Source organism: Pogona vitticeps, chromosome 5 (genome assembly GCF_051106095.1).
Source record: "Pogona vitticeps strain Pit_001003342236 chromosome 5, PviZW2.1, whole genome shotgun sequence".
Classification (NCBI taxonomy): domain Eukaryota; kingdom Metazoa; phylum Chordata; class Lepidosauria; order Squamata; family Agamidae; genus Pogona; species Pogona vitticeps.
Window position 1 is genome coordinate 92657427 of NC_135787.1, and position 114761 is coordinate 92772187.

Sequence of the window (114761 nt, forward strand, 5' to 3'; positions counted from 1 at the left end):
TACCTCCATTCTCTCTAGGAAGGCCCATTTTAGAGTTCAGCGCCTTGCCATTCAGCTCTCGACGGCGCCTCGAGTATTCACATAGGGGCCATATTGGAATCTTGGCCGGCAAGAGCTTTTCCTTTCCCAGAATGGCATGGTCTAAATTTGTTCCCTGATATGTCGCTCCCCTCCATTGTCTTGGATCACAGCCCATCAGGCCCAAAATCTTCGGGGACTCATGATTTCCACCACATCTGTCATAAAGCCCGCGAGGCTCAAGAGGCAGTCCCTACAGGCCTGGCATCTGCCCTGTTTAACCCCATGAAAAATACGCCCTACATATGCCTCCAGATTACTCATGAGCTTGCACACCAACCCTGCTGGTAATCAACCCAGAAGACTTGGCCCTGGAAAGACTGTTTGCTCCACTCCTACCTACCTCGAGAATCACGACAGACTCCAGTCTGGTCGGATGGGGACCCCACTGTACCAGTCTTCATATCTACGACACCTGGTCAGTGAAGTAAAACTTTCTCTTTTTTAAAAAATCTGGAATTGCTGGCCATCTTCAAAGCATTTCAGGCACTCCTAACTCTCAACCTAGGCATGGCTGTCCAAGTTACTACGGATAATGCGACAGCAATGTACTACATCAACAAACAGGGAGGCACCCATTCTCTTCCTCTACTGTACCTGACTGTTCAGTTTTGGGAGTAGTGTCTAGAATTCCACATCTTTCTGTCTGCTGTGCACATCTCCGCCCAGGACTTCACATGGGCAGACCATCTGAGCAGGCGAACATACCAAATACACGAGTGATGTCTGGACCATTGCACATTCATCAGAATCTGCAAGAGATTTTTTTTTGTTCCTCCCTGCCATAGATGCCCTTGCAATTGAGATGAACAGCTAGTGTGCCATCTATCTTTCACGGCCTGGACTAGGGGTAAACTCCCATGGTGCCCTGGAAGGGCTGCTTCATGTACATGTTCCCTCCAATACCTCTCCTACTGTGTATAATAGTGAAGATATGACATGACAATGCCACCGTGATCCTCATAGCTCCATACTGACCCATACGGCTGTGGTTCACAACACTGCTGACAATGTCGTCAGGCTCCCTGAGACCCCCGTCTATTCCTCATCTTCTGACCCAGAATCAAGGGAAAACGTCCCGTCCAGGTCTACAAGCTCTTCACCTCATGGCATGGAGAATTCCTCCTCAATAAACTCCATATTATCACACTCCAGGAAGCCCTCTACCAATCAATTCTATTTCTGCAATTGGCTGGCATTTACCAAAATTACTACTCGCTACCCTAAATGAAGAGGTTTTCCCGTGGTACGGCAAACCTTTACCCTCCACGGGGCCAGTCTATACCACAGTGGACGCTTCACACTGTCCTGAGTGCCTCTCGCATTCATCGTTTGAGCCACTGACCACAATTGCTCAACATTTGTTGACTTTCAAGGTTATTTCTTAGTTGCAGTTACTTCCAGTAGCACTTCAGGTGGATCCTCCCTTCCCACTTTGCCACCTGGACAAAGTTATACTGTTCCCAGATGTCTCCTTCATACCTAAAGTTTCTACTGAGTTTCATATCAGTCTGCCCACTTTCTTTCCTAACTGCCTACAGATGTAGAGAGGTCTCTTCACCTGCTAGATGTTCGCAGAGCATTATCGTTCTATGTTTGCAGGACTGTTTTTTCCCCTGCAAGTCTAATCGCCTGCGCCCGGTGAACGCTCACTTTACCGGAACTTGGCTACTTCTACAGCTTTTCCTCAAGGGTGTCCCGCTGTCAGACACCTGCACAGCTGACATTTGGCCCACTCCGTCAGCCTTCATCTTTCACTATTGCCTGAATCTGCGGGCCAAGGAGGATGTCATTTTTGGACGCGCGGTCCTGTCTGCTGTTTTGCCGTGACGTCCCTCCTCCTATCAGTGGCAAGCTTGCTAATCACCCATTAGTGTGCATTCACAGAGGCCACGAAGAAGAAAGAAAGGTTACTTACCTGTAACTCTGGTTCTTCGAGTGGTCCTCTGTGAATTCACACGTCCCGCCCGTCCTCCCCTCTTTCCGTCACGGCTGTCTCACCTTAGAGCAGCAGCGGAATTTGGGGAACTGAGGTAACTGTTAGGACGGGCGGACCATGAGGTCCTGGGGGGCGGAGCCAAAAGTGTTACTTTAAGCTCTAGAATATTCCGAGGCCTCTGCACAAGTGCAGATTTAACCCATTAGTGTGAATTCACAGAGGACCACTCGAAGAACCAGAGTTACAGGTAAGTAACCTTTCTTTTTTCTAAAAGCTTCCCCTCAGCCTGGATAGATCTCTGTCAGACAGTTTAAATCTGGGTTCACAGTACCACTTGTGATGCCTGGGTTTATAACATTCAATATTTTATGGCATTCAGTATTTTATGGTGCTATATCAACTTCACCCAGCAGAAGGCAGACTCCAACCACAAAAGCTCTTACAGTTGAATCAGCTTTCAATATGTTGAAACTCTATTTGCCACAATAAACCTGTTCATAAACCAGCAATCATTAAATAGCTCTAAATTAAGCTAGCTTGAAACAGCCCCAGCTACTCCCAGTCAGAGGCAGATAAAACACAGTCTTCTTAGGGCTCAATAACACTTGCGAAAAGAAACCCAATTATACATTTTTTTCTGTTATTTGGATCATTTCAAAATTTCCTGTTCATGTCGCATGACTGACATTGATTCATTTGCCCAAGCAATCAATTTATTTCCTCCTTGGTTTAAAATTGTTTTAAAATGTACTGATTATGCATCACTTCATTCTTTATTGTTTCAGTGTATGTAAATATTACTGTTGATTTATTTACTTTGTGAAGGGGTTCGGTTTTGGGACACTTGGCCACTTAATGTCCACTGTTCTTGTACCTTTTTATTTTTTATTTTAAATTTATATTGGTAAATTGCTAATAGAAGCTGCTGCCATCACTAAAACAATAGAAATAGAGCCCCCCCCCATTTGTGGGTGCTAGAGGGCTTGAGCTGAAAAAGGGACATTTCTTGCTTTGAATCGTAAAGACAATTGTTGCAGGGAAATAAGGAGAAGGGGACAAGTGAGTAAAGGAGAGGGGGGAAGGGGAGGGGGAGAGAAGATACATATCACTCTATAAAGAATAGTGTAGCCTGCTATAATGGTTCAAATAGAAAGAAATGTGATGCAGTTCAAAACAAAGTAAATGTTCAAACCAATATATATGCCACATGACTCCTTTAAAATATATATTAGTACATTTTACCCTTTTCCCATCCTTACCCATTCCCCCTTATTCCCCTGTATCAACACTCCAACCCCTATTCCCATTGAAAATGAATAAAAATTTGGTTAATACGAAAAATGTGATATAACTTGGTTTCCTTTCTCATGTTTGATTGAGTTCTTACTTTCACTTCTGGGTAATGAAACTCACTCCACCTTTTCCTCCAGCACAGAGAAGCATCTGCAGCACTCTCCAGACCCATTAGTCTCTTCAAATTGCACTCAAAAGTTTCCACTGAGTTACTCACTCAAACAAATAACTGCTTTAGGTAAATTACAAAGTTGAAAATAAAAATAGAACAACATTTTAAAAATTGAAAATAAGACAGCCAGCATTATAACGCCACCGCACAAAATGCTGGTAAGGAGACTGCTGTGTCTGCTGTATTGTGTACAGTTCTGGTCAGTGCACCTCAAAAACACATTAGTGGAACTGGAAAAGGTGCAGAAGAGAGAAACTAAAAGAATTACTCAGTTGGAGCACCTTCTTTATGAGGAAAGACTACAACATTTCTGGCTGTTTAGAGAAAAGGTACCTGAAGGGGGAATCTGATTGAGACATATAAAATTATGCAGGGGATGGATAAATACTAGAACCAGGGGTCATCCACTCCAATTGAGTGTTGGGAGAGAGAACAGACAAAATATTTCTTTACCCAGCATGTTGTTAGTTTGTTGAACTCCCTGTCACAGGATGTAGTGACACCATCTGGCCTAGATGCCTTTAAAAGGGGATTGGACAAACTCCTGCAGGAAAAGTCCACCGAAAGTTACAAGTCATGATGGGGATGTATAATCTCCAGATGCAGGGGAGGAGTACCAGGAGACAGGTGTCTAGTTGTCTCATGTGCTCCCAGAAGCATCTGGTGGGGCCAATGTGAGATGCAGGAAGCTGGACCAGATGAGCCCTTGACCTGATGCAGCAGGGCTCTTCTTACGTTCTTCAGTGAGGAAACAGGAGCCTTGATATCAATGTCCAGCTATAGCAAAATGGAAGTGTGTCCCCCCCCCCCCGAATTCACTGTGTTGTCATGGTACATGTTATGTGTGGAAAATAGACCAATGTAAAACTAATAAAGTTCTTCTGAAAAAATACTGTGGACATTCTTGCATGAAGGAAAGACATAGTAATAGCCATGGAGAAAAAAAATGCTGTGGAAAAAAAGCATGTCCTAGGGATCATTGGGAGCAACGGGAAGCGGGAACAGGGGAATTCCCAGGGCTCAAGGATCCCCTGGGTTTTACTCTGAGTCAGCAGACACCCCAGGCGAAGGGGGGGCAAGTTTTCCACAAGAGAGCAGACTTGCAGCAAGTGGGGCTTGGAAACACTGAATTTCAGACAGCAGTTGCCATGATGATGGTGAGTAGCTGCCCGGAGAGAGGGGAGGTATGAAGATTTACAATCTGATGGAACAGAGATTAAATGAATGCTATTTAGCTACAGCAAGTAATAGATCAGACTTTTCTCTTGGAGGCTCATATTAAGGAGAAAGACCTTAAGGTGGCAAGAACTTTGATAACCCTGAAATGCTGGAATTTTTTAATTGAGTCACAGCTGAGAAGAAAGGGAATGAAACTAATTCTTGACTGCTCTCTCTCAACCCCTCTACCCTGATGAATGGAAAAATCGGCTTTTTATAAATTAGAGGCTTGAGAACTTTAAATAACTCTGATCAAATTAATCCTAAGTGACTCTGCATTGAGCTACAAAGGTGGATTACAAACTAAACAATATCTTTATTATGGCTCAATTTATGATTGGAGTGGTCTTCGCAGGAGTCTGACTTCAGGCTGGCTAATAAATCACGAGAGGAATCTGAGTAATTAACTTACTTGACTTTTATAGCTATGACTGGGAAAGAAGGAGATAGACTGAGTCTTACTATTTAAACCCACAATGGAGGATTACTTCAGGATATGTATTCAGGAAATTCAATTGAACATTATTAATCAAATCAAGGCCCAGATCTCAGAAGCTGAGGCAGATATTTAGGCGACACTTCTTGGGTTATATGTTAAGATGGAGAGGAAAGACAAATCAACTGGACAAACCACTGAAGGCATCACAACATCACCAAAGAGAGAAACTGTTCTCATCAGAAAGCTGGATGGAATGAAAAAGGAGGAAAGGGGGGTTGGGGGGATGACGGGGAGAAATGGGCAAAGTTGGGGGCAGAAATTTATGACCACAGATCAGATAGATATGCATTACTCCAAAAAAGAGAGGTTACTTACCTGTAACCATGGTTCTTCAAGTGGTCATTCTGTGAATTCACACAAAAGGGTTAACCCAGTGCCAGCGTCGGTCCTCTCGGAACATTCTCGAGCTTTAAGAGAAAAGTAACAAGTGTAAGGCTGCCTATACTGCGCATGCTCCACCCACCTTAGTTCCATTTATCCGCCACAAGTACCTGAACATGAGCTAGATACTAACAGTAACAGAGGGGAGGCCGGGTGGGATTGTGTGAATTCACAGAATCACCACTTGAAGAACCATGGTTACAGGTAAGTAACCTTTCTTTCTTCATCGTGGTCTTCTGTGAATGCACACAAAAGGGTGATTAGCAAGCTTACTCACCGGATGGTGGGCTGTCACTGGAGGACAGAGGTCAGCACCACTCTCACGAAAATTCATCTCCCATCTGGCCCTGAGGTCGAGTCTATAATGGGTGATAAACGTTGACACATTCGACCACGTGGCAGCTCTGCATATGTCTGGTACATTGACGTCACGTAACAGGGCAGTGGAGGACGCAACAGCTCTGGTGGAGTGAGCATGCAGTCCTTCTGGTGGAGACTTGTGCTGGAGTTCATAAGCCAAGGCAATTGTGGTAACAATCCATCTCGAGAGAGTAGAACGTGCTGCTGGTAAACCCTTTTTGTGACCAAAATAACACACACAAAGTTTATTAGAAGCTCTAAATTCCTTTGTTCTAGAAACATAAAAAGCTAAGGCCCGTCTGACATCAAGGGTATGGAGCATGCGCTCAATGTCAGTAGTAGGTTGAGGAAACAAAGTAGGAAGAGAGAGAGGCTGATTCAGATGGAAGTTCGAAACCACCTTAGGAAGAAAAGAGACATCTGGATACAATTGAACCTTTTCTTTGAAAAACTGCAAGAACAGCTGGTCAGAACGAAGGGCTGCAAGTTTGCTCACCCTTCTTGCCAAAGTAATAGCTACCAAAAACAGAGTTTTCAGGGATAACAACTTGAGTTCAAACATAGCCATAGGCTCAAAGGGGGGACGGGTGAGTGACTGTAAAACCAACTGAAGAGACCACTGTGGAACTGGTGGTCTAATTGGGGGTCTCAGATTAGTGAGTCCCTTCAAAAAAGCTTTAATGGTCGGATGGCAGAAGAGACGTGATGAAGCAGAGTCTCTAGGCTGAAAAGATATGATGGCAGCCAGATAGACCTTAATGGTGGATAAAGATAATTTGAAATCAAACAGGTGTCGTAGATACAACAACAATGTAGAGAGACACACAGGGGATGGAACAAGACCCCTGGCCTCCATAAACTTGAGGAAACTCCTCCACTTACAGCCATACAACAAAGTAGTAGACGGTTTCTTGGCTCGGTCTAGCACCTCTTTGATCTCTGGGAGATCCTCCATGCAGTCAGTTGTAGAGTTTCCACATCTGGCTGGAAAATTGCGCCTGCATCTTGAGTCAAGAGATCTGGTAATGCTGGTAGTCTCTTGAACTCGGATGACATGCTCATTAGTGTGGGGAACCATACCTGACGAGACCAGTATGGTGCTATGAAGATCGCGTTCGCCCCTGATTGGCAAAGCTTCACTACAGCCCTCTGAATTAGAGAAAGAGGAGGAAATATGTATAGAAAGTCCAGATTCCATCGAATCATAAATGCATCCCCTAGAGACCTGTTGCCCTGCCTCTGGATGCATAGTTGGTGCATTTGGCATTTATCTGAGATGCAAAAATGTCCACAGTGGGGGTTCCCCAAAGATGACAACGTTCTTGAAACACTCTGGGGTTGATTTCCCACTCGTGTGTTTGGTGAGAGAGACGGCTGAGATGGTCCGCCAGTGCATTTTCTGCGGTCGAGACATGTATGGCTACCGGAAATATGTGATGTAGGTAGCAGCACTCCCAAAGATGAATGGCAAGGTAGAGTAGAGATTGAGAGTGAGTTCCTCCTTGCTTGTTTATGTAGTACATGGTCGTGGTGTTGTCTGTTATCACCTGTACACCACGACCCTGTACCATAGGAAGAAACGGCCGCAGTACCTTGATGACCGCTATCATTTCTAGATGATTGATATGCAAGTTGATCTCTCGGGCAGACCATAGGGCATGCACCTTGTGCTGGCCACAATGCACTCCCCAGCCAGTTGGACTGGCATCCGTGGTTATCTGCACTGTCAGCCGCAACGGTTTGAAGGGTCTGCCTATTTTGAGATGTGGAGGGTAAGTCCACCACTGGAGTTGATCGGTGAGTTCTGGAGTTACTCGAAGCCGCTTGCGCTGACTGTCTGTCATGAGGTTGAACAGAGCAAGAAACCATGACTGAAGAGATCTTAGTTTGAGTTGCGCGTGAGACAAAGCTGAGGTGGTCGAAGCCATGAGGCCCAAGAGATGTTGTGCATGTTTCGCTGTTACACGAGCCCCTGGCCGAAACTTTTTCACGGCTGTTTGGATCTTTTGGATCTTCTGTATTCTTTCCTTGGGCAAGAAGACTTGCGCCCTGGTTGCGTCTAGGCGGGCACCTATGTAGTGAACCACCTTGGATGGCGTGAGATGAGACTTTTTCATATTGATGGTAAGCCCCAACTTTGGAAGTAACCGAAGGACCAATCTGGTATCCCTGAGGGCCTGTCTTTGGGATGGAGACACCAGTAGCCAATCGTCTATATAGAGGTAAATGTGAATGCCCTTGAGACGTAGGTAAGCTGCCACTGGCGCCATCACCTTTGTGAAAGTCCTTGGAGCTGTCGAGAGCCCGAATGGTAAGGCCAGAAACTGGTAAATGCTGTCCTGAAACAGAAAACGTAGATACTTGCGATGGTGTGGATGGATGGTGACGTGAAAATAAGCGTCTTTGAGGCCTATGACCACAAACCAATTGTCCTTCTTCAGCAAGGGCAGAATTGACTCCAGTGTCACCATGCGAAAACGTCGAGGACAAAGGTAGATGTTCAGAAGTCTTAGATCTAAGATAGGCCTTATGCCCCCGTCCTTTTTTGATACGGCGAAATATCTGGAATAGAACCCGTTTTTTAAATCTGTTATGGAGATGGGTTGGATGCCATTCTTTTGTAGAAGTGATAGAATTTTGTCCTCTAGAGCGACGTCGAAGGAGGTGTGACATATATACCCTAGAGGAGGCAACTCTATAAATTCCAGCTTGTACCCGTGTTCGATGATGTTTAGAACCCATGAGTTGTTTGTGATGGTAAGCCAATTTGAGAGAAAAGGTAGAAGTCTTGTAGCATTTGAGTTTGACAGGCCACTGTTGGGAGAGTCAGATAACGTTTGGATGTCTTGGCAGGTGGCTTAAAGGAACTGCCTACGGTGTGACTGCTGAGACCTATAGCTGGGAGCGGAAGAAGATGCCTGAGAAGATCTCTGCTGAGGTAAGTGTCTGTAGGACTTGAATTGTTGAGATGACTGCTGATATTGGGCGTAAGACCTACGCCATTGAAACTTATTGTAACGAGGCTGGGGTTGGATAGAATACAACCTAGCCGTCTTTTTGGCCTTGTGGAGTTCCTCCAGATGAGTATCTGTTTTTTCATTGAAAAAGCCAGTAGCATCAAAGGAGAGACTCTCTACTTTGTTCTTCACATCTTCCAGTATGTTAGCAGCTCTTAACCAAGCATGTCTGCGAAGGGTGATGGCAGACATGAGGACCCTAGCAGCGGCTTCTGCAGCGTGTCTGGTTGACAACCGCTGGTGTTTTGAGACGGTTTGGGCGTCTTCATAAAAATTCAGAAAAGTTTGCCTGACCTCCTGCGGAATAAGTCTGAGTCCAGGTAAAATCTTCAGCCAGAGCTGCTTTTGATATGCCCCCAGGGCAGTTTGATAATTGATGAGCTTGAGCAGAAAAGCCATCAGAGAGTAAATTTTTCTACCAATAATTTCCAACTTTTTCCCTTCCTTATTGGTAGGTGTGACATGCGATTTACCAGTTGGTTTGGTACAACTGGTCTCAACAATTAAAGAATTACGGATCGGGTGTTTAAGCAGAAACTTAGTATCCGAACCGTGGACTCGATAAAAGTTCTCAGTCCTGCGAGGTAAGGAAGGTGTGTCAGGAGGTTGTCCCCAGTATTCCTTTATGATGTCCATGATGACAGGGACAAAAGTCAGGCTAGGTGGTGGAGACCTCTCTTGATTAATATCGCCAAAGAGGAGGTCCTCTGTAACAGGCGTAGGTTGATCCACTTCCAATTTAAGAGTCCTTGCCAGCCTTGCTAACATTTGTGAGTAAGATGAGAAGTGTTCCGAAGGTGAAGAAACGTTGGCATCACCTATATCGGATTCTACTGTTTCTCCCTCTGGAAGGGCGCCCTGGTCATGTTGTGCAGCTAAGTCCTGGTCAGAGTTGGAGGACAAAATGGAAGACACCTCATCGGGGTTGGAGGAAAAGACATCCCTTTTCCTCTTGCGCGCTGGCTTATCGACGTCGAAGGTTGCGGCGCAGGGGCAGGTGCATTAGGAGGAGCCAGTGGAGGAGCAGGCAAAGACTGTTGAGGTTGGGCCTCGATGGAAGGGACTCAGAGATTGGAGGAAGCTGAACAGCAGACTCTTTAGGTTTAACAGGAGGCTTTCCTTTACTTTGTCTTGTAGGTTTTGATGAAGAGGAGTCTGATTTCGCCTTGGCAGCCGATTTTTTGGAAGGAAGTGTCTTAGTTTGCTTAGCTGAAGGCTTCAATGGACCGGGTTGAGGAGAAGCATTCACCTCAGATCTGGGAGTTGTAGAAGGCGAGACCATTTCAGAATCTGACGGTCTAGTGGCTGACAGGGTAGATTCCCACAGATGATATTTGAGGCGCTGCTGCCTCGCTTTTAACGCTGCCTTAGTGAGGTGGGCTTCACCTAAGCAAAAAAGGCAGCGGTCATGCGGATCTTGATGTGGGATCTTCCTGGAGCAGACCACACAATGGCTGTAGGGGCCTGAAGGCATAAGCCGGTGACTATGGAGAGCCGTTGGGTAGAGGGAAAAGGGCAGGGAAAAAACCCGAGGCAGCCAAATTGAGTAGGAGAATCCAAAACGAAGTCCAAAAACAAAGTCTGCGTAAAGGGTAACAGAGTTCCAACAAGTAACTGTTCAGTCCGAGTCAAAAGCACAAGAAAAAGGCTAAGTATAATGAATCGAAAACGGAGCTCGAAGGAGAGGTTCCAAATTGCTAGGCGGAAAAATGGAACTGAGGCTTGGGTGGTTGGAGCATGCACAGTATAGGCAGCCTTACACTTGCTACTTTTCTCTTAAAGCTCGAGAATGTTCCGAGAGGACCGACGCTGGTGCTGGGTTAACCCTTTTGTCTGCATTCACAGAAGACTACGATGAAGAACAGGACATTAATGTTATTGGGATAAAAATAGTAAACCGGAGAGAAAATGGTTTAAAGAGATTTTGTAGATGCCATTTTAAAACTGGTAAAAAGGAAGTAAGAGGCAAATTTTGGATTTATGACACCGGAGCTGATAAGCACAAATAAAAAGGGAGAAAGTTAATTGCTGAACACAACAATAGTAATCATTGGTGTGAGAGATTAATTTCTATATACAAATTAATATGGGTAACATATCTATAAGCAATTTTGGCCATGTTTGGATTGTATTGGTAGGTAAGCACATTTACTTATGAATTTAGAAATGTTTATGATGAATATAATACAGTGATACCTCAACTTACGAACGTCTCCATTTGCGAATGTTTCAAGTTATAAATGGCTCTGTTCGCAAAATGTTGCTTCGATTTGTGAACGGAGCCTCGACTTACAAAAAAAAACATTTCCTGCCCTTTTTTTTTATTAAGTTCATCTTAGGTCAAAAGAATAAAAAATAAATAAATTCTCCCCCTAGTGGTACAGTACGGATTAACCAGCTTTGCATTAGTTCCTATGGGAACTAATGTCTCTACCTATGAACAGTGCCTTGACATATGAATGAAAAACAGCAGGTATGGATTAAATGGTTTTCAATGCATTCCTATGGAAAGGTTTGCCTCAATTTACGAACTTTTCGACTTACGAATACCATTCCAATATGGATTAAGTTCATAAGTCGAGGTTCCACTGTATGGTTCCACTGCTATTGCTTCTAAGGCACATATATAGAGATATCAAATATGTGTGAATTTATAATAGTGACTATGTAGATAAGATTAGATATACAGTGGCGCCCCGTTTAATGACAAATCCACATAGCGATGCGGATTTTGTGATCGCAAAAGCGATCGCATTGCGATGTTCCCTATGTTCCCAAAGCGATTTTTCCCCATAGGCCCCATTTTCCCCCAGCTGACCCTCAGGGGCTTCGGAAGGACCGTGGCCATGGTCCTTCCAAAGCTCCCGCTGGTCAGCTGGGGGAAAATGCTGGTGGGCGCTTTGGACAGACCATGGGGGAGGGCTCCCCCACAGTCCTTCTGAAGCACCCGCCAGTCAGCTGGGCGAAAATGCCAGCGGGCACTTCGGAAGGACCACGGGGGAGCCCTCCCCCGTGGTCCTCACAAAGCCTCAGCTGGCATTTTCACCTAGCTGACCGACGGGCACTTCAGAAGGACCGTGGGGGAGGGCTCCCCCATGGTCCTTCCGAAGCACCCGCCTGTCAGCTGGGGGAAAATGCCGGCAGGCAGTTTGGAAGGACCGCAGGGGAGCCCTCCCCCACGGTCCTCGCAAAGCCTCAGCTGGCATTTTCGCCCAGCTGACAGGCAGGCGCTTCAGAAGGACCGCGGGGGAGGGCTCCCCCGCGGTCCTTCCGAAGCGCCCACCAGTCAGCTGGGCGAAAATGCCGGCGGGGGCTTTGGGAGTACCGCGAGGGAGCCCTCTCCCGCAGTCCTCCCAAAAGCCCCATTTTCGCACAGCTGATCGGCGGTTCCAAAATGGCCACCGGATGAAGAAAATGGCTGCCTGCAGCGTTTTCGCACCAATTCCTTGCTTACTGAGGCAGCGAAAATGGCGGGCCTATGGAGGATTCCTGCTTAGCGGTGAGTTTATCCCCCATAGGAATGCACTGAAGGGGTTTTAATGTGTTCCTATGGGTTTTTTGCCTCGAACAGATTAACGTCGCTATGCGGGGCACCACTGTATAATATATTTGTGTATTTAGAAAAGGTGATTTTTGATTATTGTATTGGTCATGTTTGGATAGATAAGTAATCTTAATGATAAAATCAGAAATGTTTATGACGATAATTGGATAAGTGGAAATGCAGGTGAGAGAATTTATAAAAATTATCATAAATTTAGGAGGCTAGATATTGAATTAGATATGGGCAGCAGCATTCTCTCCCTCACGTTCCTGCTCTTTTTTATTATTATTATTCAACCCTTCTAACTTTTATACACCACACTTAAATCCCTCTAAATAGCTTCTAAATAGCTCTTGAAAAAGCTTTTGAAACCAAGCATTTAGGGAGCCAAAACAACCTTTGGAATTTCCTGCTGTTTTTATCAACACGACAAGGAAAGGGGGAGAAGAAACAGCTAAACTGTTGACCTACTGCTCTGAATTGTGATACTCCTACCTATCCTCCCTCCAGTCAACAGAAAAAGTTATCTTCAGGCAAAGGTTAGTCGAGGTCACCAGGGAAGGCAACCCAGGAGGAGAAGCAGGTTCCTCATTCCTACCAGAGCAGTGCGAAACATGGCCAGAGATTTACAGTTTGCATTCTGGTGATCTCCCAAGCCTTTAGAAGCAAGTGGACGCGTATTTACCTTTACAACTTTGGGTGAAAGCCATACAACCTAATGGCCTCATTGCTAAGCAAATACTCATCAAGCAGCAACTCAACAGTGCAAGAACATCAGGTAAGTAAACAGAGATTTCTGCTCCGCCTTCCTCTAACTTTTTAAAAGTATTGCTGAAAGTCTAAAGCGGTCTAAGACTAAGACAGATTTGCTTTATTTCTGGACAAATGGGGATGAATGGGGCCTAAGGCAGACACTTGACTGTGGAATCTTCAAGTACTCCAAAGTAACTGAGGGCCCACCTGTTTTGTGCTTGTATCTGCATACTTACCTCTGGGTTTAAGTCTAGCAGCGACAGGTTAATCAAACTAAAAGACCTGTACCTGAGAGCATTACCCATTTTCCAACTTTTAAATCTGCTCCAGCAAGCTGCTAGAAGATTGAAGAAGCCAGACCTTCTGACTAGACTACCTCACCAGAGGACACACGATATTAGTACAATATTAGTGCATTCCATAATATATGCTTGCCATTATATATCTTTGATTTTTTCTGCTTCTGGAACTGCTAGTATTGTTAAGTCAAACCAATTCTGCAGATCTTTTATTACTGGTAGGGTATATTTATATGCTTACTACAAGTAATATATATATTTACTGTATGTATATATCTTATAGTACAGGAATAACCTGCTGTTGTTGGATAATGGTTTTTACTAGACAAGGTTACAAGGAACACGGGGTTTCTCCATTACATGGAAACATATTAGCAGAGAGGAAAGGGAGACAAAAGAAAATTACAAATTTCTTCTCTCCCAAAGAGGAGGGCACTAAAAATACCAATGAAATTACAACGATATCATCACCAGCCCCTAATCTAGACTGGTCAGTTGAGTATCGATGTTCAATAATGGAAACAAATAAGGAAGATTATGCTCCTGACCTGGCGAGAGAGTTAGTTGCGGAAAACACTTTAGACTTCAGTAGGGTGGAAAAGAAGGGAAAAAAGGAGGTAGGCAATCTTATGTTAAAACAACTAGATGAATTGGCACTAGGATGCATCAAAACAGAAAAAGAGCCCTTTCCAAAGTCAGTTAAGGCAAGAGGAGAGTCTGACGCTAATACACTATTCCAATGAGTAAAAGACATTTTAGAGGAGATGAAGTTAATTAAATTCTTTCTTTATGAATCTTATGAGCTACTAACTACTCTAACCAAACTAACTCAGTTTAAAAATGTACCTAAGAATAACAACAAACTGATCAAGATTGCATTGTTACAGGACGGTTCTGCCAAAGAGGGTAAAAACTCCAAACAGGAAACTAAGAATAGGGCACAAGAAGTATCTCTCTATGGACGAACAAGTAAAAAAAGAATAAAATTAGCAAAAAATAAGACCAGATCATCATTAATTAAAAAGCCTAAGAATATTAAGAACACAAATAAATCAAGAAAACCATCCTAAAAAATGAACTATCATAACCTATTTACACATCTTGAGATGAACTCAAATAAAGAGGAAAAATCTTCCAGACTTAAAAGAAACTCTGAAAAGTTAGGTATTGGTGAAGCTTTGACAAATATACATCAATCAGCAATCACCTCTACCATACAGGGTATTAGTGAGGATGGTATAGATGAAGTGGAAAATGAGCCCTGGATTGATGTGCTAAAGAGCAATATAAAGAACACTCAATCAATAATCCAGCTGACGAAGCCTGAGAACAATCCAACATGGAAGCTGAGACTAATGACTCACACTCTAGCTTTCTGTGGATACCCAAAACCTAAAGGGATACTTTCACAGAATGAGTGCAAATGGAATGTGGTAAATATCTTAGAACCCATAATCCCTGGATTAACCCCCACATCTCAAATTCTTAATGTGGAATATTTTTTCCACAATTATACCCAGGCACGGGCAATTGTAAAATTTCAGGGTAGTATAATAACCAGTAGGATTTATGGCAGAAGAAAGGATCTAGCTGCGAGAGGTATAACAGTCGTTATAAGTACAGTGGTGCCTCGCACAGCGAGGTTAATCCGTTCCGGATTAACCCTCGCTGTGTGAAAACATCGCTGAGCGGGACAGAAAAGCCCACTGGAATGCATTAAACAGTGTTTAATGCATTCCAAAAGGCTCCTTTACTCACCGTTCAGCGATGTTCCTCTATGGCCGGCAGCCATTTTCGCGCCCTCCCCTCGCTTAACGAGGGCGCAAAAACGCTGCGCGCGGCCATTCTGCGGCTTCCGGCGGCCATTTTGTAGCCGCCGAACAGCTGATCGGCTCTGCGATTTTCGGCCATAGGGGCCATTGGTATGCAATTGCATTTGTGATCGTGAAAACGTCCTCGTAGAGCGAATTCATCGCTCTACGGGGCGCTCATTGTGCGAGGCACCACTGTACTTTCATAATTTAGCACACACACTACCCCTCATAAGTGAGTATGCAAGGGAGACAGAAAGGGAGAAACCAGTCTATCCCCAGGAGAAGCACACTGAGGAAGATCTTATTCAAATTTTAGACTATTCAAATGATGGGCAGAATGCTTATGGTTATCCCACAGAAAAATGCAAGGATGATAGCCATATAACAAAAAAGACCATTCCAGGTCTTGCTTGGCTAGAAGAGGAGGCGGAGATTCATCTTATTGCCTGTCTATAGTACACCAACTGGAATGTCTGGTTGCACATTTGAGGAATTTTGGACAGCCCCCAAATACCAACGAAGACCTAGCAAACCATCAATTACATGTACCTAGTGCCCCAGTATTGACACAAAGTAAGGATAGAGTGAAACCCCCTCTGGAGCCAATGATAATAATAAACAATTCTAACTTGACAGTGCCTGCAAACCATCCAGAGCTGTGCCTGATAGCCGAAGCACCCCTAGATGAAGCCCAGAGAAACTTTCCTGATATTACTAAGATAAATTGACAAACCCTGCAGCATAACGATACCATAGCTAGAATCTGTTCCACACAACCTGATAGCTATTCATGGGATAAAGGGGGAGATCTTGAATGTAACACATGATCAACTCAAAGTTATCTCATGGAACATAGCAGGGTAGGCCTCGAAGCAAAATGATCCCAACTTTCTGCAACATCTGAGGGCTCACAATATAATTTTTATTCAGGAAACATGGGTCACCAAACAAATTAAGCTAAATGGATATGCCATATATGATATGCCCGCTGAGGTCACCAAAAGGAAAGGTAGACCTAAAGCAGGTTTAGCAATATTGATATCTACTGCTCTACAGGCATCTGTCAACTGACTCCCCACTTGTGGGAGAATAGTAATGGCTCGGCATATAGTCTTTGGACCTAAGACCCCTTTTTTGGTCAATGTTTATATCACACCTCAGCTCAGAAAAGCACAAAACAAGCTTGGGAATACCTGGAAAATTATATAATAGGATTAGAATGCAAACTCCCTAGAGCCCAGTTACTCATAATGGGGTACTTTAATGAAAGGTTTAGGCTCAAATAACACTGTACTCTTCTAGTTTATGGGGGACAGTTGACCATGAGAACTTTGCCCCTAGCTATGATAGAATGTCCAAAGATATGAAGGTGAACTATGGTGGCATCTGTATGATCCAAATGGTGACTCACCTTGGTCTTATAATATTATACGGGAACCCCCGCTATGACAAACACCCTGAATTCACCTATGTATCAGGACATGGAAGCAGTGCTATGGTTTTTGTGCTAATCTCCCACTCTTTATCTAGAGAGGTACTGGAATTTTCTGTAGGCCTAAGGCTGGATAGTGACCACCTACCCCTTAATACCACCCTCCTTCTCTCAACTCTGTCCATCTGAGTGCATAACCTCATCTCCAAAATAAATTCCTAAGCTTCAAACAAAAGAGAATACACTGGACTGAAGAAACTCGCAAAAAGCTAGAAGGCTTCTTTGGCTCCACTGAGGGGGAGTCCCTAAAAAATTCAATCATAGGAGCCACAAATGCCACTACTGCCATAAATAAATATTCAATCCTAATCAATGCAATGAATACGGCCCTAACCTCCAAACAACTGTTTCCACAAGCCTCATTAAAGACAAGCGGCCCTAAGTGGTTTGACAGGAAATGTTATGTAGTTAAAAAGCAACTGAGAGAGGTATATAACAACTATAGAAAGGAAAACCTAAATGTATTACCTGCAGAATATTATGATATAAAAAAGAAATATAAACAATAGCATGTAAAAAGAGACAAGTAATTCAAAAGGGGTGGAATGCATTAATAGAATGCACTTTAAATAAAAAATCTAAAATCTGTTGAGCTATTGTCACTGATGCCCTGAGCTCATCCTTGAACCAGCTCAGCTGTAACATCCCAGCACATATCTGGGAACAGCATTTCTCTACTCTATTCGGGGACATTAAAGAGAATTCTACTCTAATCACTTAAATCAAAGACTACTTACTTGGATAGAGGAGGAAAATATCTTGGGGAAGGAACAGGCAGGATTTAGAAAGGGTAGATCAGCAATTGATCACTGTATGATTTTGAGCCATCTAGCAGAGAAATATATGTCCTCTCATGGAAACGGGCTCTATACTGCATTCATAGACTTAAAATCAGCCTTTGATTCTGTCCCAAGAGACATTCTATGGTCAAAATTATACAAAACCTCTATAGATAAGAGACTCCTCTGTCTTATTAAATGTCTTTATCAGGGCACCACACTAGATGTGGAACAGAAGGAAAACTGACAAAACCTATTCAGGCTAATAAAGGAGTTCGACAGTGCTGTATATTAGCCCCCACACTATTTAACCTGTATTTAAATGATCTGCTTGGGTGGTGTCTTGGAACAGACTTCCATCCTCCTAGATTGGCAGAGACCAAATGCCCCCTACTGCTTTACGCAGATGATGCGATTCTTCTGTCCCTATCAAAAATAGGATTTAAACGGCTGATCCGCACATTTATGAGAACAACCAATTGGTTATAAATTTTGTTAAAATCAAAATTATGGTTCGTACTCATTCTGTAACACCTAGAAAATGGACAATTAATGGTTCATACATTGAGCAAGTAAAACAGCTAAAGTATCTAGGTATCACATTCCACTATAAACTTTCCTGGGCTGCCCATAGACGGACAATAATCCAAGCAGCCCAGAAAGCTATCTTGTGTTTTTTCTTTACTAAAGAGGGACAATTTATACCAGCTGTTATTCACATTTTTAAGCTCAAGATTCTGCCCCAACTGTTATATGGTATACCAACTTGGATCCTAGGATTTGACACAACTATAGAGAGTGTTCTTTCAAATTTTTTACGATCCATTCAGGGAATGCCTGCAGCTGCCTTATGATTAGAGACTGGTCTAACATCACTAGAATGCAGTGCGTGGCTCTCTGCTTTTAGATTTTGGAACAAGGTAATATATGCTGATCCATCTATGGGATATCTTGACCTTCTACAGAAAGATGACCACAACAGCTCATGGCTTAAAGCTTTTCCAGAAAACCTGCATCTATTAGTGCTCTCTTTGGACTTTCTCTATGCCCAGGAACCCAAGGCAGCCAACTCTATCTTAGAAAAGCAGATCAGGGACATTGACTTGCAGTATTCCATTTCAATGGCTCGCAAAACATGCTCCATCTTGCACCTTGGCCTGAACTATAATTTTTCCCAAAGTGCTCGGTATCTAGAGAATTTGATTGTCCCAAAATACAGGTACGTCTTCTCAAGAGCTCGATTTAACTGTCTCCAATCCACAATTCTAGATGGGCGATATTCTGGCACCCCTTACGAAAAAAATTGTGCCCTTGTAAGGATAGAGAAATTGAAAATTTGAAGCATGTCCTTTTGGAGTGTAATTTTTATAGAAATGAGCATATCAAATTCCTCAAGCCCATAATGAATGTCTTCCTAGGTAGGACTCTGATTTAGCATGCAAAATATTTATTAAGCGATACAAACAAGATAACCACCGAATCAGTGGCCGAATTCCTTCTCTGCTCAAAGAATATGAAAAATAATCTTGACCTCTACCTAATCCCGACATAAAAACAAAAACAAAAATAAAAAACCCAATATATGGGTAATCTATTTTATCAATTTTACGATTTTAGCTGTTTTGAAATGTTTTAATTGTTTCCATCTATTTTAAATATTACATGTATGTATTTTAGTGGGTTGGAGATTGCGGAATTAAGATTGATAGATTGTATATAATATTAATACAAAAAACAACCTATGGGCAATCCATCTTATTACTTTATATTGTTTTAACTGTCTTGAGATGTTTTAATTGCTTCCTCTTATTTTAACTATTACATGCATGTATTTTAATGGGCCAGAGACCACAAGGTTAAGATTGACTGATTGTATATAATATTAATATAAAAAACAACATATGGGTAATCTACCTTATTACTTTATACTGTTTTAACTGTCTTGAAATGTTTTAATTGTTTCCTCTTATTTTAAATATTATATGTATGTATTTTAATGGGTCGGAGACCGCAAATAAAGATTGATTGATTGAATGAATTACATATTTGAAATAGGGATACGAAATACAATATGTGTAGATATATACAGATATAGTATGATTTAGTATGGGAGTAGGGCATAAAGTCTGTTGTAGTCAGAATTATATAAGGATAAACTTGAATGGGAAATACCTCCCGCCTATATGTTTTGTTTGTTTTATATGTTTTTGTTTGTCTTATATATTTTTGTATGTTTTGTATGTATGTACATGTTATAAAAATGTTTTTTTAAAAAAGCATGTCCTCAGGATACATACAGCAAAAGCACATTACTAATTCTTGTGTTCTCAGAACCCTTATAAAGTACCCTGCCTGACAACTGAGCTCTTTAATGTTAGTAGATCCTCTTGATGTTTGTATTTTCAAAAATTCATCAGTCCATTTCATGGTACACAAAATGAGTTGTTTTGGACCATGAGTCTTGTCTGTATTTGGTTACTAAAGCCTAACATGTTTTATCTCTGCCTTCTTCAGCTGTCTTCACAAACATAGTTTAGTCTGAATAAGACTACATTGGAGAGCTGAATCAAAATGCTGTGATTTGATTTGCAGCCTGTGTTAATCTGACATTGCAAATAGCGCTCATCCAGGAGCTGCAGATTTATTTGGATATTCAAAGATTTATTTGGACATTGCAACCAAAAGCCAATGGTGCTCATGCAGCACAGTGAGATTTTGCCCAAGGGTTGGGATGAAGAAGCTGAAACCCTAGCTGAACTGTCTCAGAAATCCTCACGATAAGATTCTTATATGTTCAGCCAGGAAAGAGTCATTGGGTTTTCTGGACATATTGATTGGCTGCCAGAATGATGGGCAGGGGTGGAATAGTTGCAAGTGTTCCCTGATATGGATTTTTTACCCTGCCTTTCTCCTAAAAAGCACCCAAGTATATTATGGTGTGACATTTACCAAGTGGCCCCTGCCTGTTTCACCAAACAAAAAGCTCACGTTATGTCATCCCACCAGCTGACACCAATTGTGTCATTCACTTCTTTGATTCACCTATGTTCAGTCTTCTCTTTTTTTTCCTCACTACCACCAGTGGATTTCCTTTATCCACAATATGAAAGACTTTAGTCAAACACTTATCTGGTAACTGCCAACTGAATTTATTTATTGAAGTGTATCAAATGTGCCCCTTCATAGATTGCTGCCTTGTCATGGCGAAGGGGCTTGAGTAATTCAGAGAAACTATGGGCTATGCCATGCAGGGACACCCAAGATGGACAGGTCATAGTGGAGAGTTCTGACTAAACGCAATCCACCTGGAACAGGAACTGGCAAGCCACTCCAGTAGCTTTGCCAAGAAAACCCCATGATCAGAAACAAAAGGATAAAAGGTATGACGCTGGAAGATGGGACCCTCAGGTTGGAAGGCGTCCAACATGCTACTGAGGAAGAGCGGAGGATAAGTACAAGTAGCTCCAGAGCTAATGAAGTGGTTGGGCCAAAGCCGAATGGACGCTCAGCTGTGGATGTGCCTGGAAGTGAAAGAAAAGTCCGATGTTGCAAAGAAAAATACTGCATAGGAACCTGGAATTTAAGATCTATGAACCTTGGTAAGCTGGATGTAGTCAAACAGGAGATGGCAAGAATAAACATTGACATCCTGGGTGTCAGTGAACTAAAATGGACAGGTATGGGTGAATTCAATTCAGATGATTATCATATCTACTATTGTGGGCAAGAATCCCGTAGAAGGAATGAAGTAGCCCTCATAGTCAACAAAACAGTGGGAAAAGCTATAATGGGATATAATCTCAAAAATGATAGAATGATGTCAATACAAATCCAAGGCAGACATTTCAACATCACAATAATCCAAGTTTATGCACCAACCACCAATGCTGAGGAGACTGAAATTGACCAATTCTATGAAGACTTACAACACCTTCTACAACTGACACCAAAGAAAGATGTTCTTCTCATTCTAGGGGATTGGAATGCTAAAGTAGGGAGTTGAGAGATAAAAGGAACAACAGGGAAGTTTGGCCTTGGAGTTCAAAATGAAGCAGGGCAAAGCCTAATAGAGTTTTGTCAAGAGAACAAGCTGGTCATCACAAACACTCTTTTCCAACAACACAAGAGGCGACTCTACACATAGAAATCACCAGATGGGCAATACCATAATCAGATTGATTATATTCCCTGCAGCCAAAGATGGAGAAGCTCTATACAATCAGCAAAAACAAGACCTGGAGCTGATTGTGACTCTGATCATCAGGTTCTCATAGCAAAATTCAAGCTTAAACTGAAAAGAGTAGGAAAAACCACTGGGCTAGTCACGTATAATCTAAACCAAATCCCTTATGAATACACAGTGGAAGTGAAGAACAGATTTAAGAAACTCGATTAGGTGGACAGAGTGCCTGAAGAAGTTTGGATAGAGGCTCATAGCATTGTACAGGAGGCAGCAACAAAAACCATCCCAAAGAAAAGGAAATGCAAGAAAGCAAAGTGGCTGTCCAAAGAGGCCTTAGAAATAGCAGAGAAGAGAAGGGAAACAAAATGCAAGGGAGACAGGGAAAGTTACAGAAAATTGAATGCTGACTTCCAAAGAATAGCAAGGAGAGACAAGAGGGCCTTCATAAACGAACAATGCAAAGAAATAGAGGAAAAGAATAGAAAAGGAAAAACCAGAGATCTGTTCAAGAAAATTGGAGATACTAAAGGAACATTTTGTGCAAAGATGAACATGATAAAGAACAAAAATGGGAGAGACAGAAGACATCAAGAAGAGGTGGCAAGAATACACAGAAAAACTATACCAGAAAGATTTGGATATCCCGGACAACACAGATAGTGTGGCTGCTGACCTTGAGCCAGACATCCTGGAGAGTGAAGTCAAGTGGGCCTTAGAAGGCTTGTCTAACAACAAGGCCAGTGGAGGTAATGGCATTCCAGTGGAACTATTTAAAATTTTTAAAGATGACGCTGTTAAGGTGCTACGTTCAATATGCCAGCAAGTTTGAAAAACTCAACAGTGGCCAGAGGACTGGAAAAGATCAGTCTACATCCCAATCCCAAAGAAGGGCAGTGCCAAGGAATGCTCCAACTACCGTACAATTGCACTCATTTCCCACGCTAGCAAGGTTATGCTCAAAATCCTCCAAGGTAGGCTTCAACAGTATGTGGACCGAGAACTCCCAGAAGTGCAAGCTGGATTTCGAAGGGGCAGAGGAACTCGAGACCAAATTGCTAATATGCACTGGATTTATGGGGAAAGCCAGAGAGTTCCAGAAAAACATGTACTTCTGCTTCATTGACTACGCAAAAGCCTTTGACTGTGTGAACCACAGTGAACTATGGCAAGTCCTTAAAGAAATGGGGGTGCCTGACCACCTTATCTATCTCCTGCGAAATCTATACGTGGGACAGGAAGCAACAGTTAGAACTGGATACGGAAACACTGATTGGTTCAAAATTGGGAAAGGAGTACGACAAGGCTGTATATTGTCTCCTTGCTTATTTAATTTATATGCAGAATACATCATGCGAAAGGCCGGAGTGGAGGAATCCCAAGGCGGAATTAAGATTGCCGGAAGAAATATCAACAACCTCCGATATGCAGATGATACCACTCTGATGGCAGAAAGTGAGGAGGAATTATGGAACCTTGTAATGAGGGTGAAAGAGGACAGTGCAAAAATGGTCTGAAGCTCAACATCAAAAAAACTAAGATCATGGCCACTGGTCCCATCACCTCCTGGCAAATAGAACGGGAAGATATGGAGTTAGTGATAGATTTTACTTTCTTGGGCTCCATGATCACTGCAGATGATGACAGCAGCCCCAAAATTAAAAGATGCCTTCTTCTTGGGAGGAAAGCGATGACAAACCTCGACAGCATCTTAAAAAGCAGAGACATCACCTTGCCAACAAAAGTCCGAATAGTCAAAGCTATGGTTTATCCTGTAGTGATGTACGGAAGTGAGAGCTGGATCATAAAAAAAGCTGACGAAGAATTGATGCTTTCGAATTGTGGTGCTGGAGGAGACTCTTGAGAGTCCCCTGGACTGCAAGGAGAACAAACCGATCCATTCTAAAGGAAATCAAGCCTGAGTGCTCACTGACAGATCCTGAAGCTGAGGCTCCAATACTTTGGCCATCTAATGAGAAGAGAGGACTCCCTGGAAAAGACCCTGATGTTAGGAAAGTGTGAGGGCAAGAGGAGAAGGGGACGACAGAGGATGATTTGGTAGGACAGTGTCATCAAAGCGACCAACATTAATTTGGCCCAGCTCTGGGAGGCAGGGGAAGACAAGAGGGCCTGGCGTGCTCTGGTCCAAGGGGTCACGAAGGGTTGGACTCGACTAAACGACTAAACAACAACAACAATCAAAAATAATCATAATCACAGATGTTCTTCAGATACTCATTGTACACAATCAAATCATTAAAATACCATATATCTTGCTACATAACCAATCACTACCTGCTCTATCTATTTACCTTGACCAGCTTATCTCTATTAGCATCAGTTCCTTCTCTTTCTCCTCTCACTATCTCTCTATCTGACAATCTCTCTGCAAATTCTCTCTCTCTCTTACCTTTCTCTTTTTTTCTATCTCTTCCTGCCAAACCTTTATATATCTGCTGACTCTGCCCCTCCAATCCTCTCATAGGCTCATGCAAATGAAATCCTGACTATGAATGACAGGAGTGACTTGGAGCAGTCATCACGTATTATAGTTAAATGCTGATGTCTACTTCATAAGCAATAATGTACACAAATGGGCACCACTGTACACAAATACACTGTACACTAATGTACACAAATAGATCCACAATACACTGTACACTAATGTACACAAATAGATCTACCACTGACATGGTATTCTCCCTCAGACAGTTGCAGGAGAAATGCAGGGAACAACAACAGCCACTCTTTGCGGCCTTCATAGATCTCGCAAAGGCCTTTGACTTGGTTAGCATTGATGGCCTTTTTAAAATACTTCCCAAGATTGGATGTCCACCTCGACTCCTTAACATCACCAGGTCCTTCCATGAGGGAATGAAGGGCACTGTAGTTTTTGATGGCTCAACATCAGATTCCTTTGACATCCGAAGTGGAGTGAAACAGGGCTGTGTCCTCACACCAACCCTTTTTAGGTATCTTTTTTGCTGTCATGCTGAAGCATGCCTTTGGAACTGCAACAGAAGGTATTTATCTCTGGACTAGATCAGATGGAAAGTTCTTTAATCTCTCTAGATTGAGAGCAAGGACCAAAGTCCAGCTGAAATGCATACGGGACTTCCTCTTTGCCGATGATGCAGCCCATTCTGCTGAAGACAAACAATTCATGAATCATTTTAGCAAGGCCTGCCAAGACTTTGGACTAACAATCAGCCTGAAGAAAACACAAGTCATGGGCCAGGGCATGGAGTCACCTCCTTCCATTACCATTTCCACACAAGAACTGGAGGTTGTTCAACTATCTCTGACATCCTCTCTCTAGATGTCGAGCTGGATAAACACATTGGCAAAGCAGCTACCATTTTCTGTAGACTCACAAAGAGAGTATGGCTCAATAAGAAGCTGACAACATATACCAAGATCCAGGTCTATAGAGCCTGTGTTCTGAGCAGGCGGTGCATCATGGCCTCTCCCAATTTGAAGAGAGCCTTGTCCAGCAGGCCAAGGCAAAGAGGCAGTCACTAAAGCAGCAAAATCAGGGAGCTGGACAGGGGACAGATTGGATTTGTCTTCAGTGTGGAAGGGATTGTCACTCTCAAATTGGCCATCTCAGCCACACTAGACAATGTTCCAAGTCCTCCATACAGAGCACATTACCATAGTCTTTTGAGACTGAAGGATGCCTAATGATAATTATGCTGCCACAAATGGGCAAATTATCCAATCCAGTGTGCTAATAATAACCTGATGCATCTTTGCAATTCACAGCTTTAATGTCCCTGTCATGGACATAATGTTTCCTGAATTACTTTCATCATCACCATCATCTTTTGTGGCTGGGTTATGGAGGTTTTATCCAATTTAGCAAGACTGCAGGGGTTCTAGTTTTTGAATTTTCTTCTGCTCGTTTACCTTTCTCTTGTAAATGAAATGGGACAAATAAAACATTTAAAAAAAAAAAACAGAGATAAGCCCAAAGTTCTTAACAGAGAATTTGTAACTTAGAGCCTAATCACATTGAACACTTGAATCTTTTTTTCCTTCTTTTTTTTGTATTCATAGAATCATAGAAAAGTGAATTTGGAAGCAGCCTACTATGCTATCAAGTCCAACTCCCTGCTCAATACAGGAACACAATCAAACACATCTGCCAGGTGATTATCCAAGTTTCTCTTGAATTCCTCCAGTGTTAGAACACTCACCAACCCCTGAGGTAACTGGTTCCACCATCGTACTGCTCTAACAGGAGGTTTTTCCTGATATTCAACTGAAATCTGATGACACATTCCCTCTATGCTGCCACTAGTTGATCTCTGTCAACAATGTTCAATTAGAAAGATTGAGGTCCATGCTGAGTGTAAGGTTTAACAAAAACAGGATTATTGATTACAGTTCACTTAAACAGGTTCTTCACAGATGTTAAAGTATTCAGTAGTTTAGTAATAACTTTTTTCACTCTTAACTCTCTATAAGTTCCACACTCTTAATTGCATCCCTTAACTCCTCACTCTACCACTCTCTAACTCCCACAGACTAACTCTTCACTTCAGACTTTCATCTCTGACTCTAACTGACGAACTGACCAAACTCTCCTTCTCTGCCTCACCCCTCTCTTCTAGTTTCTCTGGCTCTGCCTCCCAACAACTTCAATTGGTGCATGCAAATATCCTCCTACATGAGCCAAAGCAGGGTGATCACCACATCTGGCTTCCTTTAACTTGAACTTATTGTTGTGTGTCCTGCACTCTAGGATGATCAAGAACAAATGCTGTGTCTCCTCTGTACAACAGCCTTTCAAATATTTGAAAAGTGCTATCATACAACCCCTCAGTCTTCTTTTCCCAAGGCTAAACATGCCCAATTATTTCAGCCTTTCCTCATAAGACTTGGTTTCCAGTCTCCTGATCAATCTTGTCACCCTCCTCTGAACTTGTTCCAATTTGTTAGCATCCTTCTTGAAATGTGGTGTCCAGATATATATTGATATATTTATTCATTTTCTGTCCTGTTTCTGGGTCCCTGCTGCCCTAGAATTTTCTTCTTCTTTTTTTAAAAAAAGTGATATATCACTACAGCAGCATATATATGCCATTTTATTATTTCTTCCAACTGTTAGTCTATGCACCGCTTTGTGGGATAAGTCACTAGGGCAGAATTTTAAAATGTTAGAATTGTTGAAAAGCTAAGGGGGGAAATTAACTATAAGCCAAACAAAAGCAGGGATGAGGGTTATAATAGGGAAGACATTGGCTAAGTGAAACATCAGTAAACTGTCATGGAGAAAAAATATAGAACAAAAATCAAATGATTCATTGCCAAGTGTTTAAAAAAACGTGAAAAGGCACAAGTATGGCTGCCATGCAGTGGTCATGAGGCCCAAAAACCAACCAGTTCACATAGTAAATAAATCAACAGCAATATTCAGACATGCAGAAGTGATAAGGAGTGAATCAATACTGGGGCTGGATTATTCGAAAAAGGCCATGCAATGAGGTGGGGAAAAACTGACTGGCTGACTAAATGAATGTTAACCTGCATCGTGTGAACGGAAATTTACAAAATGATTAAAATAATAGCATAATCAATATACCTGGGGTTCCTTTAGCACAAGTGACCACACCCTTAGTTGTGAATTTTGTGGGGAGGTCGTAATTATCTGGAGGATTCATCAGTAGCAGTTTTACAACACAGCTCTACTTTTTCAGTAGTCTTGCCACAGTTTTGTCTTTTAGCCCCAGTATGCTAGAGTATTATGGAAAGATATAGTGGCCATTATACAAAAATTATGATTCATTTTATGGGCCATTCCATAGAAAGGCAAACTGTGTGTGTATGCTGCATGCTGTTAGTGGCTCAAAACCAGAACTACCATTATGGAAGGACTCAACACCAGCCACAAGATCTGGGCAATGGAGGTGAAACCTAGGTAGCTAAGATAGATCATGGTGGTCTTAAAGAGTACCCTTAAAGAGTCACTGAATTTCTAATGTCTGCATGCCTGAGTCACTTGGGCAGACATTGGCTGAAAATTATCAACCACATCTTCCACATCATTCTGGTTCCATCTATTGCAACTTCTTGGTGCCACCTATTGCTAGTGCCCCATGGGAAAGTAGCTGCCATTGACCAATAAAAGAAAATAAATTCCATGCTGAATCGACTTCTAACACAGGAACACTGGAAGCTGTGGGCAATATGATCCAAAGGCCATGCAAAGGCCATGCAAGCACAATTAGGCCGGAGTTGATTTCCTTTGTTTTTAAGAATAGCAAAATTACCATATGCTCTAATTTCTCACATTTTAATATGCAGGATTTTGAAATGTTTGACTTCTTGTATCCAGCAAGAATCAACAACATAAGAAGACATATGGTGGCCTGCAGGTCCAACACTGGCGTAATCTTATTTATAAAACATGACAACTGCACTATTAAAGAATAATAAAATGCTAAAGCAGAAATGGAAATTTAGTTTATTTATTTATTTTATCATTTCATGAAAAAATATAAAAATACATATAAGTACAAAACAATCATGTCATAAGCATACTATGGCCTCTGATTTGTAGCTGTTTTTTTCTTATGAAACATTCATATAACATTTCTTTTCAGTATATCAAATATCAAATATTAAATTAATTGTCTTCTCAAAAGATATTTAGAAAGAAGTGCAGGCAGAACTTTTAAAAGTTACTGCATCATTCCCATAAAGTTCCATTTATATTTCTTTCAATTTTTCTCCACTGCAATCAATGGGACTTAAAGACTGTAATAACATACCCAGTTGTATAGATGTCACAATTAATGTGGGTGAATTGTGCCTTAGAGACCATATGATTAACCTCTAACAACACAGAGAAAAATACCACATACATTTATATGTTATTAGAATATTCATTAGCTTAAGCTGCAATCCTATGCGCATCCCCTTGGAAATAAACCCAGCATACCTCTGGATATACTCAGGATTGTGCCTTTAGCCATACAAAATTAGAAACAAAATATTATCGCTTGCTTGCTGTATAGGGGACCAATGATGAGGTATGAAGTACTCCATTCAGTGAAGTGCTGCATATTCTTAATTTTCTAGTCACTCAAGTCACTGGACATCCTCTTTTGATCAAAAATCTGAGGATGTACTAGCTTCTCAGTCTCTTATCCATCTACAGTCTTTAGGATTTATGAAGTTCATATTTTGCAGCTGACCTCAAAAAGTGAGGCTGCTGAGTGCATCCGGTAGAAAATAGAAAAAGGCATTGCAAGATTAACAACAATGATCCATGGTTCAAATCCAAACACCATTTCTTCCAGTCCATTGTCATATTCAGGGCGGCAGCCAAAAGCCGGAGGAATCCAAAGCTATGAAACAGAACTAAATTTTAGAAATGAAAATAACGATGAATGTCACCGTTCATATGAGATTAAGGATTTAGCTAGGGGAAGTCTTAGAACAGCCTAAAATTATTCCAATGTACTCTCAATCTAAAATAGCAATTGTAATTTTTACTTTTCTTAAATACTCGTTCATAACAAAGGCTCTTGTGGCAATTTAAAGACTAACATGCTTTACTTGGCTTAAACTTTTATAGATTACAGAGCACTTCATATGTTGATAGAATTCCAATGGCTGTGTGTAAGAGCCTTTTGCCTCACATGGCTTCCAGTCATTCTACTTGTTTCAAAAGTATGTTTCTGGGACAGGAACCACATGTATCCAGATAACCTGCAGTAAGCTTTTTTACAACAGGCTACTTGCAGACAGGTGTAAAACTACTGGAAATGCATATCCTGTTTTAATGTGATTCCTTGCATTAAAGTAAGACATGGTGCAGCCACCAGCTTGCCAGTGCTGGCAGACTTCCCAGCTACTGACAGCGCTGAGGGTGAGGCATCATGCCACTTCATGTGTGGCAAAAATGGGGTGGCTGGAACTGACAACCACCCAGGCAAGGATAACATTGCCAAACTGGTCAGTGCCAAGATCGCTGGGAAGCCTCTCAGAACTGGCCAGACAACAATGTTATCCTTGCCTGGGAGGGGAGGCAGCTCCAACCGCTCCATTTTCATAGTATGAGGATTCTGCTGCTCCAGTTCTCATGCTGTCAATGGACAGGAAGCCTCCAAGTATTAGTCAGCCAGTGATGGAATTCCTAATGCAGTTTAAAAATGGGCAGATTGGTGTCAGGTTTAAACCACAGAGTAGGACTTGCATCACTTGGTTTTTCCTGACCATGCAAGTTATGGCCTGCTGTCTGTCTTTCCTGCCTTATTTTTCCCTTTTCCTAACTCACAATCTTGAGAAATAGAAATGTTTTGTTGCTTATTTGATAGCAGCAGTTGATCTTCAGTAAAGAAAGGGTATTCGAAGTAAATAAAAAATTAGCTTCTGTAATTTTATTGTTTTATTTTTGGATAAACTTTTGTTATGTTTTTAGCTGTCTACCCACACCAAATAAAAGAATATGAGGCAGCTCTTGTTTTTGCAGCTATAACAGTATTTACCACTAGGTCTCTGAACACTTTTAAAATAACATAATTATTTTATAGTGAGTTTTTGCATTATAGTCATGTCTTCCAGACATTTTTTGTGTTGCAAGCTGCTTTAAACAAACGCTAGTTCCCTGTTCATATTACAGATGTGGATGATCTACTTAGGATGTTTTCCAGCAATGCCTACAATGCTAAAGTAGACATGGTCTAGAGGGGTGGGGTATAAATAAATAAATAAATAAATAAATAAATAAATAAATAAATAAATAAATAAATAAATAAATAAATAAATAAATAAATAAAGATCCAAAATACAGTGGTGCCTCGCATAACGAGCGCACCATTTAACGACGAATCCACATAGTGATGCGGATTTTGCGATCATTTTTATGATTGCATTGCGATGTTTTAATAGGTAAAACAGCGCTTACCGATCTTCGCATTGCGATGTTTTAGAAACAGCTGATCGGCGGTTCCAAAATGGCTGCCGGATGAAGAAAATGGCCACTTGCAGCATTTTCGCGCCGATTCCTCGCTTACCGAGGCGGCAAAAATGAGTTTACCCCCCATAGGAATGCATTAAACTGAGTTTGTTTTTGCTTCTAATGGGAGCAGGAAAGAGTGCTCCGACAGACATTTTATGAAGACTTTCTCTAGGCAACACTGCCATGCAGACTTTGCATTCTTTGCAATTCCTCGATGGCTATGAGTGCACTTAATAAATATGCATATTTTAAAAGTGTAGGTAGTGAAAAAAGTATTTTGAATGTGCATAAAAACACATCACAAAGACAATATCCTTAATGGAGAAATGTATTCAAATAATATGTGACCAAAATGTGCATATTTTTAAATGCAAAAAGCCCACTTTTTTCAATGGCACATTTTAAAAAAAAATAGATGGAAGTGGGCATGAACAGACTTCAGGGAAAAATGTCTGCAGAAGCAGACGTGATAAATGTGCACATACTAGGTGGCAGAAGCAATCTCATAATTGTATCATTCATACAATAAGACATAGAGGGAGGGGGAAAAGGAAATCCTACTGATTGAAATACTGCAGCCTGAGATTTCAATTTAGTAGAAAGCAGTCAAATACATTTTACATCTAACTTAAGCTAGCTTTAGTATTTACCTTTAGGCCTCTCTGTTTACTCAGATTTGTTCTTTTATTCTTGCAGGCACTATTTTCTAAAATTTCTTGTGACATATAATGCACAAAATAGCAGTTATTTGGCACATTCAAAGTGATGTCTAAAACTATGTTGAAGAAAATAGTTTAAAGCTCCCTGCTAAAACTGCTGAATCTTGCAATATAGAAATATAGTCAACCTTTGTGTTTACGTCTGTCTGTCTGTCTGTCTGTCTGTCTGTCTGTCTGTCTCCCTCCCCCCCCCCCCTCTGTGTGTGTGTGTGTGTCTGTGTGTGGTTTCTTGTTTCAAATTATGGCTAAGATAATTTCTATTATCTACACAGGGGCAGCCCCTGTACTTTTTTTAAATGCAAGGACCCATTTAAGTGTGCAAAATAATTTAAAAGAGTTCCTCTGATATGAGTATGTGACCTTGTCACACCACTTACATCATCATAATCAGAGCACAAACATCTGGAAGCAAAAAGCAGGAGATTCTAGCTGCAAAAATGTAGTTTCTAGGAAAAGGCTTCAGCATCTGTTGACAGGGTAGATCTTCTATGGATATTTATAATGTGAAATGTTTTCAGTGCATCCAGAGAAGACTTATATTATTATTATGGTCCATGACCAGCAAAAATATTAAACATAGTACAGGTTACATTTATAAAGCAGTCACAGTGCTACAACAGAGAAAAAAAAGAGTTAAATTAAAGTTATTGGTTAAAATCATTATCCATTAAATCTTTATGTATCTTGCCTGCAGCTGTGAGAAATTTTGCACAGGTAAATGTAATCTGGGGATTAAGGCCTAAAAGTTGTTTATGGGAGATATCTGTATCAATGTATCCTGTACTATACCTGTTCCTAATTAATATTCTACTTCCTTAAGAGGGCAATACATTTATCTGGCCATTAGTCCAGTTTATTCCCTGTACATTTTAAAACACTACTTGTGCATACACAATCCAGTGGCCAAAATCCTGTTACTTAGCATAGTAAATTTTACTTGTCGTTAGTCGTGTCTGACTCTTCATGACCCCATGGACCAGAGCAAGCCAGGCCCTCCTGTCTTCCACTGCCTCCTGGAGTTGGGTCAAATTCATGTTGGTAGCTTCAATGACACTCGTCCTCTATCGTCCCCTTCTCCTCTTGCCTTCACACTTTCCCAACATCAGGGTCTTTTCCAGGGAGTCTTCTCTTCTCATGAGATGGCCAAAGTATTGGAGCCTCAGCTTCAGGATCTGTCCTTCCAGTGAACATTCAGGGTAGACTTCCTTCAAAATGGATAGGTTTGTTCTCCTCGCAGTCCAGAGGACTCTCAAGAGACTCCTCCAGCACCACAATTCAAAAGCATCAATTCTTCAGCGGTCAGCCTTCCTTATAGTCCAGCTCTCACTTCCATATATCACTACTGGAAAAACCATAGCTGTGATTATGTGGACCTTTGTTGGCAAGGTGATGTCTCTGCTTTTTATGATGCTGTGGAGGTTTGTCATCACTTTCCTCCCAAGAAGCAGGCATCTTTTAATTTTGTGATTGCTGTCACCATTTGCAGTGATCATGGAGCCCAACAAAGTAAAATCTGTCACTGCCTACATATTTTCCCCTTCTGTTTGCCAGGAGGTGATGGGATTAGTGGCCATGATCTTAGTTTTTTGGGTGTTGATCTTCAGACCCTTTTTTGTGCTCTCTATTTCACTCTCATTAAGAGGTTCTTTAATTCCTCCTCACTTTCTGCCATCAGAGTGGTATTATCTGCATATTTTGCATATAAGTTAAATTAGCAGGGAGACAATATACAGCCTTACTTCTTTCCCAATTTTGAACCAATCATTTGTTCCATATCCAGTTCTCACTGTTGCATCCTGTCCCACATAGAGATTTCTCAGAAGATGGATAAGGTGGTCAGGCACTCCCATTTCTTTAAGAACCTGCCATAGTTTGCTGTGGTCCACACAATCAAAAAGCTTTTGTGTAGTCAATGAAGCAGAAGTAGATGTTTTTCTGGAACTCTCTAGCTTCCTCCATAATCCAGCACATATTAGCAATTTGGTCTCGAGTTCCTCTGCCCCTTCAAAATCCAGCTTGTACTTCTGGGAGTTCTCAGTCCACATACTGCTGAAACCTGCCTTGGAGGATTTTGAGCATAACCTTGCTAGCGTGTGAAATGAGTGCAATTGTACGGTTTTACTAGAGCAGACCAATTGAATCAATGGGAATTTAATTAGTCATATCCTTTTAATTTCCATTGATTCCAATAGGCCTAACTGTAACTTACTTTAGCACAGGAAGCCATGGTTAGAGGAGAACCAAAGAACCTATGGAGGATCTGAGTCATTAAACCTTCATTAATTCAATGGGTTTACTCTCGTGTGATTTATTATGGTTAGCAACAGGATTTTACTAATATTTCACAGCAATCCAAACCAATACGTAGCTAATGGATGTGTCTGCATATTGTCACAGTTTCAGCAGGGTTGTTGTTGTTGTTGTTGTTGTTGTTGTTGTTGTTGTTGTTGTTGTTGTTGTTGTTGTTGTTGTTGTTGTTGTTGTTGTTGTTGTTGTTGTTGTTGTTTTACATTGCCCATCCCTTTTTTTGCACACTAACAGGATCCTGGTGTATCCAAGTGTCCTTTGTGTGCAGTTAGTACTTTCTAGAAGAAATGGTTCGGGCCCAGAAAATAATCCTCCTTCTTTTCAATACCTTTTCTCTTTTGGGGTTTTGCCTTTCGGAACCTTATTGAGCAGGGACTTCTTTTTTCTTTCCAAGTCTGCAAGCTACTCTGCAGTATGGGACACAGCTCCATGATATTTTGCAGAGCAGGACTATAGTATCATCTGCTGAAGTCATGTCAACTGAAAAGGCCACCTTGCTCTGACAGAAGAGGTGGTAAAAATGTTTTCATATTTTACGACTGTGTGTAATATTAGGCTGCAAGAAAATCAAAGAACTGTGTCCACTCTTTATTCTATGACTGATATGTAAAAAGTCAGGTATCATGCTAAGTGCTTCTGCTCTTTGAAATATGCCACTGTATGAGATACTTTGGGTGCTCAGAGGGAGGCAGCTCCGGCAACTCCATTGTGAATTAGGCTATGGGGGCTGCCTGGATCAGCTTAAAAAGTAATAGTGGTGTTCTTATAAGAGCCTTTTTTAAAATTAAAAAGCTGGATGAAAATTCTATAAATAAATGAATAAATAAAGACATACCCACACACAGAGAAGGAAGCAATACTACCTAAGAAGAGAGAGTGATACAGAATTGTGTCACTACACTGAAAGATAGCCAAGAGCAAACCAAAAAGTTAAAAAGGCATGCTGTTGTCACAGCATACTCTTAGACTTTTAAATTTTGCTTTATTTCTAGCCCTTCTCTCAAAAAGAGACCCTTGATAATGTGCAGAGTTTCATCTACTGATAATGCAGATCAAACTGTGATCAAAGGGGGAAAAGATGGCTAGATTTTGTTTGATTTGGTCTCCTGGTAATCCTGGTTACTGGAATAATTGGCATTACTTTTGTACCACAACTTACCGACAGATTACACAAGAACAAAAATGCAGAAATGTTCTTCAGGATTCTTCTTTTATTGTTGATCATCATATTTCCATTATAAATTGAGAAATCTGAGCTAGAGAGGGTGATTGGAGTGTTGGCTTGGATTTTGTCTTCATCCAGTGTGCTACTTCCACTGCTCTCAGGCAGACAGCTATTTCCACTGAACATGTGTGGCAGCTCTCTACTTTCAATGTCACTGGTTCCATTATATATTTCCTTGTAGGATGGTGCAATGGACAGAATGCTGCCATTGGATACAGTAAGTATGCGAAGTGTTTTAATATCATCATTAGTCCTTTCCTGTTCACGATGTATGGATTCAATTATGAATAGGTTCTGAATATACTTCTCAATTATAACAAGGATGGAATAGGGCAAATTGTACCATGAATATGTAGGGTGGGACTGAGCACAGATAATTGCAAGAATGGAGCCCCAAGAAAGGAGCCAGGATCCTGAGGCAGTCCCCACCAGTAAGTCTGCATCGAGTTTCCTAGCTGGATTTTTTGAAGCATCCAATGACTTATCTTCAAGTCTGTAAATAAGAAGTGCAACAATCCCAGCTGCACACATGAGTGTCAGTACTGTGATAGCATACAAATAAAACATTATGAGTGCTAATTCACTCTTTATTTTTGAACGCCCAATCTGAATCAAGTAGACAACCACAACTGCTATTGTTGTAGAAAACACAACTAGTCCTAAAATGGTGCCCATTGTTTTGCCTTGAAACTTAAATGATGTCTTGCTTTGCTGAAGGTGTTCAACTTTGCGTCCAATATTCTTCCATAGCACATAGAGCATTGTGGATGCTAAAATGTGATATTCAATGTTGAAGGGATACAGATAATATATTCCTTGAGAAAATATGGAGCAGAGGGCTGGTATTGTACAATTACAGTATGGTGCATGGTCATCCAATTCTACAAAAGAGACACCAAGTTATGAATGTTTGTTACAAATATTAGAACCAAAAGAATCTGTAACAATAAGCCAAGAGGTCATAGATGCTATGACATCACAACAAATTCTCTAAATTCAAATATATTTTATCCAATGCATTCATATACTCATTTATGATATTCTGCCTAGTTTTCTTTGACTTTTTGATTTTATTAGCCATTTACCAAATTACAGTTTGCTCAATCATTAGCACAAAATCCAAACCCTATCTGCTAAAGCCAAACCCTAATTGCCAAGGTGGAATCTAACAGTATTTTACTAAGAAGTCTATCAGAATTATTTTGATATGGCAATCCATTATTATATTATAATTTATAGCAGGAACCATTTTAGCCATTATAAATGACATATTAATAATCATATAAAGAGAACATAGAAAGAGCCTACCCAAAGACTACATACATATTCAGCCATCCCCTAGGCAATGACAACACCCTGTTGGCTGATCCTTCTACTCTAGAAGTGCCACTGGATTGCTTATGATGCAAACAAAGAAGAAAAGGAAGCCATATAAAATACATACTTATTCCTTTTGCCTGTAATTAGACTACATAATTGCTGTAGTGAACCAGCCCATACCCAGAGCATTCCAACTTGCACCTTTCTGGTCCCTTGTCAGGGGCTACTACTTTTTTGGTGTGGGTAGGATTGCTCCATTTTGGTTCATTTCCAGTGTATGTTGTTACTGGGATCAAATCAAAGTGGCAGGTTGGCTGTCCTTTGGAGAAGCTGTTTAATTAAAAACTTCCTCTGAGCTCTCCTTTGGAGTGGTGACATTTTATACTTCTTTTTCATTGCTGCTAAAGTATCAGCGGTGTTTTGAAGTTCTCTCAAAACATCATTTTGCTGAATCCATTAAAAACAAATGGGAACTTTTTTGTCCCCCTTCCCCTCCATAAGGACGGAAAATTTACAGGGGGAGGTTCCCATTTCTCAGCTGAGAAATTAAGAAATGCCTGAGATCTTTGATAAACAATAACAACAAACTGTCTTCCTCTCCTCTAATGTTGTAGAAAAGACATATTGTGGGGGGGCCTGAGCCAGTCACTCTCCCTTCTTCATTCCCTAGTTCACTGAATTGTAAGGAAAACACAGTAAGGGAAGAATAAGAATAGAAGGAATACATACAGAATTGAGAAGATCAAATCAAGATTGAATAACTCTTAAACACCACCGCAATCAATAGGACATGCATGTAGACATATTTAACATCTCTATTGAAATAAATGGGGCTTTAAAATAGTAAAACGTTGGAGAGCTATTTTTTTTTAAACACGAGACTGTCTTATTAGTCCCATTGTAGTCACTAGATCTTGCTTCTGTGTAAACATGCATAGAATTATTGTATAACCATATCAGAGAAAATAAGAAATAAAAATAAAGACAGTCTAAAGACAAAAATATTGTGGTACCCTTAAAGACTTTCATGAATCAAGTCCACTTGCGCAGATGAGACTTGATCCCCAGAAACATGTATTATAATATAGCTGTCTTTAAGGTGCTTCAATGTCTTTTGGCAGGGGGGTCTTGGTGGGTTGGTTTGGGTTTATTTTTGTTTGTTTTGTTTGGCTTGCAAAGACTAATATGCCTACTTCTTCAAAAAATGTGTACAAGCAATATATGAATAGTAAACAGCAAGTTATTAAGGTACCAAATTAAAGTATTCAGCATTTCTGAACAGATATCTATAATTGAAATCTGAAATAAGGAAATGGAATAATTAATGGGACATCTAGAGTTGCTATTTCATGTCCACTAAGAGCTCTCAAGGAAGCAAGATAATTAAGACTTTTGAAAGTGTAAAATTTATTGCATTAGCATATATTTATAGATTAAAGGCAGGGGCATGATACAGACCAGTTTTCATTTACAGGAGATCGCATGTTCACCCCATTTCTTGTGTTATCACTTGCACAACAGATAAATCCATCACAACTATGGCAGAGCTTTTCACTCCATCTGCATTCCATTGGATCAATATCATTCTATTCATTAAACAGAATGCAAGAAAAAAGAAACAGTGAAAGCAGAGATGAAGAGCAATATGGTTTTAGTGGAACGAGAAAAGAAACAGGTAAGGCATATGAGGCTCATAACATTCCACAAGAGACAGCAACAAAAAACATCCCAAATAAAAGGAAATGCAAGAAAGCAAAGTGGCTGTCCAAAGAGGCCTTACAAAAAGCAGAGAAGGGAAACAAAATGCAAGGGAGATAGGGAAAGTTATAGAAAATTGAGTGCCGACTTCCAAAGAATAGCAAGGAGAGACAAGAGGGCCTTCTCAAATGAACAGTGCAAAGAAATAAAATAATAGAAAGGGAAAAATCAGAGACCTGTTCAAGAAAATTGGAGATATTAAAGGAACATTTTGTGCAAAGATGGACATGAAAAAGGACAAAAATGGTAGGGACCTTACAGAAGCAGAAGAGGTGGAAAGAATAGACAGAGGAATTATACCAGAAAGATTTGGATATCCCGGACAACACAGATAGTGTGGTTGCTGACCTTGAGCCAGACATCTTGGAGAGTGAAGTCAAGTGGGCCTTAGAAAGCATAGCTAACAACAAGGCCAGTGGAGGTGATGGCATTCCAGTTGAACTATTTAAAATCTTAAAATATGACACTGTTAAGTTGCTACATTCAATATGCCAGCAAATTTGGAACATTCAACAGTGGCCAGAGGACTGGAAAAGATCAGTCTACATCCCAATCCCAAAGAAAGGCAATGCCAAAGAATGCTCCAACTACTGTACAATTGCACTCATTTCACACACTAGCAAGGTTTTGCTCAAAATCCTACAAGGTAGGTTTCAGCAGTATGTGGACCGAGAACTCCCAGAAGTGCAAGCTGGATTTTGAAGGGGCAAAGGAACTCAAGACCAAATTGCTAATATGCACTGGATTTATGGGGAAAGCCAGAGAGTTCCAGAAAAATATCTACTTCTGCTTCATTGACTACGCAAAAGCCTTTCACTGTGTGAACCACAGTGAACTATGGCAAGTCCTTAAAGAAATGGGAATGCCTGACTACCTTATCTATCTCCTGAGAAACCTATATGTGGGACAGGAAGCAACAGTTAGAACTGGATATGGAACAACTAATTGGTTCAAAATTGGGAAAGGAGTACGACAAGCCTGTATATTGTCCCCTGGCTTATTTAACATATGCAGAATTCATCATGTGAAAGGTCGGATTGGAGGAATCCCAAATTGGAATTAAGATTGCCGGAAGAAATATCAACAACCTCCGATATACATCACTTTCTGATGACAGAAAGTGAGGAGGAATTAAAGAACCTCATAATGAGGGTGAAAGAGGACAGTGCAAAAAATGGTCTGAAGCTCAACATAAAAAAAAACCAAGACCATGGCCACTGGTCCCATCACTTCCTGACAAACAGATGTGGAAGATATGGAGGTAGTGACAGATTTTACTTTCTTGGGCTCCCTGATTACAGCAAATGGTGACAGAAGCCACGAAATTAAAGGACACCTCCCTTCTTGGGAGGAAAGTGATGACAAATCTCGACAGCATCTTAAAAAGCAGAGACATCGCCTTGCCAAAAAAAGTACGCATAGCCAAAGATTTGGTTTTTCCTGTAATGATGTATGGAAGAGAGAGCTGGGCCATAAAGAAAGCTGACTGCCAAAGAATAGATGCTTTTGAATTGTGGTGCTGGAGGAGGCTCTTGAGAGTCCGCTGGACTGCAAGGAGAACAAACCTATCCATTTTGAAGGATATCAACCCTGAGTGCTCACTGGAAAGACAGATCCTGAAGCTGAGGCTCCAATACTTTGGCCATCTCATGAGAAGAGAAGACTCCTTGGAAAAGACCCTGATGTTAGGAAAGTGTGAAGGCAAGAGGAGAAGTGGATGACAGAGGATGACATGGTTGGACACTGTCATCAAAGCTACTAACATGAATTTGACCCAACTCCAGAAGGCAGTGGAAGACAGGAGAGCCTGGCTTGCTCTGGTCCATGGGGCTATGAAAAGTCGGACACAACTAAACAACTAAAGAACAAAAACAACAACAAGGCATATGAAATAAGCCAAGCCATTGGAAAGAATTTGATTCAGGAGGCATGGCCAAGAAACGAATTGTTCTAATAGTTAATCTTTTGGCTCTCTCCTACAATTTCTGGATACAGGATAATTATAAACAGAGAACACAACTTCAAAAAATGAACGAAGATCTTATCTTACCCATTGATATGTTTCCAAATCCAAGAGTTATTAATCTTTCCTTGTGTTCATTAAGTTGATGTTTTGATTCAGTCAAGACACCATTTGTCCACAAAAGCAAATTTGTAAATACTGAGTGGATCACTCCAAATCTAGGAGACAATTCCATTAGAGAACATTCTAAAAACATCAGCAAAAAACACTTCTGTATTACATATACCAAGACCCAGGTCTATAGAGCCTGTGTCCTGAGCACACTCCTGTTCTGCAGTGAGTCCTGGACCCTTTGTTCATGGCAGGAGAAGAATCTGAACACGTTCCATATGCTTTGTCTCCGATGCATTTTTGCATATGGAATCTTCAGCAATGTCCCAGAAGACAGAAACCAGCCAACTCTCTCATTTGTTCCCTTTTTAAAGTATCTTTATGGCCCTTTGCATATCAAGAGATTATGGGCAATATCACTGCCCTTCTTTCCTTACAGCAAAATGTGGTTTATTACCAGGCCCTCATTAAAGAATGCTTTTGATGTTCACCATGTCAGAAAGCTTCTTCTGAAGGTGTGAAATTTGATAACATCTTTGGTGCTCCATTTATGACTCTGGCATCCTGACTGCAGGGTTCCACCCCATCTCTTTAAACAAACATCTCCACTTTGGTCTCATCTGTTCAAAGGATATTGTTCCAGAAGTTTTGTGGTTTGTCCAGAAGTAACTTTGCAAATCTCAGCCATGCTGCCATCTTCTTTTTAGAGAGAAGAGGCTTTCTCCTGGCAACCCTTCCAAACAAACCAGTTTTTTCCCAGGCCATACTTTCATGAACTTTAACATTTAACATGCTAACTGAGACATATGGAGTCTGAGATGTAACTCTTGGGTTTTTTTTTTTGCAATTTCTCTGAGCATTGCATGGTCTGACCCTCGGGTGCATTTTCTTGGATGTCCACTCCTGGGAAGATTGGCAACTGTCTTGAATGTTTTCCACTTGTGAAGAATCACTTGTGAAAACCATAGAATTTTTTTTTTTATGTGACTGTATGTGAATCTTGAAGAAGCAACAGAAAATGCCAGAACTATGATGTGGAAAGAAAGAACTACTGAGCTCTTAAAATGCAAGTCTTCTTCACATCTGTGTTACTGTCCTCTATTCCCCTAACATGTACTATGAAAGATCTGATGTTAGTTGCCTCTTGATGTTGCTTGTTATTGAACAAAAAATATCTGACATAGTTATTAATTGGGTTGTGGTGCTTCGAAATGAGAAGAAACAGAAAAGAACCACAGACCTTGGAATACTAACAAAGGGACTCAATCTTATGGAAGATCCAGCTCCCAAATCTTGTCCCCTTGTCCACTCTGCAAGCAGGATCTGAAGGCCTTAGGAACAGACCTCAACAGATGGGAAACCTTGACATCTGAGCGTTCAGCCTGGAGGCAGGCGGTGCAGCATGGCCTCTCCCAATTTGAAGAGATATTTGTTCAGCAGGCCGAGGGAAAGAGACAGTCACGAAAGCAGCAAAATCAGGGAGCTAAACAGGGGACAGATTGTGTTTGTCTTCCATATGGAAGGGATTGTCACTCTCGAATTGGCCTTCTCAGCCATACTAGATGCTGCTCTCCCTTTTCAGAGCACATTGCCATAGTCTCCTGAGACTGAAGGATGCCTACTGTGTAGTGTCACCCACAATATCAAGTGTTTGCACACCTGTTCATCTTCCTGGTATATATCCCACATCGACACATTTTACTAGTAATATCTCACAGCATTTTATATTGGACAAACTAGCCAGTTTCTACCAAAGAATAAATGACACCCATTTCTATTACAACAATCCACTGCTTATCATGATCTAAAAAGTCAAAGGCTTTGCCACAGTCGAGAACGCATAGACTGATCTTCAGAAATTCTTTAGTGTGCTCTAATAGTCAGTGTTATTTATGCTATTACCTTTAATGCCCCTTTCTTTTTGGAATCCAATTTGATCATCAGGCATTTCTTACTCCATATAAGGAGTTTTGTTACATCACCTTGAGCATCACTTTGTTCACATGGGAAATTAAAACAATGGCCCTGTAGTTATTGCACTCCTTCGCATCTCCCTTCTTAGGGACTGGAATGTATATTGAGCATTTCTAGTGTGTAAGCTATTGTTTTATTTTCCATATTTGTTAACATACTCATTTACACTATTTGAATGACACTCTCGCTTGGAGTCGGTGTACTGCATGTTAAAACCTAAGACTAATCAGAACCTAACTACAGATTGCCATGAACTTCAGTTTGGAGGTCCAGCCCAATTCATCATCACACTTCTTCAAGTGTTGTGTGGGCTCCGCAGCGTCCCATCTCCTTGCATGCTTGCCCAATCCTCAAGCAATACACGTTTCCCTCCCAGCCTCCCCAGTGCAACTACCCACTCACTGTTTGCAGTGTCTCTTCTACCTTCCCCATCAGCCACCCACTCAGATGAGGAGGTGGGGCAGGGGTTCCTGCAGTGCTGCCTTTGTGTGGGTGACTGGCAGAGAAGGCAGAAGATGGAAGAGATACTGCAAAAGGTGGGGATTCTCCTAAGGAGAATCCACAGCTAAGTAAGTAGGTAAGCCTCCTGAAACTAGTTAAACCTCTGGCCTAGTGGCCTAGTAGAATTAAAGATAAATGTTTGTAGATTGCTTTTACCAAGCTGTATCATGCCTAAGATACAGCTTGGTAGAAAGAAACTGTATCATTCTTACTGCTTAGTTTCTTGGATGGTGCCTGTTCTATTTAGACAATGTCTTTTGCTTTATTTCTAATAAAAACTAAATTCCCTTTTAAACTGTCCACTCCGGTATGGAAGGCAGAATGCTCCTGGTTCAAATATGTCTAGGTTGCCTCACTGCTACTCACTCAAACTACCAAGGCATAGAACATCTTTACACAGAACATGTAAAGAGTGGCCATGACCATATGCAACAGAGCGATGATGACAGAAAATCTACCAACCGGGTTCAGCAAGAAATGGATTTGGGGGGCTGGCTTTGAAAGAGACTGTTGAGTTTCCTGTCTTCCCAACTTTAATTAACTTGATTAGCAATCCCAGAATCATTACAGTTTGACCACAGTGCACAGTGCCACATTTGGCAAAAACCAAACACAGCATATCAGCACAAACACCTAATACCAACAGTCAAGAATGCTGATGGAGGGGTGATGATTTGGGCTTGTTTTGAAGCCACAGTACCTGGGCACCTTGCAATCATTGAGTCAACGATCAACTCCTCTCTATACCAAAGAATATTCAAACATTAGGCTACCTGTCTGACAGCTAAAGCTTGGCAGAAATTGTGTCACGCAACAGGGCACAAACAGATCTGCAACAGAATGACTGAAAAAGGAAACAATCAAAGTGTTGCAATGGCCCAGTCAAAGTCCAGACCTCAGCCCGATTGAAATGGTGTGGCAGGCCTTCCGAGAGCTAAAAACAAATGTCCAGAAACCTCAATGAACTGAAGCAAAGTATTCATGAAAGCTTTCACGGACGGGATCCAGTCGTTGTTGTGGGTTTTTCAGGCTCTTTGGCCGTGTTCTGAAGGTTGTTCTTGCTAACGTTTCATCAGTCTCTTTGCCCAGCATCTTCAGAGGACAGCACTCAAGAGTGTTACCCTCTGAAGATGCAGGCCACAGAGACTGGCAAAACGTTAGGAAGAACAACCTTGAGAACATGGCCAAAGAGCCCAAAAAACCCACAACAGCCAACTGAAGCAATGTTGTAAAGAAAAGAAGGCCAAAATTCCTCTACAGCAATGTGAGTGACTGATAAAGTCACATAGAAAATGATTACAGTGGTACCTCACAAGACTATTACCCCCGCAGAATGACGAATCCGCATGACGATGAGGTTTTGTGACCGCCATTGTGCTTCACAAAACAGTGTTTCCTATGGGGAAATTTTGCTGGAGGACGTTTAGGTCTGTCCTTCCCCAGACGCTTTTTCCCCCAGGACCAATGCTTAGCAAGAGGACGATTGAACAGGTGATCTGCAGCTCCGTAAATGGCTTCCCTAGGGCAGCGCTCCCCAACCTTTTTCTGTGTGCGGAGGATCGTGCATGCCAATTCAAAAAGCCTAGCGTAACCCTTGCCTGCCAGAGCCTCCCATGCAAGCAATCCAAGCCAAGCAGCCTTTCTGCCAGTCGGTCGGTCACAGTCACCACCCATCCCCCATCACTCCCTTGTCCCGCAGTATTTTTCACAAAAGGAAGACTTTGTGATGGGCTGCCTCTGGCCCCACTGCCAGTCATGGAAAGGTAGCTCTGGCAGGCTCAAGGCACCTCTCCCGCCCAGCAGGAAGTCTTGCACAGTGTGCGTGTGCGCTCTCCCGCCGAGCACTCTGTCTCTTCCCCCCTGCATCCCTCCCCCCCACTCCTTCGCTAGCCTTCCCGGATCCCCTCAGCAAATCTTCTTAGCTAGCAGCCGGAGCTCTTGCTGATGGTGGCAATGCTGGTGTAGAGGGGCAGCAGCTACTGCTCCTGCTGGGAAAGAGGCGACCCCTGTGCACCGTCGGTGTCTGGGATCCTCCTCTGTGCACTCTAAGGTGAGGGCGAAGAGGAAGCACAGCCTGACGGAGACATATCCTGCAGTGACGAGCACAGGAAGAGCTGGGGGGGGAGAGAGGGCTTTGGGCACCAACACCCAAAGATTCTTCCCAGCGCTCGCTGCCTCGCTCTCTTCGCCTGCTGTTGCTTGAGCGGTGCAACAAAGGACAGCTATGAGAAGTCGCCTCTAGCTGTTCCCTTGCCTCCAGCCTTCCCCAAATCATCCACCGCACCTCCGAGCCCAGGCTCTGACCCACGCACACCATCCCTCTTGCTCTGACAACACGCACCAACACCACCCAGGCGCCAGAGCCCCTCAGGACTCAACCCAATTTTGTCAGATGCCCACTCACAAAAACAACAGAAGGGAAGGGGGGTGCTTAGTAAGAGGACGACTGAACAGCAAGAGGACAATTGAACAGCTGATTGGCTTCCCTAGGGTGTTTTCTTTCACAAGACAGTGATTTAAAATTGCTTCCCTATGGGCGATCTTCGCTGGACAACTATTTTCCCCATTGGAACACATTAAACGGGTTTCAATGCATTCCAATGGGGAAACTGTTTTCGCTAGACAATGTTTTCACAAGACAGTGATTTCAATGGAACGGATTAACATCGTCTAGCGAGGCACCACTGTATTGCTGCTAAAGGTGGTTCTACAAGTTATTGAATCATATAGTGTACTTAGTTTCTCACACATGGCTTCTCCATCTTGGGTTTATTTTTGTAGAATACATCATCACATAATGTAATATGTCATGCATTGTTGTTCATCTGAGATTATATTTACAGTGGTGCCCCGCATAGCAACGTTAATCCGTTCCGGATTAATCGTTGCTATAGGGAAACATCACTAAACGGATCAAAAAAACCCATAGAGACGCATTAAACTTGGTTTAATGCGTTCCCGTGGGGCCCAAACTCACAGTTCAGCGAAGATCCTCCATAGCGCCGCCATTTTCACGCCCTCGGTAAGCGAGGGGAGGGCACAAAAACACTTGCGGTGACCATTTTGGAACCGCCGATCAGCTGTTTAAAAAAACACAATGCGATGTTTTGCCTATTCAGAACATTGCAATGCGATCGCATTAGCAATCTAAAAAATCGCTATGCGGAATCGTCATTAAACGGTGCGCTTGTTAAGCGAGGCACCACTGTACTTAATTTTCAGACATGGTAAGGACCAAATGGTTTTTATTATGTCCTCATATGTAAAATTATAGAATTCAAAGAGTTTGTATTTTCTTTTTCACATGACTGTATATTTTGTTTCTACTGAAATGCCTACTCTGAAATTCTATCTAGTTCAGTGTGGCTTCTGTAACAAATTGTGAAAAAATCACAGAAAGGCCGGAGAAACTAAATGGGCTAATAACTTCATAGTACTTAAGGAAGATGCTGAAGAAGTTAGAGATGAAGAAGGAAGTGTAGGCTTCTTTGACTGACAGCTTCAGCCCTAATGCAGGGAAGGGATCTCCCCACCACAGTCTAATCACTGGGAGGAGGAGGAAGATCTCTCTGTGAGGCCCTGTGGGTTTTATTATTTTCTACACTATGTCTCTGCTCATTTTGTTTAGGGATTAGCTAGTTTGGGTTCTGCATTGACTTGTTTAGTCTTTATTTAACTTTATGTTACAGTAGCCCTGCTGGGATACAGCGACTGAGGGATATAAACTGATACAAAACAGCAGAGAGAATAAAAAGGGAGGTTGCAGAAACATCAATGTATGAGGGTATCAAGCAGGCCTAGGTCCAATACAGAAGAAATCCACTCCCTTGAAGTCTGCTACAGGCGTGATCATCTAGGACTGAGCACAGCAGATGGACCGCTGGGTGCAGCACTACAGAGAGAATGTAGTAACCGAAGAAGCATTAAATAATATTGAGTGCCTGCCCGTCTTGGAAGAGTTGGGAAAGCAAACCAACTTTAGCAGAAATAAAAGCAGCCTTGGATTCCCTCAACTCTGGCAAGGCACCTAAAAACGATAACATCCCATTTGAAGTGCTGTAAAGAGATCATCACCACCGAACTATATGAAGTCTTTCATCTTTGCTGGAGTGAAGGTGGAGTACCACAGGACATGAAGGATGCAAACATCATTACATTGTATAAGAACAAAGGAGAGAGTGCCATAACTACCGTGGCATCTCTCCTCTCAGCATTGTAGGGAAGCTGCTTGCCTGTGTTATATTGAAGAGACTCCAGGTGCTTGCAGACAGAGTCTATCCAGAATCACAGTGTGGATTTTGAGCTAATAGATCCAGCATTGACATGGTATTCTCCCTCAGAAAGTTGGAGGAGAAATGCAGGGAACAACAACAGCCACTCTTTGCAGCCTTCATAGATCTCACAAAGGCCTTTGACTTGGTTAGCAGGGATGGCCTTTTAAAAATATTTCCCAGGATGGGATGTCCACCTTGACTCCTTAACATCATTAGGTCCTTTCATGAAGGAATGAAGGGCACTGTAGTTTTTGATGGCTCAACATCAGATACCTTTGACATCCGAAGCGGAGTAAAACAGGGCTGTGTCCTCGCACTAACCCTTTTGGAGATCTTTTTTGCTGTCATGCTGAAGCATGCCTTTGGAACTGCAATAGACTAGTTCAGATGGAAATCTCTTTAATCTCTCTAGATTGAGGGCGAAGACCAAAGTCCAGCTGAAATGCATGTGGGACTTCCTCTTCGCCGATGATGCAACCATTGTTGCCCACTCTGCTGAAGACCTCCAACAACTCATGAATCATTTTAGCAAGGCCTGCCAAGACTTTGGACTAACAATCAGCCTGAAGAAAATTCAAGTCATGGGCCAGGGCATGGACTCATTTCCCTCTAACCATCTCCACGCAAGAATTGGAGGTTGTTCATTACTTTATGTACCTTGGTTCAACTATCTCTGACACTCTCTCCCTAGATGTCGAGCTGGATAAATGCATTGCAAAGCAGCTGCCACATTCTCCAGACTCACAAAGAGAGTATAGCTCAATAAGACGCTGACGGCATATACCAAGATCCAGGTCTATAGAGCCTGTATCCTGAGCACGCTCCTGTACTGCAGTGAGTCCTGGACCCTTTGTGCATGGCAGGAGAGGAAGCTGAACATGTTCCATATGCGTTGGCTCTGACACATTTTTTTGTATCACTTGGCAGGACAAAGTTCCAAATAGAGTAGTCCTAGAACGAGCTGGAATTTTTAGCATGTATACATTACTGAAACAGCGACATCTACGTTGGCTTGGGCACGTTGTGAGAATGGCTGATGGTTGGATTCCAAAAGATCTCCTGTAATGAGAATTAGTGCAGGGAAATCGCCCCAGAGGGAGACACAGCTGCAATACAAGAATATCTGCAAGTGGGACCTGAAGGCCTTAGGAATGGACCTCAAGAGATGGGAAACCCTGACATCTGAGCATTCAGCCTGGAAGCAGGCAGTGCATCATGGCCTCTGCCAATTTGAAGAGACCCTTGTCCAGCAGACTGAGGCAAAGAGGCAGTCACTAAAGCAGCAAAATCAGGGAGCTGGACAGGGGACGGATTGGATTTGTCTTCAGTGTGGAAGGGATTGTCACTCTCAAATTGGCCTTCTTAGCCACAGTAGGCGCTGTTCCAAGTCCTTCATACAGAGCAAGTTACCATAGTCTCTTGAGACTGAAGGATTCCTAATTAATCAAAATGAGTGGCTGTATATGTCAAAAAAAAAAAAAACTAATCCCTGCATAGAAATACAGGAGGAAGAGATTGGCTGTCCCATCAAGAGCATCTGGCTCAATCTACTTGGGGCAAAAAACAAAAGGAACTTAGTAGCTGGAGACTACTACTGACTGGCCAATCAAAAAGAGGAAGGCAGATAATCTCAGAACAAGAATATGTAAGGTCCCATGGCAGGAGATCATAACAAGAAAAGGGCTCCGAAAAGGGTGGGAGCTTCTAAAAGAAGAAATACTAAAAGCACAACTACAAACAATTTCAACAACAAAAAAACGTGGGAGGTGGCAAAAAAAGGCCAGTGTGGCTTCACAAAAAGCTCAAGGAGAACCTAAACACCAAAAAGGACATGTACAGGAAGTGGAAAGAAGGCCAGGCCACCAAAGATGAATATGGATAAGTAGAAGGAAATGCAGGTATGGCATTAGAAGGGCAAAAGCTGAGAATGAGCTGAGGTTAGCTAGGGACACAAAAAGCCTTCTTCAGGTATGTGAGTAGCAAAAGCCAAACAAAAGACCTAGTGGCACAGCTCCACAATGGAGATGGAAAAGTGATAACAGAGGACAAAGAAAAGGCAGAGGTGCTCAATTTCTAATTAAGTTCAGTCTTTTCCCGCAAGACAGACTATGAACTTCCAAACAAAGTGGAAGTGGGAGTGGGGAGACAGGATTGCAGCTGGAGACTGACAAACAAATAGTCCAGGCATACCTTACCACCTTGAATGAATTCATATCTCCAGGGCCAGATGAACTGGACCTGAGAGTACTGAAGGAACTGGCTGAAGAACTCTCAGAACCACTATCCATTATTTTCTTGAAATCATGGGAAAGGGGAAGGAGCCAGAGGATTGGGGGATAAGAAACTGCATTTAAACCTGACGGGTTGTGGGACTGTTTCTAACACAACCAATGAAGGGGGAAGCGCTAACTTTTTGGAATTACAAAGTACTGATGTTTCTCCAGAGACTGAAATCATATCTGGAAACTTTGGCCCAGTACCACAGTTAATCTTCTTAGAAAGATCTTTAGAAAGAAAAGCAGAGGTTTGGGACCATACTGATTTTCAACAGCCTATTTTCCAAGGAAGTGGGGAGAATGCTGATACTGTTTCTGAGGCTATGCAGAGTACTCCCGAGGGAAATCAGATGCAACAGTGGCCTCTTGTGACCAAACCTGATAGCACAGCTAATTCAGCAATACAGGTTTTCAGGGGTGTGGCATTTCTGGACCAAGACGTTCCCAATATTGTACCTGTGGTAACAGAGGTAGACCAAGAGAATAATGAGCAAAGTGGAGGAAGTGATGAGGAGGTAGATACTGGAATTGAAGACATTGATCAATTTAGCCCAGAACAGGTATTGGACTCTGTGTTAGCTAATCACCAAAACGTTTTCTCTAATTCACTTGGAGAGTCTAATGTGGTGAAACATTCCATTATAGTTAAAGATGGTTTGACTGCTGTTTCTGTTCCTATGGACCTAGAAGGGACTAAGGGCAATTTAGTGTCTGGAACTGTTGAAAGTCTTATTTCACAAGGGGTGATTGAACCATGTACAGCTGTATTCAATACTATTTCAGTGGGTCAAGGCAAACAGGATGATCTCAAGGTGGAATTAGATTTTAGCCAGTTCAATAAGTTCACTGAGACAGAGACTATTCCTACAATCAATGTTGACACGTTAGTTAAAATTGTTGCAAACGCTGAATGCATTTCTGTGGTTGGAATAAAAGGAGGGCTTTATCAGATTTTAATTAAAGAGGAACATCGCCCTTACACGTCATTTACTTGCTCTAAGGGAATTTACCAACTCAGAAAATTAGCACCTGGAATGAAAAATACCTATGTTACTTTTCAGAAATTGGTTGATGAGTTGCTTGGTGATTTATATTACGCCCTTGCCTATGTAGACAACATTGTAATTCACATTGCTAAACTCATGGTAATTCAAACTGCATTTTCAGAACGTGGTTTGAGCGCGATTTTGCTTCAACCAGATGACACTAATTTTTTACACCCCTTAGCTTATGTGGTCAGAAAATTGAAGGAAAGAGAGAGAAAGTATAATTGTCAGGAGGGAAATGCTTATTCAATTTTGTGGGCTCTTCATGTTTTCAGAATATATGGATGTACACGCAAAGTGGTTATTCAAGCAGACAATAATGCTTTGACATTCTTAGAGAAGCAGAGACATCGAAGCCCAATATTAATGCAGTGGCATTTCAGGTTGCAAAAATATGATTTTGATGTTGAACATCTGCCTGGAAAGAAGGCCTTAATTGCTCACTGTTTATCTAGAATATTCAGTGCAGATGCAAGGGGAGAAAATGGCTAGAATTGTTAAAGCTCTGATGTTTGATTTTCTCGATATTCTGTATGACAATGTTCCTGAGCATACATAGTGTTTTATCCATTATCATTTCATGTCAGTATTTTAGTCTACCAAGATATTGTTATGTTAACCATTGTTTCAATATTTTACTGTTTGATGACTAGAGTATTATCTGAGCATATGCAGAGTGATGTATTTGATTAATTATGCTAACTTGTTTATTCTTCTGTTTTTCAGACTAGTAGAAATGTCTAACGCAATTTTCTCTCATGTATGGTAAATACTGTAATTATAATAGTTCTCATGTATCAATTGTTTTGCTATTTTAGAATCATATTTGAAATGTATTACTTTATGTTCAAGTTAATATTTTTATCTATTTTGTTAATGCTTAATTATGGCATCTCATCTTATTCAGTTATCAAAATTAAAACTTAAATTGTTTGAGAATTTTGTTAATCTTCCAGGGGCTTGTGATGAGATGGGTTTTTGAGTTTAAATCTTTTAAGGGTTTTGTAATTAAGAAATGAGCAAGAGAGGTTCCATCTTGTTCCTTTGTATAAAGTATCTTTGCTATGCTGACAGGTTGTTTTCTAGGCGAGCAGAGAGAATGTTATTCTGATAGCCTGAGAAAAGGACTCGGTGTGATTAGATGGGAATTGTTGTGACTTTTTGCGAAACCACAGTAAACCCAAATAACATCTGGTGTGTATGGGAAAGAAGTCATATGGTGCAACAGGACTGTTTGCCTAGTAACGAACTCTGATTGGATGACATCGTGGGAAGGTGCGATAAGCCCTTGCCAGTTACTCTTGAAAAAGGAACTTTTTGCCTATGGATATTGTCATTCAAGACCGACTCTTCATTCATTCGTGACACATGGGACTAACCTTTACTATACTGGATTACCCTTGGACTTATGGGTTTTTTCCTAAGGACTATACTCTTGGACTTTTCTAAGGATAATGGGACTTTTACTGAATCTTTCTTTTTAGTACAGGATTTTTGTTCCACAGGATCACTGAGGACTATAGCCTTTTTATAACCTACTTGGATTATTTTGTTTTTACTAATGAATTACTGGACTGGAACTGTTGTTATTCTTTTTAATGGCTTTTTGTGTTTTTGTAAGGTTTTTGAACACTTTTCTATTTTTCATGTTTTCTTTGCCTCACTACAGAGTTGTAAATAACCAACACAATGCTAGTTTATTTGCTTTGGTTTAATTTGGCTTTGATACCTAGTAACATGCTTTTTCTTTAATAAAATAAAGATTGTAAAACTCAATTGGTTTTCTGAACAGTACACTTGTCATAGGGTCATCTGAGAGTGCTGCCTCGGCCTAGCTTATTTAGAGTCCTGCCTGTGGTGCAAGATAAGTCTCAGGACTACAAAGCCCACATGGTTTTATTTCAGTAATAGAGAAGGGGCACAAAGGCATCTTATGTGGGCAGACTTGTAAGAGGGAGTGTTGTAGCATGGCTAGCTGAGTTTGGACTCACTCAGCCCACTTTAGCATGTGCAAACTCCTGATTGCTCTCTGTCCAGGCTTACACGTGTGTTTTCGAACCCGTGTTTGCTGACATCCCTATCTTCAAAAAGGGCAAAAAAAGAGAGAGGAACCTGGGAACAACAGGCCAGTCAGCCTGACATCAATCCCAGGCCAGATTCTGGAACAGACCGTAAAGTGGTCATTGGACAAGCATCTAGAAAACAATGCACTAATATCTAGCAGCCAACATGGATTTGTCAAGAACAAATCCTGCCAAACTCATTTTTTGATCAGGTCACCTCCCTGATAGACAGAGGGAATGCTGTAGATGTAGTATATCTTGACTTCAGCAAAGCTTTTGACAAAATGCTCCGTGATATCATGATTAGCAAACTAACTAGGTGTGGGCTGGATAGATCGAGTGTCAGGTAGATTCACAATTGGCTACAGAATGTACTCAGAGGATGATGATTAATGGGTCCTTCTCTAACTGGGAGGAGGTAACAAGTGGGGTGCCCAGTGCTCAGTCCTGGGCCCAGTGCCCTTCAATATTTTATTTAATGACTTGAATGAGGGAGCGGAGGGAATGCTTGTCAAATTTGCAGATGATACCAAATTGGGCAGAATAGCTAATACCCTTGAAGACAGAAATAAAATTCAAAATGACCTTGGTAGGATGGAGCACTGGGCAGAGAACAGAATGAAATTCAACATGGAGAAGTGCAAAGCACTGTACCTCAGAAAAGGAAACCAATTGCACATTTACAAGTTGGGGGATACCTGGCTCAGCAAAACTACGAGTGAGAAGGATTTTGGAATTGTTGTAGATCACAAGCTATATATGAGCCAAGAGTGTGATGTGGCTACAAAAAAGGCAAATGCTATTTTAGGCTGCATTAATAGAAGTATAGTTTCCAAATCCCACAAGGTTCCCCTCTATTCAGCACTGATTAGGCCTCACCTTGAGTATCGTGTCCAGTTCTGGACACCACACTTCAAGAAGGATGCAAGTTCAGAGGAGGGCAACAAGGATGATCAGGGGATTGGAAACCAAGCCTTATGAGGAAAGCCTGAAAGAATTGGGCATGTTTAGCCTGGAGAAAATAAAACAGAGGGGTGATATGATAGCAGTTTTCAAATATTTGAAAGGCTGTCATACAGAGGTGGGGCAGGATCTCTTTCTCAATTATCCCAGAGTACAGGACACACAACAATAGGCTCAAGTTAAAGGAAGCCAGATTTTGGTTGAATATCAGGAAAAACTTCCCAACTGTTAGAGCAGCATGACAATGCAACCAGCTACCTCAGGAGTTGTTGAATGCTTCAACACTGGAAGCATTCAAGAAAAACTTAGATAACCACCTGGCTGATATGCTTTGATTGTATTCCTGCATTGAGCAGGGGTTGGGACTTGATGGCCTTGTAGGCCTCTTCCAACTTCACTTTTCCATGATTCTATGATTCTTTCCTTCCCCATTTGTTTAACTATGGGGTAAGCGGTTCTTTCCCTCTAATTGTCATTTGGACTGTCTGAGTTGAGGTCTTCCGTTTGACATTGACTACTGCTGACACAGTGTTACATTTAGCACTGACCTAGGGTTGCCAGATGTCAGGCAAAAGGAGGACATGTCCTCCTTTTTAGCCTAATGTCCTCCGTCAGGCAGGCAAAGGTAAAAGCCTTTAAAACGTCAGGCTTTTGTATATTTTATGTTATAATTTTGGATGGAAGGGGGAGAGGTGGAAGGACTCCCTTCCCCCTGGCTTTCCCTGCCCCCACCTGCCTGCCCACCCCCGGTTTTTTGAAAAAAAGCCTCAATTGAATTTATTTTTAATTTTTAACATGCTTTTTTCTTGGTCGGTTCACTAAGAGACATTTATTGGCAGCTATTGTAATAAAATTGTATTGGTTGTGGGTTAATCTGAAATGATTTAAATGAAACATTCAATATGTCCTCCTTTGTCCTCCTTTTTGTCTTTCTATGCCCTCCTTTTAGTACCCATGTATCTGGCAACCCTATACTGACCAGAAAGAAAGAATATTGTGAAAGTCCCTCTACCTTCTTTCTCTCTCTCCTGTATCACACTGAAAAGTGAATACCTGCAAGACTTTTGCAGAACTTGGAGGTAGATGGCACCGAACCCTGAAAAGTCATGTGCCTGCAATTGGACACCTATGAATACCCTCCCTATGGACCATCATCTTGTCAGGTCCATGGTGATGTATCAGCTACCACCACCAGTTTTGAGTTTCTCCATTCAAATGAATGGGAACATTAGAGCATTGGATTTCCAATTGCAATTTGAATTCATGATCTGGATCATATCAGGTTGGATCTGCATCACTTGAAATCAAATTAAGAACCATAATCCTAAATATTTAATAGCATCCAATTTGTAAACACTCTCAGTTTAGGAGACAATAAAATATTTACATCCATTAAAAAAAATCAGGTGGAAAAGCAAATTATTTCAAAGTTGCAAAGACAATCTGCCAATCAGTTCTGCCAAGTGCTTTTTGAACATCAAGAGAAATGATGGAAGGGTAGGTCTTCTAATGATTAATCCAATCAAATTTGTGACCAAACTGAAGTTATCTGCTCACCGCCTGTATTGAATAAAACCAACATGATCTGGATGAGTCAGTGTTGCTATTACATTCTGTAATCTATTAGCCAATTTTGCAGCAAGTATTTTAACATCAACATTTAGTAATAAAATAAGTCAATAGTTTGCACAGTATGACCTCTGAAACTCCAAATCAATATCTTTTAATGTAATACAGAGATTATGTGCCCTTAATCAATGAAATATCCTTACAATTTTTGTGTTGTTTTAACCTATTTACTAACAATATAACACAGCTGGAATGCAGTCCAGAACCAAAATGCCAGATCAGCATTCAAAACAAACCAGGGAACCCATAGTAAAGAAAGATCTGAGTTGACTACTCATCCTCTGTCTGGGAAGTTTCTTGGACTATCTTTTAAACCTGCATATAATTATATTGCTTCTCCATCTTTCTTAATTCATTCAAATGTCAAGTTATTAGAGCCCTCATCAAATTTAAATCAATTCTTTCTTTTGATAGTGCAATTCACACTCATAAATGAGGGAAGTGCCATATGATCAGCAGCAGACTTGGAAGTCTTGTCTTCCTTTTTACTAGAGTTAATGTTGTCATTGTTGTTGTTTAGTCATTAAGTTGTGTCTGACTCTTTGTTAATGTAGAAGGTTTTATTTCAGCACTGACCATGCGAATTTTAATTCTAAATACTAATGCTACTCTGTTGATTGACTCGAGTAAACAAGTATGAGCTTGATCTTAGCATTTTTATGTAATGGAGATTAGGTTTGCCAGTATAGTAAGATCCTCATTTCTGCAAGATCACAATCCATGGTTTCACTTATTCACAGTCTGAAAATATAAAAAATAATAAAAGAAAAAAAACCAGAAATGTGTACTTGATATAATTGCCAGAACTGGCTACTAGAGGAAACCAGAGATAATGCTATATAAAATGTTTGCTCTTAAGCCATGGTTTTTGGCATCGGGGGTGGGTGGGCTTGGAACTGATCCCCTGCAGATACTGTCTGCTGTCTTTTGCAGTTAAACATTATCTCCATCCCTCCAGGTTCATAAAAAGATGATTACAAAAGCATTTCATTCATTTTACCTCTCTAATGTTTTAAAGGATTGGATTATATCCTTCACATGGCACCATAGGAAGTACACCTGAAAAAGAACATGAATAAAATATAATTGGTCATTTAAAAATAATAATATGTTTTCTAGCTTAGAAGAATGTACATGAGTTACTGGCTAAGTTTATGTACAGACAACATGTGGTCGGGGCATCTCCTCATTCATTTGGTTCTAGTCATGCTGTAGATCCATCATTATTCTGCCATTTCTGTAATCTCTGCTTATACATTTTTTCTCTATCACCCCTGCCCCCAAAATTTAATTTCTAGGCTAAACATGTATTGGATGATAGTTCTCTTCCCCCTTCCATAGCATAATGTCGGAATAGTGTTGTTCTGCTGATTGACTAAATCATCCTGATGCTTTCCCCATTCTATGCCCTCCTGAAGTTTTGGACTTTTGTTCTCATCTTCTCTGACTACTGATCATGTTGGCTGGAACTGATGGTTTGAAGAATAACATATTGGGTAAAGCAGCCCTACCCACATTCTATTACCATGAGCTGTATATGTAAAGTAATCTCTACTTGGAGGCCTGCAGTTATTTTATGTGTATTAAAAAAGAGTCTTCTACAAAATAGATTGTTATAAAGGCCATGCTATACTGTTGAACTGTATAATTTTCAGCAATAAATGCATTCTCTATGTTTCCTGGTGCCAAGGCACATGTTCCACATTTCAAAGGCACACATGCATGCACAATACAGTACTGAGGTACTTACATACACACCAAATCCTCTCTCATCCTCCCCTAGACAGGAAAGTCTAGTGATAATAAGTGATAATAGGAAACATTTACTCAGGTTTTCTGAATGTCGGTCTATTTGGATGGAAATTGCTAAGCTTTGTAATAGTGCATGCCTGCTTTATACAGGCTCTTTATGGATAGATTTGCATGTAAAGCTCCAGGCTTTGAAATTATCATAGGAGTACAACAACTTTCTCTTGCATATGTGTATGCATTCAGACATTACAGAGAAAGGCCCTCACATGCATACAAAGTACTGAGCGAGATACACAAGTATTGAGCCTTTCCCAGAAAAAAATGAGCTAGGAAGCTGTAACTGCCACACTATTCTACATATTCCCTCAGGAAGTCAATGCACTTGCGACATCTGTCGTGCAGCTTCTTAAGTCCTTGCAAATAAAATTCTTCCAACTGCTGCTGTAACCACTCATTTGCAGCATTAGTTGCCTCCAGAAAAAAATCGTTGTCCCTTTAGGTATTTTTTGAGTTTGGGGAACAGATATGGGTCAGAAGGAGCCAGTCAGGAGAATAGGGTGGATGGGGCATCACTTGAAAGCCTAAAGATGTCAGTTATGCCATTGTTTCACCTGCATTGTCTGATGAGGCATTGTCATGCAACAGGATGACACCTTTGGAGAGCCTTCCTCAATGTTTTTCCTTGATATTTTGCTTCAACTTTGTCAATAAAGCACAGTAATATTTTGCATTGATGGTTGAACCCTGTTGGAGGTAGTCCACCAGCAGAAGTCCCTTCTTGTCCCAAAAAACTGTTGCCATTTGCTTCTGCACTGACCTTTGCACTCGGAACTTCTTTGGCCTGGGGGAACCACTGTGCCTCCATTCCTTAGTCTGTTCCTTTGTCTCAGGATCATAACAGTAGATCCATGTCTCATCACCAGTTACCAGTTTGCCCAGGAAATCTGACTCATTTCTTGCAAAATGTTCCAAAACAGCCACCGATGACTCCACACGTTTTCCTCTTTTGTTTGATTGTCAAAAGTTTGGAGATCCACTTTGCTGCCAGCTTTCTCATTTCCAAGTTGTTGTGGATAATGGCACCCACTCTCTCAAGTGATATTCTCAGATATATAGCAATACTTTTGGCTGATATTTGGCAGCTCTCCATGATCATGTCATGGATGGCTTTCACATTTGCAGGCACAGAGACAGAAACAGGCCTTCCACTGGGTTTTTCAAGTTCAACACCGAAATGACCAGTTTTAAAATTGACAACCCAATGTTCAACTGTTGCATATGAAGGGCCGCTGTCACCCATAGTTTGTGACATTTCATCATGGAATCTGCTTTGCACCTTTCCCTTGGAGAAACAAGAACTTGATTATTGTCCTATGCTCTTCCACAGTGAACTTTTCTGGAGGTGCTGCCATGTTCACTTTGGACCTGAACATGATAAGTTAAAATCATAGGTAGTTGATTATTGCACCATTGAATACAGACAAATTGGCCAATACAGTACACCCTGCAATTTATAGCTTCCTAGCTCAATTCTTTTTTGGGGGGGGAAAGGCTCAATACTTATCAGCACCCCCTCGTATAGAAGAATACTGTAGTTATTACTCTTGATGGAGAAAAGCACTCCTTACTAGATGGCTATCACATCCCAGCAGTTTCTATGCATCGAGGATCTCCATTTCTTCATGAAGCCTCAGCCGTAGTCCTGCTTCTTTTCTCTGCTAGTGACGTGGTGGCGCTGTGGGCTAAACTGCAGAAGCCTGTGCTGCAGGGTCAGAAGACCAAGCAGTCGTAAGATCGAATCCACGTGACGGAGTCAGCGCCCGTCGCTTGTCCCAGCTCCTGCCAACCTAGCGGTTCGAAAGCATGCAAATGCGAGTAGATAAATAGGGACCACCTCGGTGGGAAGGTAACAGTGTTCCGTGTCTAAGTCGCACTGGCCATGTGACCACGGGAGATTGTCTTCGGACAAAACGCTGGCTCTATGGCTTGGAAACAGGGATGAGCCCCCTAGAGTCGAACATGACTGGACAAAAATTGTCAAGGGGAACCTTTATTAGTGACAGTGGCATATGTCCTTTTATGCACATATATCATGATGATGCTTTTGTGGTAGCAGAGGGGAAAGCCAGATCATTTTCCTTGCTGATGTCACAATGTGTTACATCATGGACTGCGATTTGATGGCCACAAAAGCACAGATCAGAAGATTTCTGGTTTAATCCCATAAACTGGTGTAACGGCTTTTAGCATTAAGTTGAAAGACAGGATCGCTACTACCATTAATTCAAGTGCATCTAGTACTACAAGTACTGTAAGGTCAACGAAAATAATTTTATGTATTACATGCAACCAACCTGATTACTCCCATTACATTTACTTTATATCCAGATATGTACTCCATAATTCATTTTGTTTGATCTTTTTAAAACAGGAAAATAAACAAACAGCTGAGATGGTTGTTGTAGGCTTTTCGGGCTGTTTGGCTGTGTTCTGAGGGTTTTTCTTCTTAATGTTTAGCCAGTCTCTGTGGCATCTTCAGAGGACAGGAGTCAGAACTCTGTCTGTACTCATAATATAAACAGCTAAGACTGAAAAACTGTGGCAAGCAGTAGAGTTACAGAAACAGTTCTGAGGGAAAACAGAAAGTCTTTGTTCAGTATTTCTATTTCAGTCCCAAATCAATAATTCTCTTTGCTGCAGGTTTTTGGATCCTGCTCTCCACTGTGATGTTTAAGTATTTTTTTAAAATTTTTATTTTATACAAAAAAATACACACAAAAAGACATACATAACAACAAAAATACAAAAAAAATACAAGTAATAGTGCTTATTATAAACTAAATTCTAACGTGCACCCCATACCCACGGGACTCTATTTACTATAATAATTTTTTTTACATATTACCTCTCCAAAATTGTATTGAGTATTCTTTAGAGGCTTTCCCCCTTCCTTTCACTAACACAAATTCCACAAATTTACCCCAAATATCATAGAAATTGTTAGAACCTATTTCCCCTCTTTTTATTTTAAGTTCCATAGTCAATTTATCATTTAATGCAATGCCCCATACTTCACAATACCAGTCTTCAATTTTAATATCATTCTTGTCTTTCCAAAATCTTGCTATTAATATTCTAGCACCTGTCATAAAATTAGTGATTAATTCTTTCGAGTGATGGTCCAAATCTGTGTTATCAAAAATTGACAATAAAGCAATTTTGGCATTAAAATCAATATCTTTACAAAATATATCACACATTTCCTTAAAATCAATTCCCAAAATTTCTTAACCACTTTACATTCCCACCACATATGAAAATACGTACCAATTTCCTCATCACATTTCCAACATGCTTTGGGGTATGTTGGATTTATTATACTCAATTTTACAGGAGTCAAATACCACCTTAGACAGATTTTTTAAAAAATTTCCTTTATTCTTGTTGACATTAATCTGATTTATTGAACTTCTCTTTACTATATTAAACAAGTATCCTTCAACATTTCCATTTATTTCTGAAGATTCCATCTCCCACCAAATTAATTTTTCTTTATTGTATATAATATCTCCAATAACTCTTAATTGATTTGCTATATAATAATTTTTAACATTGGGCATACCTAAACCTCCTTTTTTTGAGCCTTATACCAATATCTTTTATTTATTCTAGATTTTTTGCCTTGATTACAAAATCCATTAATTAATCCCTGCCAATATTTAAAATCCTCTTCTTCTAATCGTATTGGGAGCATCCTAAATAAAAAAGTAATCTTCTGTAATATTTTCATCTTAATTAAAGCGATTCTCCCAAACCATGATAGTTTCAATTTGGCATACTCTTGCAATTTATCTTTAATTTCATTTTTTAATTTATCAAAATTTTTCTCTTTTAATTTTTGAATTGTTCTAATTATGTTTATACCTAAATATTTGATAAGATTACACATTTTAACGCGATATTTATTCACAAACATTTCTTGTTCCTGTATATTATAGTTAAACATCATCATTTGTGATTTTTGCCAATTAATCATTAAACCTGTTATTTCCCCAAATTTTTCTAAATGGTTTTTGATGTTTTCCATACTCTCTAATGGATTTTTAATAGTCAGTAAGGAATCATCAGCAAACAAATTAATTTTAATTATATCATTTTTACCTGTTCCTTTAATTAATTTATCATTTCTTATTGCGTTAGCTAATAATTCTATAACCATGCAAAACAATATTGGTGAAAGTGGGCAGCCTTGTCTAGTACCTCGGCCTAGAAAGATCTTTTCCATTAGACCATCATTAACTATTATTTCTGAAGTATTATCTAAGTATAATTGATCTATAACCCCTCTAAACTTTTTACCAAATCCCCAACCTCTTATAAGAAGTTTTAGTGTTGACCATTCAACACAATCAAAGGCTTTAAATATATCCAATGATAAAATCATTACTTTTATTTTTTTCTTTTTCTATTTCATGTATAATATTTAAAACTCGTCTAGTTAAATTGTCCATTTGTCTACCCTCAATGAAACCACATTGGTCTTCTTTAATATAATTTGCTATAAATCTATTTAATCTATTTGCCAATATAGCGGTAAAAATCTTAGCATCTTGGTTTATTAAAGATATAGGTCTATAGGATCCTGGATCTGTTTGATCCTTATAGGGTTTTAGAATAAGAATCATTAATGAATGCTTCCATGAAGCTGGAAATGTCTCTCCTTCCATTATAAATCATTTTTAGCTTAGGTATCAAAATGGTGCTAAAGTATTTATAATATTCTGGACCCAATCCGTCAGGACCTGGTGTTTTACCATTTTTAAAATTTATTTATGACTTCAGCAATCTCTTGTTCATTGATCTCTTCTTCTAATATTCTTTAATCATCTTCCGATAATTTAGTTTTTAAATTATCATTTATATATTTTTCTATACATTCTTTCTTTATGTTATTTCCTTTATATAGTTTCTGAAAAAATTCATGAAAAATCTTAAATTTTTCTTTCATTATATTACAATTTTTACCTGTTCGATCTTTAATTATCCCTATTGAATTTTTTGCTCTTTTATTTTTACACATTCTAGCTAACAATTTTGAGTTTTTGTTATTAAATTCAAAAAAAGTCTCTTTAAATACATCAGATCTCTTTGAACTTTCTCTATTTCTATATTATCTAATTCCTTTCTCTTAGCCTGAATTTCTATTAATATTCTTCTATCTCTTTCTGTAAAAAATCTATTTTCTAAGTTTTTCAAATCTTCTTCTAGTTTTTTCACATGTCCCTCCTTAATTTTTTTTAAATTTACACGATTCTCTTATTGTTATTCCTCTTGTGATTGCTTTCATTGTGTCCCACAACAGGCCTGGTTTAGCACCTCCCGTTTCATTTATTGTCCATAATTCTAGCCATTCCTTCTTTATCTTTTCTATTATTTCTGGGTACTGCAGAATATTATTATTAATTCTCCACCTTTTGGAGTCTTTATAATCTTTCTTTATTTCAATCTCTATTAACATTAGTGCATGATCTGTTATTTTAATAGGGTTTATTTCAGTATCGACAATCTTAGAAATTAAATCTTGAGATGTAGATATATAATCTATTCTAGAGTAAGTATTGTGCACTACAAAAAATAAGTATATCTTTTTTCATCACCTTTCATTTCTCTCCAAATATCCTTCAAATGGTTATTTTTTATCTTTTTACTTAATATTGTGTTTCTATGATAAATATCATTCCGACCGTATGCAGTTTTGTCTTTTATCTTATCCATAACCATGTTGAAATCTCCTGCCATAATAACATAACCTTTCTTTACCTTTTCCATTTCTTTAAAAAACAAATCATAAAATTAAGTATTTGTTTAAGTATTTGTAAGAGGTTACAGCAGTTATTATGTGACTGTAGTTCTCCTTTTCTCCATACAGCGCTATAGTATGTACAGAGTGGTTAAAGTTACATCTCTGTTTCAAGGTTGGCTGCATAAGGAAGAACAGCATATTACTGCTTTCTCCACAAACTGCAGATACAGAAGGGCTGGAAACAGACTGGCTCTCTGTCTAGAGCAAGTGACCTTATTTCAAAATTGCTATTGGAAATTTAGCCAGTTACCCTTTCAAAAGCAAACTAATTTTTTTTGTAACATCACTGAAATTTGATTTGAAAATTTAAAATGTATTATATATGTATAAGTGTTGTGCACCCCCCAGTGACCCCTGTGTGTTTTGCCCCTCACCCAGGTTCACCTTCGGGCACAACTTGTTCTTTTCACTTTTATTCAGTGCCACCAGAGACCATTATCCTCACTATATCAATTATGAGTCTCACACTCTTGCTGCCAAATAAAACAAGGTTTATTTAAGGATAAATAGGTGAATCACAGAAGGAAAATCATGGATATTCTATTATCATTCATTCATTAAACATGGATTTGATTTATTCTCAAAGGCTGGTTGAGTTCATCTGAATTGGGCCCTACAGGTTACTCCAAAAATGAAATCACAAGAGCCATCAAACCAAGAAAACAACACCGAACAGAAGAAAAACAGCCACCCACTAATAAAGTATTTCTGCCATACATCAAAGGGGTCACAGACCCCATGGGGAAACTTTTGAAAAAACACAACCTACAAACAGTATTCAAGCCTACCACAAAAATACAACAAATGTTAGGGATGGCAAAGGACAGAAGGCACCCCCTCACCACTGCAGGAGTATACCAGATACCTTGCAGTTGTGGCCAGGTATATATTGGAACGACAAAACGAAGCATCCACCCAGAATCAAAGAACATGAGAGACACTGCAGACTAAAACAACCAAAAAAATCCGCAGTAGCTGAACATGTCCTAAAACAAACTGGACATGAAATTCTATTTCAAAATACTGAAGTACTGGACAACACCAGCAATCATTACATCAGAATGCACAGGGAAGCCATTGAAATCCACAAGCACCAGCAGAACTTCAACAAAAAAGAGGAAAATGTGAAGCTCAACAAAACTCGGCTCCCAGGTCTCAAAAATACAGCGTGCAAAAGGCCAACGAACTCCACCCAGCCACAAGGACAGGGGATCACTACACACAAAAGACCAGCTAATGACACCCATCAACCACAGTGACAGATAATCTCTTCTCCTTATCACAACAAGACACCCACAACAAGACACACTAATCACCCATCTACAGAAAAAGACAAAAGCCTATCTCACAGCCATAAATACTGCACTCCCAAGCCAACTACACCAGAGCACAGAGTGCTGTCCTCTGAAGATGCTGGCCACAAAGACTGGCGAAACGTTAGGAAGAACAACCTTCAGAACATGGCCAAAGAGCCCGAAAAACCCACAACAACCAGTGGATTTGATTACTTAGAAGTTTGCTTGTACTCATTTACTTTAATCAAGATCTCAATATTTTCTGACTGTTGATGTAACTTCTAATTCCTTTTAACTCTTTAATATTCTCTATCTAACCAACTGTCCAATATCTAGTCTGAACACTTCACAGTCTCCTCCCTAACTGTCTAAACACTCCACCATCTTTTTCCTAACTGACTCTCTGTCACACTCTAACTGCCTCTCTTGCACTCCCAGTTCCCTTGACTGCGCCCTTCCTGTCCTGTCATAGGCTCCTGCACTAGTGCTCTAAGATGACTGACAGGAGTGACGTGTGGGCTGTCCACCACAATGAGGTATAATATTCAAATTACAAGTCACTATACCAATAAATGACAGAAATACAGACAATAATCACATTTTATTGTTCTTGTTCTCACAAGCACAACCCATTGGGAAAACAACCTGTAGACAGCAGGGCATTTCTTAAAGTATATAAATCAAAAATGGAAAAACTCAAGAATGTTAGCAATTTTCTTTCTTTCTTTCTTTCTGGTGTGATTTTGTGGAGCCACATGCAAGGTTAGATGGCCCAATAAACTGAATAAGCACTACACATTCTTAGGCAATAGCCTTGATTACGGCAGAAAATAATTTAACTGTTTCTCATGTAGAAAGAGGATTCAGGTAGCAAGTGTTTGTTATGTGCTGTCAGGTTGCATCCAACTAACAGCAACTCTAAATAACTGAAATATTTAAAGAGTGATTTTACCAGAGCTAACCCTTCAGTGAGATTCTCTATGCAAGCAGGGATTCAAACTCAGATATCCTGAGCCCTAGTCTGTAATTCTCTTCACCATACCACACTGGGCAGCATAATCACACATCTGTAATTTAAGGAATCCACAACACTTTTCATATGATGCAACATGTGAGCCATAGTTAAAATTTCTAACATTTGCACATAATCAATTTCTGCATTTTTATGTGTAGGCTATCATATATACCAGTGTCACTCAAATTAAAAAGCCACAAGTCCCATGCTCATTCCAGTGCCCTTTCTTAACTCCTCCCTTGCCCCAAATTCTTTCTTTTGCACTGCATTGTGCTTACCTGCTCTCATTCTTCACCCTAGTACTCACTCAGCTTGTAACAGGGTTGTGTTTTTTTGTGACACAATCCTGTTTGTGTCACAAGATTTTGACTCCCAAAATGCCCTATTAGCCATTCAAAATGTGTGAACATGTTTCCATTTCGTACTGTTTTGGAGATCTAACCATTTGGGTGAGAGGCCTGCAACTCCCAAGAATCCTGCACCCAGCATGACCAATTGAGATATAAATCAATTATTTTATGTAGGAACTCAACAGTATCAATGCAAAATGTTTGTAGCTCTTACCATTTCCGAGACCAATAGTCTCAGCCTCTTACACATTTTCTTCTATATTTATGAGCTTATGATACAGTTTGTGAATGCTTTGATCGGCTTGTCTAAGTGCTATTATCAAAGTATATTTAAAATATCACCCATTTGAGTGTTTAAAGACACAGAGCTAGATTGCATCATAAATATATGACATCAAAAGCATTTATGAAACACCCAGAAGAAGGCAAGAAAATTAATAGACACACGGAGAAGCAGGAGCTATTGAAAAGAAAAATTAAGCACAGATAAACTTAGAACAGAAGAAAGGCGGCCAGCAACTGCTGCTCACAAGTTTTTCTACACTCCCTTGCAGCTTTCTTGCAACTAACAAACCTTGAAATAATTTCTTCTAAACATAGGAGTATTTTTTCTGAAGTCCCCCCTTTGCCCTCTAGTGGACAAAAGAAAAGTTTTCCAAATGAATTTGGATGAAGGAGTTTCTACAGCTTCTGCTGGCTCCTAATATGTGGCAAAAGTACCCCCATGTTCTCTACGATACAAGGGTATTTTCTCAGTCTCAAAATATTTTTCAAAAAAGGCTTTACTTTGGGGGAGTGGGAGTGTTGGGGTGCATCCTTGGACCCTGAGAGGATGCATGAGAGGTATCAGAATTCAAAATAATCATAACCTGATGTTCAGTAGGACTGCATAATCTGTGGGAAATTGGTTCCAAACCCAACACATGTGTATGCTGAAAAAAATGTAAACTATCAAACACAATGATAGTTTGATAGAGAGATCTCTGGCTCTCTTCAGTGGCCAGTTCTGGTATATACACCCTGGAAATACATATAAATAGGTATTTTGGGGGGTGGTGTGGGTTATTATTTAGTATTTTCAGCCAATGAATAAACAAACCAGGAGATACTTATCCTGCAAATAGGAAGTCCTATATAATCTGTAACCAGACTCAAAGATAGTATAGCATAGTTTGAAAAAAGAAAAAGTGGAAGGATAAACAAATTATTCACATGTAGCAATAATCTCAAAGTCCTTTTACCTGCAAAAGTGTATGTACTGCATGTGTCACAGGAAAAATGCCTTCTGTGATTGATAAGCAACTGGAAAATCCGACAAAGTATCCAATTTTGAAGGAATCCATAATTAAAGTAATCACAGCAAACAAAGTAATCCCACCTGGAAGAAATTTTAAAAGAAAGATCTTGTTCTAAAGGAAATAATTTAAATGTTATAGAAAATACGGAAAATTACTAATTGGAAAATTAAACACTGAAATAAGAAATAAGTAGTCCTGCCATAGCACTAGGAATTTCCTTCCCTAGTGAGTAGTTTCTATAAATGTAAAATATTTTCACTTGGGCTCCCTATTATTGATTGGGTTGCTGTATGTGGCTGATTTTAATTCTGTCATTATGACTGAGTTACCAAATACTCAAAGTCATTAATCACTCCAAACTCTTGAGATGTTTTGATGCAATAATTTTTTTAATTTTCTGTATAATTTCAGTGACATTATACTGTTAGCAAAAAGGTTGAAACAACTTAAAAACTGAAATGATATTTCATTGATTAAGGGCATATAATAATCTCTGTATTACCATGGAAACTTTGTGTTCTTTGCCCCATCCCATTCTTTATTCCTCAAAGTAATTTTCAGAAAATGTAATGCCATATTCAATGTACAGTGGTACCTCAGTTTACGAACACCTCAGTTGACATAATTTTCAGTTTATAAAGCAAAATCCATTGAAAATAAAGCCTCCGTTTATGGTGGTTTTTTTTGGGGGGGGAGTACAAAAAAGTTTCCCCACGATGCATTGTGCCTGGAGGTTTCTAGGGCCACCCCATTCCTATGAAACTCTGCGTTTCGATTTACGAATTTTTTGCATTATGTAACATCCCATAAAATGCATTAACTTCGTAAACTGAGGTATGCCTATAATATGTAATGCCATATTGTCTCCTCATTTTTCACTTAAGACGACGCAATTGGCATTTTCAGAAAATGGGTTCAGTTTTCCAAATTTGTCTATATCATAAGGTATATCCTTTGACACTTACAAACAATTGCCAAACTCATTTTGATTCAAGTAGACCTTCAAGGAAAAGTATGAACTCTATCTATTTGGCTCCAGTCTTTTCCTGGACCACTTTAGTTTCCATCCATGGAACAGGAAATAATATTTTCCTCCTATAGCAGGGTGTGTGATTTCTCACTGATTAAAATTTGATCCACATTTGTTCTTATGTGCCATTGTCACCTATCAAAAGTAAAAGTATCTAGGAAAGATAGTTTTGAATCTCAAGGAAAGGAAGACTTCCCTGGAGCCCAAAGCAATCTCTCCTCTGGATAAGGGATACTCTAGAGTTGAGCGCACTCCTTTTCTCATGCCCCGAGCAGGTTCAAAGTAGGTTAGCCAGGAAGAGGACAATGAAGTGGTGTCTCAGCCATGCTCAATAACCTCAGCCTCAGAACCAGCAATCATAGAGCTGGTTCTATGACAGATTCTCCTTGGCCAGCCATATTCCACTAAACCTGGAGAGCCATTGTTTACCACTTAAAACTAGATGGTTTGGAGGGGGTCAAAACTGTTCCCATTCTTTTTCTACAAGGCAAAGGACCTGTGCTAATGTAATGACCACATCCATTAGATGTAGTTAATGTCACATGTTGGGCAGTGGAATATGCTGAATATAACTGTGATTATAAAGAAACAGCTGTGCAATATTAAGTTTCCAGCATATTTTATTAGCAACTGCAGAAAGACACTAACAGAAAGAGAAATATTCAGTTTAGCTTCTTTGTGTGTGTTTTCAACACCTTCGTCATACTTGGTCATTTAAGAGCTGAGATAACATGCTTATATAATTCTTGCCCTCTGTATTCATTGATGCATCTCCAGTAGCTTTCCATTTATATCCCTGAGGGAAGATATACAATAGATAAAACTTGTCTGACCACCTCAACTTCCTGCATCTATACTGTCTTCCTTCAAGACTCAGGGGTGATTTGCAAAAGGAGAAAGGGGCAATAAGGAAAGTTAACCCTCCTTCACAAGTGCAACTCAGTATCCTGATATTCAAAGTGCGAATCATGGTGGGAGATCTTAATCGTGTTTTCCATATTTCTTATTTCCTCCTACTGCATGGACACCATAACCCTTCTCAGAAAGTCTTTGTCAAGATTATAATCTTCTGTTATGTTTCGCATTGAATATGACATTGCTGTATTGAACATCACTGAAAACTACAGATAAGTTACAAATAAAGCAGGAAGTAGTCAAAAAAAAGGAACAGAATAAATGGGACAGAAATGACATATACTATATTGCTATGTATATTATATTATTTAAAACAGAATGGTTAATGTTTGTTTTAATATTATTATATCTTTTAATATTATTATATCATTTTAAAAATGCTCATGTTGAAAGTTAGTGTAGAAGCTTTTAAACAGAACAAGCAAAGAAACTGTATCTAATCATGGGGAAATGTTGATGAACAGCAGTGACAGACCTAATGAGACTGGTTTGAGAGTCTGGGAGTAGAAATTATTGATTTGGCAGCCACTTCCTGGGCTGAATTTCATTTTATTGATTTATTAATAAAATTTTATCTCACTTTTTCTCCAGTGAACTGAACACAATGTAAAAGGCATTCCTCCTCCATACTTTATCCTCCTAACAACCTCATGAGGTAAGTCAAGCTGTGAAAGAATGGCTGACCTAAGGTCATTCAGTGAGTTTCATGATTCACTAAGGACTGGAATCAGGGTCTTCCAAGTCACAGTCCAAGAACAGGTCTACATGGCTCTTCCAATTTTTCCTGAATCTGCAGTCACTCCTTTTTTCTTATGTGTAGATCTGGCCAGAATCACCCTGGATCTGGAGTAACTGCAGATTCAGGAAAGATTAGAAGGATGAGTGGATCTGGTCCAAAACCGTAACCAAGACAAAGAAGAGCTTTCCACTGGCTTTCATGATAGCATCTGAGACTAACTTTTTGCTTACATGACATCATGTATGTGCTATATAACTTACAACAATGTTTCACTATGAGAATAAGAAGGTAACAATAGCCATGCCTTCAGTCCCACCTTTGTGAATTTTAAAGAGAGGGAATAATTCTGAGTAATCCTTAACCTTTGCATGCCTGGAACTTCTGTTCTTCTACTCCTGCACACAACTAATTCCATAAACACTAATAAACAAAACAGAATAGTAGAAAAAAAAAGTTCATTGCTTTTTTTTACCACATCCCACCTTTGCTGCCCTGCGATATAGTTACTCTTCCTTAATCTCCAAAATAAAATTATTCCTAGAAGTTCTAATTCATTGGAGCATTCCTGTTTCAATTGGGGTTTGATATTTACATTGTATTTACATATGGGTAAATTCTTCCATCTCATTCATTTATACAGCCCAAAATGAATTTCAAGATTACATCACCATAGCACACACTTTAGCCTGTTGAGCTTAATGGTAATATCACAATAGTAGCTAGTTTTGTGATACATCCTGACTATACCCTAGTAACCATGATTCTGAGAATGCAGGAGGTTTCTTAAATAAAAGACATTGTCATGACAAAGATAACATCCACTTCCACAAGTGAAATGACTTATTGGAACACCCAATCTTTTACGGATAGTTCAGAGAACACTTTTATTCTTGAAAAATAATTTCATTGCTGTCTGCTTTGCAAAAGGGAACTGATTGTCCTTTTCTTAAATTGGCCCTGCCCTTCTTCATTACTTTGATTTCCTCTTCCATTTCCTCTTCTCTCTTCTGATTACATGATTCAGATTTATTTCATGGATATGAAATCCAATCATATTTTGGATTTAAACATTATCACTACCTCAAGAACACTAACAGATCTGATAAAAATTCACTAAATTGTTTCAAAGAAAGAATATTCCTTGATAGTCTGGGATTCTCTACAGTGACATTGATTATCAATTGAGAAAAACTTGTATACCCTCCTACTTGCCATGGAAGCCTCAAATCTTCCAACTGGCGTTCTGCTGATAACAAGAAATAATTTTACACAAGAGGAACTAGGGCTCTTTCCCGCCTCCTGTCACCCAGTGAAGACATCCCGTTACTCCAGCTACTTTGTGAGATGTTTGGATACCGTGATGAATTTAGCGTTTCAGCCCTACAGAAATCCGCAGAATTAGCTGCCACAAAAGCATGCAATCTCAAGCGCCGGATTCTTTACCCTTCCTCTCCCCGCCCGGCCCCAACCCGTTGGCCCGCTCGCCGCCCCGTCCGGGCTGCACTCACACTTCAGCCAGCGCGCTCCGGCGTGTGTGTCCTTGTCCTGGATCAGCCTCTTCTGCGCGTAGCGGCGGCAGATGTACCAGGCCATCCAGAGGAGCTGGAGCAACATGAGGGTGATGAGGTAGGAGAAGACGGCGCTCTTGGCGATTCCCGCAGCGTGCACCGCCCAGGCGAACATCAGCAGCAGCCCTGCCAGGAAGAGGTGCAAGCCGTACTGGCTGCTCAGGATCTCGGCGTTTTTCTGGGGGTAACTCTTGCCTCCGAGGAGAGGCAACCGGCGGCTCGCGCCTCCGCCGCCACTGCGATTGGAGTGCGCCGGCGAAGGCGGGGGGACCGCCTGCGTCTTCTGCAGCTCCCAGCCGTCCGCGGCCGTTGCCTGGGCGGCAGGACTCTTCGCGGCGCGGCTCTTCCTGCCCTTCGGAGCGGCGCGGGAAGGGCCGCCGGCTTTCCCTTCTATGACCATCTTTCTGCCTGGCCCAGAAGCCCTCTTCCCCTCCCGAGGAAAGAATCCACAGGCGCGAGCACAGAATTTACAGGCGTCGCCGCCGTCTGTGTTCCCAGGCGGAGGAACGGCGCGCACGAGCAGAGGGCACTCCGCTTTTGGGCTGCAGCTTTCACAAGGGCTCCTCTCCTTTCCCCCTCCGGTGTTGTCAAGGATGATCGCCACGTCACCTTCAGCTTTCCCCTTCACTATTGATACGTCTCGTCTGGTGTATTTATGGAGTTGTGCTCTGTCCTGATGTCACTGGGTGTGCCAGATGGAATCGAATTTCAGTTACCCTCAACCTGTTAGCGGAGATGCTTTTCCCGTCTCTCATTGTTCACCTTGGTTTGAAATGAACGTTTTCGGCTCTTCGGCTGGCCGCGTGAGGAAAGCGCCCGTAGGGCATCCTGTCCCTGACTGTACTGATAGGAATTTGCGATAAGGCGACCTGTGCCCAGGGCGGGAAAGGGCCCTGAAGGCGGCCTAGCTGCAAGATTACGCGCCGTGAATTTCGGGGAAATGTGACAGAGGAGAGCGGGGGGGGGGGGGGGAAGGAAGAGAGAGAACTGAAATAACGCAACAAGCATTTATTCTAGAAATTCAGGCCATTGACAGGCTCACCCGTGTTTGCCAGGAGGCTTTGGAATGCCTCAATGTCTTATGCTTAAGTGAAGAACTTGTGAAGGACCAGGACCAGCACCGATAGCCTATCCCTACAAGCCAGGAACCAGAAGCTTGAAAACAGCCTCTTCTTGTCATTTGGCAAGCAACTCGTTATTAACAACCAAAATCCTAGAGATGGCATATATGTGAAGTCATTTGTCAAAAGGAGGGAGGAGCTGCATGACCTGATCTGACCATATCAATTCACTTGCACAGTACACGCTACTGCAGGGGTGGGCAACTAATTTCTATAGGGGGGCCACATGGAAAATCTGGACTGTGTTTGGGGGCCGAACCAACTTTACTTAAAAATGAAATGAAACAGTGATGTTATGATTTTTTAAATTTTAAACTTGTTAATCTTCACAAATACTAAAGAGTTTTTTTGCGGCATGTTAAAAATAAACAACTGATCTACTTTAGATATAAAGCTATAAATGGTTTTGATGTTCAAAACTGTCCGTGGGCCGGACAGGAGTGGCTCGCAGGCCATATGTGGCCCTCGGGCCACATTTTGCCCAGGTCTGGGCTAGTGCAATAGGTTAAGCCCAACAGATTCAGCCTTTGGCAAAGGAAAGGTTTATTCCATTTCCAATAAACTGTTTTCCTGCAGCAGGATTCTGGGACATCACACTCCATCTGTAGTTGAGAATCTCAGCTCTTTACTTCATGTACATTTAGAATCATCCTAGAATAATGAAGATGGAAGGGGCCTACAAGGCCGTTGAGTCCAACCTCCTGCTCAGGGGGGATATCTGTCAGGTGGCTCTCTGAATTTCTGTTGAATGCCTCTACTGTAGAACTTACCACCTCTCCAGGTACTGCTCTAAGCAGGTGTTTCCTGATAGTCAACCATAATCTGGTTTCTTGTAACTTGAGCCCATTGTTGCATGTCCTGCACTCAGGGATGATCAAGACTAGATCATGCCCCTCCTCTGTATGACAGCCTTTCAAATATTTTAAACCTGCTATCAAATTTCCTCTTGGTCTTCCTTTCTTAAGGCTAAACATGCCCAAGTCTTTCAGACTTTCCTCACAGGGCTTGGTTTCCTGCCCCCTGATCGGGTTACCCTACTTGGAACTCATTCCAATTTGTTTGTATCCTCCTTGAAGTGCTGACAAACAGGCCTAACCAGTGCCAAATGGAGGAGAACTAGTACTTTGAAGGATTTGGAGACTATACGTGTTAATTCAGCCTAAAATAGCATTTGCTTTTCTTGTTGCCGCATCACACCCAGCTTGTGATCTACAACAACTCAAAGATCCTTCTCATGTGTAGTTTTGCTGAGCCAGGTAGCCCCCATATTTTAACTGTGTTTGGTTTCTTATTTCCTAGGTGCAGTATTTTGCACTTATCCCTGTATTTCATTCTGTTGTTTACAGCCCATTGCTCAAATCTACCTAGGTCATTTTGAATTTTGTACTAGATAGTCCACCCAATTTTGTGTCATCTGAAAATTTGATTAGCATTCCCTGTACCGCCTGATCCAGGTCATTAATAAAAATGTTGAAGAGCACAGGGACCACAACTGGAACTCCACTTGTTAACTCCTCCCAGTTTAAGGAGGAGCCATTAATCATCACCCTCTCAGTACAATTCTGTAGCCAACTGTATATCCACCAGTTGTTCTATCCAGTCCACACCTAGGTAGCTTGCCAAACAGGAAATCATTGGACACTTCGTCAAAAGCTTTGCTGAAATCAAGATATACAAGTCTACAGCATTCCCTCTATCAAGGAGGCTGTTGTTGTTGTTTAGTCATTAAGTGATGTCCGACTCTTCATGACCACATGGACCAGAGTACACCGGGCCCTCCTGTCTTCCACTGCCTCCCAGAGTTGGGTCAAATTCATGTTGGTAGCTTCGGTGACAGTGTCCAACCATCTCATCCTCTGTTGTCCCCTTCTCCTCCTGCCTTCACGCTTTCCCAACACCAGGGTCTTTTCCAGGGAGACTTCTGTTCTCATGAGATGGCCAAAGTGTTGGAGCCTCAGCTTCAGGATCTGTCCTTCCAGTGAGCACTCAGGGTTGATTTCCTTTAAAATGGATAGGTTTGTTCTCTTTGCAGTCCAGGGGACTCTCAAGAGTCTCCTCCAGCACCACAATTCAAAAGCATCAATTCTTTGGCGGTCAGCCTTCTTTATGATCCAGCTCTCATGTCCATACATCACCATAGCTTTGACTATGCGGACTTCTGTTAGCAAGGTGATGTCTTTGTTTTTTAAGATGCTATCTAGGATTGTCATCTCTTTCCTCCCAAGAAGCAGGTGTCTTTTAATTTCCTGGCTGCTGTCTCCATCTGCAGTGATCATGGAACCCAAGAAAGTGAAATCTGTTACTGCCTCCATATCTTCCCCTTCTATTTGCCAGGAGGTGATGGGACCACTGGCTATGATCTTAGTTTTTTTGATGTTGAGCTTCAGACTGTTTTTTGCACTCTCCTCTTTCACCCTCATTACTAGGTTCTCTAATTCCTCACTTTCTGCCATCAGAGTGGTATCATCTGCATATTGGAGGTTGTTGATATTTCTTCCGGCAATCTTAATTCCACCTTGGGATTCCTCCAGTCCAGGCCTTTCGCATGATGTATTCTGCATATAGGTTAAATAAGCCGTACTCCTTTCCCAATTTTGAACCAATTAGTTCTTCCATATCCAGTTCTAACTGTTGCTTCCTGTCCCACGTATAGGTTTCTCAGGAGATAGATAAGGTGGTCAGGCACTCCCATGTCTTTAAGGACGTGCCATAGTTTGCTGTGGTCGACACAGTCAAAGACTTTTGCATAGTCAATGAAGCAGAAGTAGATGTTTTTCTGGAACTCTCTGGCTTTCTCCATAATCCAACTCATGTTAGCAATTTGGTCTCTAGTTCCTCTGCCCCTTCAAAATCCAGCTTGTACTTCTGGGAGTTCTCGGTCCACATATTGCTGAAGCCTACCTTGGAGGATTTTGAGCATAACCTTGCTAGCATGTGAAATGAGTGCAATTGTATGGTAGTTGGAGCATTCATACGAATATTTTAAAACCATATTTTAATAGGAAAAACCTGATATTGTATTCTGTGAAAGAAACTGGAGAAGACCAGGATTTATAGTGCTGGGAGAGATCTAGTACTCCTACATATAATTCAGAAGGGTTAACCTGGATGCTTCATTGTTCCCAGTACAAAGAGAGGAAGTATCTAAGGTGTTGAATGTTTAGAATTGTGTTTTCAAATCTACCATGGAGAGCTGAAGGGGTTCAACATAGTATAAATACCAGAGATGCAAAACCTATTGTCATGGCAGACTACAGTGGTGCCCCACTAGACGCTTACCCTGATAGACGATGAAATCGCTTCATGATGAGTATTTTGCAATCGCTATTGTGATCGCAAAATGGTGTTTAGATGGGGACAATCCGCTTGATGACGATCGGTTCCCTGCTTCAGGAACCAATTTTTTTGCTTTACGAGGATTGAAACAGCTGATCGTCAGGTTTCAAAATGTGCACCCACTGTTTCAAAATGGCTCCCCGCTGTGTTTCCTCGCTTTACAGGGACCGGAAAATGGCTGTCCTATGGAGGATCTTTGCTTTACGATGAGGTATTTCACCCATTGGAATGCACTGAGCGGTTTTCAATGCATTTCAATTGGCTTTTTACTTTTGCTTGACGACGATTTCGTTCTACAGCGATTTTGCTGGAACGGATTATCGGCGTCAAGTGGGGCACCACTGTACTTGCCAAACACATCAATGTGCAAAACTATGCTTTTACAAACAACTAGAGTGATGGGGGGGAAAGAGGAATAATCTACACACGATGATAGGAAGCCAAATTACTTTGGTCATGCTACAGTCCCAATTCACGGGGGGGGGGGGCTGCACCTGCTATCTGCAATAGGAGGATATTCCATTTGCTTCAATAAGAACTGTTCCCCCCCTTTTGTAAATATCAGTTGTAACAGATTGTGGTGATATCCTCTGAAGCCCCTATTCCCCCAGGCCTTCACAAGGTTCTCGCTCTTCTTCCTTCTTCGCTGCCACCAGGTATTGCTGTCTCAATACCATTCACTCAAGGAGACATGTGTACTTTTGAAACTTAACTCATTTATTTGATCAGGGATGTTAACATCTGATTAATATACAGTAGGTAAATCACAGGTTGCTAATCACTTGAATCTGAATCAGTTTTACTTTAACTTTAAAGCTGTATCAACTCTCAGTTCACTCTTAAGTTTCACACAGTCTCTCACTCACAGAATCTCTCTCACTCACAGAATCTCTCTCACTCACAGGATCTTACAGAATCTCCATCCACCAGCCTTTATATCCAGCCCCCTCCCCCCTTGGCACCGCCTTCCATCCACTCATTGGCTCCTTCTCCACTGCTCAGCTGTGACGGACAGGTGAGGGCAGGGCTGTTCACTACACAGATATACAAGAGGTACTAACTGTGCTGAGAGAAAAATGGTGAAATATTTTTAGTGCATAACATGTTTCTTTGTAGTGGCCTCTGTGAATGCACACAAATGGGTTTATCCTGCACCTGCGCAGGATGTTTGGAAGATTCTAGAGCTTGGGGGAAAAGAGTCAATTAGTTCCCCCCCCCATACGGTATGAGCTCTGCCTCCTCAACCTTCCTTTCAGTTTCCTCTTTTCCACCTTTTGAGTAGGATGTTAGGAAACCTCCCTTGTTTTTTTTCCAACAATAGAACCTCCAGCTTACACCTTTTCTGTCTATCATTGTATCCTCCCTCCTTTCCCTCAACTGTTCCCTTTTTTCTTTTCCTTTTGTTTTATGGCCCCTCGGGGATTCAAGAAATGCCCCGTTTGTCTTCAACAAATTCCACTCACAGACGGGCACGATCTTTGTCCTTTTTTTGTTTTGGGTAAACCCCATCTCACCCAGTTGTGCACCGCGTGCAGGAGTTTTTTCAGGCAGGCTACTAAGCTGGAACTACAACGACTCAAATCTTTTCTTTACAAAAAAACTCTCAACCCTGCTATGGAGGCTACAGACCTCCCTTCCTCTAACCTTCCTCACCAGGAGGCTGCTAAATCGACTACTAGCCCTGCTGCCCAGTCTCTATCCAGCACGACTTCTTTACCTGTGAAATCCAAGAACTTTAAAAAAACACCTAAGCTGGCTTCTTCCAAGGCTCAGCCTACTGATCCTGCAAATAAGAAAAAGGATAAGGAAAAGCCTAAGAGGCAAAAGGACTTAGCCAAGCCGGCTATCACTCCTCTTGCTATACCTCCTATACAGTGGGGTCTTGACTTAAGAACGGCTCGAGTTAAGAACATTTTGACTTAAGAACCACTCTCATAGGAAAATATTGACTTGACTTACATACTTAGATTTGAGTTAAGAACTGAAAAAAAACCACGTGGGAGGCAGGGAAATTGCAAAATTTGAACTTTCAGTTAACTGTTGGCCAGTGAAAAGGGTGCCTGTCTGCTTCCTCACTCCTCCCAGCGTTTAGAGAGTGGATTGGGAGTCTTCAGACTGCCTGGTACTGCCTGGACTGTATTTTCCCTGCCTTCCCTGAACCTTTCTTGACCTAAGAAAAAAAGAAACAAAATATCCCCCTCTAGTGGTCGAAGGCAGAATAGCAGCGTCCCATTAGTTTCTATGGACGGAAAAGAGCAGATACGGATCAAATGGTTTTCAATGCATTCCTATGGGAAATGCAGATTTGACCTGAGAACTTTTTGACTTGAGAATCGCCTTCCAATACGGATTGAGTTCTCAAGTTAAGACCCCACTGTACTGGTACAGGAGTCTTCAAGGGATGATATTGAGCTTTCCGACAGGGAAGAACCTGCTATAGCTCCAGCCCAACAAGCTCATGATATCCTGAGCATGTCTCCAAGTTCGGGCTGATTTGGGGCTGCTGCACCATCCAGCCCGGCCATAGCCCCTTTTAGCCCTCATTCCTCAGGGCAGGCAGATACCAAGACTGAGTTGGAACAGGAGTCTGCTCCTTGCACTCCTAGGAAAAGTAAAGGTAAAGGTAAAGGTTCCCCTTGACAATTTTTGTCCAGTCGTGTTCGACTCTAGGGGGCGGTGCTCATCCCCGTTTCCAAGCCATAGAGCCAGCATTTGTCCATAGACAGTTTCCATGGTCACATGGCCAGTGCAACTTAGACACGGAACGCTGTTACCTTCCCACCGAGGTGGTCCCTATTTATCTGCTTGCATTTGCATGCTTTCGAACCACTAGGATGGCGGGAGCTGGGACAAGCGACGGGAGCTCACTCCGTCACATGGATTCGATCTTACGACTGCTTGGTCTTCTGACCCTGCAGCACAGGCTTCTGCGGTTTAGCCCACAGTGCCACCACGTCCCCAGGAAAAGGAGAAATGCAAACATGCCTCTCCATACCAGCCATCGAGGCTTGAGGAGCAATATTACCATCCAGAGGGTTTACCTCTGTATGGTCACTGGTACCCTGACAGGTACCATCCCTATCCATACCAGAACTATGGATATCCTGATCAATACAGAGGGCTGGACTACCCACTACCATAGCTCCTCCACGACAACCGTCATTGCAGTACCAAGGGGATGTCTCCATTCCTCAAGCTGCACCATCCCGAAAGAGACCGATGATACAGACGCCTTCCACGCCGCCCAAACAACTCAAACTTTATAAGGGCCATTCCTCGGTACAGGCTACCATAATGTACTCTGGTCCTCAAGACCATGATACAGAATCCTTTTATCTGCTCAAGATACAGAATCCTTTTATCTACTCAATCAGATGCTGACTCTATACTGTCAGCCTTGGTACCATGTCCACCACCATTGACTTCCCAGTCGTCTAGGGGTGCCAACTCATCATCACCTGATGAATCTGAAGCTCCTGATGCTGGAACCACTGGCAATACCTTGCAGTCCCCTCTTGAAGACATCCTATGCACAACTTATCTTGCGCATGGTGAAGACACTAAAACTTGATGCACACATTCCTCAACAAGAACTGGACTTGGTTTTTCATGATATGGAGAAGGACAAAACACCTCCTCCTAGTTTGAGCCTCATACCGGCACTCCTTACTTTGGTTAAGGACTCTTGGGAGAAGTCTCCTTCAGCTTTCCAGCTCCCGCGAAAAATTGAACACCATTATAAAACTCATGGTTCGGACTAGGATTTTCTATTGAAACCTCTCATTCCCAACTCCATTGTGGTTGAGGTTACTCGATACATGTCTCTCTGTAGATCTTCTACCACACCGGTCAATAAGGAGGGCAGAAAGATAGTCTCCTTTGGAAAAAAAGCTTTACTCATTGGCAGCATTGCTTATTAGGATCTCGAATTACCAAGCCACAATGGGTACCTACCAAAAGCATTTGTGGGATAGAATTCTCCCCTCGCTTCAAACCCTTTCAGAACCACTGAAGACCAAAGCTCTCAATACCTATGCAGAGGCCAATACCCTTGCTAGACAACAAGGGCACACAGCAAAGCATACCGCTGATACTGCCTCCAAATCTTTACTTACTTCAATAGCACTCAGAAGACACGCATGGCTTCGAGCGGCCAACATCCTGGAGGATACCAAGACTAAGATCAAAGATCTCCCTTTCGACACGGTCGGGCTGTTCAATTCTAAAACAAATGACATAATGGAGAATATCCACAAAATGAAAAAGACTGCTAAATTCTACATCCCATACCAGCCCTATCAGTATCCAAAACCTTCATACAAGAAGCCATTCTACCAACAACTCCCTCAGTACCAGTCCTTTTGGTACAGCAGGCAATAACACCATGAACGTGCCTATCAGCCACCTCAATCCACCACGTTGCAACCTAAGCAGCAACAGTATCGGGGCTCCAGGCAGCCCTTTCAGAAATCTCAATGCAGGGGTAAGCCCTATTCTTAATTGCCCTGGTATCTCCACCAGACTATTTCCATTCCTTTCCCATTAAAGAAAAATTACATCAGACAAATGGGTTCTGACTATCATTGAGAGGGATACACCATTACTCCCAACTAGTTCTACCCGTGTCACCCGCGCGAGCCAGGAGGTGAGGCTGAGGAGCCTGACGCTGAGGGAGGCCCGGAAAGAAAGAACTAGAAACCGGGCTTTCTCGGCGGTGGCTCCTCATCTCTGGAATAACCTACCTCCGGAGATTCGTGCTGCACCCTCGCTGGGTACTTTTAAGAACCAACTAAAAACATGGATGTATAGGCAGGCCTTCCCTTCCAGTTAATTCCTGTCCTCTTTCCTTTTTTTCTCTTTATTTGATTTATTTTTATTTTCCCCATCTTATAGAATCATTTAATTAATTAATTGTTATAGATTTTTTAAAGAACTTGTTATCCTTATGTTGTAAGCCGCCTAGAGTGGTAGAAATGACTAGATAGGCGGGGTATAAATACAATAAATAAATAAATAAAAATAGAATTTGCGCACATTCCCCCAACAAATTCCATCAAGCCCACCGCATTCTCCTTACCTTTACAGGAGGAAATTTCGGCCCTCCTCAGTAAAAGGGCGATAGTCATAGTTCCGCCTAATGATTCAGATGGGATTTTTTCTTCCGGTACTTTGCTGTCCCTAAGAAAGATGGGGGTATTAGGCCTATTATGGACCTCTGTCAGCTCAATGAATATATTCACTACAAAAAAATTCCATATGCTAACCCTGGGCTCCATTCTCCCTCTCCTGTCATAGGGAAACTGGTTCACTATTATTGATCTCAAGGGCACTTACTTTCATATTTCAATTTAACCATCCCATCAAAGATTCCTCTGGTTCTGGTTCCAGCACACCACTTACCTATTCGCAACTCTCCCCTTCGGGCTTTCTACAGCTGCCAGGACATTTACAAAGTGCATGGCCCCTCTTATGGCTTACCTCCGTACCATGGGGATAAAACTCTTCCCGTACATCGATGATTGGCACCTCGTAGCCAGGACTTATCAGGAGGCCATCGCAGCCACAAGAACAACTCTTCAGGTCCTACACAAATTAGGCCTATAAATAAATTCGGAATAATCCCACCTAGTACCATCACAACTAGTGACTTACATAGGAGTGCAACTAGACGCCCATCGGGCAAAAGCATTCCTACCACCCGACCAAATAGAGAAAATCAGTCGGGCACTACATCCTTTCTGACCTTTCGGTACTCTCACCGCTCTCAATGTTCAGCACCTGCTGGGCCTTATGGCTTCCACAGCTTTGGTGGTCCCGTATGCCAGGCTCAAACTCCGTCCGCGCCAATCCTGGTTCCTGTCACAATTCGACCCTGCAACAGACTCCCAGCTAAAAAAGCTAGTGATACTGCCACTGCTGGTAACTCAACTCGTGTGGTGGGCGTCCTCCCACAACTGGCTGATTGGCAGACCATTCTGGCCGCCGCCTCTGTCAATCCAGGTGATGACAGATGCCAGCTCCTCTTGTTGGGGAGCTCACTGCCAGGAACTGCAGATACATGGGCATCAACTGGAGATGCTAGCCATCATAAAGGCCTTTCAGGCCTTTCTACCCAGAAGCGCAGGGAAATCAGTACAGCTCATGACCAACAATATCATGGTCATGTACTACATAAACAGACAAGGAGGAACTCGATCACTTCCTCTGCTTCATCTCACCTTAAAGTTCTGGGAGTGGCGTCATACCCACCGTATCGCCCCACAGGCAATACACATTTCATTGGAGGAGAACTACTTGGCAGACCACCTAAACAGACTTCCCACCAGGACGCACGAATGGTCCCTCAATGACACTGTCTTCCTGGACATCTGCCACAGATGGGGTCAGCCAACAATAGACCTTTTTGCTTCCCGTACCAATGCCAAGTGCCCCAGGTACTGCTCAAGAGCAGGCAGGGACAGGGCATCTCTAGGAGACGTGTTCATGGTACCGTGGTCCGGGGAACTTACTTACCTCTTTCTTCCAATACCAATGTTACTCAAAACGATAACCAGGATCATCCGATACTGAACAGATACAATTCTCATCGCCCCATGGTGGCCGCAACAGCCGTGGTTCCCCCATCTGAAGGAAGTACAGTAACACAATAACTGTTCCACTTACCTCCAATACCATCTCTCCTCTCCCAGAACGATGGGGCAATCCTTCATCCTGATGTCCGATCCCTACATCTGACGGCGTGGATAACCCCGAATGCCATGCAATCTTAAACCAGGCCAGGAAACCATCCACGTCTCACCTGTATAGTTCTAAATGGAAATATTTCCTCAAATTCACTGCATCTAAGGGACTTACCCCAGTCACTTCGTCTATTTTGACTCTACTCGCCTTTATCATGTATCTCTTTAACCTTGGACTGTCACATTCCACTATTAAGGTTTACATTGCAGCAATAGTGGTTCACCAACCTCCTGGATCCAGCTCTGCTACACTTTTTTCACACCCCACGCTCAAGAGATTCCTTAGGGGCTTAAAGAACATTCGCCCTCCATCACAAAGAATTTTGCTCATTCTTGAGGCCCTTACGAAGCTACCATTTGAACTGCTGGCTACCTGTAATGAAAGGTTACTCTCTCTGAAGGTGGCAGTCCTCGTGGCAATTGGGGTCTGATATTGGGGTGAAGAGGCACTAACATATTTTCCTCATGCTGGCTGCCTTGCATTGGTTGGCCATTCATTTCTACATTGATTTCAAAGTTCTTACGATTGCTTATAAAGCCGTAAATGGTTTAGGACCTTGATATCTGGCAGAATGCCTTCTCCCACAGATCTGCCAGAGACACTCATTCTAGCCAGGCTGGGCGACTGAGGGGCCTAACGCCAAGGGAGGCCCAGAAGGAAAGAACAAGGAACCGGGCCTTCTCAACAGTGGCCCCTCGCCTCTGGAACAATTTGCCTGTTGAGATCCACCTGGCTCCCTCTCTGGATGTCTTTAAAAGCAAACTTAAAACATGGCTATTTAGGCAGGCTTTCCCTCCTGCTGTATCTTAATATTTAAAAATTTTTTACATCTTGGATTCTTGCATGTTTATGGGTGCTATTGTTTTTTTAATTTTGTAATGCTGCCCAGGGTAGACCATTGGTCTAGATGGGCAGGGTATAAATCAAATAAATCAATCAATAAATGTAAATACATTCACCAGGAGAGCTAGTGAGTTAGCTCCTCTCAGATCAGACTCTCCCTGTCTCCAGATGCACCCTGAAAAGGTCACCCTGTACCTAGATGTGTCATTCCTGCCCAAGGTGGTGTCGGAATTCCACGTAAACCATCCCATCGTGCTTCTGACCCTATTTCCATCCCCGTCCACACTGATTGAGCGTAAGCTCCATACACTAGATGTGAGAAGAGACCTTGCCTTCTACCTCCACAGAACCAAACCTTTTAGACGCACCTGCCTCTCCACAAACCTTATCAAGGTGGATAGTGCAATCGATACAGTTGGTATACCAACTTGCCAACAAGCCAGTATCGGAACATCTTACTCATTCTATCTGAGCTGTCTCTGCATTGACTGCTTTACATCACGGCATTCAACTTCACAACATCTGCAAAGCGGCCACTTGGTCCAACCCTCTGACCTTTGCCAGGCACTACCGCCTAGAGGTCAGAGCTAAGAATGATGCTGCATTTGGAAGGGTGATTGTAGCAGATAGCCCAGACGTCACCTGTCCATCACAGCGGAACCTTGATGGGAGAGCCAATAGAGAGACAGGAAGGCAGGGCCAGGAGCAAGAAGGAGAGAGGGAGAGACAATTGGGAATGTGAAATGGCAGTTAGAGTTTAGGAGAGAGAAGTGCTGGAAGAGGGTAGAGAGCTGTGGGCTTGGAAATTGGACCAGGAGGGTCAGAGATCAATAGAGAAAGTTAAAAGAGTGATTTCAATGAACCAAACCTTGTTTAAGATATGTGATTAGCTTCCTGTGATTTATACTGTAATTTCCAACTGTTTATTAACCCCACCCTGTTCAATAAACTGATTGTGTTTGGCAGCATAAGTGTCCAATACTTAATTGATGTTAACAAAATAACATCTGGTGGCAGCGTGAGGAAGGAGTGTGAGCCATTGTGAGGAGGAAATAAAACAGGGACAGGAAGGGCGAGCACAACAATTGGTGACCAGTGGCAGGATCCGAATAAAATCCAGTGCCAAAGAAAAGAAAGAAAGTTTCCAGAGTGGAGGATATCTATTAGTCAGGGTGATCTGTAGTTTACAGAGTGGGCAACTTTCTAGAGCTTTTCAGGGAAAAGCTTAGTGGAGAGGCTCCTAAGTGCAGATCAGGGGGCTAACATAGGGAAAAACTCTGAGGAAACCATTTCTGGCAGAAGTTTACCTCAAGCTGAAAACGATCTGAGAGAGCTCTGAGGGGACAAAGTGGAGGCCAGGGTTAGAAAAGCTAAGGCAATTTAAAACAATAAAAGCTGGGACTGTTTAAAACAAATATTTCAGTTTACTCTTGGGGGCTAGATGCAAGCGGAAAATTTGTCTCTAACCAAGGAACTGGCTGAGTGCCAGAGATATAAACAAAGTAATGCAAATGTGGCTGCCAGGAGGGGAGATACAATCTTACAGCAACTCTCTAACTCAAGAAAAAAAGGGTGCTCTTTTAAAAACTAAGGTTTGTCAATTGACTCAAGAGAATAAATAAATAAGCCTGCCTTCTGAACCAAGGAAAATGTTAGCTATGGAGGTATCTGGTGTTCAAAGTTTACCTCACAAAAAAGAGAGCCCTGTAGAAGTATGTGGGCAATTTAAGGCTCAGGAGGAGGATATCTTAGAGGAAAAAGGTGTTAAAAGCCTCCTAGAATTTCAAAAATTCCAAAAATGGAAATTACAAATGGAATTGAAATTGAAAGCAGTAGTGATCAAAAATGAGCAAGAGGCCAGTTAAATGTCCTTTGAGCAGAGAAAAAGTTGGAAAAGTGGAAATTGGAACAGATATCCCAGTTAAGACAAAAGGAGCTATACCTTAATGAGAAATGGGAAATAGGGGCTGGGGCTGAGGAAAAAGCTTTACAGCTCAAAGCTGAGGCAGAAAAGTTTAATGGTTCTGAAAGAAAGATAAAGCCCAAAATTATTCAAGAACCAGGCGAAATAGCTGATTTTATTACCAATATATGACACCGGAATTTTTCTGAGGTAAAAATTGGAAGGAGAGCTGGGATGACAGAAAAAATGATCTTCATTATTATCTAGTTGAATTAATCAGGAGCTTTAAAAAAATTCTGGGGTTAGTATTTATATAATGAGACTAAATTCATGGCTCTGAAATATTCATGCTCTCAGGTGACTTTATGCCATCCAGACATAATCCCTCAGGAATACATATTGAAAGGTGAAAGCCTAATGGCTAAGGGAATTGGATCAGAGACAATTAATCTACCAGTGGCTGAAGTATCAATAAAATATCAAGGGTGGCAAGGGAGGTGGAAAGCAGGAATAGCTGATCGATTGCCAGCACCATGTTTAATAGGGATAGATCTCTCTGAGCATGTTAAAAGTGTTTTAATAAGTGAACAGCTGAGGAAAAACATGAAATTCCTATGGAAATAAGGAGAGGAAATGATGAGACAGCTGATGTAATACCTATTAGGAATCCCCAAGAGAATACATTTACAAAAAGAACAAAAAGCAGATTCTACACTGGAGCAATGCTTTAAGAAGGTTAGTGAAGGACCATTAACCCCTGAGAAACCCGAAAGATACTTTATAGAAAAAAACCTATTATATGGGAAGATTTTAGTGAATCCCAGGAGGGGAGGAGAAAGCCTTCATAAGCAATTAGTATTTCCTTTCAAATATCGAGAGAAAAGAACGGAGAGGGGAACTTCTTTCACGTCTAAGCTAATGCAAAGATTATGGCAACTTTGTGGCATTAAACATATAACCTCCACCCCATATCATCCCCAAACCAATGGACTGGTGAAAAATTCAATGGAAACCTCATGCGTATGATTAGGGCATACTCTGCAGAGTATTCCACCAACTGGGATCATAAATTACAACAATTACTGTATGTGTATAGGTCTGTGCCCCAGGAAAGCACCGGGTTCAGCCCTTTCGAATTGTTGTTTGGGCAAAAAGTCTGGGGACCCTAGATTTACTCCGACAAAATTGGGAGGAAATAGAGGGGTGTGAGGCTGAAACAATGATTAAATACCTTGACAGCCTAATGAACACCTTGCAGAAAAATCTTGAAATGGCTGCAAAGAATTTATAGGGACAGCAAAAGAAACAAAAAGTCTGGTATGACAGAAAAGCCAGAGATAGAACTTTCAACCCCAGAGATGAGGTGCTAATGCTGAGACCTATCAAAGGGAACAAGATAAAATTAAAATGGGCAAGTCAATTTAGGAACACAGCAGTAGTATAGGGGACTAGCATTCATCAAACAGCCATTTTGACAGCTCCAACTGTCCTGTAAGGCGGGACATAAGGGTCAAGGTTCGACTTCTGGGTCAAGGGTCAATCCTGGCCCCTACCGGCGGAAGGGGCGGGTTGAGGGTGACGTCAGGGGTTGTGGAGGTCACCGTGGACCTATAGGAGGTTTACCTAGAGGCAGGGGTCCCCCGTGACCCAAGGGAGGCCTGAGGATTGGCTCCATTCTGATCCAGAAGTTAAGCTGATCCAGAATATTTAACTGGTTGCGATTTTTAAAAGATTGTTAGCAGAAAGCTGGTGTTGAACTGAAGTTGTTCAGCCTTGCATCCTTATCTGTGGGGAAAAAGTTAGGTTACTACCTGTAACCATGGTTCTTCTAGTGGACCTCTGTGAATTCACACAAACGGGTTTATCCTGCGCCTGCGCAGGACATTCGGAAGATTCTAGAGCTTGGGGAACAAAGAGTCAATTAGTTCCCTCCCGAAGGGTATGAGTTCCACCTCCTCAAACTTCCTTTCAGTTTCCCTGGTCCGCTGTTACCGTATGGAGTAGATAGATAGAACAGTACTGTGACGGACAGAGGCGAGGAAGGGAGGGATGTGTGAATTCACAGAGGTCCACTAGAACAACCATGGTTACAGGTAGGTAACCTAACTTTCTTCATAGTGGCCTCTGTGAATGCACACAAATGGGTGATTAGCAAGCTGACTCACTGGATGGAGGGCCCTCATGGCAAGAGAAATGACAGGATCGCTGTGGTGCTCACCCTTGTGGCGCCTGTTTTATTTCCTTCTCACAATGGCTCATGCTCCTTTCTCCTCCTCACACTGCCACCAGATGTTATTTTGTTAACATCAATTAAGTACTGGACACTTCTGCTGCCTAATACAATCAGTTTATTGAACAAGCCCACAGCTCTCTACCCTCTTCCAGTACTTCTCTCTCCTAAACTCTAACTGCCATTTCACATTCCCAACTGTCTCTCCCTCTCTCCTTCTTGCTCTCTTCTGGCCCCACCTTCCTGTCTTGGCTCTCCCATCAAGGTTCTGCTGTGATGGACAGGTGATGTCTGGACTATCCGCTACACACCTCCCCCCTATGGTGGTTTACAACATAGAGCTTTCATGCATGTTATTATCAATTATAAACCACTACATTTTAATCTTATTTATGCATTTAAATTGTATTAATAAACGTTTGCATTTCTAATTACTTTCAAACTTACTTAACATTTATAATATTTTAGGCTTTCTTTTCATCACTCTTTACATTTCAACTTTTTGTTACATTAATCCCCATTTTTGTCATTTACACTGGTATACATTCAACATTACAGTTTACATTTCATTGCATTTCATTCCCTTTTCTTCATCTTCAGTCTTCGGATCTTGGCAATAGAGTGTCTAGCATATTGACACTTTTGACTCTCTTTTTGCCAAAGAAATTCTTTTCACAGTCAAAGTTTTGTGGCATTTGGGTTCCACCTCATCAACCCATTTTTGCTCTTTTCGATAGTCCAGACGTAATTATGATGGAGGGTTAGTGCATATAATAAAATGTCCTTCCCTCCCGCACAGCTTGCATTTTGGTGAAGTCCACCCACCTTCACACCTTCGTGATACTCACAATCCACCGAGGGATGGGGTCTCTTGCCAGCCCGCAGATTCCCTCTCCGGAACGTCCTCAGATGAAGGTTCTGGCAGTCATCTGCCTGGCTTGCCGCGGCTCCTGGTTTGAATCCAGACACCTCTGCGATGGTGAAGCCTCTCTGGCACTCGGGACCTCTCCAGTCACGATCTGCCATTGGCACGATCTTCCATCTCTCTTTCAGCTTTGTTATTTTAGCTGCTCTATTACTGGAGCAGCTATCTTGTTGTTACTAAGCAAACCCTTATTTATTTATTTATTTATTTATTTATTTATTTATTTATTTATTTATTTATTTATTTATTTATTTATTTATTGTCATTGTAAGTATATACACAGTATACCCATACAATGAAATTCACAGACACCCAGAGACCAGACACAGGCACACACATAAAATTCCCCAAACACTCCCCACCCACTAAAAGTCCCCCACTAAAAATACAAACATCTACACTGCAGACCAAGTAACACAGTCCAACTAACTATTCACTACTGGTGGTCTTTAAGCTCATTATTAATTGCAATTATAGCTCTGGGATAAAAACTATTCAGAAAACGTGTGGTCCAAGTCTTAATTGTTCTATATCTTCTGCCAGACGGTAACAGTTCAAAAAAGTTATAAGCAGGATGGGAAGAGTCTCTCAGGATGCTGTGCGACTTCCTCAGACAGTGGGATGTGAAGATGTCATCCAGGGTTGGTAGCTGCAGCCCGATGATATTCTGGGCAATTTTAATGGTTCTCTGTAGAGCTTTTTTGCCCGCTACAGAGCTACTACCAAACCATGCCAGAATGCCATAGGTTAGGACATTCTCAATGGTGCTACGATAGTATGACAGAAATAAATGCTGAGATAAATTTAACTTGCCAAGCATTCTCAGGAAATACAGCCTCTTCTGTGCCTTCTTCACTAGCATGTTGGCATTTACTGTATATTCCATGAGAGATCCTCTGAGATTTTAGTGTCCAGAAATTTTCGTAATACCCATCAATTTCAAGTCAAACTCTCAATATTTTTGCTGTTTGCACTACTAGCAGAGTAAGGCTAATTTCTAAAATATTTTGATAGGGTACACTCCTGCCTTCCCAATATGGTCATTCATATTTCCTTTTGGGCTTTTCTCTTTGTCATACAGGACAGACGATGTTTGATCAGACAAGCTTGAACCATTTGTCTACCTTCCCCTCTATCTTTCTGAATCTTGTACTTTTCTTCTTTCATTTTGGCTGTCAGTAGTATAGGGGACTAGCATTCATCAAACAGCCATTTTGACAGCTCCAACAGCCCTGTAAGGCAGGACATAAGGGTCAAGGTTTGACTTCCAGGGTCAAGGGTCTATCCTGGCCCCTACCGGCGGAAGGGGTGGGTTGAGGGTGATGTCAGGGGTTGTGGAGGTCACCATGGACCTATAGGAGGTTTACCTAGAGGCAGGGGTGCCCCGTGACCCAAGGGAGGCCTGAGGATTGGCTTCTGAAGGGTAGGGACAGCCCGTGGCCCTGTAGACCAATGGAATCAGTTGGAGGGGCTGTGTAGAAAAGGGGATGGGCCTAAGGGCATGCCTGGGCATGCCCTTAGTCCATCTGACTCAGGAAGTCCCACAGCAGCGGTTTTGGAGAGTTCTCTGTGTCATGAATTTGATTATGAAAGCTGAATAGAGATTTATTTTATAGGAGCAAAGTTAGGCTAGAAATCCATTTATGTCTGTGTGCAAGTTAGAACGAAGCAAGATATTCAAGGTCAATTCTTTTTCAGTAGAAAAAAAACTATGAAGAACAAGGTGATTGTTATCTAGTCGCCAGGCAACTATCTCAACTCAGAAGGAACAAGGACATAACTTCTTGATTTAAGAGAGATGAGATGAAAGAAGACAGCCTAGAAGATGGATGGAGAGACAGCCTGGACGTCTGCCCGAACACAGTGAGAGAATTCCTGCACAGAGGAATGAACGCCAGAGAAAAAAACTCCGAATGAACTTTTATTTTTCATTAAGACAGAACTCTATTCAAAAATGTAGTTAGCTGTTTATTATTTTGGTTTTTATAGAGGAAAATGCCTTGTGGTGATGGTTGGGTTTTTTTGGAAATGATTGATGATGAAAAGATGTCTAGTTTGCTTGTTTAAATTCATTTATTAATTTCTATTTTTCTAATAAAACATAAAAAGGCTAACTGTCTGAAAATTGGCTTCTTGCATAGACCATTAGCTACTATAGTTCATTGATTTGTTTAATCAGGCCACGTTTATTAAATGCTACCAATTTAGGGTCCTACCTTTAAGAGAGTGCTAGGAAGATTAAATCTTCTAGAACTCCTGGATGTTGTTTATTTAAAATTGGTTCAGACTTGGGAGAAGGGGTGAAACAGTTGCCTAGGGTAAAATTAAAGGACCCAGCTTTACCTGATAAGGTACTGATCATTCCGGACACCTCTCTGTTCCATGTTAAAGCAGATTCTTAGGAAGCTCGCTTTTATGACACTCTGCGCTGACCGTTCTTTGCAGAGGCTGTGACGCTTTGGAGACGATGTTGGACAAGAAAAACCAAAAGCCTGAGACAAGCCAAAAGCTTACGGGGAGACCCAAAAGGCGCTTGCGTCCCCAGGGCTACTACCAGGGGCTCGTGGGGCTTTCCCAGCCCCTGTGCCCCTTAGGAACACCTACAAGGCTCAGGGGGAGCCTGACTGAAGACCCAGAAAAGCTAAGAAAATACAAGTCTGCAGAAGACCTATACGTATTTACCGCAAAGACAACGCAGCAGCCGAAAAGCCTAAGAAAGCCGGCCTGCACCCTGATGTGGGGTGATGAAGAATCTGATGCTGAGCTCAATAGCGATTGTGACCAAGGGTTAAAATCAGGTTTACAGAGGCTGCCCGGAGAGGCCCCGAATCCAGTAGAGGATGTGGATGGCTGTGTGCTGGCGACACTGGGATCTGTGGGGGTTGATGATGGTCCTGAGGAGCAGATGTTGGAAGAGTATCAAGATGAAGGCTTTGAGAGTGATACAGAGCATCAAGTCAGTCAGGTAAGATCTGTTTCTAAAAGCTATAATTATGGTTAATGTTAGGAGTTATGATGAGTGATGATTTAAGGTATTTTAAAAATTACTAAAGGTTTGTTTCATTCTCAATACAGGAGAAGCCTTTTCATGAGGATGAGGAGGAGGATGGGGTTGAGTGCGACTGAGGACGAGGGACAATCAGAATTTCCCTGAAAACAGCAGATAACGTTGTTTCTATGGAGAAGACTTTGGTTGTTGAGGCCGAGAGACTGTCCTATTTGAATTTAAAATGTATTGCATGTGTTACTCTCTATACATGTTGTAAAGCTAAAATCTATGTCGTGTGATTCTATTAACTGTAGATTTAGATGTTTGATTCACAATAATGTTGTAATATACTATCTTTTAATAAAGAGTATTGTATCATAACATGTTCATATTTGTGCTAATGACAGAGATGACTGCACGGAGCAAAATACTGCACAATATCTATTATACATCCTCAACAGATGGTAGTTTCAGGGGCCTGAAGCCTCTATTTAGGGAAGCCAAAAAACAGGACAGAGCATTGAAGGTCAGGGATATTTCTCAATGGCTTTCTGATCAGGATGCCTATACATTGCATAGACCGGCTAGAATGCATTTTAAAAAAATAAGGCCATGGTTTCCAAAGTAGATGGTCAATGGCAGGCAGATTTGGTTGATATGCAACAATTTGATCGGTACAACAAGGGGTACAAGTATATTCTGGTCTGCATTGACATCCTTTCTAAGTACAGCTGGGCAAAAGCACTCAAAGGCAAAACAGGCAAAGAAGTGACCAAAGCATTTGACACCATTTTCAAACAAGATGGAAGAATACCTGACAAAATACAGACGGATCGTGGTGGTGAATTTCTAAACAGAGCTGTAAGCAGCTTATTCAAGAAGTGTGGAATACAACATTTTGTCACCAATAACGAGGTCAAAGCTGGGGTGGTGGAGAGGTTTAATAGAACATTAAAAACAAAAATGTGGCTGTATTTCACAGCTAATAATACCTACAGGTATGTGAATGTATTACCACAATTCCTTAAAAGTTATAACCACAGCCTTCATAGAACTATTAAAGGTAGACCTGTAGAGGTGAATCATCACAATGGGAGTAACTACATCCTGGTGAAGCTAGCAACTCTTGGGAACAGCTCCCGGAGAAGCTAGAACCACTTCGGTCTGGGATCCCCCTAGAAATGGGGGAACCGAGGGGGGGTCAGGAGGGACCCTTCTGCAGCAGTTGGTGAGCTACAGAAACTAGAAGATTGGGCAGCAACTCGATTTTCTTTCTTCTGGAAATTCACATGAGCACGGACCGAAGACGGGCGCCATTTTTGGCAATCAGCCAAGACAGCTCCATTCGCCGAGAATAAGAGAACAAGAAGCATGGCGAAAATATATAACAAAGTAAGTGGAAGCCCTTGTTCTATGAAAAAAAACCCATTAAAATGAAGAACAAGTGATTGTGTGAAAATTTATGACCGAAAGGAGCGGCATATTTAGCTGATTCAAGGTCGAGTTGATTTAAGGGAACAGTCAGGCAGAAATAGCTCATGTCTCTATTAAAGAAAAAAAACTCCTGGAGAATTAACACTGGACAGGCTTTGAAAGAATAAATTCTGCTGTAAGCTGTTCACTATGGACCTTTTCTCCTTTTGGATATATATTCTTAGACTGTGTGGGACTCTGTTTTCTGTGGATAATACATTTGCTGGGACTCAGATTGCTGGACCTCCCTTTTTTGGGGGAGGAGAAAGAAGCCTTTGGAAATAAAAAAAACAGACTGTGAGCTGTAAACTGAGAGCCATATGGCTTGAACTGAACTGAGTATTTTGATAAATGACACTCTGAAAATACAGTCTTGCTGGGTGAAGGTAACAATAAACTTTGAGAAGAGAAAAGAAGAAACAATCAGTCTGGAGGTTGGCGATGAGAAAGGGGATTCAACTACAAAGACACTTGAAAGATTCATGTTTTAAATTCCATTTCTTGTTTGAGTGTGCCTGCTATTTTACTGTTAACACTGTAATAATTGTAATGTGAAATATTGGACTCGAGGTTGATCTATATATTATGTATATTTGGACAAAGGGGAGAGGGAATTCCAAGTGAGGGATAAAATAGTGGAAACTGAAGAGTATTTTGTATATATAGATCAGATATACTGGAAAAATGGAACCTCTCCCTGGGAAAATCAGAGATCAATGGCTAGAGGGGAAAATCTCCTTTCAAATGACAGTGTTGAAAGAATTTACGCAGGTAAATTATTATTTTGACCAGATGCAAAATGTAATTAAAGACGCTAAGGAAGAGAAAATAGCAGAGGTTCAATTACATCTAAAAGAAATGCCAGAACCGGATGTATTGATGGCAATACCAGATAATATAAAGGGGATGGTGTGTCACCCAGGAAGCTATGTAGCTATAGCAGCTAGGAAAACTGAGGCTGAAAAGCGAACTATTGCTTTAGGTGTTGTTTTCCCCTCCAAAATACGGAAGAAAACAGAGTCACAGAAACAAAAGAAACACATGGAGAAAAAGGGGGAAGTGAGCAGAATTTATGCTATTTCAGGCCTGTCGAGCATACTCTCAAGACAAAAGGAGGGTGAAAGAGAGGATATACCTCACAATTGGCCTTGGTGTTCTGATGGTGTTGGAATAACTTAGACTTAAGCTGTGTTTTAAGTAGGGTGAAAGAGGGGATATATCTCACAATTGGCCTTGGTGTTCTGATGGTGTTGGAATAACTTAGATTTAAGCTGTGTTATAAGTGTAAATTGAAAGCTAAAGGGATAAATACATAGACAAAATAGTTAGAAGCAGCAGAAGAAGAAGAAGCAGAAGAAGAAGAAGAAGAAGAAGAAGAAGAAGAAGAAAGATGAGCTTTTACTGGAATATGAATAGATTATATGTTTATATACTTGATATGAAAAGATGGATGATTATATATCTGATGTTCTCTTATACTCAAAAGCCTTTTCTCACCCCTTCCCACTGCCCTTTACCTTTTGTATTCCTTCCCTATTTCCCAATAGTTTTGAAAATAAATAAATAAATAAAAAAGAGGTGAATCATCACAATGAACTGATCATCTGGAAAAGGGTCTATGGGACCTCTGCTGGCACAAAAAAAGAAGTTCCAAAACTCAGAAAAGGGGACCGTGTGAGGGTTTCTAAAAGTAAGGGTATATTTGATAAAGATTATGAACAGAATTTTACCACTGAGATTTTTATAGTGGACCGGATTATCAAAGGTACAGAACGACCTGTATATCAGTTAATGGATTATGATGGGGAACCCATAATTGGGAATTTCTATCCTGAAGAACTACAGAAAATCAATGATCGGGAAGACAGAGTGTTCAGAATTGAAAAGATTTTGAACACAAATGGCAGGGGTCGAAGAAATTTTCACTTAGTGAAATGGTTAGGCTGGCCTAGCAAGTTCAGCAGTTGGGTGTCTGCCTCTGAGGTTTCTGAGATTTATAGGGCAGAGAAGCAAAATGGATGATCATGGTTTTTACATCACATTACCCAACAACGCCTGTAAGAAGATCTTTCCTCAAAATACAAATGCCAGATTTACAATAATGTTACCCAGACCCTTAGATTTGATTGGGGTTTGGGAAGTCGGTCTAGCCGAGATACAGTACCCTCGGAGCTGGTACACAATCATTAAAAATGCCCCGTTTACCCTTTCTGAGGGTACAAATAAATGGTCCTTTCAGTTACACAGGGGTTATTACAAGGACATCCCTGATCTTCTGAACAACGTGAATGATACTATCAAACAAGCTGTAGATCTACAAGATGCGTGGCTGACCTACGACCCAGTCATGGGGAAAGTTAGATTCACAGGACCTGAAAGTTACTTCTTTGCAGCTGGTGCTGAGTTAGCCAGGATTCTGGGAGTCCCACCGGATTAACCTGTTAGAGAAATACCTCATGCCGCAGATCTTGCCGGAGGTTTCAGCTCTTTGTATGTCTATACGGATATTATAGAGCATCGGATAGTGGGAGACCACTCTGTACCACTGTTATGCTGTATCCCTGTTAGGGGAAAAACCTACGAATGTATCACAATTACCTACGACAAACCGCATTACGTGCTAATGAGTAAGAATCACATCAACACGATAACCATTGAAATAAAGACAGATCAGAACCAAGACGTGCCATTCACTTTGGGGGAAGTTTATTTATTTATGTATTTATTTATTTGATTTTTACCCCGCCCCTCTAGGCCATGTCTACTCGGAAAATTGTTGTGAAGTTGCATATTCGTCCCAGAAAAGGTTGTGCTTAGGAAGAGAAAAGAAGAATGTGAAAATGGTGGTGTTAAAAGACTACAGAGATATCAATGTTTATAGAGCTTACCATAATACACAGGCCGGCCGTGGACTGCCCGGCTTTCATGGGGCTGTAAACATGTACGGTGCCGGGCTGGGGGGATTTTTCGTGGTCTGTTCCGAAAGGCCGTACCCCTCTTGAGGAGAGGCTTTGAATTTATTAAACCCCACATTAAGATGGCTGTGCCTAACATAGCTGGAGACATCGTGGGGCATGTCATAAAAAAGCACGACCCCAGGAAGGCTCAGGACTCACATACCTTAAAAGAAGGGTCGGAGTTAAGCGAAAAGTGGGCCATTTATGCCTAGGTCCTCCTAAACAGTCAAACAGCGGCTTGACACCCCAAAAGCGTCAGAAGCTTCGGAACAGGAAGAAGAAAGCGTACTGTAAGATAAGGGCTCTGAAACATGGTAGGGGTAACATCTTTTAAAATGACATTCATTCACGGGACCTCTGAAGAGTGTGCCAAATCTGAATTGGATATTTTTCAACTATCACCTACACAAACCAGTGTGGAAAACAGCATGTACATTGAGGTGCCACCGTTGGCCAGCCTAACACTCAACGTACCGCTTGAATTTTATATAACTGGCAACAGTGAAGATTATATCTATTTAAACAATACCTTGCTCCATGTGGTGTGTAAGATCACAAAAGCAGATGGGTCAAACATCGCTGCTGATGCTAAAGTGGCCTTGGTAAATTACCCCATTGCCTCACTCTTTAGTCAACTGGACGTCACCCTTGGAGACTGGCTCATCAGCCAGAGTAATAATTGTTACCCCTATAGAGCCATGATAGAGCTGCTTTTGAACTACGGCTCTGACACCTTGAGCACCCAATTTGTGGCGGGTGGCTTTTATAGAGATGGTTATCTAACCATGGAACAAACCACCATAGCCACCAGCACAGGAAACTGGGGTTTTAGAATGAGAGCAGAACACACCGGGGTCAGCAAGAAATGGGATCTGATGGGTCCATTGCATAATGAGTTATTTTTTCAGGAGAAAATGTTACTGAATGGTGTAGATGTGAAAATCAAACTTACCCGTAGCAAGGATATGTTCTGTCTGCTGGGTGGTAATGGCACAGAGAGTTAGAAAGTGGATATTTTAAGCGCCTCTCTGTTTGTCAAAAGGGTGAAAGTGTCCCCGGGAGTTCGCATAGGCCCTTCTGAACTCTAATGCAAAATACCCCGTTGAATATGTGGGAATGAAAGTATTCAGTATACCGGCAGGTAGCCTTGTGTGCAATTACCCACAAGTAAACAGGCTTCCTTCAGCCACGAGGCTTAGTTTCCTACAGTCAAGAGACTTAGCTTCCTCCAGTCATGAGCCTTATGGAACTGACGTCAGCTGATCCTGAATAAACCAATTGGAACACACCTCCTTTGGAGGTGGAGCCTGTAGGCTCAAGATTTGACACAGACAAAATGTCCGACATTCTGAGCTCAGAGGCTGAGTCCTCAAAGCAAAGTTTTCTTAATTTGGGGGTTAGAAAATTGGGGGTGGGTGTTATAAACATGGGCATGTTATAAACAGAAAAATACGGTGCTATGTACCAATTAGCTATACTGTGTAAATCACCCAAACATGTTCTAGATGGGCACTATATAAGTTTAATAAAAGAAATATATACAGTGGTGCCTTGCTTAACGAGCGCTTTGTTTAACGATGAATTCACTTAGTGATGACTTTTTCGGAGCGTTTTTGCGCTCCGTTTAACGATGGTCCCTATGGGCGATTTTCGCTTAGCGATGTTGGGACCATGCTTCACATAAAGATTAAATTTTGGGGTCCCCTGTTTCACTTAACGATGGTTTAAACAGCCTCATGTTTGCTGTTTTTTAAATGTTATAAAGTTAAAGTTTACTGTTTAAAATGTTTGAAACCATAAAGTGCACTTAATAAACCCTTTGTTAACCAAATTTGACTTTGTTCTGACTCTTTTTAAATTTGTTGTTGATTTTTCCCCCATTGAGATGCATTGAATAGGTTTCAATGCATTTCAATCGGGGAACTGCGTTTCGCTTAGCGATGTTTCCTATGGCGATTTTCGCTTAAGGACAGCAATTTGTTCCTATTGGAACGGATTATCCGGTTTTCAATGCATTTCAATGGGAAACCGCGTTTCGCTTAGCGATGTTTTCAGCGAGGCACCACTGTATATATATTATTCGTGTTATTCATGGTATCAACCAATGCTTATAATGTAGGATCGGGGGCAGTACTCAATTAACTGGGGCCTATTTTTGGGGCAGGGCTTATATTATGAGCATCCTGAAAAATCATACTAGGGCTTATTTTCTGGTTAGGTCTTATTTTAAGGGGGAAAGGGTAAGAAAAAGTTGCAAGAAAAACATCTAGCTACTGTAGAAAAGGAATTTTGGCAATACTTTGGATCATGAGCAAACGTAAACCTTATTTGTGGGGAAGAAAGTTTGTGCTCAGTACTGACCATTCACCCTTGTTCTAGCTAAACCACCTTAAAGGCGCAAATAGTAAGTTGTCAAGCTGGAGCTTGTAATTGCAGGATTTTGACTTTGATATTCAAACTGCCAAAGGTAAAGAGAATGTGGTGGCTGATCCTTTGTCCAGAAAACCTGAGGGAGAGATCTAGGTAAAGTATAGTTATAGAAAGGAAAATCTGTGTGGTGTTTATGTGGGTAAGTATGTATATAGATGTTTTGAGAACAAGTTGTTGTAGAAGTATAAAAGAAGTAATAAATTAGGAATGTAGTTTAATATGTATTCTGGAGTTCATTGTTCCTTATTGAAAACCATTTGGACATTCTCAATTGAGCAATGATTTCTAAGGGGGGAAGTATGTGAAAGGAACTAATCTCCTTATTAATAGCGTAGCAATGTAATTGGCTGGATGGTGTATATAGTCAACCTATCCTCGAGCCTGAAGGAGGAGGAGGCTGGAGTAATGAAATAGAGAGGAGCCTGGAGGTTTTGAGGGAGGAAAATAAAATAAAATAAAATATAAGGATTTTGCATGAGAAGGGGGGGTTATAGAATTAAGCAAATGTTAAAGCTAGGGAGAAAGATAAGGAACTGGTGGTATGAATTATTTTAATTGGTTTCTGTACCTGAAGAAAAATCCGAGCTCAAATGTGTTACCAGTCTAATGTCCCTATGTTATTGAAAGTTATCATTTTCACTCTTTAACCAGTGGGTCTGGTGTTGTTAATGGCTGGTGTCAGACACGCTATTAGAAATACGTTTTAAAGGCAATTGGCCTGGGTTGGGGCTAGTCATAATGAAATATTAGGGACAAAAGTAGACTTAGGTTGTGGAGTGTGCATCTTCCAATGTTGCATATTCCCAAAGAATATTTTAAGTTTAATTGCCTTATCTTATTTAAGAGATCTAGACTGGTTGTGAATGGTTTATAATCAGGTGTCAGAATGAACCTAAATCAAAACTTTGAGTTCTAAACTGTAAGGGGGTTGAGAGGAAAGAATCACAATTAAGTTTTGTAATGTTGCCTCCAGGTTTTGCCTCTGTGGAAAAAATTTCCCCATCCTTTACTGTTTGTATTCTTTATCCTAAGACAATGAGAATTGGTGCTTTCCTCCCCTGAGGTGGCCTCCACAGCATCTCCTTCTGTGGTCAGTATCAGAAAATGATTCTAAACACCTTGCCCAAGAGACTTTGGAGGTCCACCAATTATATATTTTTCCATTTTTATAATCTTTCATGCCTCTATTGAATTTTTTAAACTTATTTTAAGTTTTAGTTCAAATTTATTTATTTATTTATTTAACTTATATGCCGCCCACTCTACCCAAAGGTCTCTGGGCGGCTTACAACAATTAAAATTCAACTAAAATACAATAAAAGATAAAATGATTAAAATACAATTAAAATTGCCATCAGGACCCACAGTTGAGGTTATTTCAATTAAAAGCCTTCTGGAACAGGAAGGTTTTGACCTGGTGCCGAAATGTCATCAACATCGGCGCCAGACGAATTTCAGTCGGGAGGGCATTCCATAGTCTGGGGGCAGCTGCCGAAAAGGCCCTTTGTCTACAAGCCATCCCTCTTACCTCCTTGAGGGATGGCTCTTTCAAAAGGGCCCCCGGCTAGATCTTAACTGCCGGGCAGGCTCATACTGATTTCTTACTGATTTCTCTATTGCCTCAGTTGTATTTTCAAATACTTCTGAGGGTGTGTGTTTGTAACAGTATTTTCCAATATCTTTCTTTCTATTTGCATTTTCCCAGACTCATCTCTAGATTTCTCCATGATCATCAGCATCAAGTCCATTGGATGTTTATTTAAAATATGTGCCCATGTGGTTTTGAACTCCTCATCTTCATGGAACATGGGTGGTAGATTATTAATTCTTAAACTCTGTGGTATCCATTTAGCTCTAACATATTCAGATAAGGATATAGCATGCATCTAGAATTTTAGCCCCTGAGTTTTCAAAAACTGGAGTTGTTCCCAATCATTATTAGTAGTGTCTTGTGTTTCTCCCATCATATATGGCATATCTAGCAAAATATGTTCCTTGTCTTCCTCAAAAAAGAGGGGGGGGGAACCCTTCACATTGTGCGAGTTCTAAACATATCACTAACTAGAAAGAGATCCACATTGATACTACATAAACTAGTAATAAAAACCATGAATGAAATCATATTAGTTTCCATAATAATATTATTTTAATTTAAACACAATCAGATAGTATTAATGTATTACAATTAGAAATAGGTAACATATGTAGGTATCTATAAAGTAAGCTCATTTCTTATAAAGAGGGCATAACATAGTCCTTTATTTTGCTTATTTGTTCATCAAAAGTGATTAGAGCTGTTCCTTTCTTGTTATGTGAGTTTGGATACACTCCCAGAAGTCTGGATAATCTCCCAACAGTTTCACTGGCTTGAGTCCTTGTAAAAGAACCTGGTATAAAACTGCATTTATTTATGTTTACATGAAGCTTTCCATATATTAGGTTTGAAGCCATAATAATTATAAAAAGCAATGTATCCTCTTGAGAGAAGAAACCTGCACCCTCCCTGGATAAAGATCATGAGACACACATAACAAGGAAACAACAGTTCTAATCACTTCTGAAAAACAGATAAGCAAAAGAAAGGGCTGTGTTATACACTCTTTTTATAAGAACTGAGCTTTATAAATTTGTACATATATGTACCTATTTATTATGCAATACCTGAACACTATCCGGTTGTGATTAAATTAAAATAATATTATTGTAGAAACTAATGTTCTTTCATTCAAGGTTTTTATCACTAGTCTATATAGTATCTTTGTGACTCTCTCTTCTTTCTAGAGTAAATGTGAGGGCAGAGCTGGCATCTGGGTTTGTAGCAATGTACAGTCCCCACCGTTGTATCAGTGTTGTGTAACTTGTTGTGGGTCAATAGTTTCTTGAGATTGTGAGGTTGTCTGTAAGCAAATATAAGCTTGCCACCAAGTGCTTGGGAGAGTGAAGTGTTCTTATCAAGGATGGGTTGGAGATCATATGTTCCTTATGTTAAAGCTTGAGCAAGATAACTGATTCTATGAAATTCTATTTTTCTAATAAAAATTAATTATAAAAATTCTTACAGAGGATGGGTCTCTTGAACAGTAGGGTCTGGCTAAATCCAGGGAGTGGGGAGGGCCACAAACTAGCTATCTTTAAGAGTCCTACTTAACTGAGCTGTTGTGAGTTCTAAGGAATCACAAAGCCCATGTGTCAGTACTTGCAAAGTACTGGGCAAAAGTAAAGTGTTCTTTTAAGGTCAGACTTGTTCAAAGTGCTTATACTATGCACTACTGAGGTATTGGGATATGCCTCAGTGTAAAGGTGGTGGGTAAGTGGCCTGCGGAACTCTCTGACCGAGTGCTAAGTGCTCCTTACAGAGGCATGGGGCACCACATCCAGAACATTCTGAATTGGGATATAAGTAATTTCAATAATAATAATAATTAATCACAAGGAACTAATAAAATACTGTGAACACTAACTTTGGAATCTTATTAATATTTTGTGGGAAGAAAGCTAAATGAAATCAGTGGTCAAAATCCCCTTGTGTAGCTATATACACAGCAGAACTTTTTGGAGGCAAATTGCCCCAACTGAAGAAGTCACCATAAGCATTACCAGTTGCTTGTTTAGTCACACAACTCAGTATGCAACAGATAATAATAACATGCTATCAAGTCAGTTCTAACTTATGGAAGCCCTACAGATAGTTTTCTAGGTTCAAAAGTGGTTTAAAATTCCCTTCCTCTAGGGGCATCCTGGGACTATGCAACTTGCCATTAAGTTTAACAGGCTGGCTCTTCTCCTGGAATGTACAGTTGAAAAGAAAACACTCACCCTCTGACTCCACTGAGGTATGCAGTCAACATGCAACAGACGTCTATGGTGAATTCTTAACTTGGAGCAATTCACTTACAGAAGGTATGCCATATGTGTTACACTAGCATAACTAGCATAACTTCATGGACTGCTGCCTTGTCGTGGCGAAGGGGCTTGAGTAATTCAGAGAAGCTATGGGCTATGCCGTGCAGGGATACCCAAGACGGACAGGTCATAGTGGAGAGTTCCGACTAAATGCAATCCACCTGGAGTAGGAATTGGCAATGCCACTCCACTATCTTTGCCAAGAATACCCCATGATCAGAAACAAAAGGCTAAAAGATATGATGCTAGAAGATGGGACCCTCAGGTCGGAAGGCATCCAACATGTGACTGAGGAAGAGTGGAGGACAAGTACAAGTAGCTCAAGAGCTAATGAAGTGGTTGGGCCAAAGCTGGAAGGATGCTCAGCTGTGGATGCACCTGGAAGTGAAAGGAAAGTCTGATGCTGCAAAGAAAAATACTGCATAGGAAAAGCTGTACTGGGATACAATCTCAAAAATGATAGAATGATTTCAATACGAATCCAAGGCAGACCTTTCAACATCACAGTAATCCAAGTTTATGCACCAACCACTGATGCTGAGGAGACTGAAATTAACCAATTCTATGAAGTCTTACAACACAGGCTAGAACTGACACCAAAGAAAGATGTTCTTCTCATTCTAGGGGACTGGAATGTTAAAGAAGGGAGTCAAGAGATAAAAGGAACAACAAGTTAGTTCGGCCTTGAATTTCAAAATGAAGCAGGCCAAAGGCTAATAGAGTTTTGTCAAGAGAACAAGCTGGTCATCACAAACACTCTTTTCCAACAACACAAGAGGCGACTCTACACATGGACATCACCAGATGGGCAACACCGTAGTCAGATTGATTATGTTCTCTGCAGCCAAAGATGGAGAAGCTGTATACAGTCAGCAAAAACAAGACCTGAAGCTGATTGTGGCTCTGATCATCAGCTTCTCATAGCAAAATCCAAGCTTAAACTGAAGAGAGTAGGAAAAACCACTGGGCTAGTCAGGTATAATCTAAACAAAATTTCTTATGAATACACAGTGGAAGTGAAGAACAGATTTAAGGAGCTCGATTTGGTGGACAGAGTGCCTGAAAAACTTTGGATAGAGGCTCGTAACATTGTACAGGAGGCAGCAACAAAAACCATCCCAAAGAAAAGGAAATGAAAGAAAGCAAAGTTGCTGTCCTACGAGGCCTTACAAATAGTAGAGAAGAGAAGGAAAACAAAATGCAAAGGAGATAGGAAAAGTTACAGAAAGTAGAATGCAGACATCCAAAGAATAGCAAGGAGAGACAAGAGGGCCTTCTTAAATGAACGGTGCAAAGAAATAGAGGAAAATAATAGAAAGGGAAAAACCAGAGATCTCTTCAGGAAAACTGGAGATATTAAAGGAACCTTTTGTGCAAAGATGAACATGTTAAAGGACAAAAATGGGAGGGACCTAACAGAAGCAGAAGACATCAAGAAGAGGTGGCAGGAACTGCAAAGAAAATGTCTTAAAGAGATTTTATAAACGGCATTTTAAAACTGGTAAACGGAGGCAAGATGCTAATTTTGGATCTATAGTACCAGAGTAGAAAGCACAAATGAAAAGGAAGAAAGTTACCTGCTGAATATAACAATAGAAATTATTGGTTTGAGAAATACATGTTTATAGATAAATTAATATGGGTAGCATACCTATAAGCAATTCTGGCCATGCTTAGATAGTAATGGTAGTCAAATACATTTAATTATGAATTTAGAAATGTTTATGATGGATTTATGATGAAGATAATATTAGATGCTATTGTTTTTAAGGCAACTATATAGAGATATTAAATATGTGTTGATTATAATAGTGACTATGTAGATAAGACTAGATATATGATATCTTTATGTTTTTAGAAATGGTGATCTTGATTATTGTATTGGCCATTTTTGGTTCTTATTGGTGGATAAGAAATCTTAGTGATGAAATCAGAAATGGTTATGATGATAATTGAATAGAGGGGGATGCAGGTAAAAGAATTTATAAAAATTATTATGGGTATAGCACGATTCAGTATGGGAGTAGGGCATAAGATCTGTTCTAGTCAGAATTATATAATGGGTAAGTTTGAATGGGAAATACCTCCCCGAATTATATGTTTTTGGTTGTCCTAGGTGTCTTTGTTTTGTTTGTATGTATGTGTCATAGAAATATTTAACGCTTTTGATTGTGTTGAATGGCCAACACTAAAACTTCTTATAAGGGGTTTATAGGGGTTATAAACCAATTGTATTGAGATAATTCAGAAGTAATAGCTAATGATGGTTTAATGGAATGGATTTTTCTAGGCTGAGGCATGAGACAAGGCTGTCCACTTTCACCAATATTGTTCTGTATGGTTATAGAATTGCTAGCTAATACAATAAGAAAGGATTAGGAAAAATGATACAATTAAGATTACAGTGGTGCCTCGCTTTACGATTGCCCCATTTAACAACGAAACCGCATTACGATGAACATGTTGTGATCACTTTTGCAATCGCAAAATGATGTTTCCTATGGGGAAATTTTGCTTTGTGATGATCGGTTCCCTGCTTCGGGAACCAAATCTTCGTAAAACAACGATTTTCCTCCAGCTGATCAGCAGTTTCAAAATGGCCACTGGGTAAACAAAATGCCCCCCCGCTGTTTTCTGGGACAGATTCCTCACTGCACAGGCAGCGAAAATGGCCGCCCTATGGAGGATCTTCGCTGGACGGTGAGTTTACAGCCCTTTGGAATGCATTAAACGGGTTTTAATGCATTTCAATGGGTTTTTTCTTTTCACATTATGATGTTTTCGTTCTACAGCGATTTCGCTGGAACGAATTAACGTCGTAATGCGAGGCACCACTGTAATTTATTTGCTGATGATTCATTATTGACTATTAAAAACCCATTAGCGAGAATGGATAATATTAAAAAGCACTTAGAAATATTTGGGGATATAATTAGCAAAAAACACAAATAATGATGTTTAATCATAATAAACAGGAACAAGAAATGTTTATTCATACAGTTTTAAAATGTGTAATCATATTAAATATTTAAGTATGAATATAGTTAAAATGACTCAAAAATTAAAGGAAATTTTTTTAATAAACTAAAAAGTGTTATTAAAGATAAATTGCAGGAGTATTCTAAATTGAAATTATCATGGTTTGGGAGAATCACTATGATTAAAATGAAAATATTACCCAAAATTACCTTTTTATTTAGAATGCTCCCAAATACAATTAGAAGAAGATTTCAAGTATTGGCAGGCATTAGTTAATGGATTTCATAATCAAGGTTAAAAAAAATCTAGAATAAATAAAAGATATTGGTATAAGGCCCTCAAAAAGGAGGTTTAGGTATGCCTAATGTAAAAAATTATTTTATAGCAAATCAATTAAGATTTATTGGAGAGATTATATACAATAAAGAAAAATTAATTTGGTGGGATACGGAATCCTCAGAAATAAATGGGAATGTTGAAAAATACTTGTTTAATGTAGTAAAAAGAAATACAAAAAATCAGATAAAAACCCATTTTAAGAAATATGTTATATATAGGGAATAGATATAGTCGTTTAGTCGTGTCCGACTCTTCGTGACCACATGGACCAGAGCACGCCAGGCCCTCCTATCTTCTACTGCCTCCCGGAGTTGGGTCAAATTCATGTTGGTTGCTTATATGCAGAATACATCATGCGGAAGGCTGGACTGGAGGAATCCCAAGCCGGAATTAAGATTGCCGGAAGAAATATCAACAACCTCCGATATGCAGATGACACCACTCTGGTGGCAGAAAGTGAGGAGGAATTAAAGAACCTTGTAATGAGGGTGAAAGAGGAGAGTGCAAAAAACGGTCTGAAACTCAACATCAAAAAAACTAAGATCATGGCCACTGGTCCCATCACCTCCTGGGAAATAGAAGGGGAAGATATGGAGGCAGTGACAGATTTTATTTTCCTGGGCTGCATGATCACTGCAGATGGAGACAGCAGCCACGAAATTAAAAGACGCCTGCTTCTTGGGAGGAAAGCGATGACAAATCTTGACAGCATCTTAAAAAGCAGAGACATCACCTTGCCAACAAAAGTCCGAATAGTCAAAGCTATGGTTTTTCCTGTCGTGATGTATGGAAGTGAGAGCTGGACCATAAAGAAAGCAGACCGCCGAAGAATTGATGCCTTTGAATTGTGGTGCTGGAGGAGACTCTTGAAAATCCCCTGGAATAGATATAGAGAGAAGCTATGTCCTTCGACTTCACCATTAAAATTAGTGACAGAATTAGAAAATTTTCCTACAAATTTAAAGGGTTTAGTAGATTTATTTAAGGATAAAAAGGTTGCAAGATTGAAGGATTGGATGAGTAAAATGAGATTGAAGGATCAGATTATGATTAAACAAACTAATAAACTATCATGGTATAATTATATTCAATTAGACAGTTGGACAAATGAATGGTTGAAAACTACTAGTAAATGTAGAAAATGTACTAAGTACGAACAATTTTTATCATCAGATGAAGATATGCAGAAAGATGTTTTGATGAAGGGAGTAGTAAGTAGAATATATAACTTAATTTTGGAACAAGAGGAAAAAGTGATAGGAACAGAAGGTTTGATATTAATTTGGGAAAATGATTTAAAGACAGAAATTAAAATAGAGGATTGGATTAAAATGTGGAGAATGAGAGTTTTAAGGCTAGTATCAGTAAGAATAAAGGAATTAATATATATGTTTAAAAAGCAAAAGCAAAAAGTGTGCTGCCCCATAGTGCTTCAAGCACTCTCTAGGTGATTTACAAGTTAATTATGCAGGCTACACATTGCCCTCCTCCCAGCGAGCTCGGAAGGATAGAAGGCTGAGTCAATCTTGAGCTGGCTACCTGGGATTGAACCCTGGGTCATGAGCACAGTTTTAGCTGCAGTACAGCAGTTTAACCACTGTACCACTAATGGCCAGTCTGGCCATTAGCAGGGTTGGTAGCATGCTGGGGTGGGGTGGGGGTAAGGTGTCTTTTCTCAAACTGAACCAGTTGCTACCCCTGCAATGCTGTTGTTCTCCCTGGTAAAGACTGTTTTTGGCCACTTGTAGTGCTAAGCATTATGCACTTAGCTATGTGAAAAGCAGCTGCCCTGGGAAAATGACCAGGTGACTAAAGAAAGAAAGCACCCATACCCTGCCTCTGCTGCCACTACTCTTCTCCTCTTCCTCCTCAGGCAGTGGCATGGGTCCACACACATCATGACAAGGAAAGGACGGAAGCAACCATGTTTTTCTTCCTATCCAAGGTGCTTGTGCTTGAGATGATCCCTGTAGCCATAATGTTCTGTTTTAATTATCTAGGTGACTTTGGGATGACAGTCTTTTTCCAGAATGACAAGTAAATTTGATGCCACATGATGCTACTTGAATTATGATGGTCATGACAGACAATCCTTTCCTCTCAAAGTTATTTTCTCTTGACCCTCATCCTGAGTTTCTTTATCAGAAGGCAGCTTAAACTCTGGAATTCCATATCAAACTCAATCTTTATTGTAAGATAAGTGAGAAAAGGAACACTTATGATGGGGTTATCAGAATCCCTCTGGGCAAATTCTGTTAAGTAACAAAGCCAGAAGAACAATTGTGCAAATTGTGAAGAATATTTCAGAAGGAAGGAAGGATTCTATTTCACTGCAACAGCCATTCACCTACTTTTGTAATACGTAGCTGTCTTCAGTGTGCTGTTGTGTAGAGCAGAAACACATAAAGACTGAAAAACAGGTGTCCAAACACATTCTGTATAATGCAGAGTGAGTCTACCATTCCATAGAAACTCATTGGCTGAAATCCACTGAAATCCTGTTTTAGTGTAGAAAGTTGCAACTAGACAGGTCCCATTGAATCAAGGGAATATATGGAGGAGTTGACTCACAACATCCCCACTGATTCAATAGGCCTACTCTAGCTGTGGCTTACTCTACTAAGCAACAGATTTCAGGCATTGTATTATTTAAAGGAGCTCAGGACATTGTGCAGATTCTTCACTTTTATCCACATAAAACTTGTGTTGGAGCAGAGTAGACAAAGATATAGTGACTGGCTTAAGGTCACTCAAGGCTGGATAGAAATGAGAACCTATGTTTTTATGTTTCATATTTAGAACATTTTGGATATGAATAATTAACTGCTAGAAAGGTGGGAAAGTTTTCCTCATTCCACTCAGTCAAAATTTTGCTTTTCCATGAGAAGTCCATTCCGAATAGTGTATTGCTAAGAGGCATAAGTTCTTTTTAGGGGATTTGGAGGCAATAAGCACACTGAAAGAGTGAAGGATAAAGATTTTATTAGCAATTCACAAAAAGTAAGATGACAATGCCTACATCTTTTCTGCTGTCAGGTGCCTCTCCAAAAAGGATTATATATATTATGGGTCTACATAAGGGAAGGGCAAAGTCACCCCACTCCTAGCATGCATGTAGTCCTCAGGGTTATTCTTGCAAGCCCTAGCCTTCTCTTTTTTCCATCCTCACTACTTCACAAAGACATGAGATTCATCAGTCTTGACGCTGTCACTCATGGAGATGTAAATGGTAGTCTTGAGTCTTAATTTGATCATGATAATGGAAAGATCTTGACTGTGCTTGTAATGGAAAAATTGCTTTCTTACATTATAAAATAGTTATACTCTATATAGTTTCAGATCCTCAGATCATCAAGCAAGGGTAGAAAACAAGATGAAGCTAGGCAGGCCTTTGAGGTATTGGCAAGAGTTTCTGTCCTTTTTAGATAAGAACTAGCACAGGAAACACCTAAAATTGGGTTTCCAGATACCGTTAGACCAGGCCAAGGAGCCTCCTATTTTCCTTATTTTGCTGGAGCACTTATGTCTGGTTATATGACTTTCTGAGTGCTTCTGTTACTGGGGACTCCTGCTTCCCTTTTATCTGATACATACAGATGTTAAACTACGTGTGCAATTCTGCATTTGCTATATTGCGTTCTGCCTGGCCCCCTGATTGGAAGAAGATATAATATTTGATGTACTGTGGGTTGGCATTTGTTAAGAGATAAAGGGAGTCTGAAAGCATGTGGATTTTTTTAAAAAAATATTTATTTATTTGCTTTTGTCCTGTATATGGTAAGCATCTGTTGTTTTGTAAAATTTGGAATACATTAGACAAGGCTTCCTTGCAATTGCATCTATCTTCTGATTTTTTCCACTTGGGCAGCGAATTAACAGTGGGTGAAAAGTCCACAACAGTTCTTGCCCAAATAGAACACCAGATCTAGAATGTGCCCTGCTACATGTGTTGGCCTGTTACTCAATTAGACCCATGCTCCCTGTGACAGACATGAAGCCCTGCACTAGGCATTTAAGCGTAATGATATTGAAGTCCTGTAGAACCAATAGTTGCTCCATAACCATCTACAGAAGTTCAGACAAGGAGACTTTTGAGTAGCAAGATGTACAGTACATCAGAAGCCAAGTCCAATTTCAAAACCCTGCACCAGGTAACGTGACACAAAACTAGGAGCAACTGCATCCCCAGAGTAAACTGCTACATACACAGCCAAGTGTCAGGAGGGATATGTGGTTCTGGGTAAAAATTATTCATATTTTTAAGTTAACTTGTAACTTCTAAAGCTTGGAAGTAAGTAGCTTCAGAAAGTTACCTACATCATATAATAGTGAAGATGTAACTAAGTTACATTTCTACTGTAGCTTAATGCCCAAAATTCCATTGCTTAGCTCAGTACATCATATAACACCCATTGAATGAATGGGAATTTAGTGAGTGAACTGTGACTTACTTCAGGATTGTTAAGTCATAGAGTCCATTTGACTCAATGGGGCTTCTGTATGAATTGACTCATTAAATCCCCATTGATTCAGTGGGCTACTCTAGGGTTTTGACCAATGAGTAATAACATCACTCCTTTTGCAGTGTAATCAATGTTATAATTACTTTTATAGCGAAAAGAATGTGGCCTCACTAAATTGTGGAGGATAAATACTACATGGTTCAAGAACTGGCTCATGCTGGGTCTCCTCCTATTTTACATTTGTTTTTTGTTTAAGTAAACTAAAAAGTTACTTTTGAGAAATGCCATATGAAATATTTACTTTTTTTACTATCCCTTTTTTTTTTAAAAAAATGAAACTATAGCAGAGACTAACTGCTCCTTCTTTTTTTTGCCTTAGAAACTAGGCAAAGTTTAAAAGTTAGAAATAAAAAAAATTGTACTGGAGCACATTAAACAGTAAGAGATTTATTTCAGTGTGTACTTCCACACAATACAATCTTAGAATATAATCTGAACCTGTTATGCTTGTATACATGTGTGTGTGCATGTGTGTGTTTCTGCTTTCCGTATCAGGAATTCTTTCCTTTTCAAAATTGGCTCTTGAGAGGGTAAGCAGAGCATCAAATGCCAGAAATACATTGTTCTTCTCCACTCCCAACACTGCTTTTATAAAAGGGGCCACCTCCAGAGTGTCTTTGCTAAGGAGGGTTTAACTGAAATAATACAGAAGACAGACTTTGTGGTATGACTTTTACTGAGAACTTCCAAGTTTTGACAGTTTATAAAGTGACTTGGTTGAATATGAAACTTCCAAAAGGCCTTGATCAGCTGTTTACGTTTAATGTACATATGCTTAAAACATTTTCTCCAAACTGTCTTACAATGATTTGATCATGTCCTCCTTAACAAGTGCAAGGAACAAAGCTTCTCAACAGATGTCTCATGCTGCAGCTGAATGTTAACTTGAATATAATGTAACATTTCCTGTTGAAGTACAAATGGGAAATTCAATAGGCTCTCCAGGCCAACAGAGCAGAAAAGAAACTTAGAAGACTTGTTCTGTGTGTGTAGATTTTTTTTCTACCCTTGAAAGCTTAATTGGGAGAAGTAAGGGCTAAATGTTGAATATATTGATTGTGGATCTGGTAACCTCTCACTGTAGCTCAATGTGTAGAACAATATGGCCTTTTAAAACTTACCATGAATAAGTTTAATGTATGCTCTCTGGTTTCCTTGTTAAAGAACACTTGCACCTTAGAAGTATTTGAAGAGAAAAATGTATTATTTGTTCTCTGTATCCAGTAATCACTACAGGTAAAATCTGATGAAAACAGGGGCCCTGATACAATTAGAAAGGAGTACCTGGTGGGATGGTGATTTTCAGTCAAGCAAAATGGAGGAAAGGGAAACATATTAATAATGGGGGAAACTGTCAGAGCACAATACAAATGTCGGTGATCAAACACTATTAGAGATGTGAAGGTATTAGAAAACCCATCAGTCATCATACTGCTGAGGTATCTATTGTGGGGTGTGTGGGCAAAATTTTAGTCATAGAAACTGGTACCCATCAACACCCTCAACCCCAAATTTAGATTTTTTTTTATTTTTATAATAATCAGTTTTTAAGTAGCAAGTGCTCTGCCACAAAAGAAAGCTCCAGCCCTATCTTTTTTTTGAAAATCTTCTCTACATCCAACATGGCATTCCTAACAGTTAAAAAACAGTGGATGGTGGCATTGTTCTGCATGTTCAACTACCCAATAGAAAAGAAAATGGAATCCTGGAGTGGTGTGGAGCATTCTAGGGAAGCTAAAAGTGGTGGCAGAGAATTAGGAGAATATTTTGCCTGTGTATTGTGCACATATGTTTTTCACATGTACGTATGTTAGGTTTTGCTGTAGATTGTCTTGCCTGGTATTACTATGTTTGAAAGGCGAGAGGAGAGTACAGAAGCTCTTGTTGGAGTGTTGTCCATCTGTAGGGTCTCTAAAGAGATCACCCCTCCGCCAACCCCTCGTGAGAGCATGCATTGGGGAGTAGACACCCGGGAATTGGAGGAAAACCTACAAGGCTTAACTGTAGCTACACAGACTGAAATAGAATTGGTGGGAAAAGAGGAGAGGGGGAGGTCCATAATAGAGGTGGGAATGGGAGAGATAAAATGGGAGACAGCATACCCGGGGGGGGGGGGTTGGGAACTGATCTGGGTAGAGGATCCTTGGATGGGCAAATGGGAGAAGGTAAAGGTGCCCCGGGAGGAAGCTATCATTGGAGAAAGGTGCTATGCCAGTGACCGTCCTACTGGGGGGAGTCAGAGGCATGAGAGTGGAGGAGGAGGCTGAAAGGGGAGAGAGAAGCAGTAGCTAGGGAAGCCGAGGAATGCCGGGCATGGCGTGCGGAGGAAGCACGGAGGATAGCATACCTCCAGGACCGGGGGTTCATTTGAACGGGAGGGGGAGTCGCTTTGGGAGCCCTATTAATAGGGGATGAAGAAGAACACCTTCACCCAAGTTATGATCCCTTTTTGCCTGGACCATGGGAAACCAAATCTTTGAACCCCTTGAACCTGATTTTTGGTTGCCCTTGCAGTGCCCATTGGCACTGCGAGAAAATTTACAAGAGCCGTTAAAAGAAGTTTTACATTTAAATGTGGATTTCACTTTAAAAACAACTCCTGTTTTATTTGATAAAGAAATGGAGCCTAGATATGAACCCTCACACTATGTTTGCTCTCTTGGCGTGTTCTTGCCTACTTAAGAGTTGTTGCTGCCTTTAAGTTACTATGGGTGTGAGGAGTGGGTATGTGTTAACTGTTTTCTGTCTTGCCTTCTGTGAAAAAGTTATTTTGCTGTGCTTTGTGGACTAATAGATCATTGAAGCTCAAATGTTGTCTCTCCTTTGTGTTTAGTATCTTGGCTGCTATAAATAAGTATTACAGGAATTGTGTGGTGATTCCACATTATATGTATTTACTGTAGGTATGTATTGATATCCACAGTGAGTGACTGGACTTTGATTAGTTGTGGTAAGTTGGATGTGTGTCAGGAGAGTCTATTAAAGCCAGGTTGGGGGCAGAGAATGGAATGTGGACAGATAAAACTGTGTTCTAATGGGCTTGGCTGTACAGTCACTGTTTTTTAAATACAGTGGTGCCTCGCATAACGTTTTTAATTGGTTAAAAAAAAAACGTTATGCGAAACATCGTTATGCGAAACACCATTTCCCATAGAGATGCATTGGAAACCGGTTAATCCGTTCCAATAGGCACGGATTGCCGTCCTTAAGCGAAAAAACCCATAGGAAACATCGTTAAACGATACAATGTATCCTCCATTGGAAGGTATTGTAGCTGACTCAATACGTTTCAATGGCTTTGCGAAGTCAATTTTTGCAAAATTAAGTGTGTCATAAAAGGGTCAAAAATGGTTTTAAATGCTTGGATTAGCTTCTGCACCCTCTAAAACGGATGCAAAAGTTAATTTGGCTTTGATCTGACTTTTCGTTAATTAATGGTGAATTTTTTCCCCCCAACTTTTGACAGCTGTCAAAATCTGACAGCTCCATTAATTCCTATGGGGGAAGAAAAAATTCACAAAAAATTAATGAAGACTCAGCAACTGTTCTAAATTCTTGGGTTCGTTAGAGGACCCCCTAAGTTGTGTGCAAACCTGATTTGGCTTTGATCTGAACTTTCGTTAATTTTTTGTAAATTGTTTTCTCCCCCATAGGAAAGCATGCAGCTGTCAGATTTTGACAGGTCCATTGGTTCCTATGGGCCAAAAAACAAAAATTCACAAAAAATTAACGAAACGTCAGATCAAAGCCAAATCAGGTTTGCACATGACTTAAGGGGTCCTCTAACGAATCCAAGCATTTAGAACCGTTTTGGACCCTTCTAAGACACTTTTTAAATTGGAAACAAAAACATCGTTAAGTGAAGCAGGGGACCTAAAACAAAAAACGTTAAGCGAAGCATGGTCCCAAAAACGCTATGCGAAAATCGCCCATAGGGAAAAACGTTATACGAAGCACAATCTGCCTCTGAAAAAATAAACGTTAAGCGAAAAAAACGTTAAACGAAGCAAACGTTATGCGAGGCACCACTGTATATTGAAGGAGTGTGTGAGAGATAGAGGGCTGCTCAGTTCAGTTTTTAGTTGAGTTACAGAAAGAGCTTAGATAGAAATTCAGATCTGAGCAGGGGTGGATTAACCACTAAGCACAATAAGCACATGCTTAGAGGCATCAAAGGAAGAGGGGGCACCACAGAAATTTTCCATATCCGAATTTACCATGGGCCATATGGTGCAATACTGCAAATGGTGCAGCCATGAAAAAATTACATACATATATATACAATAATAACAAGAGCACTCAAGAGAGTATAGACCTCCACCAAGGGTTATGAAATCGAAGGGGGGGAAATCTGCCCCCCATAAATGAAAGCAGGGGAAATTTTGTATGCAGTCTGTGAAATTTGTATACAATCTGTACAACGTCAGTAGAAAAACAAACACACATACACATACTCCGACAAAAAACATAAGCTCCTTGACAGAAGTAAAAATTAGTAATAATTGTAATTAATTATATACATTAATCTTGGGAATACAACAAAATTAGAATCTGGTAAGTTTAACTGTCCCATGGTCCACGGAGGCTCATGTGATCATTCTTGTCTAACTTCTAAGTCTTGTTCATGTTGGCTGTCCCGTTCAGTTGTCCACTGAGAATGAAACTGTGCAGGGGCGCTAATAGCCCCCTCAGCGTCCAGCGTGCCAACAGGCAACAACACACATGCTAACATTGTAACTTTGTGTCAGGGTCTGGCCTACATGGCCCTGGTAAGGTAACTGCTGGATCAGGGCCAGCCTGACCCAGGAATTGCCTGGTGTTTGCAGGCTCAGGCCTTGTCCTGAGCAGCAGCTACTAGGCCACTCATGAGGGGCCCACCTGGAAGCTTGGAGGGAAGGCCTATTTAAGGAGTGGGTCTCCCTCCCAGACTTTGCCTCAGCAACGCAAGTGTCTTGTGCTCTTGCCTGCGTGTGCAGCCTTGCTCCAGCATTGGCTTGTTCCTGCTTCCTGCCCTGGTGTTCCTGCCTTGCCTGCCAGCCTATTGTTCCAGCTCTGTTACTCTGTGTGGTGGATTGGGCCCTGATGCCCTTGCCAGGTGGCAAAAGGCCACGTAGTAGCTTCCAGACTCTGACACTTTGTAAGTAAACTGATTCCTTTTTTAAATAACACTGACAACAAATAATGTAATTAATGTTTCATTATTTTGTGGAAGTGCTTATGAAATGTCATGAAACTAATGAAAATGACCAAATGGTGTTGATTTTGACTATGCATGCATTCCTAATTTTTATTTATTGCATGATGGTGGAATCATGGTGATAACTGA

At 40.9% G+C, this 114761-nt stretch overlaps 1 protein-coding gene and 2 long non-coding RNA genes across 5 annotated transcripts; 2 read left to right on the forward strand and 1 right to left on the reverse strand.

The window, feature by feature from the left end:
- Positions 1-13145: 13145 nt before the first annotated feature.
- On the forward strand, positions 13146-28243 carry LOC140707474 (uncharacterized). The gene is made up of 3 exons (XR_012087561.2): positions 13146-13279; positions 25878-25969; positions 28128-28243. It is a non-coding gene; the product is annotated as an uncharacterized LOC140707474 (long non-coding RNA).
- A 4-nt stretch (positions 28244-28247) lies between these two features.
- On the reverse strand, positions 28248-82519 carry OTOP1 (otopetrin 1). 3 transcript variants are annotated; one of them, XM_073001035.2, is made up of 7 exons: positions 80679-82519; positions 80278-80378; positions 66435-66571; positions 55919-55977; positions 40169-40299; positions 34975-35921; positions 28248-29173 (listed from the first exon to the last, which is right to left on the reverse strand). In XM_073001035.2, the coding sequence occupies exons 1-7, from the start codon at positions 80711-80713 to the stop codon at positions 29003-29005; spliced, it is 1581 nt and encodes a 526-aa protein (XP_072857136.2). In that variant the 5' UTR covers positions 80714-82519; the 3' UTR covers positions 28248-29002. The 3 variants fall into 3 exon arrangements, with proteins under 3 accessions (XP_072857136.2, XP_072857135.2, XP_020668970.2); XM_073001034.2 differs by having other exon boundaries at positions 80278-81144; XM_020813311.3 differs by lacking the exons at positions 80278-80378; positions 80679-82519 and adding an exon at positions 70684-71384.
- LOC144589454 (uncharacterized) lies at positions 37930-46492 on the forward strand. Its single transcript, XR_013545564.1, has 2 exons — positions 37930-38035; positions 46357-46492. It is a non-coding gene; the product is annotated as an uncharacterized LOC144589454 (long non-coding RNA).
- Positions 82520-114761: the final 32242 nt, after the last annotated feature.

Excerpts from the sequence above, each read along its gene's own strand:
- OTOP1 (XM_020813311.3), bottom strand. The coding sequence starts at position 71,143 with ATGGTCATAGAAGGGAAAGCCGGCGGCCCTTCCCGCGCCGCTCCGAAG. Across the intron at positions 55,978-66,434 it reads CAGTACATACACTTTTGCAG|GTGTACTTCCTATGGTGCCA; the intron begins GTAAAAGGACTT and ends GTTCTTTTTCAG. Across the intron at positions 29,174-34,974 it reads TGTTCTTGTGTAATCTGTCG|CTTTGGATTCCTCCGGCTTT; the intron begins GTAAGTTGTGGT and ends TCTGTTTCATAG.